The sequence below is a fragment of the Mytilus galloprovincialis genome, chromosome 13, assembly GCF_965363235.1.
Source record: "Mytilus galloprovincialis chromosome 13, xbMytGall1.hap1.1, whole genome shotgun sequence".
Lineage (NCBI taxonomy): Eukaryota > Metazoa > Mollusca > Bivalvia > Mytilida > Mytilidae > Mytilus > Mytilus galloprovincialis.
In genome coordinates this window covers 28,928,202-29,072,380 of record NC_134850.1, presented here as the reverse complement: position 1 = coordinate 29,072,380, position 144,179 = coordinate 28,928,202, and the positions used below count along the sequence as shown (strand labels likewise).

The window sequence follows — 144,179 nt, the reverse complement described above, 5'->3', positions numbered from 1 at the left end:
TAACCATACCCCTGCCCTTTTGTTTGTGAAGTTAAGTGGTTGCTCCCTAAAGAGAGATTTGGGGAGAACAGTCCATTGCGTTTTCCGATAAAAAAAAAAAAAAAAAAAAAAAAAAACAGCATCTATTACTGTAAAAATGTGATAGGTATGCTTGCACAATTTTGTTCTAGTATTAGTATATTCATCCCTAACATCACTGAAGAGACATTTATTGTCGAAATCCGGATCAGTATTAAATTTATATTTAGATCCATTTTGTTACATCTTGTGATCAATTTTATTTGGCAATGGCCAATGGCAGTCAGCAGGGTTAAAGAACATCAGTTGTTCGACCTGTTAGTCAAATGCGTTTTGTTTAAATATACTTCTTCACTTTTTTGGTCTTTTGGAAAATATTGTTTGTGCTGTATTTAGACCCTTCTACAATGAAATTTGTTTTACATGCACACGTATACAAATTGCGGTTTTTATCCAACGCAATCATAGGTTTGAACGTAGTTTTCAATTTAGACTTGTTTATATTTTTTCGTTTGGGCTTGTATCATATTTTCCCTCCGGTTTATATGATCCGTTCATCCTATATTGACTCTTAAAATTCAAGAGACTATCAAAAAATGAGGGTACATTTTATATGGCCATCCAAATACCGTTTCCATCCCTAACATCACTTAAGAGACATTTATTGTCGAAATCCGGATCAGTATTAAATTTATATTTAGATCCATTTTGTTACATCATGTGATCAATTTTATTTGGCAATAGCCAATGGCAGTCAGCAGGGTTAAAGAACATCAGTTGTTCGACCTTTTAGTCAAATGCCTTTTGTTTAAATATACTTCTTCACTTTTTTGGTCTTTTGGAAAATGTTGTTTGTGCTGTATTAAGACCCTTCTACAACGAAATTTGTTTTACATGCACACGTATACAAATTGCGGTTTTTATCCAACGCAATCATAGGTTTGAACGTAGTTTTCAATTTAAACTTGTTTATATTTTTTCGTTTGGGCTTGTATCATATTTTCCCTCCGGTTTATATGATCCGTTCATCCTATATTGACTCTTAAAATTCAAGAGTCTATCAAAAAATGAGGGTACATTTTATATGGCAATCCAAATACCGTTTCGATCCCTAACATCACTGAAGAGACATTTATTGTCGTAATCCGGATCAGTATTAAATTTATATTAAGATCCATTTTGTTACATCTTGTGATCAATTTTATTTGGCAATGGTCAATGGCAGTCAGCAGGGTTAAAGAACATCAGTTGTTCGACCTGTTAGTCAAATGCGTTTTGTTTAAATATACTTCTTCACTTTTTTGGTCTTTTGGAAAATGTTGTTTGTGCTGTATTTAGACCCTTCTACAACGAAATTTGTTTTACATGCACACGTATAAAAATTGCGGTTTTTATCCAACGCAATCATAGGTTTGAACGTAGTTTTCAATTTAGACTCCTATATATATATATTACATGTATAAATAGCAAGCAAACGTAGACGACAGATACACACATCATGTGTCATGCAATCAAAAATGAATTTGTTTTATGTTTTTGTGACGGTGACAAGAAACTGGCAGACATGAACGAATTACCAATGTATGTGGAAAATATGAAATATTACCTCGACATGAGAGGATATGTTTATATTGTAATACAAATTGTATTGAAAATGAAATGCACTTTCTTCTGGAATGCCCTATTTACAATAACCTCAGAAGAGATATCACTGATTATATAAAAAAATACCCCAGTTTAGATAGTTTAAATATAAATGATCTTTTTTCATGGATCATGATTAATGAAGATAGCAGATTTCTATCTATTTTATGTGCATACCTGGATAAAGGCCTGCAACTAAGAAAATCAGAAAATTAGTTAGATACTCTAAAATATATCAAAATTATCTCCCCTTGACCACTGATCCTTTCTTCATGCATTTGAATTTTAATTATTATTTTATGTTTCTTTAATCACTCTGTAATGTTTATGTCATGTTATGCTCTTAATGGGCCCTTTAATTTGGAAAATAAAAATATTGTATTGTACAAGTCAGTAAACCTTTCAGTGTTTGTTTTTATTAGTATCTAAAGTAAGTATTTTTTTTTCATTCACAATTTTGTTTTACTTCGTGTTGGGTTTTTTGTAGATTGTGTTAAATGTGCCCCCTCCCCAGGCTGTCTAGGGGATAGACATATAGTTTTTTGGGGTTTTTCGTTCGTAAGCTTGTGTGGAAAATACAATTACGCAGCCACGTGCGTCCAGAATGGAAAAGTTAAATCCGATCCCTCGTGTAAAGAGTATGCCAAACTCTCTGAACGTTGATAATCCTCTTTGAGGGTTCCGTAGGTGGCCTGTTGCAAGTCAAAATGACTGTTCTTATCCTATCTTCTCTTATTTTCTAATTGCAGTGACAATTTCCACTTCCTCTATCCAAGAGGGCCTTAATTGGATGTACCTATTGTATTTATTGTTAATTTGTTTTCGTCCTGAACATGTATGACATATTTGCCAATGGACGTTAAGCAAACATCAATCAATATCAAATGTTTTACTTTTTTCTTGAATCGATTTAGAGCGTGACAAATTATATCATAACTTGTCTATATAAACAAATAGATACATTCATGAAATATTAGCCACTGGATGTATCTATGTAAAATGATTTCAGTTTTCTTGAAGGGATTTAAAGCTTGCCTTTTTAATGTTTCTTTTCTATATTGTACAACTAGATAAATGGACGTGGTTAAAATCTTCAATTTTAAACATTCTTTCTGTTCCAATCATTTGACAATTTGCACTTTTTTATACTTACTTCTTTGTCCAAAATTTATAAATACTTTCTTGATAAGTAATTTATGGTAAGGTAGTCTTAGATTGTTTTTAAAAAGGGCCATAAACTATCCAAAAAAATATGGCACATTTATGTGTTGAATTTCAATGCTTTAATTTTGCACTAAATTAATCAAGAATGTTTTAATTTTATTTTTAATGGACATTTTTTGTAAATGAATTGTCACATATGTACGGAAAGTTCTTAATTTTATACCATTTATGCTTTTAATTTACATTTAATTTATCAAAATTAAGATTTTATTTTAAAAAAAAAAAGTATATTTATAAATTATGTAATAGAATTCCTGTATCAATCAAAACCACACATTTTATTACCAGAAACAAGATTTACTGCAGGAATAAATTATTTCTATTGCATTTTTTGGAAGAAGAAAAAAGAGAAGAAAAAAGCAAGAAAGAGGTATTAGTGAAGTTATCACTATTATGAAAATATGTATATATCGTGTACAAGTTGCGATTTTGTACACGTTATAACATGTACAAAAAAAAATTATGCGTGCTGTAAATAATGCACCTTCCTTTGCATATTATTGGTGTTCTTTCTTATTCGATTAATTTCAATCGTGAATATATATTCTGCTTTATTATTATTTTTAAATTTTGTACAGGTTAAAACTATTTTTAAGCAATATTGTGTACATGATAACATGTACAAGGTACTTTTGTACATGTTATAACTTGTATTTTGGCATTGTACAAATTATAGCATGTACAATATTTTTGTACATGTTATAACCTGCACAAAATTGCAACTTGTACACGACATATATATATATATATATATATATTCATAAAGTTGCAAGTCTAAATCGAAAAAAAAAAACGTTCAAACCTATGATTGCGTTGGATAAAAACCGTCATTTTTTTACGTGTGCATGCAAAACGATTTTCTTGGTAAAGGGAATTAAATACAACACAAACATCATTTTCCAAAAGACATATTAATACATATAGTTATATAGTTCCTGGCGTATTCGAGTACTTATACATCCATGGATTTTAGATTCGTGTGTTTAAGGATCAGTTACCAATCCGCTATTGCGGTATGTTTAATAACTTGATATAACTTATACAAACGTATCTTTAACATCACTGAATTCACTTGTAGAGCAGGATCTGATCACTCTTCCGGAGAACATGAGATCACCCCTAGATTTTGGTGCGCTTCGTGTCCCTCAGTCTTAAGTTTTCTATGTTGAGTTTTGTGTACTGTTGTTCGTCTTTTTTTCTTTTTAAGCTACGGCGTTCATTCGGCAATCCTCGGTAGAATCCGCTACTCTCCTTCTATGAGGGTACGGAATCGGCCGAGTTGAGACGAATGCTACGTCGTTGTCAGTTTATTCGACTTATGATTTTGAATATCCCGTTGGTATCTTTAGCCCCTCATTGTACGCACGAAATTTGTATGGGGTTACTTTTAGATATTAAGATAAACCAATAAGTTGATTGATAATGAGATGATTGCAATATTCAATTTTATGCGTCTGTCATACAAGTGAGATGTTTAGCTAGCTTTAAAACCAGGTTAAATCCACCATTTTCTACTGATGAAAATGCCTATACTAAGTCAGGAATATAACAGTTATTGTCCGTTCGTTTGATGTGTTTGAGCTTTTGATTTCGCCATTTGATTAGTATAATTCCACTTTGAATTTCTTCGAAGTTTAGTACTTTTGTAATTTTACTTTTTAACAACATTTAAAAAATAAATACATGGTGAGATTTTTATGGCAATCTATTTTCTTTAATAAATAAATGATGTTAAATATAGTTGTGTCAATCAATTTAAAGTCTGGTATATTATATGTAAATTTATGTCTGGCATTATGTAACATTATTAACACATAAGTCAAATTTGATAAGGTTAATATATTAAACAATTTGTCAATGTTTTAACTCAATAAAATGGCACAAAAACTTTCACAAAAAACGCTGTTTTTTGGCAAAAAAACCTTGAGACGAGCAAACCTTACCCCAAATATGTCATGGACATGATGCTCCAAAAATGTTTTTTTTTTTTTTCCAATAAAAAAAAGTGATTCAAATATGTGTTTCAAGTGGTATCGACAGTTATTTGTGCTGGGTATTGGCATGGTTTAAAAAATATATTTTGAGGGAAAATGTCTACATTATAAATGATGTGATTATACTAAGCATGGCTATAAGTATATATGTGTACGGTAAATGTCTAATTTATCAATGATGGAATTATACTAAATTCGTGTTATATTTAGATGTGTAATTTTTCAGAGAGCAAGCAGTGTTTGGTTTAGTAAGAATGATAACGTGTTTAATTTAAATGTGGTATTTTTAACAGAACAGGCAGTGTTTGATTTAGTGAGAATTATTAAGTGTTTAATTTAGATGTGGTTTTTTTCAGAGAACAGACAGTATTTGGTTTAGTAAGAATTATTACGTGTTTAATTTTGAAGTGGTATTTTTCAGAGAACATGCAGCGTTTGGTTTAATCACAATTATTACTTGTTTAATTTAGATTTGGTCTTTTTCGGAGAACAGGCAGTGTTTGGTTTAGTAAGAATTATTACGTGTTTAATTTAGATGTGGTATTTTTCAGAGAGCAGGCAGTGTTTGGTTTAGTAAGAATGATTACGTGTTTAATTTAGATTTGGTATTTTTCAGAGAACAGACAGTGTTTGGTTTAGTAAAAAGTATTTAGTGTTTAATTTAGATGTGTTTTTTTTTTTCTTCAGAGAACAGACAGTATTTGGTTTAGTAAGAATTATTACGTGTTTAATTTATAAGTGGTATTTTTCAGAGAACATGCAGCGTTTGGTTTAATCACAATTATTACTTGTTTAATTTAGATTTGGTCTTTTTCGGAGAACAGGCAATGTTTGGTTTAGTAAGAATTATTACGTGTTTAATTTAGATGTGGTATTTTTCAGAGAACAGGTGCGCGTTAAGCACGTTATTGCGTCAATGCCGTGAAATGCGACAGAGCAATTTGATAAATAACTCTTCTATGAAATCTAAATAGTTCAGCTTTATGAAATTTGTATCCATAGATTATCCAGGTATTACTGTTTCAAAAAATATAAAAAAAATACTCTTTAACTTTTCATTATAGTTTCAAATAATGATACAAATATTGCCAAAACGTCAAAAATATGCGTGTCAGACGTAACAAATTATTCGCAAAATAACTTTTTCGGGAATTTTTGTGGTCTAAAAAAGAGTTTAAAATCCGCGAAAATTCGCATGAATGATAAACATCATATATAATTTATGACGTCATTTCTGTTTTTTGTGTTGATGAACGGTCAAAGTTGATTTTTTCAAAAATGAATAATCCTCGCCATGGTCAGGTTTCGGAAAATGGTAAGTTATCAAAAGTTACCGCTTTTTAAAATATCAGAAGATATAAAATTTTGTTTTCATAAATTATTCCTACAAAAGTGCTTATACAGACCATTTCAAATCCGGAATTTTACAGCACTCGCACCACAAATAAAAACGTATTGGCTTCGGGAAAATGTCTTGCAAGATTGTCCAATGTCGAATTTCGACGCTTTTTACCAAAATACTGTCAGTTTCAACGTCATTATATTAAATATTAAATTTATAGCATACAAAATAGTGCTTTTGCGTAATTGTGCTTACACCCCACAATACGATAACATACTTTTTGATAAGCTGTGAAGTCGAAATGACTTCGTTTTTTAACAAATCAAATGTCTTGCAAGTTTGTCCACTGAACAATTTTCTTACGTTTTGAACGTTTTCGATTCGGGACGCTATACATATATGTGTTTTCAAATTATTTCTAACTGTTTGTTCTTTGTTTTAGTGTTAAACACCGCTACATGTATAAGCGACATTTGTTGTATTTTATTGACCTAGCTAGCTGTCATGATAGGTAGGAGAAGCCGGACATCAGGCGAACTTAAGTTAAAATATTTGCAATAACTGTCGATTAGGATCGGAGTCGAACAAATCTCGCCACGAGCGTATCTTAAAATCGCCGCAGGCTTTTTAACTCATTAGGCCAATCACCCTCCTTGGCCATCGAAATTGAAAGCAGTTCGTATTATCATATTATATATGAAAGATATTTCATTGTTTTTAAATAACAAGTACGGTTCGATTTCATGTTTTAAGATCAGAGGACAAAACAAAATAACAAAATTACAAATTTCGAAAATAGATAGAATCATAGAAACCACGATAAGAACTGTAATATATAATAGTAGTTACACAATGTATAATCAAATAGAAAATGAATAATTATCTTAAATGAAAAGAAAAAAAAAACATATTGTAATTTGTCAATAAATAGGTAAAATATTTCAGATGACTGGGGTTGTTCATTTAACCAAGATTCTAAAGTTGTGAAAGGGCTGTATTACTAGAGGATAAAAGATCAACCGTTTATGTTCAAACTTGTGAAGCGTAGAACTGCGATTTGCTATTCATCTGCAATGCGATTCATTTGTGCTGAAATTGAATGAGGCAGTAAAATTGTTGTACCTGAGGAGTTACACCTCGATATTATACAAACATTGTAAACATATCAGTTGAATATAATTATTTTTCACGCAATCATTCTCTTTCTTGATTTAATTACTCCGTTGTAAACAATAGAAGTCTTTTTCATTAAAATCTTTTCATTTATCATCACACACACCCCTCCCCCTCCCCCAAAAAAAACCAACAACATTTAAAAAAAAGATAAAAGATAAAAGCACAAAACACATAAACTATGTTATTTAAGCAACATGAATTGCTTCCTCCCTTCCCTCTCTTCTTAAATTTAAACGGATGACCAACGCATTATATAATATACTATAGGACTATTTTCTCAACCAAATACCTATTTTGTATTGTTTATTTTTACTTTCGTAACTACCAGTAGGAAATATTTCATAAATATTCAAGACTTTGAAGTATCCATATCGATCAAAAATGATTACAAACAAAACGAACAAAGTATACTCGATTTAATACCGACGTAAAACGTCAAATGTTGACGTTACCAATTGGGACGCAATATCGGGCATAACGTCTGCAGTGTTTGGTTTAGTTAGAATTACTTCTTGATTAATTTAGATGTGATATTTTTCAGAGAACAGGCAGTTTTTGGTTTAGGAAGAATTATTACGAGATTAATTTATATGTGTTATTTTTCAGAGAACAGACAGTGTTTGGTGAAGTAAGAATTAATACCTGTTTAAATTAGATGTGGTATTTTTCAGAGAACAGACAGTATTTGGTTTAGTAAGAATTATTACGTGTCTGATTTAATGTGGTATTTTTCAGAGAGCAGGCAGTGTTTGATTTTGGAAGAATAATTACGTGTTAAATTCAGGTGTGGTATTTTTCAGAGAACAGGCAGTGTTTGGTTTAATAAGAATTATTACGTGCTTAATTTAGATGTGGTATTTTTCAGAGAACAGGCAGTGTTTGGTTTAGTAAGAATAATGGCAGTTTCCAAAACTTTTATGGTAATCGCTGTATTTCTAATAGTCGGATACGAAGAAGGTGCAGGTATGTTTATCTCTTTGCCATCATTTTAAATTTAATTGATTGTTGGTGTTTAAACGCCACTTTTTAACGCCCCTTTTGGTGCCACATGTGGAGCAGCTGACAAAAGACGCGTAGAACAAATCTATAGGAGAACTTGTAGATACTGAAAACTAGCTCTGCATCTCGATTTCAACTAATTTTAGGTTTTTAACGAGTGAGAATTTAGTAAATGTCGCTCGTTATATAATTTCGATATACTAACATACGAGCCTATGTCGAGTTTATTATATTAATTTTATAAGGAAAATTGTATTCAAACAAAAGCCAATTCTCAAGACTTAACTTTCTAGATCTTTTTTATATATTGTGACTTGGATGGAGCGTTTGGTCATTGACACTCGTAACACATCTTCTTATTCATATTTATATTCAAGACCAATTCTAAGCCAATTTATATCCAGATCAGGTAAGATATCAACTGCATGTATACGTGCATTTGTTGCATTTGTTACACCAGACAGGATGACTGATTCATCACTGACAACTCAAATTGTTTTGCACATTTATTAAGTCACATGTTTAATATTTATATATATGCATTTAGATCCTAGGTAAAGTCCCTGTATTCTGCTAAAGGCATATATCCTGTCGGAAAGTCGATTTCAAATATAACAAATTAATCTCCACAAATATTTTTAAAAGAAATATTATGATATGTTCATAACCAAATTACGTATATGCGGTCGACATCTGTATTTGGTTTCGCATTGCATTTAATTGTACACATAAATGATAAAATGTTAAAACAAAAAACAAAACATATGCAATCTTGTTTGGTATTAAAATAAACTACATTCTGTATGTAAAATTAAAATCGAGAATGGAAATGGGGAATGTGTCAAAGAGACAACAACCCGACCATAGAGAAGACAACAGCAGAAGGTCACCCAACAGGTCTTCAATGCAGCGAGGATTTCCCGCACCCGGAGGCTGCCCCAAGCCAGGAAACTTTCAGTTGTTGTCGCTTGTTGTATATCATATTGGTTTTTGCGTTGATTGTTTTGAACATTAATTATAACTTAAGTTTGCTATTGAATTGCTTTCCATTTGTCATTTAGGTCTTTTATAAAATGATATGGAGTACGGGCTTTGTATTTGAAAACGTAAGATGACTTATAGTTGCTTACTTTCACAAGTCATTTAGTGAATACTAGTAATTGTCCTATGAATTTTCATACCACAACTTTTTATTTTAGGCTTATGCATTTGCCTGTCCCAATTCGGGAACTTTTCGTATCTTCATGTGTGTTTAATTATTGGTAGAAGTTAGTTTTGATGACAGACTTTTTATAGTTTCTGTCTTATATATTCAAAATTTATATTTATAAGCCCTGATGATTCAGTACTTGGCATAGCATGGCCACTGTCTTGTATAAAACCCTGTCTGATTTTGAAGACCTTCAACAGAGGCGGATCCAGTCATTTTTAAAGAAGACTTCCAACCGAGGATAAAAGGGGGTCTCTAGCCCCATTCAAAAGCATTGATCGTCAAAAAGGAGTTTCAACTCACCTCCCCCACCCCCCGGATCCTTCATTATTTAAATATCTCTTTTATATTTGTCATAGGGTTGCTGTTTGAATGACTTATACGACATACATCAATATACAAGTCATGTAGTTAACTCATGAAACATGTTTGGTTTTCCAAGACAAATAGTACAAATGATACTATAGCCCTTTACTTATTTTTATTTGTGTAAGATTTTAATGCGGTTTAGTTTTGTGAGGATGGTATAATAATTCCTTGCATGGGTTGAAACATTTTTTCCTATGGTTTCAATGCTGTCGTGTTCTAGTTGGGCTAAATCGTCACTGTTTTTTATGCATAGACTTTTTTTTTATCTTGCATCCGGTTCTATTGGTTTTTAACATTGCGTACACCAATGATCAAATATATTAGCACACGTTCAAAGTAGATTAAAAAATAAAGAACACTCCAATAAACCCTTATCAACTGCCGTAAATTGATCCATTTGTTGAACTCTTTGCATATCAATTTTTTAATGACACAGACATGAACAACTATAGGCCAAAATACGGCCTTCGACATTGAGCTTAGCCCATAACGCATAGTCGGCTATAAAAGGCCCCGAAATGGCAAATGTAAAACAATTCATACGAGAAGTAAATTTATTTCCTGCTGCCCTGTTAATTGAAAAGGAAATTTGAAACAGTGAGAAATGAATGTCAGCAATTGGTGGGAAATAGCGAGGTTATTCTACAGTAATATTGTAAGCTCAAAATTAATCAAGGAGTGATCCCCATTCAAACTACTTCGGAAAATGACAGTTTTGCAATAATAATAAAAAAAGATCCGACACCAATGTGCTTTGCATATCCATTCATAGACTGGTGTGGAAATTCAGAATTTGACATTTTTGACGGATTTTGTTATAGTGAAAACGTAGAACTAAAAAAAGCTACCTATACACTAATTACATCCTTTTGACCTTTTTACCTATTATGTCTGTTTGTTTTGTTCACACATTGTTGTCAATATAATGGAACTGGATGCAAATGTCATACAAGTGAGATGTTTAGCTAGCTTTAAAACTAGGTTTAATCCACCATTTTCCACACATGAAAATGTCTGTGCCAAATCAGGAATAGGACAGTTGTTGTCCATTCGTTTGATGTGCTTGAGCTTTTGATTTTGAGTTTAGTATTTTTGTGATTTTACTTTTGACCTTGATGTTCTTAAAACAATGATTTCATTAAACATGTCTTTTTGTACAGTTTGTAACAGTAAATGGAAGTCTGTTCTGGAAACCGACGATTACGGAAACTCACGTGGCAGCAAGGAACAATTAATAAAATATGTGCTATCTGGAGCTGACATGCGCATTAAAATCCATAAACTAGATTTTGGTGCAGATGTTTTAATGGATGTAAACAATGCATACGTTACTGACAATGACATCTGCTGTCAATCAATTATGCATATTGGTAAAGATTCTTGGGATACTTTTACAAGATATGTTTACTGGAGATTTCTCTTAATATGTACGACTGGTCATGTAAACCAAGCTCGCTGGTATGTTGGCGACCATAGCAAACCGGAAGCGGATACAACGACAAAAATGGCAATTACATGGTTCATTAGGTTAGTTTAACTTGTCTTAAATTAAATGTTCTCATACAACAAAAAATACCCATAACATGGTTCATACTGTGTGTTAATCCTGTTTTAAACTAATTGAAATCAAACATTTATTTATAAAAAAAATACCAATAGAATGATTCACATGGCGAGATAATCCTGTTTTCAACTAATTGAACTCAAACATTACAAAAAATACCAATAATATGGTTCACTAGTGGGTTAAACCTATCTTCAATTAAATGTTCTCATACAATGACAAACTTAAAGTTAAATCACCATGGTTGTTGAGTTAAACCTGTCTTCAACTAAATCTTCTCATACAATGACAAAAAATACCAATAACATGGTTCATACGGTGAGTTAAACCTGTTTTCAACTAAATTTTCTCATACAATGACAGAAAAATACCATTACCATTCCTGATAACTATACACATTAATGAGATAATATTTCAACCACTTGCTATATTTCTTGATTTTAGGACTATCAATTGTGATGACTATAAGAACGGAACAACTCCAATATACTGCACCAATCAGATTGCTTGTGGTCCAAAATCGAATCTTTTCGACGCCGTTGCTACCGGATCAGACTTACGGGTTGTCGATGAAGGACTCGGATACGCCACACGTTTAGAGCATGCTGCATATTCAAAACGAAAAAACACTATTGGTGCAGAAAGCATTTGGGCTGTTAGTCAAGTCGCAGTTGATAAACATGCTGTATTTACTAATGACGCATTTTGGTGGTTTACGTTATGGTCGTCTGAAGGTGACGTCGATATGTCAAGATGGAGTATTGGGGAACATAAGAATTCTGGTCATTCCAAGTCAAAGTTTGACATTAAGTGGTATGCTGATTCGTGTTGGCAGTTAGCTTATAGTCATGATGGCAACGGTGTACCAATGGACGGATCTCTTGATCTTTTAAAAGCTGGAATATTATCTGGACACCGAGTTAGAATTGTTGTAGGTCCATACAGTATTGAAGCAGATAATCTTCTTATTAAAGATGGGCAAGTTAGTGCTCAATTATTGGGCCATGTTTCGAAAAAAGACGTTGATGTTTTTCAAGAAGATGTGTACTGGTTCTGGCAACATGTTGCCACGACTGGCGAAGTAGAAACAATCCGGCCATTTGTAGGTGATATCAAATACAAAGGAATGTCCGGGGGAAGACATTCGGTCAAGTGGTTCATGGATACCAGGCATTGGAAACGAGCTATATCAACTTTCAACTCAAAAACTGTAACTAAAAAATCAAAAGAAGACTTGATTGATTCCGTGAGATCTCACGGGAGTTCAGTGAGAATTATAGTTAAAGAAAATGACAACCATATAATGGCGATTCGAGCTGATAATTTAGGTTTCAATTCAAATAATACAGAAATATCCGCGCAGTCGATACGAAATGTAGGTCATTTTTATCCGGCAGGTTCCGTTCGGGAATTTCCGTCATCTCCGTATTGGGAATTTACCTCGATTTCAACATTGGGTATCTGTGTAAAATCAAAATGGCTTGTTGGAAAAGACACAGATGTAGGGTTTGAAGTTAAACAAGTAATTACGGAATGGTTTACAAGCTAATTTACATGAACTCGTATTTTAACACTAACAAACACGTGACTTTCTGAGCTATAACAAATTATCAAGTATTATCGAGTTTTGTGGACTTTTGGTGCTAACAGTCACTAAAAGATACTTTTTACATGTTATTTTGTGTTACGCATCATACGAATTTAAGTTTTGTAGACATTTGGTGCTGACAGTCACTAAAAGATACTTTTTACATGTTATTCAGTGTTACGCATCATACGAATTTAAGTTTTGTGGACTTTTGGTGCCGCTAGTCATTGAAAGATTTTTTATTAGTTATTCTGTGCTTCGCATCATATGAATTCGTCGACATGTTATCATTCATTATTTAACTAGTAGTGTTACAAAAAGGGTAAAAATGCATAAATGTTAAGCTTACATTTTTTAAGGCTAGAGAAGCAATGCATTTCGTGGTGGCCATGTTCTGATATACAGTTTCTACAAATTCAAAGTCTGTTTTAGAAATATCGAAATGTGCTCTCTTTGAAACTGTAGAAACGTATCGCACACAAAGTAGAAGTGGAGACCTAGTGTTCTAAGAATTTTATATTTAGATCTCAAGTTCAGGATTGTTCTGATTATTAATTTATTTAATTCATCTATGTATTGATTTAATTTTGTATCCTCCGAAGAAATAGAGGCTTTTCTGATTGTGTGATGATGTCAAACAAAATAACAAAACAATTTACTCAACACAAGAAATATTAATCGATCGAATTTAATGTTGTTTGTTCTAAAAAAAATAACGGCTCAACAAGTTGAAAATCAGCAAAGAATATTAGAACAGAAACCCACATAACTCAGTGACAAATTAGCTTGTATTTTTTTTATGCATGCTGATGTTCTTAAATATTACTTTTAGTGTCTATTATTGATTTAATTGTTAGCAAATTATGACATTTTTAGCCAGATAACAAGCAAAAACAAAAATACATGTGTAATTTTATATTCATAACATTGGTAAAATCGATTAATCATAGTGTTTATAAGCGCCTTGTATGATTTTTAACATGATATTAAATTATTTTTTTCTAACTTTCTGCACTAACATGTGGTAACTTCTGTAGAAATTTTCATCAACACGTTAAACGTGAACAAGCGGTGATAATTTCTATATAGATATAGATATGTCATGTCAAACATGACAATACACAAAAGGTTAACTATAATAATATGTATGGTCATTATTGTGCTCAGACTCATAAATTAAAACTTTAAATTTTACGAATCACGGTTTAAATCCAGGCTTACATTAACTGTATTTGGCAAAACCTTTCGGAATTTTTTGTACTCAATGCTCAACTTCCTTTATTAGGCTTGTTTTACTATCTTAATTCAAGCGGCACTGGCGAGTCTTTTGTAGACGAAACCGGCGTCCGGTGTACAAAATTATAGTCCTGGTATCTATGATGAGTTTATTTGTACTCTGACTACTAATTATATTTTATGGCTAAAAGACATAGACTTTCCACATCTGTCAGTAGATCTATACTATGAATGGGGACTTTTAATGTATGAATATGCAGCCACGTCCAGTCGGAATGGGGACGTTAAATCAAATATTCCGGAAGGTAGATGTAACGCTCTGTAAATAAAGAAAAAGGCTTAATACTCTGTAGGAGGCTTGTTGCAAGGCAAACTTTCTGTCTATCAAACATTATTCTTGTCATCTAAATAGTCCACCCTGCTTTCTTGTAGCGCATATTGTGAAACTATTTTATGTTGTTATTCTCATCTTGATTTTTATTTTATGAATGAAAAATTTGCCACTGGACGTTAGTCAAACAGCATCCAATCAATGAAACATGCGCCTATTTAGTCAACGTCTTGTCATTAAAAAAAAAGAGACAAAGTAAAATAAACAGAAAAGTTAAAAACACCCAAGGAACCTTTTATATATATATTTCTTCCAATTAGAATGAAATGCCTCCGTATTTGGTCATGGAATCTATGTGCATAGGTAACCTATGTTTTGGAACTGTGCATGGTGTTCCGTGGATTGCACCTCCCCCCCCCTTTTCCTCCCCACCAACACCCTTTTCGAGATGGCTGGATCCGCGCCAGGTGTAAAAAAATACAGAAAAACATTCCAAAATAATCATACAAAATAGCATTGTTACTATTGACGAGAAATGTCATGTTTTACCATTAAATACAGCAATTAACATTTATATGTACTGTAAATCTGTTACTAACAATGCTGTTAGGTTATTGTAAGTCATCTATCATGTGCATGCAAGGATAAATTAACACTATAATAATAATACATAATGCAGTTATTGTTATAATAGAAATAATTGAAAATTATGCATTTTATAATCATAAATCTCTCCGTTCATTTTTTATTTCATAACCTATAATTTGATATAGAACTCCGATTAAGTATAAAATAATCAGCAGCATAACGCAACAGTGTAATTAGTATTCAAAGACTAGTATATAACTTTCATAGAGACCACTAACAAGACGGACAGTTACTTGGGATCCTTACACAATATTATCAATACCGTATATTTGAAGTTACTTGGGATCCTTACACAATATTATCAATACCGTATATTTGAAGTTACTTGGGATCCTTACACAATATTATCAATACCGTATATTTGAAGTTACTTGGGATCCTTACACAATATTATCAATACCGTATATTTGAAGTTACTTGGGATCCTTACACAATATTATCAATACCGTATATTTGAAGTGAAGCTTGCGTAATCGAAAATATTTCATCTGAATTCAAACTTATGCTTTTCTGCGTAGTATTTTGTGGACAATTGTATGTTATTTCATATGTTGGTCATGTATGTTGACTGTTTTCATCAGTTTATATGTTTGATTGGCGCCTTTATAGTTTTCCCTCTTATTTAAATATCTAAAATCAACGATAAATTCCCCTAGGGATCTAATCTAAGGGTTTATGATTAGTCCATTGTTACTTACTCCAAAATGAAAATACAGTTACTTCCTTGGTAGAAAGTCCAATGTTTGGGACAGCGGTAACCAATAATAATGTTTTGTTGTGCGCTTTTGAAAAAAATGAACTTAAATGAATTTAAATTTAACAAAGACAATAACATAAAGAGAATGGACTAACGACCTACCAGTATAGTGACATGGAACAGAGTACAACATGGGGTTCAAACTAGCACTGCATGAACCCCAACTTTTGTAGGTTTTTTTCTTCATCAACAGAAGAACTAATCTTGGAGTTATATCATTTGTTTAAAACAAATTTATCAATACACCAATTTAAATTTAAATTTTGCATATTTAGTGGACGACCTTTTTATTGGTAGGGGGCGGGTTTTGAAAAAAAGATTACCAAGGAATCTTGCATAAGACATGAGGAAAGTTAATATTCTGCAACACCAAAAGCAAGACAAGTTTCGCAACAAAACCTCCCAGCATGTTAAATGGTCGTCTATTAAGACTAATGGTGTTTAATCTTATTTGAAATTATTCATCATCTGGTCCTTTGTTAACCCATACGCTTGTTTTAAACAAACCACATTGTTATGTCATACCTATTATTTATTGTGGTATTTTACTGAATAAATGTGGTACAGAAGCTATAAGTTTTTTCACGATTACAGTACATAACTATATAAGTTTTTATTTCGTGTCGAATATTTATCCATTATTGTTTTTTGTATAAGCTGAATGAATGTACGGTGACCTTTATAGATGACTACTTACTGTATTTATTGTTCAAGTTTTATTTACTAGTCCTTATCACGTTTTTTTTTTCGGTTTGTTTTCGTCTTTTTTACTTATTTAATGTAAGAGGACGTGTTTTGTTTTCTTTATTTTCTCCATAGATGTAAGATTGTCCTATCAAAAAAGTTATTCCCGGTTTCTATTCTCAATTTTATTATTATTACTTAAGAAAAAAGTGTGGACACAGATCAGTGTGGTTAGTAATTGTTATCTTTGTGTTATTATGTTAGACAGAGTTATCATCACTAGTTATTTAGGAAATAAAAAGTGAAAAACATTACATTTTTACGTGTTATATGATTATTGAAGTATAACTTTTCTCGTTTAAAACGAAGACTAATATTATACCATTTATCCAAATAAACAATCATTATCATATTGTTGTCGTCTTTGTTAGATTTATATTTATGCTTTATTGGACGTCCCTTCTTGAATTTACCATGGAGTTCAACTTCTGTAATTTTGTTAATACTTTGTGACTCAATAATTATAATTGCAGTGTACAATAAAATGTATTAAAAAAAAATCATGTATCATTTTTTACTGGTTTATTAAGCTTTATATATAAATAGGCAGGAATTCATTTACGACCTGACGTCGTCTTGTCATGAATATGAATTGTACAGGGAAGCTGTAAAATACTATTAGCAACACGAAAGGGGGGGACACATGTGGAGAAGGATCTGGTTACCCTTTCGGAGCACCTGTGATCACCCTAAAATATCGTATATAAGTTTATAGATATAAGAAGATGTGGTATGAGTGCCAATGAGAAAACTCTTCATCCAAGTCACAATTTGTAAAAGTAAACCATTATAGGTCAAATAACGGTGTACAGCATAGAGCCCTGGCACACAGAGAACACCAAGCTATATAAGGCCCAAAAAGTGACTAGCGTTAAACCATTCAAACAGGCAAACCAACAGTCTTACATGTATCTATCTAAAAGCAAAACGAGAAACCTTACCTTAACCTTAATTCTCTCCGCGCCAGAAGTCGCATAAGACCTCCACGCTGCTTTTCCACCCTTTTCTATCTTTTGCCGGTGTTCTGGCTACGTTCCAACTTGTTCATCCTTGTTGGTTCCTTTCTCTCTCTGTTGTTCTTCTCCATGTAGTTTTTGGCCTTCCTCTAGTTCTTTTCCCTTCAGGTGCCCATTATAGAGCTACATAGCTGTTGTTGTCTCTTTCACGTCTTAATGTATGTCCTATCCATGTCCACCGTCTCCTTCTGATTTCACAACTGATGTTTCTGGTGTTAGCTATTTCGTTTACTGTTTTGTTCGATGTTTTACTTTGCCATCTTATTTTTAGGATCTTTCTTAGGCATTGGTGTTCTACGGTATTTAGTTTCTTTTCTTCAATGTTTGTTTAACGAGAAACACATGGATTGATTTACACATAAAGAATTAATAAGAAGAAAATCACCCAAAAAAAAAACACTAGATGAAAATTTTAGAGCGGAATTCGTCACAATAATCACCACAATCTCTATCTCGTCATCGTGCTCCTCTTCCATTTAAAAAATAAAAGCCCGAAACCCCTCGGAAGTAAATAAATGAAGAATATTAAAACACGTGCTGTATTCTATGAGCAACTATGAAAAAAAATCTCATGAACACGGACACAGTAACTCTTACAATAAAATTAAAATTCATCTATTTACCATAACAGCAAACACCACACACATTTTTTTAAATCAGTACAAAAACGATATACGAATACCACTGGAGCAATGTAAAAGTTGGACAAAAGATACCAGAGGGACAGTCAAACTCAGATCGAAAAAAAGTGACAACGCCATGACTAAAAAAGAAAAAGTATAACAGACAAATAATAGTACACAAGACACAACATAGAAAATTAAAAAGCTGTTTGAAAATAAATCTTAAAAAAATCGTACACATTACATAAAACTAGTAACGATTTGGCATCTCCCTAGAGACTATCAATAAACGGGCCGACCAAAAAGCTTAAGAAATCATCCGAATTGGTAATTTATAGAATATTTGTGTCACAGATGACCACGGATATGTTCCAATTGTCATAGCAATATTCCGTCTTCTATTGTTCAAATGAGACTTATCACTGGATTTATACTATTAATATCAGTTGAAAAAGGCTCCACGTCCACGTCTACTTGTATTTTTATATTTCTGATGAGTTTAGCCTTTTTCAACTGATTTTTATAGTTCGTTTTTATGTTGAAATGTTATAGCACTGTCTCAGTTTAGGGGGAGGGTTCGTATCCCGCTAACATGTTTAACCCCGCCACATTCTCAATGTATGGACCTGTCCCAAGTCAGGAGCCTGAAATTCAGTGGTTGTCGTTTGTTTCTGTGTTACAGATTTGTTTTTTGTTCATTTTTTATACATAAATTAGGCCGTTAGTTTTCTCGTTTGAATTGTTTTACATTGTCATTTTGGGGCCTTTTATAGCTTATTATGCGGTATGGGCTTTTCTCATTGTTGAAGGCCGTACGGTGACCTATAGTTGTTCATTTCTGTGTCATTTTGGTATCTTTATTGTTTGTCTACCGTTGCTGTTCTAGCGTTCCTGTGTGGCTCACTAAAAAAGGGAAAAGATGTGACAATATGATTTTTTTACATTTAATCGAATCATTTTGATATAAAGGGACTATTTATTGTATTCTTTTGATACTAACTCATAAGTACCAAATGGAACAAAAATCTTGTACAGTTGTCAGATTTTCATACAAGTACAAGTTATTAATCGGCTATTTGACAGTTACAAATATGATTGTTATGTGACAAAAAATGTAATACACAACATTTATAACAAATGGTTAAGCTTAATATTACCTCTGTGTAAATATCAATGGTGGACAATTTTATAGACTTTTTATAGATGCATTTCATTTGCATTTTTATGCATGACTTTCATTTGCATTTTTATATATGCATTTCATTTGCATTTTTTATATATATATATTTCAATTTGCATTTATATATATAGATTTCATTTTGCATTTTTATATATGCATTTCATTTAAATTTTTACCCTCTATAGCAAAAAAAAACTTATTTTTATGATAGAGAGTTTAGGGAAATAGATTTGACTCGTTTTTTTTTGTAAAATTTTGACAAAATAGAAAATTTGACCTGTTGACCAAAAAGATTTTTCTTTTCTAATAGCACAAGTGTGAATTGGTTATTTCATAAAAAATAAATTCTCATTTCCCCTCTCTCATATAATCTGTCCTTCCCACCACATCTTAATACTGTCTCACTTTCACTCACTCCTAACACACACACACACACACTATCTCCACTCAAACCCCTCACTACTCACTTCTCTTCTACTCTCACACTCTATCCACTGTCTCCTCTCACATCCTCTCCACTGTCAACTCTCACCACTCTCTCCTCTCACACTTGCTCCTACTGTCTCCTATCACATTCTCTTCTCACACTCTCTCCACTCCACTCTCACACTCTGTCCACTCATTATGTCCACTCTCACACCCTGTTTATTCACTCTGTCCACTCACTCCCTCCCACTCTCACACTCTATCCACTCACGCTCTCCACTCTCACCCTCTCTCCTTTCTCGCACTATTCTGTCCACTCACTCTCTCCACTCTCACCCTCTCTCGCACTATCCTGTCCATTCACTCTCTCCACTCTCACACTCTCACACTCTATCCACTCACGCTCTCCACTCCACCCTCTCTCCACTTCACCCTCCCTCCTTCCACACTTTCTTACACTCTATCGTTCTCTCCTCTCTCGCACTATCCTGTCTCCTCACTGTCCACTCTCACGCTCTCCTCTCTCACACTCTCTCCTCTCTCGCGCTATCCTGTCCACTCACTGTCTCCACACTAACTGTTTCCACTCTGCCACTCTATCAACTCACACTCTCCACTGTCACCTCTCGCACTATCCTGTCCACTCACACTCTATCCACTCACGCTCTCCACTCTCACCCTCTCTCCTCTCATAGTTTCTTTCACTCTCTCATTCTCTCCTCTCTCGCACTATCCTGTCCACTCTCACCACTATCCTTTCTCACATTCTCTCGCACTTTCTCCTCTCTCACATTCTCTCATCTCTCTCACACTCTCTCCTCTCTCGCCCTATCCTGTCCAATCATTCTCTCTCCTCTCTCGCACTCTCTCTCCTCTCTCATCTCTCACACCCTCTCCTATCACACACACAATCGCCACATTTACCCCAACCCTTAACTTTAACCCTATTCTTACCACCCCTTAACTTTAGCCCTGCCCTTAACACCCGTCGACCTTAACCTACTTCACCTTTCACCATCTTTACCCTTAACTAACGTTACCATCCTACCATTAACACTCTCAACCCTTCGCATACTCCTAACAATGCTTACCCCCTAACAATGCTTACCACTAACTATACCTACACATAACCATACTTACCTGTAACCACTTAACCCATAATCCTAGCTACCCTTACCACCAAACATACAACCCATCATTTCCCCTACCCGAAACGATACTTAACCCTTACTCCTATACATGACCCAACTCCTCTCCCAGTGAATGCTCTGTTTACAATCGTTTCCCATTCACATGAAAAATGTCAATGTGACACCGAGATTCAAAATGGTTACGACAATACAGGTGTTCTACTCCTTCAGGGCTGTGGAGACCACAGTCCATCGGGGAGGACGCCACTGTCTACCATTATCTGGCAAAGGTTGGTACTCGTCCCTTCAGTTGACCTTCATTAGGTAAGAGTACAACACTGCATTAGAAAATTTATGCTTTTTATTGCAATGAAAATGTCATACTTCACCGGTATTTTAACATTTTACAATTTGCAATAAATATCTGTATGAAGAACCAACTTTTTTGGTTTTCATATGATATCACTTTTTTAATATTCTTGACCCTTTTTATGTTCAGTTAGCTAAAAAAAATCTTGCATTTTGTATACGCAAAAACTATTAAATGAGATGAAATAAAGGGTGCTAACTGTGACAATCCTTTAGTCATTGTTAATATATATATAACGTAACAACTATACGATAACAGATTGCACAATGTATGTCAAAATCAGTTCACTTGCAATCGTAGTAATCACTGAACTGTAGAAATATCAACTGAACCTTAATATCTTAAATTTTGATTTATATTATAAGTGTTTTTCTAATGAATTAAAAGTGGTTATATAACAAAAAAAATTATCTGACTCTCAAAAACTCTGTTGAATAATATCAGCCCCTGTTGTTTCCTATAATCTTTGGTTGGCCCATTTGTTCATCAACTTTATGATGCTTCAGTCATCTCTTGATTTATATTTTTTATTGTTGAATTCAACTGCACTGGCTGTATTCTTAAGACTTTCTTCTTGTAATGTCTTTTTTTATATAGCCTTTTAATTCAGCATTATTCGTTGGATACCAACTGTCTTTGATTTCGTGGTTTCATGTGAACCACAAATTTGATGTTCAACACATTATCTATAATTAAATATCAACGAAAATAAATGTTTGTGATTTTATCTGGTAGGTCGTTAATTTTTCAACAAAATATTTCAATCATTAATAAAAATCATAATGATTACTTTATTATGATTTTTATCAATAATTGATATCATTGGTTCTAACACTATTACACTATTAAAATTTAAAGTTTTACTTTTTTTCACAAGCAGACAGAAACTCCGCGAACGTAAACTTTTTGAGAATGTCAATTTTAAAGGGAAATTAGCTACGAGATAAAACGAAAAATCAAAACATGTTTTTCTTTGTTCCATCATTAATGAAAGGCAAGTAGTTGAATAATAATTCACTCTTTGCAGCCAGTTTGGATCAGTTTTATCAAACTTAGATCTAGAAAATTCCAAATGCACGTTTTACCTATCTATATTTATACTTATATCTGGTTACATGACTGTGGGAAGTCAGTGGAGGTCACCTCGATGGTTAATTAGATTGTGTATAGACTGAAAACACACACAGAATACTGATTGATGAATTTGACATGTTACGCCCCTTTAACTGTAAAGGTTTAACGATCTTTCCAAAAAGAATTGGCAAAACAACATAATAATGGAATTTTTTGTCAACGAGCTTTTGTACAACAGCTCTCAGATCCTGTAATAGCCGACATTACGAATGTGGTTATTTCAAATACGTGTATTTTAATTTTCAATTAAACCTGTAGCCATGTGAATTAAGAAAATTTCAAACTGTAATAGTATCAAAACAGCAAATATAATGAATAACAAAGATGGGCCTTTTTGTACATATACACAGGGGAAACTTCGTGCAAAGCATTATTATTTACTGTTTCATTGCATTTAATAGAAAAGGAGATTTTGTGGCAAATAAATCAACGATTTTTGTAACAAATCCACACTGTTTACTTGTTTATGTGTTATGTTCCCCTTGATAAGAGTCGAGAAATGACAAACACCACCATCACCATCACCATCACCATCACCAAAAGAAAAAAGATGAACTGACTATCAAAAGCCAACAAAAAAACTCCGAAATGTTAACAGTATCATCACCATCACTCTTGCGGAACCCGTCGTGTTGGTTATTTCAATCGAACATCCGTTTATAAGTTTTGTAAGATCGTATGAATAGAACAAGAACACGCGAACAATTTTTATCATACGGGTAAAGTAACAATAGGGTGATAGGCCGATGAGACTAATATTCACCAGAGACCACATGTTGAGGATGTAAACAACTATACGTGTATGGCCTTCAACATGCATAACATTCAACTCTCCAGCCTTAGGTGTTTCAGCAGTTCACTATACACCCTTGCGTGTTTCAACATTCCACTCTAATCTCTTGGATGTTTAAAAAGAGTGACGAAAGATACCAGAGGGAGAGTCAAACTCATAAATCGAAAATAAACTGACAACACCTGGCTAAAAAGGAAGGAAGACAAACAGAAACAATAGAACACATGGCACAATATAGAAAACTAAAGAATAAGCAACACGAACCCCACCAAAAACTAGGGTTGATCCCAGGTGCTCCGGAAGGGGTAAGCCGATCCTACTCCACATGACATGATGTGGCACCATTGGATGTGGCAATAAATTAATCTTTACTCTTGGCTGTGTCAACATTTCCACTCTATGATCCCCTTGGATATGTCGGCAATTTACTCTGCACCCTTGGTTGTGTCAACAGTTGAATTTTTCGCTCTTTTCAGTTATCGATCATTACTTGATCTACTTCCTCAAGCTGAGCACAAGCTTTTATTATAATTCGGTCTTGACGTCATACTTATATGATCGAATAGAATCGATGAAAAAGTCCCAATCTGTTGCTTTTCATATCATTAAAGATTTTTTCCGTTTTCGTATCGTTTAAGACTGTATTCGATTGTGTGTTATTTGACCTTCGACTTATGTATTGAACAGGGATTAAGTATTGCAACAGCCGGTCCCACAGCTCATACAAATATATATAAGAATTTTGTCAACATAATGTTGGCATCCTAGTTTTGTCATAAAGGTGTCAAATCGGATATAATCACTGAAATCTCTGAAGAGGAAATGTGGTTTTTATATTTATTTACATTATGTACCATATGGTGCTTTACAGAAACTGGTCAAATTATATTTGTTCGTATGTTAAATTAACTGAAAATTATTATTGATCAATGTGTATTTGATGTTTGTTGTTATTTTACAATAAACTTATATTAAAAATAGTTAGAACATTTGGAGGTTATTACTCTTATGTTTTCATCTTTTTATGTGTGAGCATATGTACGTATTGGAAAAAGAAAACTGACATTTACTTTTATATGTGCAACAAATTGCGGATTAATTCTACTTTTGTTTTTAAATCTGCAATGGAATTTGCAACGATAAAATTCATAAATCATACTTAAAAATGAGTAAGAAAATGGTAGTGTCTTTTGTACTTTAAGTGAATCCTATTTGTTAGATATTCAGTAAAGGAAAAAAATGGAGGAAAACTGTACTGTGCATCGTATACTATTCTATATAGATGGATGTATCGATGACCAGGAACTGGCTGGAGTTATGCTTGGGGTGTTTAGTGCTGCCCTCTGGACACTTGTACATATATCGTAAGTAACAGCTATATATATTCAAAAACAATGACCTATGTAGATTCGCTTTGGCGTTGAGGACATTAAATGGTACCAATATTATTGAAACCGGTGACTATTTCGACGAAAATGCACCATAACATAAATTCGCGCCAAAATATCAGGATTTTCGAAGAGAACACAAGTTATCAATATTTAGTTTTCATGCTATGTAGTGTTATGTGTTTTCGTCGTTACACTTATTTTGTTGGAATTGTGTTGTGAAAATCAAAAGTGAAGTATCCAATAGATTTATAATGTCGTGTGGACCGTGTTCTTAAGCAAACGTATAACACCTTTTGCTTTTCTATAAATACAATTCATATTTCCATACCAGATATAGTTCCTGGAATGGAAGCAGTCTTCAACCAGCGGTATCGACTTATTAAAAATATATTAGCAATAAGAAAGACTTAAGTTCAGATATATGTGAACAACAAACATACCGGTTCTGATGCAAGATACCAGCATTTCGGCAATTCGAATTTCCTGTGTGATGTTCAGAGTTTTGATATTTTGGTTAGAAAAGTTTTTTGCCTTTAAAACAAAATTGAGAGCTCATAATAGAGGGGCGAAAGATACCAGAGGAACATTCAAGCTCATAAATCGAAAATAAACTGACAACGCCATGGCTAAACAATAACAGACAAACAGAAACACAAAAAGTATACAAAAGTGACAAAACACAAGATAAAAAAATAAAGACTTAGCAACACAAAACCACACCAAAACCTGGGGGGGGGGTGATCTACTCTTCAAATAATAAACCAACCTCAGTTAAAAATTTATATAACAATACAAAGAAGATGACTGTTTAACCTTGTATTTACTTTTCAAACTGTTGTGATCAATGCGTGTACCATTTGTTCTCTCTGTTGGACTTTTCATTACAAATGGGATGTCAAGAAAATATGTTCACATAGGCCTCATTTGTTGTTAAACATAATATTTTCCATGGGTAGCCTTTTTAAGTTGTCATATTTATTTTAGTGCTTTGATAATTGATATATTTCTTCTAAAGTAAGGATAAGGATTCGTAATTAAATGAAAACTATTATGGAGTTACCATTTGATTTTATTGTGGGGCTATGATGAAATTTGAAATCAAATGGTAGCACCCATCATAGTTTTCATTCTCTCTCAATTGTAACACGTTACATCGTATTTTTTTCTTTTCAGATTCTACACAAACCAGCGTCGGACAATGAAAATCAACCGATATGTTATGTCATCCATAATGCTACATATGATTGCAGATGGTCTAAGCTGTATTGGCGCCATATTAGCTCAACAAAAATCATTACAGGTTAAGCATTTAGTTAGCATATAAATCTTAAACTAATTCAGAAAAACAAATTATATTGACTATTTCTATATTGACCCGATATTATCAACAGTAACAAAAAGGAATATAAAACGTGTTTTTCATCTACTATTTTTGACGTCATATACAGCAATAAACTTCCCGTCAAACGATACGTAAAGTTGTCTTGCCTTTTTACGAAAATGGAGCGCGTACGGCTTAACGAGTCCATCCGATTTACTCAGTATGATACGTAAGAGTTCGCCATTCAGAGAAAGCTGATGAATATCATTGGAATCCCTCCCAGCTACATAAATGTTATCATTGTAATCGGTCGTTATGCCTTCGGAACAATCCATATCTTCACTTTCATACTTGAAAATCTCTCCTCCATCAATGGTCACACCATAAACCTTGTACGTATCACTATAAACAATCGTTCCGTTAATGCAGGCATGAATATACCATATTCTTCCGCCATTGACTGGAACAGTATGTTTAAGGTTTCCGCTAGCATCTAAGACTTTAAAGCAACCATCGCAACCGATGATGAGCTGATTGCTCACGTTGGTGATTCCTGCGCACCATGTTCCAACATTAGCCGTTTTTGCCGGAGCAAATGTCATGATATTGATGAATTGTATAGCTTTAATTTCTGGAAGTGTAACGACGGCACTTTGAGTTCCCATGAGTAAAGTTATTCCCCATGGTCTTGTGTTAAGTGGCACTTCTTTAATTTTTCTACCATAATCATCATACAGGTAAAGGTGGTTATCGTTCCTGTTGCAGACGAGAATTTTGTTTGTGGTCGGAATATATTGAATGCCTGTAATCCATACATAATCGAGATTTTTTCTCGTTTTCGGTACCTCAATTTTCTTTTTCAAGCGGAAATTTTCAGGTTTTAGTGTTTTATTTGTTCCCATGGTTGTTCGAGAGAATTTTGTCCGATTCGTTAATCTACTCAACGGTAATGGCGGTAAAGCTGAACCGTCTCGCATGCGCAACCTGTTCATATCTAGCGGGAAATACTTCAGAGGCATCGGCTCATCGGTCGGCATAGCAACCTTGGACTGTGTGGTTGTGACATTGATGTATCCGAATGATTTGATACTGCCGAGTATGTTTTCAGTTTCGTGATAGGATATATGATATCGTTGGGATTGTCTCTGATTTTCATTCACGAAAACTTCCTGACCTTTCCGAACGTCTCTATACTTCTGTGACATCAAAAACAAGTTCATATCGGAACCCATCGCTATCATTGTTTCGATATTTTTCGTCCAGAGTTTGTTTGTTTCTTGCTGCTCTAGGATGTCATTGTGTTGACGCTTTAGTTGGAGTGTTTTTTGGAAGACAATGCTAGACACTTCTTCTTGAATTTGTTCATGTAACGCCTCTATGTGTTTAATCAATCTGTCTCGAACTGTCGATATCTTCTCCTTTACGAGTTTTTCCGATTGTTCAATGTCCGATATGTTTTCTAGTCTATCTTCAGCAAGTCGTTGTAACATTTCTCGCATACTTTCAAGACTTTCGAGCGTTTGTTTTAGATGTAGAGATTTCTTGAAGTTTTGTGCGGCATCTTCTATCGGCAGCATTTTTAAACAGCCTCGATGATTTTCGGTCATGCATAATCGACACAGAGCCATATCGTGATTGATACAATACAAATCTATCGATCGATCGTGCTTATTGCAATGGATCGGATGTAACGCTATTTCCGGTTTCAGTTTTAGATATTCGTCGATGGAAATAACAGAATGACTTGTGGTTGTTTTCATTTTTTCATGACATTTTCGACAGTCATGACATAAATTTTCGGAACATTCACCGCACCACCAGTAAGCAAGATCGGACATTTCTACTCGCTTGCAGGCGTCGCACTCGATTTTTTCTTGACCCATCTCTGAAAAATTAATGCAGATTTGTTTTTATATTATTGTTTTTTTTTCTTCTAAATAACAGAGTAAACTACACAAGACGTTGATATAAGAGAACTCGTGGTTACCGAGGCTAGTTAAAAGCCAATTATGAATAATCATGTTCTTCCAGACTAAAGTATCAATCAGTATACCGCTAACGAATTTAGTGTAAAGACGTTAATACATGCATGGATTTATAGATATAAAACAATTGAAACAATTAGTCTTTTCAACTTTTTAAAATATCTGTTGACCTCCAATCAAAAATGATGTCGTTTCTTTATTTTCAACTGTAAAGATCAGTTGGAAATGTTATACTCAACAGATTGGTACAAAGCACAAAAACAGCTAGCATTAAAACACAAGACACAAAACATGGACATAACAGTTCTCGCAGTTATTGGGAGCTAGTTAAAAACCAATTTCAACTAATAAACAAATCAAGTTTTCCAGACTAAAATATCATTCAGTACACAATCAACTGATTTAGTGTAACGACGTCATAATATGCATATATTTTTGATATCAGACGATGATTGAAACCAGTAAACCGACTTACGAACCTTCAAATGAAATGTTGTCTGATTTTTAATTTTGTTTTGTTTTTGCCTATTAAATTATATTGCAATTTTGTATCTTTCTAACTGGCATATCTTTTTCATTTTTATACATAATTTAACTTGTATACATGCTATTGCAAAAGTAAAACCTGTTTCAGTTTTTAAGTCAATTGGTTATTTTTCTCGAGATGGTAGATTTAATCATGCAGGTTTCTTCGTGAAGTCTAAGTGAACATTTATCATTGTCATCCCTTAACCCAAGTTCCAGCATTTTATACAGAAAATATCTTATTGCAGTTTCATGAGAGTCCTACCTGTTTTATTAATATTTATCCAATTTAATATAATCAATCAAATCAACTTAAAATGGTTGTAAGTGGTATCCACGGTGTGTCGTTCTGCTCTTGATTTCACTTTGTGTAATGCAACTAGAGCTTTTCATTTAATTAAGCAATCCTTTTAGTTCGAACAAAAATATTTGTATCAATTTACTTTTCTGTATTGTTTTGTTTCTTTTTCATTTGTTTCAATTGTTTTAATTAATACATACCTTTAAATGACCATATAAACCGACAGGTAAAATGACTTTACACAATTCTGTATTAAACTGTTTGGTTGTAATTTGATCATGAAAATGTTAAACATGTAGTAAAATTTGAATATATTAAGTGCACTAGGAAGTCCTTCAATAACATAGGCCAATATGTAGACTTAAGATTTTCATGCATTTTCTGGAAATATTTTGATAAAGATAATTTTTGCTCTTGCAAAAAAATCTTAGTTTGCCTAGAAAGATGATATACACAAAATAATTAATAAAATATTTTAACATTTTGTCAATTATAATTCAACAGAACGAAAGAAAGAAATGTTTGAAAGAAGGCAAGGTTTGCGTAAAGTTCTAACTTCATACAGATATGTGAATTGTGCACAATAAACTTATACTTAGTATTCATATATTCCTTAAGAAATGTTTATTGTGTATTGCATGACATGTTCCATTTTGCTCAACTTATTCAATAGCGGTTAGATAAAGCTTGCTGATTTGTGCAGGGTCCATTTCAGTGAAGAAAAAACTGTTTGCAACATCTCAAAACCCGTCATTATGATAATTAACCTTTTCGATTAGGCCTTACATGTGGTGGGTCTACAAATGTGTACTAGTTTATTTATTGATATCTGAGTGTATAATTGTATTCTATATTCCAGGTTATATTTGCTTTATTTGGTACAGTAGTTAATGCAGCTATTGGTTTACACTGTTGGTGTTCTAGAACACCATCGAATGAAAATATTGGTAAGTAGGTAATATGTAAGCCGAACTCTTGATATTCTGATTAAGTTCATGTAGTGAATGGTTTTATGTGACATGTGTGCTAGACAACCCCATTCTTTCCTCGTCTGGGATTGGGGGAGTTGGTTGACAGTTAGGGAATCTCTGTTTCACGACGACGGATAAGATCCAGTTGTAACCACAATCCTGTACTCTTTTCTCCGAATTTGACTTATCACTGGGTTTGTACTTACCTTAGCAACATGTCGAGTGTCACATGTGGAGCAGGATCTACTTACCCTTTCTAGAGCACCTGAGATCATTCCCGGTTTTTGATGGGGTTCGTGTTTCTCAGTCTTCAGTTTTCTATGTTTTGTTTTGTATACTGTTGTTAGTCTTTTGGTCTTTCCCTTTTTTTGTTTTTTTGCCATGCAAAACACGGCGTTGTTTCATTATCGATTTATGAGATTAAACGTCCCTTTGGCATCTTTCGCCTCACTTCAAAGATTTTACAGTTTACAAAACATTACATCAATTTTTTAACATACAAATTGGGTGACCAATTAGTATTGTGTGCTAATGTATGAACAAGAAATGAAGCGGAATTATGACAGCGAATAATTGGGAATTTGTTGAGGCTTATATGTGTCTCTCGCTGGTTAACTTTAAGTGCCGACCCTTATATGTGAACCGAATCAAAATTAAACTTTCGTATTAGTGTGACAATCTGTAAAACATATTTTTTTCGCCGAATTATGATTGCAACAGTTAACATGTTGAACAGATGTGGTTAATTTTGTATAACTGGGCCTTGTTCAATAGTTTTCTATAGTCTAGCAACCCTCTATCCAAAATAGTGCTATGAAGTAAAAGCTAAGGACTATTATACCATTTGAGAGATATGTACTCCATATGCATGCAAGTGTTGCTGCACTGCTGCGCTATTTGAATTTAGACTGAATTTTTCAATCAGCATAAACTTTTGACTATCAGGTACACTTGTACTTTGGAATAAACATGCACGTTCTGTTTAGATATTCGTTTGGTTTTTTTGTGCGTCTTTAAATTGAAAACATTGAATAGATTACTGTCAAAACAAACATAAAATAATTCAATAATACACGACAGCTCGAACCGCACAAAGAAAATACAGTACGTGTGTACTTGTTTCTCTGTGCCAAGAGATTGTGATCCTTCGTGCTAAGACTCAGTGACAATCTCAATTTCACTCGGAACAAAAATGTCTTATTCTCTAAGTAGTGTTTATTAAGCTTTATATTTATAAAACAATTAAACAGCTGCGCCATGAGCGCATGATACGCCCGACGTTTTGTGTAGAAGTTTTATGCAATAATCATAAATAGTTTCTGAGAAAGTTTTACCTTGTTGAGGCTAGTTTTTTGGTGGAGTTCGTGTTGTTTATTCTTTAGTTTTCTAAGTTGTGTCATGTGTGTTGTTGTTTGTTTGTCTTTTTCATTTTTAGCCATGGCGTTGTCAGTTTGTTTTAGATTTATGAGTTTGACTGTCCCTCTGGTATCTTTCGTCCCTCTTTTAAGCAATAACCATATACTGTTTTTGAGACACGGCGGGACATGTTACCCCCCCCCCTTCCTGTGTTTTTTTTTTTACAAAAAACTAAATATCAACAAAAAGTATACAGATCTTCAGATTAATATAACAAAGAAGTATCTAAAGATTTTAGCAATAATCATAAATTGTTTTTGAGATACGGCGCGACATGGTTTAGAGCAATAATCCTAAATCGTCTTTGAGATACGGCGCGACATGTAAAAAAACCCTCCCCCTATTTTACAAAATACTAGTACTCATTAACTAAAAATTTAATTTTGAATCATCACCAAAAAGTATACAGATATTAGAATTAATATAACTAAGAAGTGTGTAAAAATTTAAGCAAAAATCAAGAATCGTTTTTGAGATACAGTGCGACATGTGAAAAAAAACACACCCCTGTTTTAGTTACAAAGTGCCGTAACTAAAAAAGTTTTAATCTTATTTTCATCAAAAAGTATACAGATCATTTGACCATCATTAGAAACAACTATGTTAAGTTTCATGAAATTTGGATAATTCGTTCTCAAGGTACGATGCGATATGTTTACGCCGGACAGACAGACGGACAGACGGACAGACAGACGGCACGACGGACAGACGGACGGACGCCGGACATTTGTATACCATAATACGTCCCGTCAAAATTTTGACGGGCGTATAAAAACTGGAGTTAGATAATGCAAAACTTCAATCTGGTTTTTTTAGTCTGGGTTACTGTCTCATTGACGTTTACCCCACATATTCAAACTGCCTGGGTGGTCTCGTTGCAGCGTCGTGTTCGTCTCAAGTGCGGGAGGTCGTGGACTCGAACTCCGGTCTGGTCAACCACACTTGAAAATTGGTATTTGCTGCTTCTCCGCTTAGCACGTGGCATTAAGGAGTAAGAGAAAATCAAAGTGCTGGATAGCACCTCTGGAAAGTTTGCAACTGTATAAGCGTATTATTTCAAATAGGTCACGAAGGTTATAGACGTGTATTATTTCAAATATGTATTTAATCACAGTTTTGATTTTTCAAACTAAACCATTGTCTTGCCAGCAATTTCCAAAATTCACTTTTTATGCGCCATTTATGGGAATTATGTTTTCTGGTCTGTGCGTCCGTTCGTCCGTCCATTCATCTGTCTGTCCCATGCAGGTTAAAGTTTTTGGTCGAGGTAGTTTTTGATGAAGTTAAAGTCCAATCAATTTGAAACTTAGTACACACTAGAACCCACCCGTGATATCTTGGGTCCGTGACTGAATTAAAGTATATAACTATGCGTAAGTCTTATTTTAGTATGCCGATTATAGGAGCACAGTTTTCTCTGCTTTCAAAATCTTTCTGTTTGAACCCGTCGACCTGGAACTTATCAATTATTGGCAATATTAATTACTGCTGACAAATTGGACCTCGTTATTTTAGTATTAAAGATGTTCCCTATGATTTAATCTTTCTAATTCAAATGCCAAATTACAGTTTTTACTCCATTTTCACGGTCCACTGAACATAGAAAATGATAGTGCAGATGTGGCATGGTGTACGATGGACACATTCTTGTTTATACTTCTAAATCTAAAAGACCGTTTTTAGGTTCACCTATATAACCGAAGAAAGCTACACGTCAAACTTATATATATGGGTATATATACTTGATAGGGACTATACTGAAAATTTCACCCTTTTACATCTAGAATAATAAAAGTGATGCCAAAGCTGGACTTGTGTTTTGTGGTTATAAGCGTTGCGTATAAGTTTCATAAAATTTGGTTCAGGCAAACTAAAGTAAGAGAACAGAAATTAATTTTGGGATGTATTGCTGTACGTAGAAGTAAGGGACGTACATACTTACAGAAAAGTTTATATACACTAACTAGATTCATACAACGTTGATCTTAGGTGCTTATAACCCTACAACACATTTTAGTTGATGCTGTGTAATTACCATTCAGCCAATGTTATTTGAATTTTTTGTTTTAAGCCATTTATTTGATATACTAGTAATCATTGCATCAGTCTTAGGACGACACATTGTTAATTATACATATAGGTCAATCTTAAAGAATCATACTGCCCCAGGAATAAAGTGTGAGGATAAAAGTTCTGGATCCGCTACTGCATTGTTAAGCACTAAGAAAGTCATTTTGCTAGTACATGGAAAAATGTTATTAAATCATTTTTTACAGCACTTGTCTTTAGCTTGATCTCAATTTTGATACACTGAACTGTAATATTCTAAGAAGTAGATGATGACTCGGTTACTTTTAAATTATACGGATGCTATGATACTAATTGTCATTAAAACACAGTGGCGGATCCAGATATTTTCATAAGAGGGGGCCCACTGACTGACCTAAAGGGGGGGGGGGCGCTCCAGTCACGCATCAGTGATTCCCTATATAAGCAACCAATTTTTTTCCAAAAAAGGGGGGCCGGGCCCCCTGCCACCCCTAAATCCGCCTCTGAAACGTTTTTCTGTTGTCTGTTGTCCGTTTGATACACTTGAGCATGCTGAACATGTGAACGTCCTCATATCCACATTGGAATGTGAAACAGTTAGTATTTTAAAAATAACAGAAGTTTTCAAATTTTTCAACTTTCAGATCGATGTTAGTTCTGACAAAAACAATTCACTTTTCTATTAAAGCCGGTATTTACCTTTACATGTTCTTGGCGTGAAACATAAGTCATATAATTATCGATTATTTTATATTATATCACCTGTGTATTGTTAAATAAATCAAACCATTATCACTTGTCAATTATCCGACAACTTCGTCAAATATTAACTTGTTCTCGCATACCGGACTCTTTCGATATTCTGGGGCTTTTACTTATTCAATAATAAACAGTTGTAAATATCGTACATAGTAAAAAAATAGTGCGGGAAAATGTTCATTCATGAAATATTCATGAATGAAACACTGTCTCGCGTAGATTTCTTTTGATTTTCTCTTCAGCCAATGGCCTATCCGCGAAGTACAGTGTTTGTGATACTTATTTGCAAAATGAAGTTAAATTCATCTGAATTGTCGGTGAACATTCATTCCTTTTTTATTCAAGCTGTAATCTTTTCAAAAGAGTAGCAACTCAAAATATCCAAAAATCAGAATTCGAACACTAGTACTACATTATCTTGGAGCAGAACATTGAGATAGTCTGTCTCACTAGGAGTTGAGGCCGACGCCTATGGAAAGTAGCTATAGCAAGCTATAGCAAACTTTCCAAAAATGGTCACAGTCAGAATAACGTGCACGGGTAAGGTAACATATTATGTTCCTGTCTTCTGTTGCCGTATGAACTAGCACGTTAAAAATCCGGCTAAATATCGGTTTAGAACAAAGTAGGGTTCATACCCTTATCGAATTAACATGTTCTCGTCCTGAACATACATTTAATTTGCCACTGAACGTTTAACAACCATCCATCCATTCTTTGAATGATACAAGGCAATGTATTTTCCATATGCAATGAAATTGGATACACTGTACCGAGGCAAATAATTGTCCTATTGGTCTAATTTTTACAGCGTATTATTTTCTCATCGAAACCATTGATTTAAGACAAAAACGCAAAAAAGGGTGTGTTTATATTTTGATCATGTGACACTTTTTTTTTACAGGTGCTGACCTTAAGGGAACGAAACGGAAGCCTGTAACAGAAAAATATCATTGTTTGTGTTCAGCCTTCTTTTTGACATTGTGTTTAATGTTTATTACCATGTGTGTCGCACAATACCTTACCATATCTGATGATAAAATCGTATATGAAAGTTCTGCAAAGGTGAGATAACGTAGTATTTGAGCATAGGTGTTCCTATATATATAGGTGTTCAAAAGTTTAGGTTAAAAATTATTCAAACATGCCGTAAGTCGAAAAGTCCAAATGGGTCCAAATGGGTTGTCCTTAAAGTATCTCTTCCGAAATATTAGGTCTTCAGTGCTTTTAACTTCGTGCTTTAACTGACCTCTTTAAAACCTTTTTGATTCGAGCGTTACTAATGAGTCTTTTGAAGACGAAACACAATATTAAGCCTGGTATATATGATGAGGTTTTTTAGAATTACTTTTTGTTCCTTTCCAAAACCTTTGAACCTTTTCATACTAAGACTATACTTTACTTTGCTGTTTACTGTTCTTTCTGATTGTAACATATAGTTTTATTGTATAAGATACCATGTTTTAATTTCTTCATTTTATTATGTTAACAAAAATGAATTGTTTTTTTGTTTTGTTTTTGTTTTAAATAAATCCCTTAGAAGATTAGCAACATTATGAATTAACACCTAATTTGTATCCTAATGTACATAGTTTAAATATGAATGAAAGCAGTTGTGGATTATATTATATGAGTCTAGAACATGTTGTGAACCGAATATATAAAAGATATACCATAGCTCTTTTTCCTCTTTATGTACTAGTTTTTTGTATTGGATAGTTTATGATTTATAATACTTACGTAATTTATTTTTTTCAGCTGCAGCCTTACATGCACACTATAGTAATTGTTGGATATATTTTGGGCAGTATTGGTGCCGTATCTTACTGGTTTTCTAAGTTTTACGAAATTGTGGAATCGGTAAGTATGAATTCGAATTGCATTTGTTAGTATCGAAAAGAATCCAGACTCTTACTGAATGCGATAGATGTATTCAGAGTTAAAATGTAAGAACGCAGACATGACAACTGGGACAGAAATAGGAAAAGTTGTATGGATTATATATGCTTACTATTTGGATTCTATTGAGATCACCCAGGGTTTCTTGTTGGGTTTGTATTACTCAATCTTTGGTTTTCTATTTTGTGTTTTGTAAACAGTTGTTTGTTTTCGTCGTTTTTTATTTGCAAATAGCATTGTCCGTTCGTTTTCGAATTTAGAGTTTGACAATTCCTTTTGTATCTTCCTTCTCGCATAACTTTGCATACCGTATAGTCGGCTATAAAAGGCCCGACATGAAAAATATTAAACAATGCAAATATAGAAGACTGACTGTCTAATTTATAAAAAAAAAACAATTTTAAGAGACAACAAATATGGCGGACATGAACAAACGACAACCAATTAACTACATTAATCCATTTATCAGTAAAAGACGGTAAATTTTTATGAAAAGATTTTTTTCTTCAGATCCTATTTTGGTTTGCCTTGAATAAGTTGTTCACCGGTTTTCTTACATTCCATGGAACCCGAGGGCATTGATTTAAAGACAAATTTACGATTGTATTTAAATGTTAGGTGCATACAAATATGTGAATAAAAACACGAAAAATTAATAAAACATTTTCAAACCTTGTATAAGACAGTTTAACTTAATCATAATAAATACGATATGTAAATGTTATTCTGATTTAAAAAAAAAACTGTGACACGTTTGAGGCAGTGAGAAATCTAGACCACGTGAGCTAGTCGGTAAGATAACCAGTGCACAAAGACGAGTCGTTGTGTGAACCAGCGAAAAAGCAAGAGTCGTTGTGAGAACCAGCGAAAATGCAAGAGTCGTTGTGAGAACCAGCGAAAAGGCAAGAGTCGTTGTGAGAACCAACGAAAAAGCAAGAGTCGAACAGAGAAGAGCATACAAGCAGGAGTCGGTGAGAGAAGAGCATACAAGCACGAGTCGGTGAGAGTATAAATAGAGATCACGAACACAAGCAAGAATCGGGGAGTTTACGAGAAAGAGCAATATCACGATTTGGGGAAAGTAGAATAGAGAGCACATACTGGAGTCGTGAGAAAACCAGTGCACAATTACGAGTCTATGAGAGAACCAGACCACAAGCTCGAGTCAGTGATACATGAAAAAGAGTGCATAAAAACGAATCGACGAGAGAAGCAAAACACATGAACGGGTCTGTGAAAGAACAAAAGCGAATCGATGAGAGTAGCAAAACTCATGCAAGGGTCTGCGAAAGAACAAAAGCACAAGTACGAGTCGTTGAGAGAACCAGATCGGAACCAGATAGAGTCGGCGAAATAACCAGAAAGAGCATAAGCAAGCATTGGTGAGAGAACCAGCGCACAAGCACGAATTGGTGAGAGTTTGAAGAGGGATCGTGATCACAGGCACGAGTCGGGAAGAGTACACTGGAGAGCATAATCACCAATTGGGGAAAGTAGAAGAGAGAGCACATACTCGAGTGGTGAGATAACCAGTGCATAAGCACGAGTCTGTGAGAGAAACATACCACACGAACGAGTCAGTGATATAATCGGAGAACAAAAACGATTCGATGAGAGAAGCAAAACACATGCACGGGTCTGTGAAAGAACAAAAGCACAAGCAAGAGTCCGTGAGAGAACCAGATAGAGCACAATAAAGAATCGGCGAAATAACCAGAAAGAGCATAAGCAAGAATTGGTGTGAGAACCAGCACACAGGCACAGGTCTACGAGAGAACCAACGCAAAAGAACGAGTCGGTGAGAAAACCACAGCACAGACACGAGTTAATGAACCAGCAGACAGGTACGAGTGTGTGAGAGTCAGAGCGCAAACACAAATCGGAGAGAGAATCGGCGAACAAGAGCAAATCGCTGCATGTCATTTCTAAAACTTTAATTGGTTCTACTATGTACACTGCAGTGGATTTTGTAAATTATATTATTCTTTTAATAATATTGGTCAAGCTGAAACATATTGTAACAATAATTAAGTCTGATAATGAATAAACACATATAACCTCATGAATCCGGATTTTCAGTGAAACATGATTTTGCTTAAACTACAAATTAATCTATCAATTAGGAAAGTGATACCAGGAAAGTGCAGCTACTAAATTGAAAAATTGTTTATGTACATGTACATATCTTTTTACAATATGTTTGCAGTTAATTACCAAAAAAAATCCATTATCACGAAAACAGTTTATTTTTTTTTTATATTTCAAAATGATAAAATACTCACTAAGGATGGATGACAGGTGAGGATGAAGCATACAGAAAAAATATTCTTAAGTGATGCTAAAATTAATCGGTCAACACTTTGGGATGCTTTTTATGGCAAAAGGTATAGGAGAATAATGTTCGCTGTCTTCTTAAGTGATATAGATAATAAATTTACAACATGTATAGTGAAAAGTATTGCGCAATACAAATTTACGACTGTTTTAATTCGAGTGTCTCTTAGTCTGGTGAGTCGTATGGAGATGAAGCATGCGTCTTGAGTGAAAAATTATAACCCTGGTATCTCTTATGATATATTACTAGGTATTTCGACTGGATGCTTATCAACAATGTCAAACTGGACACTTTCTTTGACACTTGCTGTCAAGCTAGCTTTTAAAACTGATTGTGGAAAACCTTTTAACAACTGTTATTTCAAAGAAATTTGTTCCTTTAATAATTTGTCATTTGGGTGTATTTCATGCGATGTTTGTCTAAAGCATACACAACTATTATATGTACTCCTTTAATTACAGAATAGTGTAAAAGTCAAATACACTTTGCAAATTAGTTTTGAATATCTGCATTAACAATACATTGGTATCATTGGCAAATGTTGCAAAACCCCATTACCTTCTAAAAAGAGGGGCGAAAGATACCAGAGGGACATTCAAACTCATAGATCGAAAATAAACTGAAAACGCCATGGCTAAAAAATAAACTACAAACAGACAAATAATAGTACAAAAGACACACATAGAAAACTAACGTCTTAGCAACATGAACCCAACCAAAAACTAGGGATGATCTCAGGTGCTCCAGAAGGATAAGCAGATCCTGCTTCACATGTGTCACCTGTTGTGTTGCTTATGTTATTACAGTTACCGCTAAACAGTCTAATTCTGTGGGTCACATTCGTGAAAAGGGAACAGGATTGTAGTTACGACATAAGGAACATTAACCCCAACATATTATGTATGTGTGTGCCTGTCCCAAGTCAGGAGCCTGTAATTCAGTGGTTGTCGTTTGTTTATGTGTTACATATTGGTTTTTCGTTCATTTTTTTAAATAAATAAGGCCGTCATTTTGGTCTCTTGTGGACAGTTGTCTAATTGGCTATCATACCACATCTTCTTTTTTTATATATCCGATATCATCTGTGAAACGGATATGCCATAACGGTCAACCAACTGGTGAAGGCGGAACTCTTGGTTTTGTATATAGATTCCTTGTGAGGTTTTAGCCAATTCCTTATATGTATGCCTGTCCCAAGTCAGGAGCCTGTAAGTCAGTGGTTGTCGTTTGTTTATGTGTTATATATTTGTTTTTTTCGTTCATTATTTTTACATAAATAAGGCCGTTAGTTTTCTCGTTTGAATTGTTTTACATTGTCTTATCGGGGCCTTTTATAGCTGACTATGTGGTATGGGCTTTGCTCATTGTTGAAGGCCGTACGGTGACCTATAGTTGTTAATGTCTGTGTCATTTTGGTCTTTTGTGGATAGTTGTCTCATTGGAAATCATACCACATCTTCTTTTTTATATGCACTGCAATCTTTTCGTTTGATTTTAATTTAAAATGCCTGATACTATGTAAGTGCAGTTCCAATATAGCTTCCTATTCTTTCATGGACATGGAATAAAAATTGACGGAGAGCAGTAAAACAAAAAGTACATGGAAATACAAACGATAATATCATGACTGTAGCAAAAACATATATTAATGAGAATTAAAGGTTTTGAGTATTTTTAGAGATAATAACTGTTGAGCGTGCGTAATGTCTAGTTTGAACTGCGGAATTTTTTAAACACCCAAATGAAATTATAAAAAGAAGCTTTCAATTCTAAAATTAATATTGTATTAGTCCTTTCAATGTTTTTATTAGATCAACAAGTGTGGACACATATGAGTGTGGATAGTATGCTTGGATGTTTGACAGTGTCTTATGACAAAAGGGAGTTCTATGTTTTCCTATATGGTGCTATTAACTGTGTTGCACGATGACAACCAACCTGAGCATTAGGAGTATTGTTTATTTAATATTTAGTTTTTATGTTCAAAACGGGCATGGAAGAGACAGTAATTACATTAGTTACCAAATGATTATGATAGAATATGTTCCACATCTTTGATTTTGGATACATTTTGTAGCTAGGAGAGCAACACATAATAGGTTCATTTTTAGATCAATTATATTATTAGATCAAGGATTTATGTAGTAAGACTATATACTATACAAATCCTTGATTAGATAGACCTTTTTAAAATATGTCCACTCCCACTTTTGTCAATATCTACATATATACCTCTCTCAATATCTACATAAATACCTCTCTTGTGTATTTCATACAAGACCGTTGGAATTCAAATTTAGGAAATTGAAATTCGTTTTACATGTAGATCGTTCATTAAATTATACGGGGGTTTACCTAACATGATATTAAATATCATTTAACTCTTAAACCACGATTCTGACTATAAACGATCATTTATACTTAAAAAAATTGATTTAAAAGTTCAATGTATAATATTATCATATGTTTTGTCTCGAACTAAATGAGTGAAATTTCAGAAGAAAAAAAAAAGAAGAAATATACGAATTTGCAGAATTATTTACGAGGTGTGTTTGCTCTGACAGTGGAAATTGCTTTTTTGTTAATTACTGAATCATGTAACGTAAAAAATTAATAATTACACAAGTTTATAATAATTATTATGAATCATAAACGTTCGTCAACTGAAGTAAGGAGGGTCTGGAATGTGGGCCCTTCAATTTATAGCCATGTTTTCCTTTTCTTAATGAATTTTGATTATATTGATTTTTTTCTATTTATGCACCCCATTATTCAGAATTCTCAATTTTAGCATCCCATGATTCTCCGTTTATTATGATTTTTCTATTTTTTGGTAATATTAGCCCATTATTTCATATTTTTCAAACCCCAATCACAATAAGGCTATCAGTTTAAGATGTTTTAAAGATACCAAAAGGACATTCAACAGTGGCTGATCCAGCCATTTTAAAAAGGGGGTTCCCAACCCAGGACAAAGGGGGGGGGGGGGGGATTCCAACTATATGTCCCCATTCAAATGCATTGATCGGCCAAAAAAAAAAGGGGGGAATCCAACCCCCGGAACCCCCCCCCCCCTGGATCCGCCACTGTTCAAACTCATAAGTTGGAAATAAACTGACAATACCAGGGAGAAAAGTTAAACGATTAAACGACAAAGTATATTACAACAAATAAATAAACACAAAATACAAAATAAAAGCCCAAACAACACTAACCGCATACAAAAGTAGGAGCAATATCTGGTGCCCTGGAAGGTTAAGCAGATTCTGTTCATTATCAGAGGCGGATTTAGAGGGGGCCCAGGGGTGCCACCTTTTCTGGGGAAAATTTGGTTGCTTATATAGGTAATCACTGAAGCATGACCCGAGCGGGTCCGCTCTTAAGCATTCAGTGGGCCCCCACTTACGAAAATTTTTGGATCCGCCAGTGAATATGTGGAACCCATCATGTAAGAAACTGTGACATCTTCTGCTGTATTTCAATAACCTTTTTCAAACCCTTTATGGAATTTCAGGAAACCTGGAAAATTTTCCCTTATAATCATGAGCTACTCTCAATACCTGGATTTTTCCTATGTTCTATCGTATTTTACAAATCAATGCATTATTTTTGCATCAACAGTTAGGTAAAAACCGTATTTGAGTAAAGCCTTAATAACTTTTCCACCCAAGCTTTTGTTTGTTTGTTTGTTTATGCGTATATGTGCATATGTGTGTAATCGAGAGGAGAAATCAGTGAATAATTGTTTGCGTATTTACATACATGGTCTATCAGCAAAACATTAGTATATAAACTTATCATAGATACCAGGACTAAATTTAGTATACGCCAGACGCGCGTTTCGTCTACAAAAGACTAATCAGTGACGCTCGAATCCAAAAAAGTGAGAGAAAAAAAGGCCAAATAAAGTACGAAGTTGAAGAGCATTAAGGACCAAAATTCTTAAAAGTTTTTAAAAGTACCTACAGCTAAGGTAATCTATGCCTGAGGTAGAAAAGCCTTAGTAAACGGGCGTAATACTACTAAGAATATCTGAGATTAAGAGTTATACTACTTCAATTTCTGATTTCAGGAACCATGCATAGTTTAAGTTTGCCTATCATTTGAGAACGCCAAAGTGCATATGTTCCCCTTTCACGAATGTGACCTACTGAATAAAACTATTTACCGGGTTTGTAATAACATGAGCAAGACGACGTGTGCCACATGTGGAGCAGGATCTGCTAACCCTTTCGGAGCACCTGAGATCACTCCCAGGTTTTGGTGGGGTTCCCGGTGCTGGGTCATTAGTTTTCTATGTTGTGTCATTTGTACAATTATTTGTCGGTTTGTCCTTTTCTTTTATGACCATGGCGTTGTCAGTATATTTTCGATCTATGAGTTTGAATGTCCCTCTGGTATCTTTCGCACCTCTTTTATACACGTACTTGTGTATTGTTGATGTTGTTTACCATATAACATGTGTTATATTTCACATGATATTACTTAAAGATTCAATGCAGATATTCTTAACATTTCTAGTATCGACAAACCAGGCACAGAGGGGTGCATACATGTATGTATCTTACAGCTATAACAGGGGACACAACCTATCTGATAGGGGTATACATACAGATGTCGACTGTTGTATACATTATAAAGACATTACCATGGACTCTGGCGAGGTTAGTAACAAGTCTTGATATAAATGACAAAAGAAACATCACTTATATTCTCAACCTTTCAGTTCTTATATTGAAAATAATCAGGTTTTCTATATGAATTGTCCATTGTACAGCTATGTGAATTTTTCAAATACTATTTTAATAGACAATAACGTCTTTCAAGTGATATTTTACATTTGCTCTCTACAGCTTCAAAGAATATTTGAAATAAGTAATTTGAGATATTGGACTTGTCATTTCATCATATATCCTTATAAGCATAAAAAAATGTGCTACGATGCTTGAATCATCAATGTTCTAGAAAACTGATTTAAAACTTTTCAAAATTAACGAAATTGGAAAATTTCTTAAAATTACTGAATATCTACAGATGCTTGTGTACATTCGCTTTAATGTTGTTGTTTTTTTTTAATTTGTTTACACTCGCCTTAATTTTTATTGTTTATCATAAACTTGCTGTTTCTTACAGGTTGGGTTTGATTGGAATTCACTTTGGGGTATCCTTTGTACTAATACTATTACATTTACCCATGATTCCTTACAGTCATAGTATTGTCAATTGTAACACATATTAGTACTTAATAACTAAAATTGAGAATGGAAATTGGGAATGTGTCAAAGAGACAACAACCCGACCATAGAAAAAACAACAGCAGAAGGTCACCAACAGGTCTTCAATGTAGCGAGAAATTCCCGCACCGGAGGCGTCCTTCAGCTGGTCCCTAAACAAATAAATACTAGTTCAGTAACAACTATTTGGTAGAATGGTACTTTAAATTTTCATAGTATGATAATTTTCTTTTTTACTCCTACCGCATGGCTAGTTTAGCAATATCTCGAGTATTAATTTGATATCAAAAAAATATATATTCGAAAGGAATTTTAGATAGATGCTAACTGCTGGAAAATCTGCTTTAAGTCTAAGCTGGCCTCCTCTTACTGACAAAACTTCATTCTATGTTACCTTATTTCTGTAGGGAATGTTTCCTCTTCTTTCAAAACATGTTGTTTAAATGTGTTAGTTACTAGTATACAAAAGCGATAATAGAGTTGGTAATATAATATTCCTATGGTTAAGTGCAGTGCAAACTTTGAGAACAATGCAAAGTGGTCACTCCATTTCAGCTATCTTCTACATAGGTCAATTTTCTGTCACACATCAGTTTTACTTAATATAAAACAGATTATATTCCAAAGAAGTTGTTCCAGCAGTCAACAACAAACAGATGATAACATAACCTTGTTAAAAGAGTAAGTAATAGCTGAGATCAGTGCATATATAAGTAAAATGTGCCATAGCCTAATGATTCTCTATAATTGTGAATTTCGTGTACTAACAATCGATTTCTGATCTTTTGCTTAACTCTGTTGCTTAGATATTTTGATGTCAAGTTACGAAAATATACAGAAAACATTCTGACAAAGGTCTCCCATACATAAAAGAGTCAGGATAATTTGTGTTTGCTTGCTTTAAAACCTATTCTTTTACACAATTTCAAAAGAAAAAAATCGAAGAGGCAAATGATGATCTACAAAACACTTTTAAAAGACTTAGACTAAACTAAAGACAGAGGAACACGAACTCGAACAACAACGGAGTTGCGCTCAAGTGCTCAAAGGCCGGCTCAAAGGCCGTAAAGTAGAACCTGCATGTCGTGTGTTAAAAACAAACGAGGAACCAAAAATACAATTAAAATGCAAGAATGTGTAAAACTTTTATGCAAAATTGTTTTCGTTTTTCATTTTCATCACATACCAATCGTTGATTATTATTAAAAGTACATTGTTTAACTTTCAGGAACAGAAAATCAGACGAATCTGATTGGTCAGATGACAGTAGTACTGTTATCTGTGGAACATGTGATCTTCAGACCAGTGTCAAACATATCATCTGCAGAGAATCACCATTGTTTGACAAAGAAATTACACTTTATGAAAAAGGAGTTTCAGAAAAAGTATGTTCTGTTATATGGGAGATAACTTAGACTGTCACGATGTTAGTAAATAATAGTTGTTCTGTAATATTAATATATCCACTGGCATTTGTTCTTCATTAAAGAAATTAAGAGCATAGAGTAAATGTAAAAACAAGAACTGATATTTTGACATTGCTTACAACAAAGTTGCTAAGGGAGCCTCTGTTAAGTAGAACAAATATTCGTTTGACAAATGAACTAGCGAGGTCCTATAAAAGGTTTTGTAAGTATTTTTATTCCAATTTGTTATTCAGTTATAAGGACATGCACAAAACGTGTATCGTCTTGCACTTGTTAGTTACTTTTCAATACAGAAATTTTCTAGAAGTGATTCGAAGAGAAAGGGTAGTTCTCATGATATTTTCTAATCATTTTAAATTATTTTCTATTTTTCAATGCATCAAATTCATTTTCAGTAATCTATATGGATACATACAGTTTTACCCGAGACTCATATACACACTGGTACTATATACACATATGCTCAAAATGAATGTAAACACTGTATTACATTAGGTGCAAAACTGTGAACAAAACTAAAGATATACTCAAACGCCTTTGAAAGACATATTTTCGTTGTTAGTAGCAAAAAAATACCGAATAAACAGATAAATAAAGATATTTTTTATATCCAATTGAGGATCCATTTTAGGCACAATCAGTACATTTGATTTATTTATTAAACAATTACACTTGATTGAAGATGTTAAAATGAATAAATTATGACTAATATATTAAACACTGTTTTAGGTTTTTCGTGACAAGGGTGACAACCCAGCAATAAATAAAGATACAAATACAAATTTGGAATCGGCGTCTTCCGAGAGTCCAGAACTAGAGGTAATAGTGCACAGTGTTAATTTAAAACAGACGAACACTGCATGACAGCATCTTGGAGATTAAAAGTTTCAAATATTTTAATTCGGAATAATAAAAAGTAACAACATTTTATTTTTATGACGAAACATAAATTTATACTATATTTCTATGTCTGGATTTATTGATTGTAATCAATCTATACTCATTGACAAAAAATGATATGCAAACAGTCGATTTGAAATTTCAAAAAAACAAAATAAAACTATATGTGTATGAATATATTTGTTTCAGTAAACTTGTTTGTTTCAAGTTTAAGAGACAACACATTATAAAATCCCATGAAACATTATAATATGAGGGAGAAAAAATACATTAAGAAACAACAAAAAACCCTAAGGGACGACATCAAAAGTTCAATGAAGGATAAAAAACTTAATTCACATAGTTTTTTCACCGACCCCCACACCCCCCTTCTTAACTTAATTTGGGAAAAATTGATTGACCAATAGAGATATATGTAAAATCGATTTTAGATTAATAAAACTTGCAGCAATGTTGACCCCCACCCATAAACTATTTGATTTAAGTTTTTTTTATCCTACATCGATCTTTTGATGTCGTCCCTAATATATGCACATTATAGAAAGAACAAGTCAAAAAGCTGATATTGTTTTTAAAAAACCCGTCTTACTTCTTTCAGTGGGACTTTGAATGGTCATCAGACACAAAGAAACGGCAGTTTTCAAAAATGGATATTAACAAAGTGTCTCCTTATAATGGATATTATAAAGTGGTGGAATGGTTTAAAAAAAGTTGTGATATAGACAGTCAGTCTGACGTGGATGATTTCATTGATAATAATAACATATGTCACAAAACAGTTTCAAATTAAATGAATGTAAAATAATTAATCTGAATTTGTGTTTGTTATTATGGCGAAAATATATTTGCAGTAAGAAATTGAAGTTATTTCAAATACTTGCGCTTGACTGTTTGGTGTTGCTTAATTCCATTGTCAAAAACGTCCAGAATATTCATAACAATTTTTTTTAACAAAGTGGTCAACTGATAAAACGGCAGAAAATAGATACAACGATACTAGTATCTTGGGTAGGGGTTCGAATTTTGCCATATAATAGGACGCACAAATACAAATTATTGTAATGTTTTCTTACATTCTGAAAACTCGCATCCTTTTTTGTTCAATAACAGGTGCATTGGATTTAAAATCCTCATTCCAACAGACGTGGGTTGCGTATTTATTCAACAAAAACATCCAACATGGACACCCAACAGGGCAAGTATAATGATCAGGCGGAAGAAGTTGAGGTGTTCATACCCCAATAGTTCTATCACTCCTATGAGTGCCTACATAAATAAAGAAGTGTTCAAGTTGTAAATGGTGTCTCTCGGATAAGCATTGAGTCTTGTTATACCTGATTTATTTGTATGATGGCGAAGCACAACATTATTACACTACCTCAAACTCGAAGTATCTCACACTATTATGTTTTTCAAGGCTGGGACCCCTACAGTGCCGGTTTGAGTATCCTTTTCTTATATTTAGTTTCGATAACGCTACACTAATGGATTGATTGAAGATTACATTAAATACAAATACAAGGGTGTATCAGCAAATAAAATGGACTTTAACGGACCTAGGAATGTCATATATACTATCGTAACAAGCCCAAAATATCATTAAAATGCAGAAAATATACATAGATTCTGGCGATCATTTACCACTAACACATCAACAGCGCCTGCATATGGAGTATATATATCTCCCAGTGGCTACGATATTCCAGAGGTTGTACTTTCAATCATGATTTCTTTAGTACAGGGTTGCTGCTCGCAATGAAGCTTTTAAATCAAGAGAGTCCAACTTGTACAGTTTAAGTCATCTCTTCAAAATTTTTACAGATGCCATTACGAGTTAGTTGACCGTTATGGAATATCTGTTTCACTGATGATGACTGATATGTTACAATTTTCACATTATCTTGTCCGCTTTTTTCCGAATGTGATCTATCAAATAAGCTTACCAAAGAGTCTGTATTTACACACGTACAATGCGACAGGTGCCTTATGTGGAGCAGGATAAACTTACCTTCAGAATGACCCGAGATCACCCCCCCCCCCCCCCCCCCAATTTTGATGGGGTTTTTGTTTTTGCTCAGTGTTTAGTGTTTTTATTCATAACTTGAGAGCATACTTCAATTAAGTTAATCCACATACATGTATATTATATTCATACAACCTGTATGCAATTACAAAACAAAGATAATGTTAAACTTTATAAGCGAATATAATTTTTTTTTAAAGGTGATCAGGATTCTTTGGGTTATTTTTTACCCTTCTCGGTTTTCAATTTTGCCTCCAAGTTTAACAGCAAACATTAGAGGACAACCATTCGATTTTCTGCAATGCTTACTTTTATGATCTGAACAAGAGTAATACTGAAAAAAAAACGTGATTTCCAGTGGCCGATCCAGAGAGAGGGTTCCGAAGGTTGGAACCCCCTTTTTTAGACGATCAATGAATTTGAATGGGGACATATAGTTGGAACCTCCGACCTTTTTTTACTGGTTTGGGAACACCCTTTTAAAAATGTCTGGATCCGCCCCTGACTTATCTCATTAAACATGATTTGTGGTCTGATTTTCAATACTTCCATTGTGGTTTTCTACAGCTTGAGTGATTGAAATAATATGCGTTTTTATTCAATGATTATGAGGGTCTGGATGGGGTCTTTCATTTCTTCATTCTGTAGCAGAAATAATTCTGCTGCGGATTTGGACCTAAGCTAAAATTAGCTTATTACTTTAAACAACGGTCATACATGTACAAGTGAGAAGTTTCACTACATATGAAACAAGGTTTAACCAACCTTTCTTCGGCAAATATCAGAAATATGGCAGTTGTTTTTCATTTGTTGGGTTTGATTGTGTCAGTTTTTTTATGGACTTTCCCTTTATGAATTTGCCTTGGTGTTTTTGTTACACTTGTTTTTACGGAATGACGACAAATGCCAAATATTTAAATAACGCTACATAATCAATAGTAAATGAAATAAAAACAATATGAATGACTAGTATATATATATTAAGATTATCCATTTGAAAGACAACTTTAGAGTATGGGCTTTGTTCATTGTTGAAGGCCGTACGGTGACCTATAGTTATTAATTTCTGTGTCATTTTGGTCCTTTGTGGAAAGTACTAGTCTCATTGGCAATCATACCACATCTTCTTTTTTATATTTAGAGTGCAAACTTCCAAATATGTCGAAATGAAACAATAAATGGAATGGTAGGTATGTGGAAGTTGCACTTTAAAATCTTATTGTGGAATAACTCGGCTTTCATAAAGTTGGATTTGTGCTCAGACCATTTGATAAAGTTAGCTAAATAATTTATAAATTCCAAAGGTTCTTGGGGTTGGTCAATGACATTTTAAATCCGCTTTTCAGAACAAGATAAAAAAAAGTTCTAAACTAATAAAAAAAAAATCTTTTCTAAACAAATTATAAATACAAAGTGGATTTATTTGTGATGATTTTAGAATTAGACGAGACGAAATAATAACAAATATGAAATTTGGGCATCAAATTCTACTAAAATTTCTTGAAACTTTTTTTTATAATTTTTTCTACTATTCTTTGTTTATTCTGTGACTTGATATTTTATTATAACCAGAGACAGTGACATATAGATTAACTGCTCCCATACATGTATGACCCCAGGTATAAATAGTTATATTGCAGTGGTGGATCCAGAGGGGGGCATACGCGGCCGCCCCCTTTTCCTTGTTTTTGTTTTTGGTTTTTTTTGTAGCCCCCGCCCCCCTTTCCCTGTTTTTGTTTTTTTTTTTTTGTAAAATGATTTATCAGACTAGACGACGTGAACTTTACCATTTCCTGTGTATTTATGTTATGTGACAATTCTTTACTTATAAAGATATCTTTCGGCTGGTATATACTAACTGAAAGTCATATGATTCACTATGGTGGAGTTGACCAGTGCGTCGAAAAAACGTCACTCAGTCATTTTGAAATTTAAATTACTGTCACAACTTGCTTAGGCTGAGCATGACAATCTTAACACCTTCAAGGCGACACAGGATTGAGCAAGCACGTATTGACTTCTATTTCATTAGTCCACCAAACAGTAATACTCTATATTACTACACTCTCATGAAAAGTTCCTCAGCAATATTATTTACCTACGAAAACATGTTTCACTCGTAACGCCCAATAATCGGCATCCTATTTTAGAATAACAGCTGAATAATGATCCCCAGTCAGTATAAGCTCTAGATAGATTTAAAGTCTAAGGTACGAACCATTTGATTTGAGGAGGCAGTCTGAGATATTTGAGAGATAAAAAATTGACTCTGATTTTTGCATTAAACAAAAATTCTGGCCGTGTCTGAATTGAAAACAATAATCTTGTCCATTTTATTTCTATTAGAAGCGAATATTCAACAGAATTATTAAGCATTAAATGAACATGATGAATAAAAACGGGCGTAGTTTATTTTTTTTTTGGCCGGGGTTTGAATGTCTGACCGGAACGTCTGTTTCGCCGAACTGATATATTGAATACTTTTTTCAAGACCAGACTGTAACCTCCCTGCTCGAAGTAGCCTTTATGTCCACATTTTTCGACCGTCATTCAAATAGTCGTTGTCCGATGGTTTCAGACTCATTCGTAGCTTTTGGTTGATTTGGAATCCCTGCGTGACATCCAAGTTAATTTTGTTGGTTGAAACATATCAACCAAACATTTGGATAAATATTGCTTTTTTGTCTTTTTTAGCTCCAGTCGTATTGTAAATTTCATCGAATACTCCGACTTATATCTTGTTTACAAGAAATCTGTGAGGTTATGATTACAACAAACCATCGAGAGTTTTCCATGTCTTTTTTTACTGAAAAGTCCCACATCAAATTTATCAGTAAATAGCTTTAAATCCGTACTATCATTTTATGACTTGACAAATAATAGGGAGAATAAAGCATCGAAAATGTCTAACCCTAACATGCTTACACTTTTCAGGAACTACAAAACATACAAGCCCCACGCCAGGAATCGTTTGAGTAAAAGTGCATATTACACTTATTTCATATTTTCTTAGCCCAAAAAAAGGTCCCGAAATTTTTTTGGCTCGCTCCGCTCGGCAAAAATTTAAAAACTTCGCCCCCCTTTCCAAAATCCTAGATCCGCCCCTGTTATTCTCTATTCTTTATAACCAATACATCCTATTTGACTCATTTATCTCTATTCTTTCATTTTCTAACCCTTTTCCAGCACGTTGTGTCCTTTTTCTTTTTCTGGAATTCCTATCCAGATCCCTCATTAATTACTAGCCGGTCATTCAACAAAAAGGGGGAGGGTTTATCTACCTCAAAGAAAATTCGTCTGCTACAACGGGCACTTGCCAGTAACATGTCCTCCTCAATAAAAAGTAGTGCAGTATGATACGTATGTTATTCATAAATAAAACGAGATAAGTAATTAAAATATGCACATTTAGACATTTTACATTAAGTAAATGAAAATGTTGACGTATAGGGTAAATGTTGTCCCCTATAAATAAATATAAATAGGTGATTTATACCGGAAGTGCGCAGGAATATTGTTGATACCGACACACACTGATTGTTTGAAAATGGCGACCACCGACATGTAGCGAGTTGAAACAAACACTATTAATCAGTTATGCATGTCTCTTTAAGTTTCGAATACATTCTGGGGTAGAAGAAAAACTTACGAAATGTGACAAATGAAGGATATATTAATTTCGAAGACGTAAAACATGGCAACTGCGGAAACGCCACGATTATTGGTGAGTTTTCCATGTTGGTAAACATTACAATGATTACGGATTGCACTTCAAAAGATGCATAGTGTGATTTTAAAAGTGTTTTTTTTTTTCTGTATCTCTCTGTCGAGACATGAATGAATAGTCCAATGCAAATGATCTTTTGTTTTATTTTGCTATTTTCACCTGCACCTTTACTTTATTTGCACCTGTACACCATAATTTTTAAGTAGGTGATTACCTATTGATTACCTTACAAGCATGAACTTGCACACAAACATGCTTCTGTTTACTATTTACATCACAAATTCAAAAGATATTTTAAATTTTTATTGATATCCTAAAATATTTTCACTTGTAAATTACAATGTAACATGCAAAACATGAGCAAATATATATTAATTAATATATGCCTTGTAGCAGCTTCTATTGCTGATAGCATAATATTTTCATTGTTTTTTTTTGTACACCCTATCACTGATCATGTGATGTGCTATAGTCATCATGAATGAAAATTACCACAGTTTAAGAGATATATTATTGGTCATTTTTACATGCAGTATATTTGTATGTTGTCATTATGATAACACTTATGTTTAACTGAGAACAAATTAAAAAAGAAGCAGAGACAATCCACATTACACACATTATAGGGCAAGAAAGTTAATCCTTTAGCAAGTGCCACAAAACTCAATTACAATAGATAGTGCATATTGACTACATTTGAAAGGGAAAAGGTAGGCAGTATACATGTATCACTTTCAGGAATGACATGAATGACAAAAGCGATGAAGAAGAATTATACTTTTAAGTATACATATAATTGGGTTAAAATAAATCCCAGTGGCTGAGTGGTCTAAGTCGTCGAACTACTGAGTACTATATCACTAAGTTTAACCTGTCAACACTGTCAGGCAGGTTGTGAAATAGAATCCTTCACATGACAGGTGAGCTCGACTGGACTGTTTATTGACTAGAAGTGCAAGTTTTTCTAGCATCAATAAAAACTGACCCCAACAAGATGTTGAAAGTGTTGTAGAACACATATCAATAAATTAAAAAATACCTTAAATTTGGGAAAGGACAAAAAAAAAATATTTTTCAAAAAACAGGTAGGGTTACTTGGGGGTCTCATAGGGGGGTTCTGAACATGGATCCCGCTTACTGTTTTTTCAGATTCCCATATCCCACTTACACTATGTGCGTTAGCAATTCTAATTTTTTTGTCATTTCCCGTGTCCCGCTAGACTTCATTTCCGTTTTCACGGCACAATAATTTGACTCTCACGTGTCACGCTTACAAAAAATCGACAATCCCACGTCACGCTTAGACCCCAATGAGACCCACTTACTTCTAATGTACATGCAAAAAAAAGTCTGTGACCCTCTCTCTTTAAAACATCATTTCATTCCAATTTAAATACAGATATCTGATAAATACACATAGCATCCACTAAAAAATTTTAAAAGAAAAGCGTCATCAGCACAAAATTCTGTAAATGACAAAAATATTCATTATCTATTATTAGAGACCCAACCGGTTTCATTGTAGAGTTTGTAGATTCTTAATATACTAATACATCTATTTGTATTACCATAATTGGTGAATGGTTTAAATAACTTGATATACATGTATGTGCTAATACACAGCTACATGTATAAATGAAAAAGGTGGACTGCAATCTAAAGCTACATGTATTAATGTTTGCACAAATTAAATACAGCAGTCAACTTCAGTTCGGATTTATCTTTGCATAAGTTAGTAAAAATTCCCTAAACAGGCTGAACCAGCCCGGAATGGCTGATTTATTGTATTATACACAGACGCACAAAGAAAATTTATAAGTGATGACCTAGATACATGTACGTATATTTTTTTATCATTGTAACTTTGACTTCCATACATTTTTGAGGAATTTTTGTGTCAACTGAAAATTGATACATGTACTTGCATTCAACAGCTTACGTTAAAAATATTTTCAAAGCATAAAGGCATAATTATCCTTCATAGATTTAAAAACATAATCTTTTATTTGTTTTCATTGGGCAATATGCCACAGTTGTTTTACAGAATAGGTATTTTACAAATGAGCTTTTGACCTGAATGAGTGATTAACACGTTAATTTGACCATAATAATGTTTAATAAGCTGGAAGTATTAGTAATTTAAGGTATTATAAATAATGATTATTGGCCTCTAAATATATAGTTCTGAACTTCTCTTTTTAAAGGACACTATTTAGCTTTTTTATTGAGAACTACTTTTTTCCAAGTGAAGTACAACAATGTACATTGTAAAATAACTATTTGTAAACTCATTTGAACATACAAAAATATAGAATTGTAAATGAATTCTTTAGAAGTAAAAATATAAGTTATGAACTGACTTATTATGGTAGAGAGTACTGTTTTCCCAAAAAAATTTAAGTAATACATGTAAGCCAGAACCAGAAGTCCAACCGGTTTTCAAAGTTACATGTATAATACACACACAAGCATGTTGATACTTATTTTTTTAAACTTTTGTTGCCGTTGCTTAAATTAGTATCATCTGAGCCTGTGTTAAAATTTGAAAGAAAAATTTTGTTTTCCTGTTCCCATTCTCAATCTAAATTTGTTTTCTTAGAAACCAGTCTTACAACTTATTCTATAAAACTTGTAATATAAAGAGTAGGATGAGACATCACCTCTCTGTTCTCATTTTAATTCATTTTGTAAAACAAAATGTTATTTTTTTCAAATTATGGTACTTGTAGATACATTAAGATATATTTATAATTATGACAATTATATCATACATGTAGTTGAACTATTGAAGATGTACATGTACATTTTGCACATTCCATATATTTTACCAATATAGAGGTAAAAAATATGCATTCTTTATTACACTTCTACACACAAATTTTGTATATTCAAGTGAGGTAATTAAAATTGTTGATTATGAAAATAAACAATATATATTACCCCTGTCCTTTAAATTTAGTGTAAATGTTGACTTAGGTAGGTATAGTGATAAGACGAAGAATGAAAATTACATATAATAGTTTTAAATCTTCCTTTGACAATATCCCTTTATATATATGGGGGTACTGTTGAAAATTGGAATAATCGTTACCAGACAAAAGAGTTAATCTCTAAATATTTGTCCTGTGTGGTATGAAATCACTGTTATTTAATTGGAATTTGAAAAGAAGTGTAGATATAATGAATTTAAGGTCAAAATTCTTCACTGTCGTTACCATTATACATATTAAATGTTAGAGTAATGTATATGTATTGTGTACCTAACATTTTGACTAGTCAGCATTTTCATACAATACTCTTTTTGTATCAAACCTTTTTTTGATTTTTTACAATTTTTTTATACAGATGATGTTTATCTGGCCCCTAGCTATGGGTCAGTTCAGGCTTTCATCATAGATGTTAAAAAAAAATCTTTTTACAAATTATAATCAAACTTTATAGGGACTTTTATTATTTTGTCTACACATACCTTCAATGTTACCCCAGAACATATCACATGTTTTGATTGATTTACAGTTAAATAAAAATGCTCTGTTCCTGAGGTTCTACATTGACATTAAACATTTACAAGTCATTTATGTCAGGTTTAAGTAGACACTAGCTGTATAAAGAGGAGCAACACATGCTCTTTGGAGTATCTACATACAAAATGTAGTTGTTGCTTTTACAGACTACAGTTAGTGCATTCAAATACAGACACAAATACAAAATGTACTTGCACATATAGGGGCAAAAGGTTGTTATTTCAACAGTTAATTACTTGGGCCCTGCCGACTTCTGAAAATTTTATTACATATCTATACAAGTACTGGTGGTTAGCTAGCCGGTGGTCTAATTTTAAAGACTTTTTTAGTAAAATTCGAATGATTTTATGTATCAGATTTTATCTCAATATCAACATACTAATGATAAGTGTGTTTGAGATATATGTAAGTGGTTGGCTGAAGTGAACCTTAAACTGCATGAAAATCAGAAAAAAGGCGCAAGACCACAATAAATTACCCTCCTTTTTGTTGTCCATGAATATATCGGGAGTTCCTTAAAAGTTTTAATTAGAGTGGATTTTTCTTTTTTTTTTCTTCTTTACCTTCCTCACTCATTTCTTAGTATATTTTGGGTGGAAATGAAAGAAGAGAGGTGATATGAACTATTGGATGTTGAATTTTAACTGATTTTGATATGGAAAGAGTGATTTGGCCAGGTGCAAAAATGTGATATTTACACTTTTCGGAACATCTCTTGACTTGTCCATAGGGGTAAGGATCATGCATATATGTGTATTGGCTAAATTTGTAAGATACTGGAGAGCAATCTTTCTGAATGTTGGATATATTTTTGAACTTGTACTGTTCTTAACACACACAAAAAATGTGTCAAAACGATTCGATGCATTTTTTTAATGAAACAAAACGTTATAAAGAACTAATAGAGGAATTTAATTGTAATCTTTGGCCAGAAAAACTTATCTGTAGAGTTGTCTCCCTTCTTTTTTTGGCTGACTTTTACTTCACGTTAAAACCATTTACTTACCACCAGAGTATCAGGAGATCCTTAGGCTTTCAGTTTTTACCTTTGATGCATTAAAAATATAATCCATGTTTAGATTATCTTTCTTATCATTATTGTCTAAATTTAGCATAGTTAATGCCTTGTGAACCTTTGTATTGAATGTCTTTAAGAGGTTTTTAAATCAATTGGAATATACATATATAGGATGTACATTTTCATGCAGCTCTAATTTTGATTTTTTTACTTCTGAATATCCCATAACAATCCCTGTAATTGCCTTTTTATTAATTAATTTTAGATTTGATGATTTATCTATTGATAGGTACAATGTATAAAAAATAATACATGTGTTTCTGCTTACCCTTCCTACCATAATTTTTAGTGCCTACCCTAACACTTTTTATGCCATTTTGGAACAATCACTGTTAAAGCCAGACAGATTCCCAAGTTAACAAGCTAAAAATGTTTAAAATAAAATGATATTGCTAACCTATAACATATATAATGTACCTAGTAGACATCAATGAATCTTCTTATATCTACATTTTACCCATTTTTTTCAGCACGTTAGTGGAAAAACACATGTATTATTTTTTTATGCCCCACCTACGATAGTAGAGGGGCATTATGTTTTCTGGTCTGTTCGTCCGTCTGTGCGTTCGTTCACTTCAGGTTAAAGTTTTTGGTCAAGGTAGTTTTTGAAGAAGTTGAAGTCCAATCAACTTGAAACTTAGTACATATGTTCCCCATGATATGATCTTTCTAATTTTAATGCCAAATTATAGTTTTGACCCCGATTTCATGGTCCACTGAACATAGAAAATGATAGTGCGAAGTTCAGGTTAAAGTTTTTGGTCAAGGTAGTTTTTGATGAAGTTAAAGTTACATCAACTTGAAACTTAGTACACATGTTCCCTATGATATGATCTTTCTAATTATAATTACAAATCAAAGTTTTTACCCCAATTTCACGGTCCACTGAACATAGAAAATGATAGTGCGAGTGGGGCATCTGTGTACTATGGACACATTCTTGTTTGGTCATATGTTAGTGCTTTCTGAGTATGAAGTTGGTCAAAAAATGTAATTCCTGTATTTCCTCCACAGACTAAAAAGATAAGTGTCAGGAAGTTAGACAATGTGAGTTGTCAAAAGAATTTTAATTTTCATAATGACTGGTTTACACGTGAAACAATGACTTAAAAAGTTGGGTATTTTTTTCTATAAAAAGACTAAAAGACTTTTCAGAAGGGCTTAGGCACTAGAAATCAGGTCATTTCACTGAGCATAAACATGGGTGTATTTTTACGCAGTAATGAGTGAATTCAAAGAAAAGTTGACCTTTCTAGTTATGTAAGACATGTATAAAAAAGGGTATTTTTTGCTGTTAATTGAAAACCATTATAAAAGTAATTTGAACTACATAACCTTAAAATTACTAGGGGGTGAAAGTAGATTGTTGAAAGTTGGCAAGTTTATATAATTAAAACACTGGGTGTCAAAAGGATATACCACATCGATTATCATGAACAATTTGAATGACGATAAAGTTCACACTTTAATCCAAAATAACAATAAACACAGCCTTTTGTTATAAGATAGACATGTATTAAACAGTTTGAACTTGATTATTTTGTTTTCCTTTCATTATAAGGACTGTATATATCCGTACAACAGACACCCAGTCTGAGATTTCGATAAAATTTGGTATAGATATTTGGATTCTATTTAAATATTTGAAAATTGTCTTAGAACTTAAGAACATCTGTAATGAAACTTAAGAAATTGAAAATACATGTATAATTGAAAGATTTTATTTCACAAATGGAATTTAGTTTGGGAATATGCATACATGTGAAATTCTTTAATATGAATGAATTATGTAGGATTTAAGTGTGTACAGAATGTTTACTCATGATATAGGTATATTTGATTGAATTTCATGAATGTGTGAATACATGTGGAATTGATTACTATAAACAAATATATGATAAAGTGTTGACGGCATTGTCTAAAATAGCTAGCTTGATTTGTAAGCATATATGTACATCAAGTGATTTCAAGAGGATTAGCATGTTTTTTGTTTGAATATGGTATATAAGAATGGAAGCGTTGAGTTCTATTTTACCTGAGGAGTTGGAAATCATTTACGAAGAGGTAAATTTCTGTACTGTACATACATGTATGCAGGGTGACCCAATTCAAGATAAAGCACCTACATGTATAGTAGATGACTCACATTTTTTGACTGGAGAAAATCACTAACATGTCTGAGAACCAGATTAATTCAGTGGTGGTACTCACCAGAGTTTTGAAATTTTTAATTGGAACTTGCCCAAGTTAATTACTATGAAGACCTTGGTTATGAATCATAACTAATGATTGAGCAATAAATATAGAAGTGTACATTATTTATTCCAGGGATCCTAAGTAACTTTCATTATCTTTGATTACTGGAATTAGATTTTTTCATTTAAACCTCAGCAAAAATTTTAACTTTGAAGTGTTTTCTTGACCCCTTAAAAAATCAATTGCTTCAGGAATTCCAGATATTCAAATTGAACTATTTAAATTCACTTCCTTGTAAGAGCAGATAATGCAATTTACAAGTACATGTACCTGCTTAAAAGGTGATGTATGAGTATAACATATGTAGGGCATAGGGGTGTTCATGTACATGCGCACTTACATACATTTTGTACATGTACATCTTCACAGTTTCCATTTTGTTTTCCTTTTAAAAAACTATAGTTCATGCAGTTGTCAAATACATATATTGATAAAGATATTTGGGGTAACCAGGGGTACATGTATATAAACATGATAAAAACATTTTGACATTTTTCTGTGAATTAACTAATATCAGTTGACATTTTAAAAATTAAAAAAAAAAAAAGTACTTTTGAGCCTTTTCATGTAATTTGCAATAACTTCAACACCAATGGTCCATAACCTCATGGTTTGTTATTGAATCCATTTTTTCTTGCTCCTTAGTTATATATGAGACTGCCATGCCTGATCCTACGCTTTACAGTGATTTCATGCCCTCTGTCCACAGGTATCCAATCCCCTAAAAGAATAGAAACCTTGGCGAATATTTAGATACACTACAGCTTTGGTGGATTCTGCTTTGTCCACCGGCCCACCATGGGAGTGGGCACCAGGTGGACAAAATTTCTACCTTGTCCACTCTGCCCACCCATAGGAGTGGGCATGCAATTTCTTTTGTTTAATCTAAAGACTTGCAAGTACAATCACTTGAAAAAGCAGATAGGCATTTGTAATCAATATTTTTACAAAAAAAGAGATTATAGCTAGAGTGGGCACGGATGGGTGCCCACGGTGGGTAGGTGGAAAAAGCAAAATCCACTCGGGCTGTTGTGTACATGTATGTTTATGTACTACAAAATGATAAGGATGATAAAATTACTCAGCTCGTGACATTAGGGTGAGTACAGTGGACAAATGAGTTCATGGAATAGTGCTTCCAAGTAGAAAATCATGTGTCCAGGACATATGTCTTTACTATGACCTTATTTAGATCCTTTATTGAGTGGAAGGCAAAGACAATGTCCAACAAAGATGATCTTTTTTATGCCCCAGCTACGATAGTAGAGGGGCATTATGTTTTCTGGTCTGTGCGTCCGTTCGTCCGTCTGTTCGTTCGTTCGTTCGTTCGTCTGTTCGTTCGTCCGTCTGTCCCGCTTCAGGTTAAAGTTTTTGGTCAAGGTAGTTTTTGATGAAGTTGAAGTCCAATCAACTTGAAACTTAGTACACATGTTCCTTATGATATGATCTTTCTAATTTAAATGCCAAATTAGAGTTTTGACCCCAATTTTACGGTTCACTGATAGAAAATGATAGTGCAAATTTCAGGTTAAAGTTTTTGGTCAAGGTAGTTTTTGATGAAGTTGAAGTCCAATCAACTTGAAACTTAGTATACATGTGCCCTATGATATGATCTTTCTAATTTAAATGCCAAATTAGAGTTATGACCCCAATTTTACGGTTCACTGAACATAGAAAATGATAGTGCAAATTTCAGGTTAAAGTTTTTGGTCAAGGTAGTTTTTGATGAAGTTGAAGTCCAATCAACTTGAAACTTAGTATACATGTGCCCTATGATATGATCTTTCTAATTTAAATGCCAAATTAGAGTTTTGACCCCAATTTTACGGTTCACTGAACATAGAAAATGATAGTGCAAATTTCAGGTTAAAGTTTTTGGCTTCAGGTTAAAGTTTTTGGTCAAGGTAGTTTTTGATGAAGTTGAAGTCCAATCAACTTGAAACTTAGTATACATGTGCCCTATGATATGATCTTTCTAATTTAAATGCCAAATTAGAGTTATGACCCCAATTTTACGGTTCACTGAACATAGAAAATGATAGTGCAAATTTCAGGTTAAAGTTTTTGGCTTCAGGTTAAAGTTTTTGGTCAAGGTAGTTTTTGATGAAGTTGAAGTCCAATCAACTTGAAACTTAGTATACATGTGCCCTATGATATGATCTTTCTAATTTAAATGCCAAATTAGAGTTTTGACCCCAATTTTACGGTTCACTGAACATAGAAAATGATAGTGCAAATTTCAGGTTAAAGTTTTTGGTCAAGGTAGTTTTTGATGAAGTTGAAGTCCAATCAACTTGAAACTTAGTATACATGTGCCCTATGATATGATCTTTCTAATTTAAATGCCAAATTAGAGTTTTGACCCCAATTTTACGGTTCACTGAACATAGAAAATGATAGTGCAAATTTCAGGTTAAAGTTTTTGGCTTCAGGTTAAAGTTTTTGGTCAAGGTAGTTTTTGATGAAGTTGAAGTCCAATCAACTTGAAACTTAGTATACATGTGCCCTATGATATGATCTTTCTAATTTAAATGCCAAATTAGAGTTTTGACCCCAATTTTACGGTTCACTGAACATAGAAAATGATAGTGCAAATTTCAGGTTAAAGTTTTTGGTCAAGGTAGTTTTTGATAAAGTAGAAGTCCAATCAACTTGAAACTTAGTATACATGTTCCCTTTGATAAGATCATTCTAATTTTAATGCCAAATTAGAGAATTTATTCCAATTTCACAGTCCTTTAAACATAGAAAATGATAGTGTGAGTGGGGCATCCGTGTACTGTGGACACATTCTTGTTTAACTCTGCTTAAGATATGTACATATCCTATCAGATGCTCCATGCCAACTCCCATAGCCAGGCCCCTAAAAATGAGAACAATTGGATGAACAAGACATGAAATACAGGTGATGATGCTGAAGCCTTCTTTTTTCCCTAACAGCCCTCAATATTAAGGATATCAGTAAATAAAACATGTCTTTTTCTTTTAGGAGAGTCCTTCAGAGATTTCAGCTGAGATAGATCGTCGACTTTTAGAAGATGGCTTGGAATGTACAGAGGAAGAGAAACTTCTCTATGTATGGAAGTTATACCAGCACACGGAGGTAATTTATATTAACAGCATGGCTAAAAAACTAAAAGCTTGTGTTATATTCCTATATTTGGTCTTCTGGTTATCGGGACTGCCTCACACAATTTAGCTCTTAGGTCCAAAAGTTGGAGCATGTTTTATCAATTGATGATTGAGTCAGACGCGTCTGCCAGTGCAGTAGCATGGCCTTGTTTTAAAAATTGAATGAAGTAAAGTTAGAAGTACAGTATATTCATTGACTTGTTACTTGTTTTTTTTCCATAGTTTCCCTGGCTAAGTACATGATACTTTCATGTGTTTAGATTGCATTTTATAAAATAAATGTACCGGTATGCTGAGTTTGCCTTATATTTAAAAAGTTTATTATCTATGACCATATGCATTTAACTTGTCAATACATGTAAAAGGTATATGAATTATGAACCTCATAGTCATGAAAATAAACTAAGTTAACTTATTTGACATCTAGTAAGGCAAGCAAGATTTTATCTTTAAGTGAATTTATGAGACAGTAGTACCTAAAGTGAGTGCTTGTATTTTAAATAAAACACTTCCAGAAGATATTAAAATATTATGCATTATTAAGTTATTAATTGTAGTGCATGTAGATGATTTAATGCATTTTATGACATAATTATATACATGTAACATATTAAGTTTAAAAATATGATCCTTCATGCTTTGATTGCACAAATTTAAAATATCTTCCCAGGGAAATAATATTTCTTTATTGTAGTATGGCTGCATTCCTTTTTAAAGAGAATTTTCTACTTCAAAAATGGTATTACGATCGTTATATAACATTTGAAACTTATATTAAAAGTAAATGATTATGGTCATTACAGATTAAGAGTTATAATCTCCATTTATGAATGCTATATAAATATGGATTAGCAAAAAGCATTATATTGAGGGGCGAAAGGATCTCTTGTTTTGGAGGAAGTGATTAGACCTATTTCTTTTACGGGAATTCAGGATTGGGCCCTTATTTTTGCACGATTTCAGGATTTACCCTTATCTGGTCTGGAATTAATGATTAATTTTTTAGGTCTGAGAAAGAATGCTTCTTTTAGGGGGGAAGTCAGTATGACACCCCTTCTACTGCCCCTCTATATTTTTAGGTATAAATCAATGTGTGAAATGATTATGGGTTTAATATTTAATGTTAACTATTGTCTGTGTATAAACCTTTGCATATTTCTTATGATGAACAAAATAAACTTTCATGGTTTAAAATTAAAAACTTGTCAAATGAAATGTTCGTATTATGAATGTCGGTCTGACCTTGAAGTGTCATTGATTGTATAAGAGCGATAAAGATTAAAATATAAATTATTCTTGAAATATTCAATTTAGACAGAAATCTAATTTTAATGTCAACTTTTTTCTTTCAAAATTTCAATTAAAAAGACAGAAATTTAATTTTAATGTCAACGTTTTCTTTCCCAATTTCGATTAAGTGATCTTGAATATTATGTGTAAAATTGACATTGAAAAATTTGCAATTGTCAACATTGATGAAGTGTCTTCTACCCTAGTAAAGGTCTTAGATTAAGTAAAAAAACCTGCAGAGTGCAGAATAATCTTTTTTTCTTTTGTACGAAAAGATAATTGTCAAATTTTAAAAGTTTTACATCATAAAACACTGAATGTTTTTAATAAATGCCCCCTGTAAAGTCACCAAGTTTTGACAATCTAACTTGATAGTTAATGGGTTCAAACAAGATTATAATGCATGAAGATAGAATTTAGAAAAAGATATTTCAGAATTGAGAATTGGTAAACAAATGTTACTTTAAAATGACAGAAAATCTATTTGTACCATGCAACATGTACACGTATGTACCTGATACATGTATTCAATGATTGTAAATCTTGAATAATTTCAGAATCTGATACAATAGACCACTTTCGAGTTCATCCGTCACCAGAAAAAACTCGTCAATTATACGCGCCTTTGTGACGTCATTTACCAGATACAAAATGAGGTAGAGGGGCTCGCCTGTATCCCTGCACTTTAAACGTTCATCAAACGTCTTAGTGATCGTCATTGTGCAGGATAAACTAGAAATAAAGTTTGTTCAGTAGGTACTTAATCACAATTCCCTAATGACAGCTGTGCAGATTGTCAATTATGAGAATTTAGTTTGCCAAAAAATTGGTGCAATATAGCGTTTATAGTTTTATAAACCACTCGCTCAACATGGAAACGGAAGTGACGACGCACCTAAACGCACGAGTGACGTACACTAAAACCAAAGTTTTTGACGGAAATGCATCAAACTCGAAAGTTATCTATTGCATTATCCCTTACAAATGTATGCAACTTTAAATGTGACCATATTATTTTTAATGTTTTTCCTCTCAGAAATGGGCATTTACGAGTAAGAACAAAGGATTTTTATCAGAATATTGTATTCAGGAAGTTTGAAATGTCATCCTACTAAATATCACTTTATGAACTAGCACATGAACAATTTTTGACTCATCAGGTCAGTCTTGTGCATTGCATTTTAATCAAAAGACATAACATATTGTCTTTAAATAGTGTTTAATATTTGTCACTGGACAGAAAATATTTGTGTATCAGTAGCTATAATGTGCAAATGATTTATATTGATATTAAAGATTGTGAAATCAAATTGTGTAAAATTTTAAAAGTAAATAAAAATTTGTCCAGAAACATATTTTGCTTAGTTGCAAAAAAGATAAAATAAACCACAAATTTGTCATTCAATGAAATAAATTTATTCAGGCACATGAAATAAATCAGTAGTCAGTTTCATATTTAAACTTCAAGGTTTCTAAAATAATTATTACATGATACATAAAATTAGGTTGAAGTTTCTGCTTGATAGAAGAAAAGTGCTATTTAATGATTTCTCACATGTACATGTAATAGTTAAATTGAAAAAAAAACTCTTTGAAAATGCAGAATAACCAAAATAAAATCGGTCAAGGTTATATTCACAAAATCTAGCAAAGCAATCAATTTAATGCTTGTTCAGTACTTTATTATAGATTTCTCTCAAGTAATTGTTAAATTAAAGGAAAAAAATTAATATGCAGAATGAATTAAAAAAAAAACTAGCAAAATGATAGATTTTCTGCATGTTTGATAAGACATATTCAAGTTTGTATACATCATTGCACTCTATATAATACTATACTGTTTTGAAAATGATCAAACATTATTAATTTATATCTGTTTTACGATTGAAATCTTTTGTGTAAATTGCATGTTAACGCAATCGAACATAAAACAAATGTTGTCCTGTTGATAGAATATTCTAAATTTAAACTTAGTGCGGTATTACCAACAGCTTGCAAAACACAAAGACTTCATAGACTTGCCAAGATTTTAATTCAAGATTACGCTCGGCCAACTGAAATATTGCCATTTCCTCAATTAAGTATTTGTTTAATACAGTCATAGTTTTTCATACTCATAAAAGTCATTTAAATAACATGTGTTCAGCTCTTTTGGGGTTTATTCCTATGTTAGATGGTTTTGTAATGTTTTGATATTTTTGGCAGCTCTGTCAAGATTTATTTTTTAGCCAACTGTTTCTGTTGGCAAAGGAGTAGGTCCGGTAAGGGCCGATTTTGGCCTCAAATTTCAGGTTCATCTAACGAAAGTTTTTGGACACTTTTTAAAAACTTAAGTGTCTATTTCAATTGATTGGATTAGTTTATGTGAAAGATTTTAACTGATTTAGTCATTAAAAACGCTCTGATTCAAGCTTAAATATGAAAAATCTATCAAATATGCCGAAAAACGTTACTTTTCAGATGGTTTTTGTCAAAAATGAAAGTGGCCGCATCCGTGTTCATCCTTAACCTTTATATATGTTTTGTATTATCATGAAATACAACTTACATTTCAATATTATGAATGAACACGATTGCGGCCACTTTCAGTTTAGATGGAAACCGTCTAAAAATTAACCAAAATGCTAAAATTTTGAAGATTTCAGTAATTTAGCATGACTTAATGGTGCTAGAACGCCATATTTGTGCATTGTATTGTCAAAAACAGCTCATATTTATGTAGCAGAAGCATTTTACTATCCAAAATATAGCTTAAAGATTACATTTTCACAATTTTCTAAAACTGCTATATTTTGGGGCCAAAAAGGGGTCTTACTGAACCTACTCCTTTTACAAAGCTCTGCATGTTAATTTATACGCAGATCAATTGCTTTACTCAGGAGGGTAACTGTAAAATTTAGTGTCAACCAAATATTTTAATCATTCAGCATTCATTGCCACATGTTGAAGAGATATGAAAACACTTTTTTGCAGTTCTAAGACTAAAACGTTATTCTGTTGTACAACAAATGTACTTTTAAAAGAATCTTTAAAAAAAAACAACAGTTGTATGTCATCTTATTTCTACTATTGAAATGTCTAGTAGTAGTAACTTATAATTTATACATGTATGAATAAGATTTGGTTTTTAATAAAAACAAGGAGATGTAGCAGTAAAACCTCTTTTTTTACCTAATTCAGATGAAAATCTTTCCCCTGCCCAACTTAACTGGTTGTGGAATATTGAAGCAATGACATTTAAAATATAAAATTGTGAAGCTTAAATAATTTGACACCTTATGAGCCACAAAATGAGGTAAAATCCCTTTATTGCTTATATTTCATCACAGTGAAGCTGATTTCAAATACAAATATAATTATAAATGCATGCATGCATTGAACAAACCTTCAAAGTTATATGCATCCCATATACATGTTGTACTATGTAACCTTAAATGCTTTAAAGTAACCTTGTATTCCAATCATTTTGTTTTTCAATTTTTATTTTTTCAATGTATGTTCTTTGGAACACATTGAATCCCTAGCAGACACTTTAAATGAAAATGTAATGAAATTTTAATAATAAATATTTCAATTTTTGAAACTAATTGTATTTTGATTATTCTCATTGTCAATGTGTAAAGTCCATGCTAGTATGTTTTAAATTTTCTATTACGACTATACTTATTCGGACATCTTAATCATTGTTGTTATTCAACTGTTATTATAGATTTTGTGATTTGATAATAAAGTATATTCAATAAGCTAATTGTCAGATTTACCGATATCTAGATGTGCGCCCATGGTTATGTCACTGTTCGAGAGACGTATATAACTATATCGTTTGATCGTCACCTAACCAAATAGACAAATTTCGGAGCAATTACATGTAAATTACAGCATAAAAACTTTTCACAGTTTCATTCCAATATCTCTAATGTGAAGTTATTTTCAGTATACTTTTCAACTTTCGGATTAAGGATCAAAGGAATTTCCATTGAAAACTAAAAGCAGTTCAATAGATTAGATCGTGATATGGATTATATTATCTTTTAATTATTGGTTATGGAGTAGTGTTAGATCATTATGTAAGTTTTTTAAGAGTTTTACTGTGTGAATTACGCTTTTATTTTTCATATCTGATCGATCATAAATTTTTCTATTACTAAGTAAAGAGTTGACTTTTGGTTGGTTTTATAAGATTCTATTTAAACGACTATGAAATTACTCTATTTAATAATAATTTCAAGACCAAACTTAATCTGATTTTAGATGCAATATTATCTAAGCTTAAATTCCCTCAAAGAGTATAATTTTGAAATATTTGTTAGAAAAGGTTCAATCACTTTGTCAAAAACTTTTTATAAAAAATGTGAATAAATACAACAATGTATGTTCAATATTTAATACATTATGGTAGTATAAGAGTTGTAGATTGTGACAGTCATACAACTGACATACCTAAACTGTGCAGCATAGCTTATTATTGCGGTGTAAGCTCACTTCTTAAAAGCTTTATATTTTAGAAGGTGGAAGACCTGGATGCTTCATACTTTGTATATAGATGCCTCATGTTACGAAGTTTCCGTCAGTCACATGTCCAATGTCCTTGACCTCATTTTCATGGTTCAGTGACCACTTGAAAAAAAAGTTCAGATTTTTTGTAATGTTGAATTCTCTCTTATTATAAGTAATAAGATAACTATATTTGGTATGTGCGTACCTTGCAAGGTCCTCATGCCCGTCAGACAGTTTTCACTTGACCTCGACCTCATTTCATGGATCAGTGAACAAGGTTAAGTTTTGGTGGTCAAGTCCATATCTCAGATACTATAAGCAATAGGGCTAGTATATTCGGTGTATGGAAGGACTGTAAGGTGTACATGTCCAACTGGCAGGTGTCATCTGACCTTGACCTCATTTTCATGGTTCAGTGGTTATAGTTAAGTTTTTGTGTTTTGGTCTGTTTTTCTCATACTTTATGCAATAGGTCTACTATATTTGTTGTATGGAATGATTGTAAGGTGAACATGTCTAGCGGACAGATGTCATCTGACCTTGACCTCATTTTATGGTTCAGTGGTCAAAGTTAAGTTTTTCAGTTTTGGTCTTTTTATCTGATACTATACGCCATAGGTCAACTATATTTAGTGTATGGAAATATTTCATGATTTATATATTAGTCGCGCAGGTTTTATTTGACCTTGACCTCATTTTCACGGTTCATTGCTCAGTGTTAAGTTTTTGTGTTTTGGTCTATTTTCTTAAACTTTAAGTATTAGGTCAACTATATTTGTTTTATGGAAGCATTGTTAGCTGTACATGTCAGCCTGGCATGGTTCATCTGACCTTGACCTCATTTTCATGGTTCATTGGTCTTTGTTTAGTTATCTTGGTTAATGTAACGTTTATGTGACAGTTGTAATAAAGCTTTATACTTAGGACTATCAACATAATATCAATGATTAGTTAAGATGGCGAGACATTTCAGTGTGTGCACTCTTGTGTTATGTTTACATCGATGCTGAATTGACATATGAAACAGCACTTTTGATAGAACAAATCATTTGTGCCAGAAATTTGTGTGTCGGCTAAGGCTTTACTCATTCTAATGTCACTTGCTGAGTAATGTCATCATCAGTATCATTTTGTAGCTATGTATACATACATGTAACTTTATTAACTTTAAGACTCTAAATATTACTGTTTTTTCTTTTAGAGGGTGGGGTGCATGCCTAGGTGGACAGTGGACATGAAATCACTGTAAAGCTTAAGATATATTTAATGCATCACTTGCTGTGACTTTGAGATTAAGATGAAAAAGCAATAAGAACACTGTTCCTTTGCTTTTTGTGTGTTTTTTGCTGTGCATGTACTGATTTGGTGACGTGGAAGGACACCCATATCCTTTGTTTTCTATTTCATTTTTGTACATGCACAATGTAATTGTTTGTTATTTTGATAAAAAAAAATATATTTTTAAAAAAAAATTATATTTTTTTCAGACTGATCTCCAGCAGGCCCTTGAGAATGAGGAGAAGCTCAAGATGGCACAGACAGCTGAAATGCAGGAAGTTGAGAACTATGTGGAACACATACGCCATCTGTCTGATGAAAGAGAGGCTCTAATCCAAGAATTAGAAACAGAAAATGATAGTCTGAAACAAGAAATAGAGCAACTGAAGCAAGAACAAAATGGTTTGTGCTTAAAATATATTCAGTTCAACATTTTGCAGTGAACAGAGAAAAAAATATAATTTAAAGACTCAGTGGTAACAGAATTGTCAAGGGCTGTATAGGATTTGAAGAGAAGTCACAGATTTACTATACTTTAGTCTTAGACTATAAGAAATTAAAAAATATGCTAATTTTAATGAATTATCAAAAGAGCAATCTTCATTTATATACTGGCAATAATAAAAAAATATATACCAACAGTTTTCATGGAAACAAGATAACAAGGAAAACCTTGCCAATAGATGTGGTCCCAGAAATAACAAAATTTAAACTCAATTAATACCTCTTTACATGTATATCTTTCTTATTCATATAGATGGTTAGTCGACCCGATATAGCCTTTTTGCCGTTAGGTGGCATAAAGCAAACATCAATCAATCACATAGATGGTTAGCATATTAGGTAATACTTTGTATCACTCAGTGTTTAACAAGAGCATTTTAAAAATGTATTGGTTTGAACAACTTTTTGGTTTTACAGCAAGTGCTTTACGAGAGGAGACAGCTGAGATGCTTATCCAACAAGGCTTGGAAGAAATCGCAAATGTCTCCACATCTGAACAGATTGCATTTTTACTTGTCGAACGAGCGAGACTCCTGGATGAATTAGAAGCAGAACAGAATAGAACAGTGACGCCCTCTGTTGATGGTCGCGCCTCAGAGGATCTTCAGAGAACATTAGAAAAGGAAAGGACAGAATTTGAAGAAGAGATTACACAACACAGAGATAGTATAAAGAAAGTCAAAGATCAGTTGAAAAAACAGCATGAAGAAGAAATTAATGCTTTAATGGAAGAAAACAATAAGTTGGAAGATGATTTGGTAGAATCTAAAGAAAAGGTGGGATATATTATAAAATTTTCTGTCAAGTATTTATCATATTTCAAGTAAACAACAATTCATTAAAAGTACTGAAACATAAATGAAAAGAAAATAAGATATATATACATATATATTAAGGAAGCTGGCTTGTCATGTTTTAGATTTTTTGTCAGATTTTTGGAATCCTCTGCTTTTATCCATTTGAATGCCTTGAAAAAATTTGCCTGGTGACCCCCATTTTTCTTTTTGTAAATCTTTTACATGTATAATGATAAGCCATCTGTAAAAGTCTTATAAAATTTTAATTACTTTTGTACAGTTTTTGAGAACTTCAACTTGTCAATGATAAAACTATGAAAAGTCAAGAGAGAATATTTTCCCGCAAAAATTTCAATGACTTATATCTCGAAAACAAGCACGGTGACCTTCATATTTTTTTTGCTCTTTGGAATTCTTTATTAATCCCCTATCTATATAAACTATTGTTTTGAAAAGTTAATTACTTTGAAACTGAGAAGCGAACTCCCTTAAAACCTTGGCATGGTGTATTCTTTTGTCTCCTATATGCAACTACCAGGAACAAATTCTTACATTTAAGATTTTAAGATTGAAGACATGCACTGTCATGATGAATTTTCATAATATATAAATATACAAGTAGATTATAATTACCTACGACTTTTCAAATTAAATTCTTTCAAAAATTGTGTCATGCATAAAAAATGATAATTATTTACAAGACAATGCATATATGTTACACACAGTTTGAAACAAAATTTTAGAAACCCAAAACCTTAATAGTATTTTTTTCCATACTCATGACTAGTTGAGTATTAGTTATGTTTAAATTAAATGCTTTCAAAGATGATGCCATGCATTCAAAATGTTTTTTTTTACAAGACAATTCATATATTGCACACTGTTTGAAACAAAAAGTTTGTAAACCTAAAACCTTTATAAAATATTTCCATTCTCGTAAGTTGAGTTCCAATTATGTTTAATTAAAAGCTTTCAAAATTGGCACATTCAAAATGAAATATTTTTACAAGAAAATGATGCACACAGTTTGAAACAAAATTTCGTCAACCTAAAACCTAAAACCTTTATAAAATATTTCCATTCTCGTAAGTTGAGTTCCAATTATGTTTAATTAAAAGCTTTCAAAATTGGCACATTCAAAATGAAATATTTTTACAAGAAAATGATGCACACAGTTTGAAACAAAATTTCGTCAACCTAAAACCTTTAAAAAAATCTATACTCATAAGTTGAGTACGGGGTTGGTTACATGAACTTTAAGTGCCCTTTGATAACAAATGTATATATATTATATCGAACAGTGTGTACATAATTGATAAACATAAGATATTTGAAGTGCTGGTTAAATCAACAGAACCTTTCAGTATTACAGAAGGATACTGCACGTTTTATTGATCTTAACACTTGAGTAGGGGGTATCTATATTGTTCTGTTAAATACTTATTCAATCGTAAGCACCGTTGATGCATGCCACCACTAATTTTTCAGCTGTTTGAAGTGTCCTCAACTGATTAATAATGATTAATGAATTGTATTGAAATGCTTTTTATTCCCACTGAACTGTCAGTTAGATTTGACAAGAAGGTGTTTACTTTTGAGATTTGTTATTTTGTTAAATCAAAGCCTTTAACGGACCTGATCACATATTTGGGAACACAAGAACTTATAGCGTACTGTAAATTTGGAAATTATTGCAATGTTTTATTAATAAGAAAAAAATGCGACAGGGTTATAATCAGAATAAGTTAAACTCCAATTTGAAATATTTATATGAAAAATGATTAAACAGGATTTTTCTCAATATTGAAAAAATTGAAAATGCATTTTAGTCTAAAGATTTTCCTGACTAAGTACTTTTGGCTGACAACAACATTTGAACTTGGATATAGAACTTTAGTTAAATAATGATACAACTAAAGTATATAAATAATTCTTAAAAAGATTTTTCATTTCTTATACCAAAGCAAAATCTGGCATTTCCTGGACCTAAAAAGGATGTAGCACAGCCCTTAACAATTGAATCTTTACTCGATAAAAATCATTCTAGAACTACAAAACAGCTTTAATGTATATTTCATTGTTGGAAAAGTTAGATTAATATTTTTCAGTGCTTTCATAAGTAACATAGACAAAATTTATGTCAACATAAAAGACTGTCCAGTGATATATGTAGAAACTTAAAACTGCATACAGTAGGTTATATTTCCTTGGCATGTAAATCTATTGACAGAAATTTTATCTGATCGTATCTTTAAATTTTAATGTCATAGCAAGTTTTAATATTAAAATATCATTCTTCCCAAAAATAGACATTGTATACAAGTGAATTTCTAATATGAATCTTAATACTTGACTTTTGATTAAGTTTTATGGTCGTATAGAAATTTCTTTATATGATTTAAACGTAAAGGTTTTACTCCTAAGGTGTAATAATTGATCGGAAAAGGTGATTTAAATGAAATGTAAAATTTTTGACAACGCATTAATTGAACCGATTACACAAACTTTTATTTTTGATTAATCAATTACAATCATTGTACTTCGTAAAAAAATAGAAATTTTTATTTTGTTTACATTTCAATTTTATTTTAAATGGAGCGTAATCCAAAAAGCCTAAAAAATTTGAATCTTCATTTGTATATTCAGAGGACATAAGGAAAGCTTTATTGATTATGAGCAATGTAAACACATATTATAGTAGCGTCAAATAGCCCCGGTTAGTTTACACATCGGATGTATTGCCTTTGTTCCAAATTGTCAACAAATGTTGGCCAACAAGGCACATCGGATTACAATGAAATTTGAATGGCATGTCAGATATTGACAAAATGTTCTAATGTTTCAGTTACATTTAAAACTTTAACGAGTTTAGATATATGATGACTTGTAATTGAGTAAAGACACATATTGTAATGGAATACTTAATTGGTCATGGGTGCAATTTTTAAAATTGATACTTTCGAATGATAATAATAGTGACTTTTTGCCCCGCCATGTGAAGTTTGCAATTAAAATGTTTTAGAAGAGTACTTCTCCGTGGAAAATTTAAAGTGAAGGTAATTCAACTCAAGGTAATATTTAAATAAATTATTATTAAGTTTTGTAATATTAATATAGATATTATTGTGAGAAAAAGTTTGAATAGGATTTTTAAGTGCTTTTGTAAGTAACAAAACATAAACAAAATTGATCAAATTGATAAGTATGAGGTTTTTGTTGCAAGTTTAAAAGTGATTTTGAATTATGAGCTGTATTTTTTTCATACTTTATGTTGCATTGTCAGTTTGTTAAAGAATTTGTAAATGTATCTGAAATAGAACTTTTTGTCATTATATTTAATTTCATGTTGATAATCGTAAGGTTTTCTAAAAAAAAACAAAAAATGAATTGTCATTGGCTTTACAATCTCAATTCTCAAACTACAAAGAAAGAATGAATCATGTAAAAACTGTTTGACAGCAACTTGGTAATTTTTTCCATAAAGTTTATTTTGATAAAGACTATGTTGGACCAGTAGTTATATTAGGTAGAGTGTAATAAATGTATTATAAAACCTTGGTTAAAAATCCAGAGATAAAACATTTTTTCTAGATTTCCCATTGTAAAGATGTCAAAACACTGTAAAAACTATGGCCTGCTAGATTAGTTAAGACCAAAAGTAACCCATTACATTCAATATATTGATTGCTTTATTCTGCTCTATTGAGAAAATCTGAGCAAGAATCTAACTGGCTTTGATATGATGTGTATACCGGTACCTCAGATAACAGTTCAATTAATACAAGTAATCCATAAATGGACACATTACAAAACATTCAGATGACTACTTGTAAAAACCAACCACAAATTTCACAAAGCTGTGTGTTTAATACTAAACTTAATAGATAAATCTTTTGTTCACACTAATGATCTGATTTTGTGAAAGTTCAACAATAATACAAAATAACTATAGAATGTTAAACCATATGGACAATATGAAAGCAACAATCAATTATCATGAAATGTCCTTATCTTCATTAAACTGACTATGCGGTATGGGCTTTGCTCATTGTTGAAGGCTGTATGGTAACCTATAGTTGTTAATGTCTGTGTCATTTTGGTCTTTTGTGGATAGTTGTCTCATTGGCAATTATACCACATCTTCTTTTTTATATTTAGCTTTGTTTTGGCATTTGTCAATAAAATTACATGTTTTACCAAACAGCCCTTGGTTAGGCTAGTAAGGTTAGGAACTAAAACGGTCTTTTACTTCATACTTTATTTGGCCTTTTTAACTTTGTTTGAATCGAGTGTCACTGATAAGTCTTTTGCAGATCCTTTTTTCATTCAGTTGGTTTACAACTTAAAATGATCTTGATAAATCTTCACAAGGAAGAATGGGTGTAAAAGAATAAGATAAATAATTTCTGAATTTGTTTTTTTAGATGGAAGAGTTTCAAGCTGAAATCAAAAAGCTCAGAGATGAACTTCAACAAGAAAAAGATCTCAGGGAAAAGGAGAAATCAGACTCAGGTATAAAAAATAAAATATAATTACAAACTTTTGGCTAAAACACTTAAAGCTGTTGCAAAGGTTTGAGGGAATCATGCCTTTACTTAATTTGATTCTTAATATTATTAGTGCATATTCACTATCAAAGAGAGTAGAATCAAATGTTGGTAGATTGAACAACAGGGTCTGGCCTTACGGTCATAACACTTTTGAGCACGATAATTGTACTCAGACTCAAGAATCAACCAATCAAAATACAGGATTTTGTGTTTCAAGTACTTATTTTGTACTCGGAGTACTGAGTAAAGTTTTATGACCATCAGTCTTTATGTTTTTGCACTTAATCTGTAAAATATCACAGAAATGGTTCATGATCTTAATTATTCAGAGAACTATAAACCCTGTATTTTGTTCTGCCTTTAGTTAATCCATTGTACAGTACCTAAATTTGATCTCATTGTAAAATTTATGCTCAATAAATCAGTGTATCTTAAGCCCCTTTTGTGATACATGTGTAGATAATGGTAAAAGGGGCCATTGTTTAACTTCTCTGAGAACTTAGTCAGTATTTTGTCTGAAATACCTGAAGACATATAAAACTTGATAAAACTTACAGGTAAAATCTTCTGAATTTTATTTCAAAGCAGTAGCAAAGACTTTGTAAATCTTGGTCTTTCATATGAATAAAACAAAGCAGTAAATTCCTAGCATGTCAAACACTCCAAGGATCTAAGGATTTGATTAAGTGGCATTGAGGTTTTGGCGATAATTTATCAACATAAGATATTGACAACAGACATTTGTGTACATAAAAAGATGAATTACCTCTTGACAGTGAAATATTTTTAAATAAAATAAGGGTTAGTACTAATAAAGTATATAGACCACTGTTTCAACATTCACAAAGTACTCACAGTTACTAAGCATTATATAATAGGCAAAAAAGGTACTATAATAAAATAAGTAAATATTGATATGCAGTGAATGTTGTTTGTTTTAATATTTTATAGTATTTTAGGATGTTCATTTATGGTTATTTATGGATATTGGGGGAATCCCAATCATTTTCCCTAAAAATGGGTTACATAATTTCTAGATCAAGGTGGTAAATGTTCGCTTGGCATAGATTGCCTGAGTCTGTTTTAAAACACTGTAGGTATGTGTCATACCACCAATTCACTCTCTCCAATTTAGAATGTAGCCCTACTCTGACAAAAAATAGTGATTTTGATGTCATTGTTTACTTATACCAGCCAGGAAATTTGCAGAAATGAAGCTTTTGGTGAATAAGAAATATATTTGGACCATTTTGAGCAAAAATTTACTAGTCTGTGAGTTTGCATTCCAATTTGAGGATTAATGTGCTCCAAAGTATACTTATTTAGGATTTCTGGAAAGCAGGGGTTAATTTTAGTAGCGCCTGTTCTTTGCTTCCAAGAGACAGTTCTTTCTTGTAAGACTTTTAACATGGGTTGAAAATTGGCTTGTAGAGAGGTGATACATGTACAAATCAAGATGTACCTGTTTTCTATGAATTTAAATTTTAACTTGAGATAAAATATTAAGAATGCTGTGAAAATTGCTAAATTTGGTTGAATTGATAAGGATTTTGAATTGTGATCTGACACCCTTAGCACCCTGGACCGTAACAAACATATAGTTATTCAGTCAGAAAAAACAGTTCGAAACTTTGTGGAACAAATTAAATAGCAGAAAAAGGTCAAAATTTTGTTTCAGTTAGACAGAGTCAAACGTATTGTGTCATGACTTTGAAACTTTAAGTACAATGTATTGAACGACCGTAATATTTAAACATGGATATGAATGACCGTAATATTTAAACACGGGTATAAATGGTCAGATCATGTAGAAATTTTAATCCTGTCTTTATTGGATATGTCAGGTCCATGTTTATCTAAGATATGGACATGTGTCAACAAATTTTCTGGACAATTTACTGTCCATCAATAAGGCAGAGACCACTGTGACTATATACAAATCAAAATCTTTATAAAGTTGGATAAACATAAGTCACTTAGAACTGATTAATTTAAGGTTGATTGTATAATTATATATTCTTACCGATTAATTTAAGGTTGATTGCTTGTATAATGTATTCTTTACATAAAATATCATATGGTGTTGAATTTAATGCATGGATAGTAGATTTAAAGAGTGTATAATATTATAGTTTTGACTAATAAAAAGAAATTCTATCCAAATTAAATGACATAATTATGTAAGAATAAGCATCCATAAAACCAAACACCAGTTTGTAGTTATAATTTCTTTAGACTTTCATTTATTTGTAAATGTTCCTGACTTCTAAGTTTTTATCAAAGTCGCTAAGTATATATATACTAGATAGATTTGAATTAAAAGAGCAGTTTGCTAAAATCCATTTACATGTATGATGGATATGGGGAGAAATTTTGCTCCCAAACAGGCCACCTAATGTCTTTAAGGTACCTCGGAGAGTTGTTGGAGTTTAATGAACCTTCAGATAGCTTGCAATTCTCCTTACATGGAGTATGAGATTAAACGTCACCATATACTTACAGGACTGCAGACACCTAACAATAGAAAAAGTTTTATGACTGAACATAAGAAATTCAAGAGGACCAATATTGCAATCTTCACAATCATTATGTTATCTGATTTACTAAGTGACAGCCAGTTGCAAAAGGTGTTGATAATTAGACCAAACAATTTAAAGCCATCGGCAAATATTAACTTTTTAATTCTATAACAATGTATATTTTGTAAGGATGTACTAATAGCAGTTCGACGGGTCAATTGAACGATTTCTCCTGCTGTGTAAACTCCCCCCAGCGGTGTGTAATTAAAATGATTTTATAGGTAAAATTTGCAGGTAAACATCCCAGGATAAAAGAGGATTTATTGACAATTTGCTTTGTGTTATTGATGTTATAATGTTAGTTCAAACTAATTCTTACTATAAATAAAGGAAAAGCTAGTATAATATAAACTGAGGGATTTGTAATTTCGATCAATTAAACTTTCTATCTGATATGGTTCTTGTTAAAAGATTTAGATTTCACTTATTGGAAAGTCCGTAGAAATCTAAGTATATTTAAACTTTTGATTTTAAATTGTATCATAAAGATAACAAATTATGAAAATGTTATGTATAAAGAAGTAACTTTAAGTGTCTAAGGGTCCTCCTTGATTTTGTATATTTTAAATTTGACTGAAATGTCTTTATGACTAGAACTACTCAGATCTATCTACCTTTTCATATCTATAGATTAAACAAGCTACCACTTTGTTGAAGCTTCCAAAGTCTACTGCTATCTGATAGAAATTGTAAGATACTTTTTCATAGTTAAGTCTCTGCAACAAACACTATGTTTTAATAATCTTTAAATTATTTTACAGAGAGTGTTTGTAAGTGTAGACATATTATTGTAAACAAAATAATATTAATATATTCATAATATTTCTAGTATTTAGCATGCCTTATCTTAAAGGTCTAACTTCTCATACCTAATTTATGTCAAATATATACAATCTACAAACAGACTATAATGTATTAGATGTAAGGGTGTGATGGGAGTTCTAAAATTGTTAAAAGCATTAAGTCCTTATTGAAATAAGAGCAGTTTATTATCAACTGGATTTCAAAGGTTTTTGGTTAATGATTTTGTGGATGTACAGCTGGGGGGCATCAGGGAGGGACTGCCAAACAGTGTCTGCATTTACTCATGAACCTTCTAGCCAATGCTTTTCAAACTTTAATATGTTGTTACTGATGGCAAAATGGAGCTCAGGTTCGATATTGAAGATTTTCATTGTCACTGTTCAGATTTTATGGTTCTTGTGATATTGATAAATGCCATTACACAAATAAATGTTCATAAATGTAGTTTGCTGTCACTCTGACAGCCTATTGTATTTTATGATAAGTTGACATTGCATATATATATTTAATGGCCAATATATATACACTAACAAGCATATACACTAATTAAAACTGGTGGGAAAATATAATGTATTCTTGAATATAACTAGTGATGTATTAATTTTTGTGTTCTGACAAAGAAATTGCATTATTGGGATCTTAATTTTGTGGATTTTTTTTAAAGACGATGAAAATTGCATTTTGTTAAGATTTTTTTTCTTCTACCCTCTGAATATATGATTAATTGAGTCCTAATTTGTTAATTTATTTCTGAAATATTGTATGTATTATGTGTTTGTAGAAGTTATGGAAATAAATATGTATGGCACACCAGGTAAGAGGGGCGTTTCTCCTTCCATATATAACAATTGTAAAATATATATAATAACAAAGTTTCTTTTTGAATTATATATAGATATAAAAAAAAATAGTGATGTAATGTGTGATCATGTGACTGTCCTTCAAATACCTATGTCTTTTGAATTATATGGATGTTTTTGTCAAAGATAAATGTATAACCTTGTTTTCTCCTTGTATACAATTTGTCCTTTTTTGACATGTACCTATATATAGATTGCAGAGATTGATAACAAATTTTTGGTTTTATTCCTCTTTTACACATTCCCTAAAGTTTTCTATGCAGTTATATACTAAAGAACAGTATTTGTCACTGTATAAGTTTGTAATTTTTATAGAACAGTTATCAAAACTTTTCAAAATAATGTGTTTATTTGGTCTTTGTTTCAATTGTTATATATTTTTTTTACATTATTAGACCTTACTAGTATTTAAAATTACTTATTTTAGTATTGTCTCTGTATATGTATGAAAAAGATTTTGTTGTACACAAGAAATATAGAAGAAAGCAACACATTTGGTTAAACATCTAGAAAACCAATACAAAGCTTTTTTTGTCATTTATATACAACTCCCAAATATATAAGATAAAAAAGGTAAACTCATCATTATACCCAAAATTTTCAGCATCATGAAATAATGTTGCAGCAACCTCTTTTCATTTTAGATTCTAGATCCTCAACTCCACGTTTTAGTGGTGGTCGACCACCAAGTCCAGGACGAGGGTCAACTGATGTCGCTCTACGCAACATTATACAAGAGAAGACTAAAATAGAGGGAGAAATCCTACATCTGAAATCTGACTTTAGGAATTTGGAAAATGACAATTCTCTTCTTCAAGATAAAGTAAGAAGTGATGGTTACTTATAGGAATATTATTCACATACCATCACACCTGGTATGAAAAACCATGAAATAAAAGAAAAGTGATAGCAAATATTCAAGTGCTGTAATATCTATTTAAATGTAGCTTTGAAAATGATGAGTTATATTTGTACAAAGCATGTTGGGCACTACCCATATTATTTTAAGGTAAAGCAAGATGCAGTATCGTAATTTTCTGAGAACAAAGAACAAGCCTTAGATTATTTTCATAGACAATGTTACTATTTACAGATATCAATTTTACTACTAAACTTAATTAAAAAAAAGAATTCTGACCTGCAATTTTATTAATAATGATTTGTTTTATAAGTTAAAGAAACTACAAGAAGAGTTGGAGGGCGTCCAATCCTCCCAAATTTAAAAAAAGATTTTTGACCATCAAGTTAATTTTAAATGATTTTGTTTTTCTAGATAAAGAAACTGCAAGAAGATTTGGAGGGAGTTCAATCCTCCAAACTAAAAATTGACCAGCAAGTTAATTTAATGATTTTTATGCCCTTGCCATAGTGGAAGGGCATTAAGTTTTACCCTTGTCTGTCTGTCTGTACGTACGTCCTAAAGTTGGTTTAAGTTCTTTAACTTTGCCTCAACCAAATGTCATGAAACTTATACACAATGTTTGTTTTTTCTAGATAAAGAAACTTCAAGAAGAGTTAGAGGGAGTCCAATCATCCCAGTCACAACTACAGATGAAGAATAAAAGTTTGAAGTCAGAGATTGAGGAGCTAGAACAACAACTGGAGGATACAGAGGTTTGATGTTAATTTTAGTTATTTTCTGTAATCTTTTTAGAACAAGTATACTCAGAAATATATACATTTTCAATATTGTATAAGTAGCTTAATAACATGTATCATACTGAAATATATTGTCACATGTTTTCTGTTTTGAATTTTCATATTTCTCACTTGAGATGAAATGGTTCTCAGGATAAGTTGGTCTTTAAATGCAATTCAGTTGAACAAAATGACCATTTTTTGTTATAAAACATACCGGTATGTACCCTTTACAGCATGCAGAAATTACATAAAGCTTTTAAATTAATCTTGTATCTTAACCCTTTCATTGACTGTATCCCAACACGAATTTTCTCTGTGACAACACCTTCCCTGCCAATTACAACACAACAAAAAATTGTCATAAAAATATAACATACATGCATAATTATTGAAAATTTTTCATATTTTGCTGACTCCAGTCTTCAAAAATTAGAGAAAGAAATTTCCCAATTTAGATTCTCTTACAATCTACATTTTCTTGCATCTTGTGAAACTTTGTATCTCTTTGGTGTTAAGGTTAATGTTTTTCCATGAGTGCTCCAATAAGGATTGATTCATATAAGAAATAATGTATGATACCTTTTTGAAATATACATTTTTTTTGTATTGCTGTTTTTCTTTTGTAAAAATATTATAGAGTGAATTATATATATATTTCTAATGCATGTTGATCTGTATATTTCTCAATTAGAAGTGATTTTCATTAGAATGTGTATTGCATGTTGAAATTAAAACAAATGTGTGTATCCATCCAAGATTGCTTTTTCTGGTGGTATTTTCCAATTTGCATTCTAGCTGGTCCTTACCATGCCAAAATCATAGTTCATGTACAATCTGTGACCATACACACACTTATTCTAGTGTTTTGAACTGCAAATTGGAAAATACCACACACTGAGAAGTTGAATGAAGTTGTCTCATCTCTTAATTCTGATTACTAGTACTTAAAATTTAAAAATTATATTTCATTGTTTTTGGTCAATATCTGGAAGAACTAAAATTAGTCGAAATTTGCTTTGTACTCAACATCATTCAACTGTTAAGGTCATGATTTGCAAGTAGTTTGGTCGGATCATTAGAAGCTGTTGAATTGAAAATTGAATAAAGAAATAAAAAAAATTATTTTTGAATTTTAAAATATTAAAAGATACAAAAAAATAAATTTTGAATTTGAAAGTAAGTAAAAAAAAAAAATGAAATTGTTTTCTTTATGATCCAACCTTCATATAACATTTAGTCACCCTAATAATATAATCTCTTCCCACCTCTTTAGAGCCAAGTTGATAAGATTGCAAAAGATAAAGACAAATTTAATCGTAGAGTCTTAGAATTGGAGGAAGAGTTGAAGCCACTCAGAGGCAATAGTCAGAAAATACAAAGTTTACAGGTAAAAATTGTCTCTCTGTTATAATAACATGACTTTATTTCTGTTGTGTCCGTTCAGTGTCAATAGTCAGAAAATACAAAGTTTACACATAAAAACTCTTATTATAATCTGAATCTGTATCTATAGTGATTATAGCCTCTTAGTATGTAGCAAACATTCTATTTGACAAGTTTTAAATAGATTTATTTTGGGTTGTTTTGTTTTCATGAAAATTCAGACCATCTTAGTGGTAGCATACTGGCATCAAGTGCTGCATGTCATGCATTAGACCTCTAACCAGTTCAAACCAAAGAAAATTGGTTATTGCTGCTTCTCTGCTAAGCACACATCAAAACCTGCCCACTATTTGCAGGGGATTTCCCCCATGGAGGCTCCCAAATGGAAATTTTGAAAGAGCAATTTTGTCCACAATTTTAAACAAAACAATTAATTTAACAATGGCTATAGGCTTGTTAAAGTATGAAGAAGCAAAAAAACAACATTCAAATATATTTGAAGGTTTTGTCGGTCTATATGATCCATCTTGCACGTAAAACCCCCATGGGCTTTTTTAGAAGTTGACAGATTTGCACATTGTTAGGAAGAAGAGCAAAGACTGATTAGTCTGGGTAGGGGGACATATTTTCCGGCAGATAGTTACCTTGTGAAACATTAAAAATCATGCTCATCACATTAGCCTAGCACAAAAAGACAGGGTTTAAATTCTTATCACGTTGAATGTACTCATCCTGAATATGTATTTCATTTGCCACTGAACATTAAAAACCATCCAACATCATCATCATGAAAATTCAGCAACATAACTTTATTTTCAAAAAATGTTGTTTGGATTGTACTTATAAATCAATTTATATTCTAGGAAAAACAGGTAAACTCTTCACATAGAACTATTACTAAAATTAGAATAGATCACTTCTTCTCTAAACAATTGAATTTGATAGACAAATCTCAGAAATAATATGAATATGATGCAAATCTTTGATTTTTTTTTTTTACAAATATATGTATCATGAAATTAACATATTTATTAATAAGATCGCCAAAAGCATGGAAACTTAATAAATCTTGCATGTGAAGAATGTCAATTAATTTTTAGGATCTGACAGAATTTATATAGTTATTTTATCAAATAATCTTAACAGATATCAATGCTGAGTATTTTCTACAAGCTTAAGGGAGCGCTTAACACGCCTGTAAATTGGATTGCAAATTTTAGATATGATTACCAAAAATAATAGTGCAGTGTCAAAGTGTTGGTATCAAATCTGTAAGCAGTCTATGTTTTAAAATGGTTATTCTACTTTTCAACTTAACAAAAAATATGATATTTCTTATTTCAGTTTTAGTATTTTTAAGTTGAAATTGAAAATTTTGATAACAATGTAATGCCAGTGTGAATTATTTTTTAAACTTTTATGTGCAAAGAATTACCATTATCATTTTAAGGAAAAGGTATGGTCTAGAATTGAATGATACTTTTTCTCAAAACTGTCTTTTTGTTTCGTTTTTATTATTTATTATTTCTATCATGACACTAAATTCTATGTAAAAACACATCTCTTTCAGAACACATCCAATTTCTGTTCTTACCTTCAGAATGTGGTGGAGCAAATATGTCAATGTCTTATATTCTTTAAAAACTTTCCAAAAAAAAAATTATGAAACAATATTTTCAGATTTAATATTATGTTGACTAGAAAAGATTCAACCAAAAACGTATTTTTTTGCAACTGGTCAAAACCTTTTTAAATCAATCAAAGATTTTCGAATCATTAACAAATGCAAGGAAATTGTATTTTTGCGGGAAGTTTTCCTTTTAAATTGTTGTTGAAATCTTATTTAAAATTTGTTGAAGTTTGTATATGAACTGCATATGACATGTTGAAAAAATATTGTAAAATGATTTGTCTTATTTTGTCTAGAATCGGAAAATGGTATTGAAAATGCATTGTCAAAAGATTTCCTATCTTAACACACTTATAATTTTTTTATTTGCATGTAATAGGACAGGATGAATAAAAACATAATGATATCGTAGGCATGAAAAAAGAAAAATCTATGAAAAGAAACTATTTAACATCAATTTCATTTTGTAGGAAATCATTGAAGTTCTGAACAAAGAAAAGAAGAGTGTGACTGACGAACTTGAACAAGTGAAACAAGATTATTACGAACTTAGTTCTGAAAAAGACGATTTATCCAATAAAACTTTGACTTTAACGAAAAGTGAACTAGAATTGTCGTCTGAACTAGATACTTTAAAAAGGGAAGTTGAAAAATCTAAATCAAAAGAAATAAAATACGTTGAGCAACAAGATGAACTGTCTATGACCTTGAAACTATTAGATTCTGCGACCTTGGAGTTGGAAGAATTGCAAAACAAGAAAGAAGAATTAGATGGGAGTACGGAAAAATTATCAAAGGAAAATAAAGACTTGTTAAATAAAATGGAAGTTATGAATCATGAACTTGATCGAGTGAAAAATGAAGGTCAAGAACATTCTAAACAGGAAGTAAGATATATTTGTTTATATTGTAGTTCATAGATCCAATAGAGACTGGTCCTTAGTGGCCAAGTGGTCTAGGTATAAAAATAAAAATAGAAGATGTGGTATGATTACCAATGAGACGACTCTCCACAAGAGACCAAATGACACAAAATTAAACAACTATAGCCTGTAGGTCACCATACTGCCTTCAACAAAAGTAGTTCGTCTAAAGCAATTACTTACAACAAAGGTAGATCGTCTAAATCATTTACTTTACTTCTCACTGAGGTTGTGAGTTGGAAGCCTGCACAAGGTGGGTGTGTCTAACTACAATCTTAATGACAATTACCACTTTTCTTGCATAAGGTCAGTAGTTCGCCCCTGGCACAACTGCTTCCTCCATAAAATAAAACTGTCCACCACAATGTAGCCAATAGTGATACAAGTGACATTAAGCCCAATCAATCATTCAACATAGACTGAAAAAATGATGAAAAAAGACTAATTTGTCTGTGGACACATTTCTGATAATAATAATAATAAAGAAGATTCTAACAAAAGTGCATCACCTGCGACCTTTCATTTGCAAGTCTTTTAGAATTTTGCATAACCTTTTCTCTTTATGTTTTTTTTTCAGATAATTACAGGTCATTTAAAAGACCAGATTCAGAAACTACAGAAAGAAGTTGCATCTCTTAAAGAAGATATTCAAACAAAGACAGAGCAGGAAAGAGAACTACAAGATAAAATTGTATGTTTCTTATAGTTTTGATGGATGTGATTATAAGTACTGTAGAGCTATTTTAGATATAACTTTAAATATAGTGGATATGGTCAGGATCAGAAGGCACTTTTTATTTCACCCCATGTTTCCTTTTATTTTCTCTAATACTTGAAAGTATTTAGTTTATTTAAAATTACTTTACTGTGGTATGATAGCCAATGAGACAACTATCCACCAAAGTTCAAGTGATGAAAATATAAACAATTGTATGTTAATGTTACTGTACTGCATTCACCATGAGAAAAACTCATAATGTAAAATCATTTATACTGCAATCAGCTATTTTACTATACAGATAAAGCTATACGTATAAACGTTAGCTTTATACGTCAATGACCCCAACTAACCTATAAGCCCCGCCTCCTTATTGTATTTCATCAACAACGTCACGTCACGACCATGACAACGTAAAGTAACAATGGTCAAACTTTTATGAATTTATACTTTTATGTCTTCAAATTGGTTTTTTATATACCATGATTATCAAATGTTATTAATTAAGTTCATTTTCCCTTTCTAATTCCTCAATATGTCAATGTCTTATCGCCTGGACTACGCTCATAGGGAAATACCCCAAAATGGTACCCCAAGAGGGAAATTCCAAACACTTTTTTTAACAATTTTTGTTATATAATTTTTTCATTTTAAAATATTTTTTTCGATTTCAGTATAAAAACAATATACGTATAGTGTCTTGAAATATGAAATTTATTTGTATTCGACACGAAACGGGAAAATGCTCGGTAGAACCTCGCAATTTCCCGTTTCTAAGCCTCATACAAATAAATTTCATATTTCAAGACACTATACGTATATTGTCTAACTATAAGAGGCACTGACATGAAAGATGTGAACGAGAAATCAAACAGCCTTATCTTAACAAACAAAAAAAAACAGAGTTGACATTCATGAACAGCAACCACTGAATTACATGCTCCTGACTTAAGACAGGTACATACAGAATGTGGCAGTGGGTTACATCATCTGTGAGCACCAGACCCTCTCTCAAGCCTTGGCATAGTTTTAACAGCACAATGTTAGAACAAACTGTAAAATGAGTTACAAATAGCTTAACTAAATAGATTTTTGATGCCTCATTGATGGTTATTTCCTGTTATATATATCTTTTCAAATGGTATTTCCTGTCCATTAAAAAAGAAATTAAAAATATGTTACTGACATTAGATTGTGAGAGTAAATGTATTCATTATTTCATTTATTTTTTAGGAGGAATTGGAAAGGAATAATGTAGAATTAAAGCACAAGTAAGTTATAGAAAACATCAATTCTAGTAATAGTCTGAACAATAAAAGGGGGTCTCATTGGGGGGTTCTGATACCGGATCCCGCTTACTGTTTTGTCAGATTCCTGTACCCCGCTTATACTATGTACCTAAGCAATTCTCATTTTTAGCTCACCTGGCCCGAAGGGCCAAGTGAGCTTTTCTCACCACTTGGCGTCCGTCGTCCGTCGTCGTCGTCGTCGTCGTCGTTAACAATTTACATTTTGAACTTCTTCTAGAGAACCACTGAATGGAATGGAACCAAACATGGCATGAATGTACCTTATGAGGTGCTGACCAAGTGTTGTTACTTTGTAGCCGATCCATCATCCAAGATGGCCGCCAGCGGGGGACTTAGTTTAACATAGGACCCTATGGGAAATGCATACAAATGACTTCTTTTAGAGAACCACTGAATGGAATGAAACCAAACATGGCATGAATGTTCCTTATGAGGTACTGACCAAGTGTTGTTACTTTGTTGCCGATCCATCATCCAAGATGGCTGCTAGCCGGGGACTTAGTTTAACATAGGACCCTATGGGAAATGCATACAAATGACTACTTTTAGAGAACCACTGAATGGAATGAAACCAAACATGGCATGAATGTTCCTTATGAGGTGCTGACCAAGTGTTGTTACTTTGTAGCCGATCCGCCATCCAAGATGGCCGCCAGTGGGGGACTTTTGAATGAAATTAAACATGTTCCTTTCCTTATCAATGAGGTTGTGTTGTCACTTTTAGCCAAATTTTATATTTTTTCATATGATTTCAAAAACCCAAGTAGAATCAGGTGAGCGATACAGGCTCTTGAGAGCCTCTAGTTTTGTAATTTCTCGTGTCCCGCTAGCCCTTAATTCCGGTTTTCATGGCACAATAATTTGACTTTCCCGTATCACGCTTACGAAAAATCGGCAATCCCGCGTCACGCTTAGACCCCAATGAGACCCACATAAAAGATTGTCACTACTGATAATATTATTCTGATAGTATGTACAAGATAACAGGAATGAATATTCAACTCGATGTCATGGCAAAGATAAAATAAAATTAAAAAAAACATCAAGACTAAAAAAACACAGCATAAAAAAATAAAGACTGATCAAAGTGAATCTCATAAAAAACAGTGGTGATCCAGATGCTTCTGAAGGGTACCCAGATCCTGCTCTATAAATGAAACCTGTTATGTTGTCATGGAAGTACAAATTCACGTGATAAGTCTAATTAGTTGATGACATATTTGATAACAAGAGGCATGGATTATGGTTACAACAATTGGATCTCAGTCATCAACATCAACACATAATCTTAAAAATGTTCTTTGATTTGTTTAAGTACAGAAACAATTAGATCTCCAAGGATAAATTAGTACAAAAAAGGAAAAGGAGTCAAATATTAGAACTATTAAGCATGTCATTGGTCCTTGGGATCTATAGATACAAGAATTGTTGCTTTTGAAAATTAGAGGATGTGGTATGATTGCCAACTCTCCACCAGAGACCAAATGACAAAGACATTAACAACAATAGGTCACTATACATCCTACAACAATGAGCAAAACTCTTACCATATGATAAGATGAGTATTTATGCTTTACATTACATACCATATGATTAATTTATTTTTATAATGCCCCATTTATGGGCATTATGTTTTCTGGTTTGTGCGTCCGTCTGTTCATTCGTTCGTCTGTTTGTTCGTTCGTCCAGCCGTTTGTCCGTCTGTCCCGCTTCAGGTTAAAGTTTTTGGTTGAAGTAGTTTTTGATGAAGTTGAAGTCCAATCAACTTTAAACATGTTCCCTATGGTTTGATCTTTCTAATTTTAATGCCAAATTAGAGATTTTACCCCATTTTCACTGTCCATTGAACATAGAAAATTATAATGCAGATGGGACATCTGTGTACTTGAGACACATATTTGTTTAATTTCATTCAGATAATATATGTTCATATGAAATATTATAAAAAAAATATATGTGTTTTCAGACAAGAAAAAGACACTCAGGATTTAATGGCCAAATTACAACTTTCATTGACTGAATTACATAAATCTAAATCTGCTCATGAACAGGAAGTTAAAAAGTGTTCGGAACTTCAAAATACAGTTCAAAGTTTACAAAAACAATTAGAGGAAACTTCACAAAGCAGTAGTGTTTTTGAAACAAAAGCTTTGGAATTAAAACGTTTAGAAGTGTGTGTCAAGGATTTAGAACATCAATTAACAATGAAAGGAAGTGTCGATAGGAAATTATCCGATCGTGAAAGACAGATTGAGGACTTAGAGAGAGAATTAGACGATTTAGAAGCTGTTCGAACTGAGTTAGAGGATACACGATTTCAATTAGAAAGTGAGCAAAAAGGAAAATCAAAATTAGAGAAAACAATTCAGGAATTGGACGAAATTTATGAAAATCAGAGAATTGAACATGAAAATACACAACAGCAGTTGCTAAATAAGGTATGCTTAGTTATCTAGAATCAATATCATAATTTTGACTTTATTTGTTGACATTGTTTTTAAATGACATTAAATGAAAGTTGATTTCCTGATAAATGCTGATGGCTCTCTCCAGCTGCCTCCACCAAAAAAAAAATATATATAATTGCAATGAACAGCAAAAAACTCCAACAATCAATAAAAAAAAATGCACAAAGCATTGTTTAAAAGCATACATGACAGAAAACTTTTTGCAGTTTAGTCATCCTGTTTATAAATCAATCTCAGCAATTACACTTAAAAAAGACAGTTGTCAATTGATGATCACAGTTTAGAATAAAAAATAAATTTTTTTTTTTTAATTTTAAAAGTTATCACATGATATTTTGTCTGATGTCACAAAGATTTTCATTTTAATTTTATATCCTTCATTATTTCAGATTAATTCTCTTGAGAGTCGTGTAAAAGAACTTCAGGATGATTTATTTCAAGCTCAAGATGAGTTACAGGCCATTCAGGAAGAGAATGACGCTGAAGTACGGGCATTGCAAGAAAAACATGAGTCAGAGTTCAAATCTGTTCAACAAAAATATGAACAAGAATTGAAATCTGTTAAAGAAGACTTCCAGAAGGTAGCTATAGAAATTAATTACAGTGAAACCTGTCTAAACTGAACCTCTTTGGTATTTGGTTTGGTTTGGGCAAATGTTCTGTTTTATCAGGTTCACGACACACTCTGTTTGAAATGCCTGGCCTTCAGAATATGTTTGGTTCAGCCAGGGTTTTGGTTTATGCAAGATTCGGTTTAGCAAGGTTTCGCTGTACTGGTTAAATGATTGGAAAATTAAATGTGAGTCTACTTGGTTGAATTATTTGTGTTTTTTATATGCATGTCAGCTGTATTTATATTCATGTGTATTTATTTTCATAAAAAATATACATACCACAAAGTTCATGTAAAGAAATGAAATATAGAACAAGTGCATTTACAGGGTGTTAAAGTAAAATACTTGAGGGACTGTTTCAATAATCATTTCTTTTTTTAATTTCTTCGAATTATAATGGTGTCTAGGGTTAATACAGTCATGACAGTGATTTTGAAAAAAAAACTACATATGATATTCTCTTTTAACAATACCAACAGCCTGAAATTGCATGAAGACAAAACAAATATTATATTAAACACAGCAATAATGAGTGAAACTAGAAGCTAACGCAAAAGATATTCAGTTACCTAATACAAGACGCTACACGGTTTTAGCAGGGTAGCAGCGTGTAATGTAAGCTGAAATAACCAGCTTGGATTGTGTTTGAATCTGCTTTTATTAATTGAAATAGGATTTTTATAATTTCTAGTAAATTTTGAATTTTGATTTTAGGAATTACAAGAAACCAAGGCAGCTAAAGTCCAACTGGAAGAGCATTTATCAGCTGAAAAACACCAAAGTGTTCATGTGCAGCCTCAGGCAGAAATGTCAGCAGCTACTCATAGAATAGAAACTCAAAAAGTTGACGTAAGTTTTATGAGTAGCAATCTGACTTCATTTCATGGTTATGAACAGGGAACTGATATTTTTTTTTTATAGAAATGATAGAATTTAACCCTCCACGAAAAGTGAAGGCATTGAAATTGTGAACACACAAAATATTCATATTTACAATACTAGAATTTATTGATTCAATGCCGAAAAGACAGACAGCAACCATAAAAATAAACAGAAATGACTAGTTTCATTGCTTGTTAACTTTTTATTAACAATTGGAACATGGGTAAAATATGTATGCGATAACAAATAATGAGACTCATTTACACAGAATTGGGGTACACTTCTTAAAAAAAGCTGTTTTTTATCCAATGAGAGTGATTTTAATTGTCTCCCAATCCAATAGAATCATGTTTATAATTCAGATGTTACATGTTTAGGCATATTTCATTAGTGAAAGTGAGAAAGTGAAATGGTAAAAGTTGTTAATATTTACTAATTTGAATGATCAAAGAAATACGCATTGTCTAATGGCGCATTTGCAGGATTCGGCGAAAGCACACATTTTCTAATGGCTCATTTCAGGATTAGGTGAAAGCACTTAATAATTAATCCACCAAAATAAATAAATCCACAATACTATTTTAGATTCATAGATATACAGAATGAAATTACATAAATAATTTGCAAGCTCTTTACATTATTTTATTTTATTTTCAGAATCTTGAAAAACAGATTGAATCTATGAAGACGAGGCTGACAGAAACAAACACTAAATTAGATCAAACTTCCAAAGAAAAAATAATGTTAGATCGGGAAAACCGGTCTCTAAAAGAAACACTTCATACAAACGAAAAAACATTAAGTGAACAAGAATCAGTCAGGCGTGAACTTTCTTCTGCGCTGAGAGAATTAGAACATTTGAGAATTTCGGCAAAGTACAGCGGAGAAGAAAGGCAGCGACATATGGATAGAATTCACTCTTTAGAAGAATTAACAAAACAGTTGGAGATTGACAACAGGGAACTAGCTGCTAAGGTAGGCATTGTATGACTGAGTGAAGGAGGACAGTTACTATTTGTAGAAACTCATACGAGATACTGAATTATCTGACTTGTTTTACTTTTGTGAACCCTATAGGTTCGTTTAGGTTTGGTCAAGTTTACAGGTACAGCTAGGTTTTTAGAATAATTGTAAAATGATATAAAGGGGTATTTATAAAAATTCAGAGATTTTCAATGAAAAATAATTTAATATCAACCAGAGTCAAAATGACAAAGATGTACGGAACTATAGATCATTGATCAGCCTATAAGAGGGTTGGAATGCCCTTTACGGTCAGGTATCAAACATATTTCATCTACCTTTAACATCAAATTGGTTAAAATTTTGTCGTGATTCATCAAAATATCCTTATTGTGATTCGTCAGAGGTAGCAAATAATAATCGTAACCAATACTTTTGGAAAATAATTAACATGATTTGTCGAAATCTGTCCATAATTTATTGTACATGAAATTTGCTAACAGGCTCAACCAATAAATCATGAAATTTAAGCTCCACAAAAATAGACCATTTAAAGTTTTTGAATTTCAGCTTCTAAGATGTACTGCTTCTCTTTATGTTTTGGAAATTTGAATAGCTAATCAATTATTAACTGTGATAATTATATTTATTTTAATCTGTATGTATTTTATTTTTCAGCTCTCTGACACATTAAATCAAGTAAAACATTCAGAAGATCAATATAAAAGAGAAAGGCAAAGAAGTACAGGTATGATAGTGTTTTGAGCAAAGTATAACTTTCACTGTACAATTACTAATTCAGGTGTTGGTTCACAATATATAAATTCAAGTTAATGTTTTTACTGTGAACCTCTGCATTCGAAAGGATCCACCTTTGCCACACTATTGTTGTACCTTACAACCATCCAGCATTGACAGACACAGCACAGACCATTTCCAGAACACTTTATCAACCACGGAAAATAAAAAATGCACCCAATAATTTCTGAATATTATAGTATTAATGAATGGGTGTTTTTATAATGGCCCTGTTATATGTCCAAGGTCTGTAATAATGGTCGAGGAAGTCTGTAATGGCCAGAGGCAACGCCGAGGGCCATTACAGACATCCGAGGCCATTATTACTGACCGAGGACATATAACAGGGCCATTATAAAAACACCCATTTCTTAACACATTTATTAACCAACTGAACAAAAGTATATGTGTTGCTACCAACTTGATGTACTCTCTTACTCTTTTTATGACAGTTTAGTTTGAAAAAAATAATTTGTACTTCACCATGATAAAGCTTTAAATATACCAAATATCCAAGATATAAAGTTGAAAGAAGTTATGTGTTGAAAAACAGGATGAACAGTGATCTCTTTATATGGTTCTTTATAACTCTTTAATGTTTGTTGCTGGTTCCTAATTAAACAAAATACAAAAAGGTATTATACTCTTTACAACTTAATTTTATTAACTTGATTAAAACCCTAACTGGGCTTAATACAGACAAACTGGGCATTAATACAGGGCCATTACAGAAAAACGGGGCCATTACAGAAAAAACAGGGCCATTTCAGAAAAACAGGGCCATTACAGAAAAAAACAGGGCCATTACAGAAAAACAGAGCCATTACAGAAAATATGTAGTTTTTAATAGATAGTCATTTTTGGCTATAATGTACTTAGTTGGTTAATAAGTATAGATTATAACATCCCCTTTTCCATATTGGCCTTGGTATCATCCCGAGACTCCCATATCGGCCTCGAGGCTTTAGCCGAGGGCCGATATGGGTCGAGGGATGATACCAGGGCCAATATGGAAAAGACATGTTATAATCTTTTTATCACATATTTAATTTCTGCAGAAAAGAGAAAAAAAGGTCAATTATAACAATTTAATGAAAGATAAAAGGTAAAAATCAACATTTTATCACAAACGTGTCGTTAAGGACGTAGTGACGTCACGTCATTTAAAATCAGGGCACAATATCAATATGCTCTTTTTTGCCCCGTGCAATTTTGAGGTTATTGCATATGCAAAATCAGACGTATTCGTAACAAATATGTGATAAACAGTATCTTATCCATGCAGTTCATGTTCACATAAACAAAGCGACAGACAGGTGCATGTTATAACTCAAAACATATGAAAATTGTTATACAAAGTTTACAGACAATTATTTGGTTAGATGACCTTTGACTTTGCAAATAGTTTTGAAAATATTTTAGTAAGTGAGATTGTTACAGATTGTTATAGTATAAAGAAAAATATTTACATAATGAATTTCTATTTGCAGACAAAAACTACCAGAATCATCGTCATTTGAATCAGATGGAAAAAGATTTAGAAGAGTACACTCAACAGGTTAGACAACTCCGGGATGATCTTCAGAAGAAACAGACATACACAATGAAGTTAGAAGCTGATGCAATAGGAAATGCTGTAAGGAATGCATCTAACATTACTAAAACTTATAACTTTTCAATTAAGGAAGTTGGTTACTCAGTTTGAAATAACAAACTTTTTATAACACTAGTATATATTGTTAGGGGATTAATAGAGGAACCAAAAGAGCAGAAAAATAATAAAGGTCAATGTGCTTGTTTTCGAGATATTTGCCATTTAAATTTTAGGCAAGAAAATGTTCTCTCTTGATTTTTCATAGCTTTATCATTGACAAGTTTAAGTTCTCATTTTATAAGACTTTTATAGATGGCATATAATTATACATGTAAAAGATTTATGCTTAATGCATTCAAATAGAGGATTCTGAAAAATCAGACAAACATTCCTTAAAGCTATTAAATAATGTGAATCTTTCTAGATTTTCGGTTCCAGAATGTGTTTTGAAATATTTGGAGAAAACTATTACAAATAGCTCCTATACATTATGGCATTATGCATTATATCTAACTTGCAAAGAATGATATAACTTTTACATTTACTTGGCAGTTCTATATTAATTGCCTAATTCCAATGGTATTTCAAACTTAATTACTGCTGATGTTTTTCTGTTTACGTTTTTTGGAGAGAGCCCAATTAAACTAAAAATCTTCATATTAGAGCTTTAATATGTAAAATATACAATTCATTTTGTTTTGGGAACTTTTGTACTACCTTCAAGGGGATTTTTTTTTATGGATATACCTGTTACAAACAATAAGTGATTGGCTAGTATAGCTTCTGTTTATGACAAAATAAACAACACCTTTTACCTCTGATCTAAAATGTCCTAAAAGATAAAATTTCTGAACTGGATAGACAAACTATTCTGCAGTTTATTTATTTTTTTTAATTTTAGGCCAAATATGAAAGTACTATTGCCAGATTGGAGACTGAGCTGGCTGAAGTAAAACAGTATCACAAAAAAGAGATAGATAATTTCCAGGAAAGAGTAGATCTGGCTAACAAAGAGAACAAAGACCTTAAAAATCAACTCAGGGATAAAAGTAATGTAAGTTGGTAAACTACTGTAGAAATATTTACTGTCACTTCAGAAATTATTGCAAAAAATGCAGCAGCTCTCCATCCAAGCCACAATTTGTAAAAGAAAAATCATTATAGGTCAAAGTACGGTCTACAGACCCTTGGCTCGCACCAAACAGTAAGCTATAAAGGGCTCCAAAAAATTACTAGATTTAAACCATTCAAACGGGAAAACCAACCGTTTAATTTATATAAAATACGAAAAAACACTTATGAACCACATCAACAAATGACAACTACTGAACATCAGATTATTTTATGCATAATTCTACAATGACCTTATTCAGGAGTTTCTTCATTACAAGTGGAAAAAATAATTGTAAAGAAAATGATATTAACGTATTTAGCCATGTATAGTACACAGTTGTGTCCATTACACCCCCTTTTTCATCCCTTCAAAATTGTAAAAAAAAAAGAGTTGAAAAAAAATAATATTACCGGTAAATGTATTAATAGGAGTTATCTAGTAGAGAAAAAGAGTCTAACAGATCAAAAACATCCAGTGAAAGACTTGAATCTCAGTTACAGACAGAAACTAAGATACGTACAGACTTAGAAAACAGGAATACAGCCCTGGATCAGGAAATTACAAAGGTAAGCAGGTCATAAGCAGGATGTAGATTCTTAATTAATGTGTTCATTTATTTTACATTCTATTCATCTTTATCTTACTTGTATGAAGATCAGGATTACATTCTATTCATCTTTATCTTATTTGTATGAAGATCAGGATTAGATTCTGTTCATCTTTATCTTATTTGTATGAAGATCAGAATTACATTCTATTCATCTGTATCTTATTTGTATGAAGATCAGGATTTACTTGTCCAAATTTTTGTACTGAGAGATCTTAGGATGATGTTTACAAGATTGTAAGAATATGCCTCATTAGGTCTATAGAAGAAGGTATATTTTTTATCGTAAAAAAGTTCTCTCTTTTAACAAATTTCAAAAGCTATATTGGATTAAAAAAAAAATTCAAATAAGATCTTGTTGGGACTATTCCAAAATTAATTCCTGTGGAGGAATGGGAGACACCTATAAAATATTAATTTCAGATGGGATCATGCTTAGTATATGAATCATATTCTTGTGATGTTTGATGGACTTCAAGATTACTTGTCTACTTTTTAACATGATTTGATATGAATAAAAGGAGATGTGGGATAAACGTCTACATACAGAAGCATATATATACTTTTGCTCTTGGTGAAAGATTTATAAATTTAACTTTGAAAAATACATTTTGGAAGTACAAAATTTAACTGCAAGACCTATTGCATCCACTTGCATCAAAATGTGACTGTGATTTCTCCCCATCAGTTATTAAAATAGTTTATTTTTCTATTACCTTAAACTCGCTTTACTTTTCTCAAACAATGTTATAAATGTTATACTGGTACTGTGATATATATTAAAAGTATAGTTTTTAAGATATTTTTTTGTTGTTTTTTCTTCTGTCTAGAGCGAAGATGTATGTATATCCATAGCCTTATTCTACTCTTAATATCATTTTATTGTATACTCTTTATATTGTTGTTCACACATTTACTTTATATTTGTTTTAATTTTTAAAGTCATCTCTAGCAACAAGGGCAGTAACCCTTCCAAATTTTGATTCTGCAAAAATATCAAATTCTCATGTTAAAAAATAAAAAATAATAAAAAAAAGAGATTTTTCTTCATATTGACCAACTAGTATTAATATTAAAAGTGCCTTGATTATCTTACCTTGGATAGCCTTGTACTTATTGATATAAAGAGTTGCTACCCTTAGTCTTGTTTCCATGGAAACTATAAAAGTGTGATCCATTTCAGATACAAGCTGCTAGAGATGTAAATATTTTTTAGTGTTGTTTATGTAGAAGGGTTTATGTTGTAGAAATGGTCATCTTTTATTTTGGTCTAGAAACTTGAGTGAATATATGACAATGACACATTTTTCAGTACAAAATAATTGACCTCGTTTGTAACTTCAGTATTACAAATACTTTACCAGTGACCTGCTAAATTTTATTTCTTAAATATCCAATAAAAGGGAAGTGTAATGAGGACACCAATGTAATTAAAACTTCAATTTTACTGCTATGTTGCATGAATATAGATTTAAAAATTCTAACTGACATCTGATAGATATATCTAAACACAAAATTTCTTAAAATGGCAACAATTGTTTGTCCATTCTTCAAAAATTGCAATAATAAATGCATGCAAAAATTTACAGTAACCAATAATCTGTCTAATATACTTTGTCATTTATTCCCCAGTTGCAGATTATCCCTGTTTATATAACTGTCTAATTTTGGTTAACTAAATTCTCTTAACTCAGATGTGTCATTGTTATATATAGATGAAAAGCAGGCCTTACAGGTGCTTATATTTTGGAAGTTATCTCCCTTTGCTGAAGGGAGTTTTTAGGCATGATTTGTGCTGGGATACGCTAGTAGAAACTGTTAGCATATTTCAATATTTTTGTTAGAATCAAGTTGATATTTAAAGATTATGGGTTTTAAATTGCTTATTCTTTTTAAATATCACAATAAATTTTATTTGTGCTTTTATGTTTAGTACTGAATTCAAATTGTAATTTATAATATTCATAAATATAACACTAAATTTCCCCCTTTTTCCCTCGATATTTTTCTTCATATCACTTGGTCTTTAATCAAATGTAGACCATAACATTTATAAGTGAAATGATTTTTTTATTAATTGCATAAATTTTTGCTAGCTGTTCTCCCAAATTTTTGCTTTATATCTTTATTTTCTTTGCTTCAATCCCTTACAATGAATAAATTTAGCTCATTCATATTTTGGTCCTAAAAAAAGTTCTGATGAATTTTAAAAAATGCATACAAATTCAACAAAAATATAACAGGAAATACTTAGTAACTAATCTTTGGTTGTGGGAAATTTATTTCAACTATGCTGGTAATTTGCGACTTAAAAATCTCAGATAGGCTTGCCACTAACAGAAAATGTCTTTCCTTGCAAATACTTATTTCTTTCTATACAGAATAAGTTATATTTCTTCCTATACAGAATAAGGTATATTTTTACCTGTACAGAATAAGGTACATTTCTTCGTATACAGAATAAGGTATATTTTTACCTGTACAGAAAAGGTATATTTCTTCCTATACAGAATAAAGTATATTTTTACCTGTACAGAATCAGGTATATTTCTTCCTGTACAGTATAAGGTTTATTTGTTCATGTGCAGAATAAGTTATTCGGTCCTGTACAGAATAAGGTATTAACATTTAATAAAGACACATGGTTGATTTCAAATAAAGTATTAGAGCTTATTTTCTAATGCATGTAGAGCAAGACTTGGGTTAGCTTGATTACTTTGTTTGTATATTGTACATTTGTAATTTTAATACCGTCCAATTAAATTTAAATAATATATATAGTTTTAACTATGCCTGTATATATTGTTTGAAGATGTCAATCTTAATTACAAACCTTCAGTAATTGTTTATGCAAATGAAGCAAGCAAGCCAACCAAAGTTTTACTCTACAAGCATTAGGAAATTATCTCTAAGTTCAAGATTGGCAGCATGACACAGATTGCATGAACCAGTTTTCTGGCATGACCCTCACTGTATTCACATACTTATTATGACAACATTTAATTTATATTTAATATAAATAATATATAAAATATTAACAATATTAATATATATTACAATTATACACATTAAAACTCAAAATGTTCTTCTGGACAGTAATTTTCAAAAGTCAGGTTTAATTATTTTTTAACTATTTTTACAAAATTTTCCAGTAGCTTGTTTCTTTATTCATAGCGAAAAAACTTATTATTAAATGCTAGTTTTTTATTACAAACACTCACATGCCAATATTAATCAGAAATATATATTTATTACTTTAAGGTAAAATTGCACTCCTTTGTAGAATTTTATTGTCAATATGTATATATTTTTGTAGGTATGGAGTCAAGTTAGAAGTTTGATGGAAAAGAATGCCACCCTTGAAATGACGAAGAGAAATTTAGAAGATGAACTGGAAAGGGTAAATTAGTCTAGAACTAATATAAGAGGGTCCTAATGGGGGTACCTTCATTGGATAATGGTAAAAATTCTTGCCAAATGATATTATCAGTAATTTTTGGTGCTTGACGATAAAATGTACATTTTTTTTCAGACGATAATGAAAAATGACTGATTTTGATGAAGCATGTTTAATTTTTTCCAAAAATGACAATAAGGTTAACTATTTGAGACCTCTGACGAATCCTGATAAGGATATTTTGACAATTCACAATAAAATTTTTAGCCAATTTGATGCTAACGATAGCAAAAATATGACAGTTAGAGGCCTGATGGTAAATGGCATCACTACCCTCGTATGAAGGTAAGGAGATGCAGCCTGATTGCCAATGAGACAACCACAGACCAAATGACGAACAAAGAACAATTATATAAGAAGAAAGAAATTGCATGGACTATTTTTACATAATAATAGGTTGTCCAAGATTTACTTTAAAAACATGCTCGCATTCTGAATTTAAAATATGTCACTGCTGAATAGACTACTCAGAAAAACAGATAAGAAATTCATTCTTCGTTTTAAATTTTAAAAAAAATGCATGAATTTTGGGAAATTTACATTCTAATTGCAGTTATGATTTCATAATGGAGTCGCTTCTCAGTTTCAAAGTAATTTAATTTTCAAAACACTAGTTTATATTGATATGGAATTAATAAAGGAATCCAAAGTGCAAAAAAAATATATAGGTCACCGTGCTTGTTTTCGAGATATTAGCCATTGAAATTTTGGCGGGAAAAAATTCTCTCTTGACTTTTCATAGCTTTATCATTGACAAGATAACATTTTGAAAAACTATTAAAAAGTAATTAAAATTTTATAAGACTTTTAAAGACAGCTTATCATTATACATGTCAAAGATTTAAAAAAAGAAAAATGGGGGTCACCGGACAAATTTTTTCAGGGCATTCAAATGGATTTAACCAGAGGATTCCGAAAATCTGACAAAAAAATCCAAAACATGACAAGCTAGCTTCCTTAACATTTTCTTTTTTGCATATTGATTTTCTATTTGATTGTTGTGTAATTTGTTTATGAAGCATAAAAACATGCTTTTTGTCTATTACAGAGATACAATAATAAATATGCTGAGAATACACTGGTACAGCAGTCCACTGCTAACCTTGAGGCTAGTCTTAAATCTGCACAGAGTAGGGCAGAAACATCAGATAGAAAGGTCAGTATCAAACATCAAGGTCACAAGTTAATAGTTTTCATTGTTGGGTTGAAGTGAGTGAAAGAAGTTTGTAAATCTATAGTTTAGACTAGGATTATATAAATGCTGTAAGCTGGGAAATGTTCACAATTTGCAACAAAGAATTTTTTTTACGTCATTTTCAAAATATTTCAAGTGTATGATTTCCCACAGATAATTGTCATATTAAGTGTCGCCATAGAAACAAATAACAAAACAAAAATGTTGTGAATATTTCTCATTTAACAGTCATCATCAAGCATCAATTTCTGTATATGCAATAGAAACTGTAATTTTCAATAAGATTTAACATAGTAATTTATTTAAGCATTAACATGGTTTGTCATCTGTGCTTTTCTTGATTGCATTCTAAAGAAAGTCCCATTGCTAAGCCTTTTAAAGTTTTACTTTTTGCATAATTTTAAGTGTATGAATTTATAGCAGTTATATTTTTCATTTTTCTGTCTTTTTCTTGATTACATACTGTTAACCAAATTAGTTATGCAGATAATGTTTTGATGTCTTAAAAAGACCATTTTGCATCAAATAAATTTCACCATTTTCAAATTTACTTGGTGTAGTTGATAAACATGATAAAGGAAAGATGGAAGATTTACATAATTAGAGGATTTTTATTCATGACATTTTTCCACTGGTGAAAATTGAAAAAAAAAATTGCCCTAAAAATTTAGTTGGTTGACAGTATCAGTTCCATTGAAAGAATTTTACTTTTTCATACTTTCAGAATAAACTTATCACAGTTTCTTTCAAAGAAATTCTAATATACAATATGGTGCTCTATACATTTCTACCTAAAACTCTTTATTCATATCATTTCAAGGCCTACCGAAATAAAGTCTTTCATTCAGTAAAAAAAGTAAGTTCTGAGTAGAGGTTTATTTCATTAACACATTGTTGCTTCATATAAGATGTAGTTACACTGTAGTTGTTCAGTATAGATGTGTTGTAATGCTAGTGTTTTGTATACTTGAATAAAAATCATTAATTTTTGAAAATATTATTGTGTAGTTACCTCCCTTTGCTAAATAACAAGGGAGATAATTATGATTTTGATTTTCTCAGCACTAAAGGACAAGGTTATATATCCTAACCTGCAAGGGTTCGGAAACGGTCATATATGCCAGTCTTGACCTAAACTGAAAGTATTTTGTCCTAAATGAGTAATTGGGATTTAGGACAAATTTTGTTTTTTTACAGAAACAATTTCGGTCATTTAATGTCATTTCGTTGAGATCGAGTTTCTAACATTGTCTAAATCGCCATTTTGAACTTATTTTTTGTTTGTTATCCTTTTCCTGTTATAAAACTGCCACTCCAGTAAAGTGTTATAATCCTGAGGGCCCTCCTAATAACTATAGTAATGCCTCGGGAAATATTGGCTAATGATCGCTAATATCTTTACCTGTGTTTTTAATTAAATTTTCTATTGATCACAAGCTCAGAACTAATATTTTAAAGAAATTAAAAGTTCATAACATCTGTCTGCATTATTTAATTACTTTTCTCAGCTTAGACAATTGTCAATTCTGATTTAAAATTAAATTAAAATTAAATTCATTTACGTAGAACAAAATATTGTTTCACTACAAACACACGTGCTTTGTTTACTAATACGCAAGCTTAAAAAGCTCTTCCGAAAATTAGACACTAAATCGTAAATTCAAAATGATTTCATGCTAAATTAAACAAGTCCAACTATTATAATTAATATTCAAACACTATTAACGGTAAAACAGTTAAAAAGCCGACGATTTCCTGTGAATTTGATAAACAAAACTGATCCCGGAAATGAGTCCGGAATTGGTCGTTTTACTATTGTCGTAAAACATCCGGTTATAATTTTGTCTTCAAAATGGAAAGAAACGTAAGCGAAGTTTGAGAAATTTATCGTTTTGAGTCATTAAAATCATTTCATTTTTAAACTGTTGCCTTCCTTTTATTGCTCAAGATCGATTTTAAGGAAAATGATAGGGAAATTTCTGAAGTAAATGTGATGCAACAGTTAAGCAAGTTCGTTGATGCTACGAGTATGACTGTATGAGCATACACACAATCTTTGTTTGAAAAAGGGCACCAACTTTTAAGTTATCCGAAAATGACCGAAATTAGGTGAAAAAATTTCCGGATCCTTGCTAACCTGGCTACATATTTATTGTATAAACATTTTGAAATATTAAGCAGGTAAAGGATATATGTTTTCAGTACTAAAGGCTAACCTTACTATATATTTGTCATTCAAACTTTTGGATTCAAACATGTAACTTTAAAGGGTTCCCTTTCATTAACCAGCATAAAGACATCTCGCTTATACAATTGAAGGATTTATGAGAAATTTAAAATAAAAATTAAGAAGTTAGAGATTTTTCACTTGAAACGAAAGTGATTAAAAAATATGCCAATTTATGAATATGATCAGATGAAAACATGCACAGAAAAAAACTGTGGTTGGGTGACGAATAATACAATTTTTAGAAAGTTAGCAGTCTATACTTGTTCATTTTTTTCTCTGATAAATGTGCATTATTTACCAATAGATACTCAACATGCCATGTTAGCGTGTGTGCATTGATTAGGAAAAATACCTTACTTTTGTTTTTCAAATGTTTGCAGTGCATTATTTCTTAATACAAACTTTTCATGAAATTCTGCAGTTTGCACAAATTACAGGGTTTGAACTGTTTTTTTCTCTCTCTCTATGTTGTTAACAGATTAATTAGAAATTTTGCACATTTAGTTTATATGAAAATATGCTAAATAAAATTGGTATAGACTATATGTGTTCTGTCAAAATTAAAGTACATGAAAGTCCTTGAATAAAATCACTTATTCTATAGTTATTTAAAAATCTTTCAATATTTGAAATGATTGTGGAAAGAACTTAAATATATCCATTCTGCAATTACCTGTCTAAGAGTTTAACCTTTGTTCTAGACAAGAAACTACTTTGTCATAAAAATGTACTGGATTTTCATGGACACAAAAAATATTTGTCTGAAACATCCTTCATGGTTTGTTTAGGGGGAAAATTTACTGAAGTATGAGACCATTTGATTTTTAAATGAAAGGCTCTCCTTAAGAATGATTTAGGTTATGTATAGAACATCGCTACAAGAGAAAGGAGGTTGTTGACTTTCGCAGTAAATAATTAAATGTTTCATCCAAGAAATAACAGGTACTTGACCTCGGACTAATATAAAAAAGAAGATGTGGTATGATTGCCAATGAGACAACTATCTACAAAAGACCAAAATGACACAGACATTAACAACTATTGGTCACCGTACGGCCTTCAACAATGAGCAAAGCCCATACCGCACAGTGAGCTATAAAAGGCCCCGATAAGACAATGTAAAACAATTCAAACGAGAAAACCAACAGCCTTATTTATGTAAACACTGTTTTCAACTTGATACTAAAGATAAATATTGTATGTTTTAGGCTGAGAAGCTACAACTTGAATTGAATGACGTTTCATACAAAATGAAATCAGTTGAACATCAGATGCATCAGGCCGAGGATTTAAAGCATGATCTACAAGAGAAGAAAGAACAGGTTGTTCAATTAAGGAATCAGATGGAAGGAGAAAAATTACAGAGGTAGATGTAGTCGCCTATTATCTTGAGTTTGTTTAGATTTTCTCTGTAAAAAACATGCTGGGCCATAAAAAAAGAATAGGTTTGTTTCCCCAAACCCTACCTACCCAGAAAAAAGCTGCCTACTCAAATTCTTTTATTGTCCTGATTTGAAGAAGTTTTTTTTTTAATCAGATAGGCATGAAGACTAATAAACATCCGATACTTCAATTTCTTTAAAAAAAAAAAATAATAATAATGCCTACCTACCTACCAACTGTCTCAACCTTGAGTAGGGTTTGGGCAAACCAAAATATTTTTAATTGTGGTCCTGCTACTTTTTCTGCACACGTTTGACTGGTTTTGACAGTCTAACAAAAAAAAGGAACCCAGTCTTACATGAACTCTATTGTGTAAATAGATGTATTTATACTTGTATGCAGGTTTATGTGCCATTAGGTAAAATCACACAAGTTCCCTTAAACTTTGACATCACAATTTAAAAAAATTTACAATTAAAAAGGAATTATTGCTTGATGTCAGAAGGTTTTTTGGTTCAGATCTAGGGATATTTTGACTACAAAATTCAGCTCAACATCAAAAGTGTAAATATGATTTTTTAAATCATCTTTTTTATGCCCCACCTAGGGGCATTATCTTTTTCGGTCTCTATGTCTGTTCTTCCATTGGTTCTTCAGTCTGTTTGTCCATCTGTCATGTTTCAGATTTAAGTTTTTGGTCCAGGTAGTTTTTGATGAAGTTGAAGTCCAATCAACGTCAAACTTAGTACACATGTTCCCTATAATATGATCTTTCCAATTTTAATGTCAAATAAGAGTTTTGACTCAAATTTTCAGATCGATTGAACATAGAAAATGATAGTGCGAGTGGGCCATCCATGTAATATGGACACATTCTTGTTTGTTGTGTTTAATGTTTATTATTTAAAGTTTTCTATCATTTTATACCAACTGTTTTAAAATCCTTAATCAACTATATATTTTTGAATTATTACCTGTTTTTGTCTTTACAGAACGCTATTAGATCAAACAGTGGCAGAACTCAAACATCAAGTCTCTTTACTTAGAACACGAGAATCTAAAGTCATGGAGCAAAATCGAGAGCTACAACACACGATGCTAGATCTTGAAGCCAAGTTGGAGGAAATGCATGACCGAAGCCAGACAGCCATTGAAATGGTGGGTAGCTAAACATTGTGTTGTTTACATGGTTGATTGATTTTGGAAAGGGGAAGCAACTAGCCTTAATGAGTGAATAAGGGGTTGGTGTAGCCACTGACACAACACATTAAAGTTTGAATATTCATGAGCTTTTGAATAAATTATTTTGGTGATAGGTGTTTATAGTAATTTTCATATATTTGTTTTAGTAGTCAAATTTAAGAATTGAATTTTCAGTTATATATTTCAAAAGCTATTCAGGTATTTATTTTTAAAAAAAAAGGTCTTCTGCAAGTCACCAATTTATAGAGATACACAAATGGAAGTTGGCTTTACCACACAGATAGATAAATTCAAAACTTTTTAATGAAATAGGCAGCTTAATTTCAATATTATGCGGGTCATTAATTTGTGTACACTTTTATATTATTTTGAAAGAAAGTCATTCCTTTTTTTTTTAAATTTGATTAACTGCAAACAAAAAGGTAACCATTTATATTTTTATACTTTTATATTATTTTGAAGAAACAAGTTCATTCTTTTTTAAATTCAAATGATACTGTATTAAGGGTTATTTCTTTAAAATTGTATGTGGCAGGGTAGGAAGAGAGTTTCAAATATCCCTACTACCAAGAACCATTTTTAGATAATTTTGCATAATGGTAAAAGACCACACTGAAAAAAGACCCATGACCCACATTCAATAATTAAACTTCCTTTCCAACCCTCTCACATACAATTAAATGGAATAGCTCTTAATATGAATTTAACAAAACACAAAGTAAAAAATATGAACAAAATATTCATGCTGCCTGTTTCTAGCCTGTAGATTTAACTAATATGGTGTTTTATTTTCATGCTGCCAGGATTCAAACCTGTATTCAACAAACTGGGATGGTCAGGTACAGCTATGGGCAAAATAGCGCTCCTTTTTCTGTAGCATGGCTTTAGTATTTTTCATTATTCTTCATCTACACAGTTTATTTTTCATAACTTTATTAAAGTCTTTGCTGTAAAAAATACTACAAAAGGAAATCAAAGATTTTTGAAATTCGATTATTTCATTTATTTGAGAGTGACAGTTACATTTTGCGTTTTAATGCATTGATATAAATTTTTTGACTGATGTAAGTAATCAAATTAGAAAAAAATTATATAATTTATAATTTTAAAATTACTCTTAAAATGATATCAGCAAAGGCAAAGATAAAGTCTAGATTCTAGATAATTATAAATTACTAATTTTTTACAGAAATATATATCATATATTCATTCTTAAAAAATCCATTCTTCATTCGTTTTGGGCTCTTTAAAAAGAATGCAGTTTATTTTTGCATGATGTTATTTGTTAATTGGTGAAATGTTGCTCGATTGTAATGATTTTATTGCTAAAGAAAGTTTATAGCTTAACATACTTTAGCAGATTTACAAAATGTATAGGGTTATGTCATGATAACTAAGGGAGATAACAAGGTTATGTTATGATAACTAAGGGAGATAAACAATGCTTCAGATATCAAGAAAATGTCTTTTTGACGTATCGTTTTGTTAGGTTGCTGTTTCATTAATTTATTCTTTTCACTTTCTTTTATTCTTTTCTACATTATGCGTTGATTTCATGAAACAAAACCAAATTTTGAAAATTTTATTTATATAAATTACATGTAAGAAATGATAACAGTTGATTCCTGACTTTCGATGAATGGCCTTAAGATGTCACAAAAAATGTAGTATACAGTTTATAGATGTAATTTTATGTTGTAGAAATGTACATATATACATATAAATATAAAGCACAGTATATAATGCATGAGAATAGTTTATTAGAATTATTTTAACAGTTAAATATTTTCTTCTGTATTTTATTTTGCACTTTCTTTTTTGTTTTCTATCCACTTTTCATTATTATTAATGTCATTCAACTTTAAAAGTGCCAAGTACAATTTTTTTTTAATCGAACAAAAAACTCTGATATTTGAAATGATTTTCATGATTAATTGAACAAAAAACTCTGATATTTGAAATGATTTTGATGATTATGAATAGATATATCTTTTATTACTTCTAGAAACCTACTTGTTTTTATGATTAAGAATTAACATTCATAATTTAGAAGGAACTTTGAAATTCTGCATTTACATTGTATATTATATAATTGTATTTCATCATATTTGAATATAGCAACAGCACATGACAGAGGTCGGGAAGAGGTCAATGATGGACCAGATTGTAAGACTACAAAAGGAAATCAAAGATTTACAATATGAACTGTTGACTGTGAATGAAAGAAGAGAAATGCAGGAACGAAAATACGAAGAGAGAAAGATGAAGACTAAAGTCAAACTGATGAGAGCCAGGTACGATTGGACGATTATTTTAAGAATCTGATAAGACAATTTGCCTTTCTTGTATCATAGTATAGAATTCTATGTCTCACTGAATTATAGATTATCGTTGGTGATTTCAACACGATTGATTTTCTTGCTTGAGCGGTTATGGTGAAAGTAAGAACAGCAATAGAGTTGAGATGACCAATGATAATCAGTTTATTGCTATTTTACCTATGATGACTTTGTTAATTTCATTGACAACGGCACGTGCACCCTTAGTTTCTTGCGATAATTTTTCATATTACTCTACTGTGCTGAGAAAGGATATTATCAGTGAGTAAGATCAAAGGAAAATTTCGTAAAATAGCAATAATAAAAGATTATATTGTAAATAATGAAAACTTGGGCTTAATAAAGTTTTTTATACCTAGCATGATGCTTCAGAATAAGATTTATATACATTGTTGTTATGATATATATTATATACAGCATGGTATATATTATGTAGTGCATAGCCACTTGTGGCCATTTAGAGAATACAGTCCGCATTTAAAAATTTCTTATTTAAATCATTTCTGTTATTAAAGTTCATCAAACTGGAAATAGAACTTTCAGTGATTTCTGAAACAAACATACTTTTATTGAAATTGAAAGATATGAGAATATAAAAATTTCATTTCTAGATGCGATGTAGTTGACTTACTGTAGATTCATTTATTTTCGTGGGTATCAATTTTTGTGGATTGAGGAAAACTTGCATTTTCATTGATATTTGATTTTTATGGTTTTGTCAAAGTCAGTATACCGTCCAATAGCAAATTTATGATTCGTTGAACATTTAAAATCTTGGTTCACCTGTACCAACGAAAAACAACGAAAATTGGTATCCCATAAATAATTATGAATCTACAAGAGTTTTCATTTTCATGTATCCATTTTCAGGAGCTTTGTCTCAGATGACATTGTTATGCAAAGGAAGTAGGTCTTTTGAAATTAATTTTTTTAGAATATTATTTTTGTTATTAGATGTGAATTCCCATCAAAGTGCACACATTGTAAACACATGTAATACTATGTTAATCAGATATGTAAAAATGTATTGGATATTTTAACGTAATGTATAGTCACAGCTTATGTGTATTAAATCACAGGAATGAATATGCATGTAGGCGTAAAAAAATAAATCATCCATTAATTCTCAGACACAAAAGTGAAAAAGGCATAGTAGTATAAATCTTGTTATTTTTATTTTTGTTAACTTTTATTAAAGATAGGTATATTCCTCAGAAACCTTGCTTGCATATATAAGTGATATTTCCCTATTATCTTTGTCTATCTAGAACATTTAATTACCGTTCAATGGCAAGAATTACATGCATATCCAAAACAAAAATCATAAAAATGAGATCTGAATATAACCTGCTTTGTACTAGACCATTACAGTTGGGTAACTATGACCTACATTGTACCCATGATTTGATTCGGTCAAAATGTTGTTATTTAAAATTGTTTTGATGTGCAATGTGAAATATATGTGATATCTAATTCCTACAGTCATGTTTTTGGGGTCTCCAGTATGTGCATCTGTCATAAAACTAAGACTTCTGTATTATAAGTCAATTTTCCGGATCAATAAATGATGTCGAGATAAGGACTTTATTTTTCTGGGAATTCGGGATTTACACTTATCGGGACTCGGGAATTAATGATAATTGTTTTAGGGAATCTGAAATGAAAGCCTTTTTTTTAAGGCAATTTGGGGTGTAACCCCTTCCAACCCCCATCCCCTTTCTACAATTAAGTTTGCATTTCAACTGATAGTGTTTTCATATCTATGTTGGTTTTTTTTCAAATTTTAAAAGATAGCAAAGACTTGTTTGATAATCTTATACTCAAAATAAAAAAAGATAAAGTAAAAAAAAAATAAAGTAAATAAATAAGAATGTGCATGATGGTTATTCATTATGGGTTATAGTTAACTCTTTGATTTAGTCACTATTTATGTGGGTTTTCTGACACAATGCTCTCTGAATAATTTAACATTTATTTATGCATGATTTACAGGTCATTACATTTATAGATTTTAGTTTTATAGATGCCTATTGGGTTTGTGTAGAAATGCTTTATAGGTGTATAGTAAAAATGGAAAATTGGTTATCAAAATTATTTTTGAGAAAGGTGCAGTAAAGTAGTTGAAATGCTTACTAAGTGGCTAAGTTTCCTGATCGATTTATCTTTAAAATCTGTCCCCTTTTGATCATATATATTACAAAACATACCACAATTAAACCATCTTTCGATCTATTAAGAAACATAATTTATTAATCAGTTCTATTACAAGTGGTCAACTGTATTGATGTGAGCTTTCTTACTTAGTTTCAAAGAAGAAAAATCAAAATCAAAATTTTCGATGTTGAATAGTATATTTTGGTTAATCACAGTATGGCTTCAGCAAATAGCTTTCGGCAGATTTGTTTATCACTTGCAAGAAAATCAGTTACACGTGCTACCAGGTGAAAGGTCGTTGCTATTAAATACTACTTGATTGTCGTCAGTTTTACATATAGAATATGAATAGTTTTATTATGTTGACTATTCTTTAAGTAAGTGTATGCTATACAGATATCTGGAATCTTGATGTGTGTGGACATTACCAGTACATTTAATATGATGTTGCACAATGATGCAATTATTCAATCATCTGTTATACTAATATAAAACTTGATTGCAACAACAACAACAACAAAAAGAGTGAGTAAAAAAAACTACAATGAAATCATTTTGTTTATTTCTCAGAGAGATATATTCTAAGGAGAGAGCTAGGATGCAGGAACAGATAGGCCGATGTGAAGAGGATCTGAGATTGACGAGGAATTCTCTCAGGAAGGAGATGGACTGGAAGGAGAAAATGGATAAAAATTATCAACAACTGTTACATGATAAAAGGGAGTTAATGTCACAGTAAGTCATCTGAGCTAATATAAAAGAAGGGGGGGGGGGCAGAAATTCAAATGAGAATATTGGGTGTTTGTCAATTTAGATCTTTTGGGATGTTTGTTTATTCTATACAAAAACAAATATGATTTGAGACATGAATCCACTTCTGAGAAAGGTCTAAAAAATTACACCCTCAAAAATCTTATTTTCAATAAATAAATTTCATTGTTTAACCAATCATATCCAAATATGTTAAACTAAGAAAACTTTAGATGCCATTAAAGTTACTAGTATTAAAATGAAACATATTTACAGAATTTAGAGAAATTGTATATACTTTGGTTGATCTTTATGATATAGCTAACTTTAATGTATGTTTCTGAATGGTTTTTGCTTTCATTTATAGCTTCAAAAAATTCATGTCATGATGCAATGTTACTGTTATATACTGTAACCCAACTTTTTTATTCCACAACTATGTACACAAAATTTGCAAATGAAAAATGTTGCAAATATGTGAAAATGCAACAAAATCTACTTGATAGCGCTAAACATTGAAAAAAAGTTGTTTTTCACAATTCAGTCTATAATACACATAAATTGATTCAATTAAAATCACTCATTTGTGGCTTTGCATTATTATCTCTGAAACTGTTGGTGGCTGGTGGATCTGAGTGATTATGCCTTCATTTTTGTTGAATTTGCATAATCATCTCCCAAAATAACCAGCATTCAGTGAGCAAAAACTGCAGGCAAGCAGAGGTAATTTTGATCAGATCACCTTCAGTGCTGTATAATCTGTACTATATTTCCTAATACATAACATCACAATTTTCAAATGCAAGAAAGGGATATGATATGCATGCAGCTTTCAAATTAGTACTTTTGACTTTCTATATATTTCATTTTTGCACAAAAATGTAGAAATTTGACTGATTTCAAGCCAAAAAATATATGGTTGATAAAATGGATCTGAAATTATTGATTTTTATGCAATTTTATTATATGCTACATAGTGGCAAACTTGTATGCTTGCAGCTTGCACTAGCACAGCTTGATTTTTTGTGGTTAATTTCACTTTACTCATAGAACTTTTTAATTTCAAATATGAAAAGAACAATCACAAAAAAGTTTAGTATTAAAAATATAGATTTTCTCAATTTTTAACCTAAGTTCTGTAAATTTAGAAATTATTGTGTGCATTTATTATTGCGAAGTAGTCATTTAAGACTACAATGCGATTTTAATTTTTGTGATATTGAGAAAAATCCTGTTAAATTCATATAAAAAATTTCAAAATTATTGCGCTTTTTACCCAGTCACATTTTTCGTAATAGAAAAAACATCCCAATAATTTCTGAATTTACAAAAATCACACTTTAAATTTTATATAACATTTTTGGGAAGAAGATTAATTCACTAAACATTCAATTTAAAAAAAGATGGTCGGGTCTTGGTTTACAGAATAGAGAATAAAGGACCAAAAATACAAAAAAAATCAGCAAAAGAGAATAATGAAGAGGTTCTAAGATCTAAAACTTTTAGAATATCTGGTAAAAAATGTAAAATAAGACAGAAATAGAGGACCCCATAGAGACCCTCATAGAAAGAAGATCATAATTTGGAACAAGGAAATATGAAAAGAATACCTCATGAAAAGTTTAGCTCAAAAAATTCTTATCTCTACATGAAATTTAATCACTTATACTAGTAATACTAATATATTCTTCTCCTGTAGATTTGAGTAGCAATTTTCTTTACTTTTCTTAAAATTTGCACTTGTACTGTCTGTTGTGATTTTTCTCACCCCTGTAGTATAGCGTGGCTGCTCTGGCATATATATACTAACACGCCAAATGATGTTGTTTCAGCGAATCACATTTATTACAGGATCACAGATCACGAAGAGGAAATACGAGAAAAACGCAGAATGGTCTCGACATTACAAGTCCGTACAAAGTTTCTAGAGGAGGAGAATTCACGCCTTCAAGATCGTATAGATCAGATTTTACAACAGAAAAATGCTTTAGATAAATTACTGAAGGCATACAAAGTAGGCAAAGATAGAGAGGTAAATACTGTTTATGTTATATAAAAATTAGAAGATATGGTATGATTGCAAATTAGACAACTCTCCACAAGAGATCAAATGACCTAGAAATTAACAGCTGTAGGTCACAGTATGGGTTTTCAACAATGACAGAACCAAGATTGTGTGATTCTGCTTCTTTAGTCGATTTTTTTTTTACATAATTGTATAATTAGTAGTTTCAAATCATATTTATGTCTTTAAACCTAAACAATGTCCTTGCCCTCTGAGGATCATGTTAAAGACCTCTCATCTCTTACTCAGTAATAGAATGTGCATTGTTTGATTTTTGATTGCTTAATATCAAGTGTCATGCAAATATTACATACATATTTTGGTAACAAAAGTGTAATACAATTTGCTAATTCTTTTGCAAAATTCAGAGACTGTGGATTTATTATTATTTGTTGTCTCAATTGTCTCGAATTTCATGGTTAAAGGTGAATCACATATTTAAATATTGAAAGAAGTACAATTTTTTTACAGACCTCTGTAATACATGTACCAATAAATCAACTTTTCACAAAAATACAATCTTGTCTTCAACTGCAAAATTTTGTTCCCTCTAAAATAAATAAATACACAGGTTTTTGCACATGGCTAATTACTCTTCTGATGAAAGGTTGGAAAATACTTGTCTATGCTTTCTTTATTGTCTTTAAGGAAGTTTGCTGCTCAGTTTCAAAATAAATAACTTTCCATAAAACTAGCAATATTGATAGGGTATAAATTAAGGAGGCAAAAAAGCAAAAAAAAAATAAAGGGGTCAATGTGCTTGTTTTCGAGATATTAGCCATTGGAATTTTGGCAGGAAAATGTTCTCTCTTGATTTTTCATAGCTTTAACATTGACCAGTTAAAGTTCTCAAAAACTATTAAAAAATAACATGGATTTTATAAGACTTTTACAGATGGCTTATAATTGTACATGTAAAAGATTTATAAAAAGAAAAATGGGGGTCATGGGCAAATTTTTTAAGGTATTCAAATGGATAAAACCAGAAGATTTCGAAAATCTGGAAAAAAAATAAAAAAATGGAGGAGCAAACATCCTTAAACTAACATTTTTGTGCTTCTTTCTAACCATCTTTTTCTGATCTTCAGTCTCTTATTTTCTTAGTTCTTTTCAGATATCCAGAGCAATTACTCCCGAGACTCATAGCCACTCCCACACCCACAGCATTGCAGGGGGTACCAGTGGCATAGGCAGTAATGCAGACACAAGCTGGGCTAATGATCCCGACCATTATGTAGAAAACTTAGTTCCATTCCGTAATCAGTCTATAGATAACTACCTCAATCGAACCTATCCCTCAAGTCACATGATTGACTTATACCGTGGAGAGACGGGTAGCGAGGAATCGTTCGGTCAAGATTACAGCACATGACGCCAGGATAGACCTTTAGATTATTTATGAAAACTTGCTATATTAAGTTGAAATATTTGTAATATGTTATGTAAAGTGATTGTTTTATATAAGAATGATTGGGTTATTTTATAATGATATATCTAATAAGATTAACACAGTATTAAAATGGCAGTTAGAGTTCCGTCCAAAGTTTGTTATTGTGTATAATTCAAGAACCAGTCAACATTTCATAAAAATCTTAAGATTAAAAACACTTGTTAGTCATGAGCCTTGCAACTTACAATGGATTTTAATCTTGATATTTTTATTGTGAAAAGTGTTACTGAAAAAAAGGACTGGAAATTTGCTACAGTATAATTTTGTCGTTTTATTTTTATCTTCTGTGTGAAACTTATTTGATGAAAAATTTTCCTGGGTAGATAGTTGTCATATTTGCAATCATACCAGAATTACTACACTTCAAATGTTTATACAGACTGGTGAAAAAAGTCTGAAGATACATTAAACAAGGGGCAATAACAGATAACAGAGTTATTTTCCCTTAACTTTGAAACTTATTTCATCAAAAATATTTAGATTGAGTTACACTTTGAATTTAAAACAGTATCATGTGAACATTACTAACAGTGGGGGGTCCAGGGGGAAGTTGGAAACCCCTTTCTTTTTGACGATCAATGCATTTGAATGGGGACATATAGTTGGAAAACCCTGCCCTTTAAAAAATTGCTGGATCTGCCCCTGACTGACATATCTGAAACCAAAGATTTGCAGTCATTGAAGAATACTGATGATTAAGACAAAATTATACTGTAGTTTAAATTTCCTATAATGTGAAAACAATGCACTAGTTTAATTATGCAAAGTATCAGATATCAAAAGTCATAATTTGCCTTAAAATGTACATTATTACATGGTGCCAAAAACTCAATGTGGCCAATGTTAAGTTTTCTCCAATCATTAAGAAAATTTGAAAATCCCCAAAATCCACATTTTCTGTATGAGACAATATGTTCCAAATCATTTACTTTAGTAAAATTTGTCCTAATTATTTTACATACAGGAAACCATATTTATTTGTATAGATATGTAGTATTTATTTCACAAGTGCCATGCTTAGTTTTATTTATTTATATGCTAAATTAAACAGAATAGAGTAGTCAGTATTCATGAAATCATGGTGTTGAGCAGAAAAAAAATCTTGATTTAAGTTCTTAAATTAGAAATAAGATTTTTTTTATTGCATATATATTACTATGCTAAATTAAACAGATATATGGATTAGGCAGTATTCATGAAATCATGGAAGAAGTTGATATGTCCAGAATAAAACCAATCTTCATGTGACTTCTAAAATTAGAAAAAGGAATATTTTTTTTTCGCACCTACTAGTACATAACTATGCTAAATTAAACAGATATAAAGATTAGGCAGTATTCATGCAATCATGTAAGAATATGATGTTGTCCAGAAAAAAATCTCGATGTAACTTATTGAATTAGAATTAGGAAATGATTTTATGCATCTATTAGTTTTAACATTTTATAGTTCTGTGGTAGTGTGTTAGTATGATTTATCTACGTAAGATTACTTTTCACTTTATACAGCTTCTAACTTATTTATAATTGAAAGGTTACAAAAAATAAATATTTGGCAGTTGTTTTCTTAACCCTTGAAAGATGGATTAAATAATTGCAAAAATATCATAATTGATAGATTTAAAAAAAGATGTAAATTTTTGATTTTTTTTTTTTCAACATTTGAAAAAAAGACTCAACCATTGCAAAAACTTTTAAAAGGTCACAAGAAAAAATGTTGTTTTTATTTGTTTTTTTGGGACAGATTTCTTTTATAAAGCTGAACGATTATATTTCAGTTAAAGGGAACATCTCTACTGTTTTGTGAAATAATAAATTTTATTCATCTAAAAGTTCTAAACTGGGATTTCATTTATTTAGCAGATTTTTGAATCCATATGTATTTTAGTCATATAATTGAGAAAACAAGGGATTTTTCATATGCTGTAAGGATTTTAGTAGTCACTCATTGTTTCAAGAATCAAAATTTTTTAGTGCTGGGGATGGGGATTTTCAATAGACTTTAAAAGGGTTCAGTATTTTACACTATTAAAATGTATTTAAGGAGTAGAGACCCCCTTTTGCAGGCTAGTATGAAGTGAAAAGTCATCTTTTATATCATTCCATGTTCACCCTTCAGTCATGTCTTGTTTTTGGTAGTTTCGTTGTTCATAGGTGAAATGCATTATCTGGGAACTTACATTATCAGCTGGAGGAAGAAAATACGATAATGGATTCCTAAAAATGTTTTCTTGTTTGCCTAATGTGTCACTGAATATCAATGATTGACATTGACCAGTATAAAAATAAAAATGTTATTTCTGAAATTAAATGGTAGGTTCCCAGATAGTCATTGAATGTTTTCTGCATACTGTTTTCATTTTGCCCAATCTTTCAAGATTTTTTTTTATAATTTTATCAATATATGTTGTGATTTATGAAAATAACAGAGAGAAAAATCAATTTTGTAAATGGCAGTTTTTTTAGTGAAAAATTTGTACTCAAATGGATTTTTTTTGCATATTTTGTTCATTAACGCATTATCTGTGTTTGCAGTGAGAGTAGAAAGGAGCTTGTACCAATTTTAGACAAGAATTTCTTGAGGGATGAAACATTGAAACATTAAAATTACAGTCAAACCTTATGTGAAGACTCATAAAATTTTATGTTTAACATTGATGTTTTTATCATAGGTTAAAATGAGTGGCTTTAAACAAAATCTTTTTTTATCAATCATAAGAACATGAAATAAGATTTGACTTTAATTTTACACACAAAATATATAGTGGTAGATATCTGTAGGCTTAGTAAGTTTTTTTTATAATCAGTCGCCATACATCCTAGCTTTTGTTTCGGTAGTAGCTCTTTATGTAGGATAGTTGTAGGTGATTTAGATGAGCCATCTTCTACAGGCACTGTGAATCGCTGGGATTTCATAGTAACATGTAGATAACTTGTACTTGCATAGCTAAGCAGGAATTATACACAAGTCTCAAAATGTTATCAAACATTTAGTAAGGTTTGACTTTTGTTTTCTTCTCAAAATTTTGATATTAACTATGATTTTTGGGGGAGGGGGATGAAGAGGGGGCATACTATATATAACTGCTTATTATACACAGCCGATTACGGTACATGTGAATGCTCTTATTATATTTGAATATAGACATAATTTGGCATTAATATCTAAGTTTTACTCTCACAAATACAACTTAAGACTTTATTTAGATGATAAGGATAGTTCCAAAAAAAAAATGTTAAGGTGATAAAAAATGAAGGATTTGTCTCATATTTAGTGGACAATGTAATATACAAATGTATATTATTACTTTCGCCTTGAAAACTTAAGAAAAAGCAAATATTTGTTTTGCTGAATGTCAGCTTTATGCTTTAGACTGATTGCCACGCTAGATATTCTTTTATACATTGTATGCATATAGTGATACAAATACCTTTATTTTATTAGCATTTACCAATCACTAATGTAGCATTTTACTACATTAAGAATCATTATTAACATTCTAGTCTTAATAAAACATTCTCAAATTATTTCCATTTATACATAAATTCCTAATAACAGTGACATAATTGTATATTTTTTTCATATTTCATTTATTGTAAAATCAACATTTTCCTGTGAAAAATGTTGTAAATCTTAGATATTACAACAATAAAATCTTATTGGAATATCAATAACCTTATTCAAAGAAAATTGGATCGTTTTTTTTTTTTTTAGGCTTATGTATCGTAATGTTTTTTAATTATGGAATATTAAACCTCTGGTGTTATTTTCCTGTCCATTCCCTCATTAGATATGTACATTTATTCTATATTTACCTTTGTGCTGGAATATAAGATGCTATTTTAATGGCAGCTTTAAAGCCAAATATTAACTGTGATATTTATTTGTATATAAACCGTCCATTCCAATTTTACAGTTGTTAAAATAACCACACATGATACAAAATTTTACATTTTATTATTATTGAGGTGTATTAATCCAGATTCATGTTAGCACTTCTTTTTTAAAGGAGTAATACATTTGTTATTTATTTTTTTATTCTTTGATATTTATTTTGTAGAATTTTAAAATATTTAAAAATTACTGAAATAATTTTGCTTTTTATAGATGTTTTTAAATATAATGTAGTATTTTTTTTAATTTAATTTACACTTTTTTCCAAAGACAAGTTAGTGGTAAAAGTTTTTCAAAATAGTTATTTTATAAATTTCAAATAACTTTTTCCAGAATCTAGGACACTATGGGTAATCTCATTGCTCGTACACAAAAATGAAAATAACGTTACATCATTGGTTGAATTTTCATTGTTTAGAACGTTTTAATCCAATCACAACGTTTTGGTGCACGCTTTTGAAAAATATTACCCAGAATGCATTAGATTCTGTAAGCGAATTGAAAAGATAGGAAGTCACATTTATATTTTTTGGTGATTTAATTTTAATATACAAAGGTATATGAAAATAAATTGTAAGTAAAAAGGACATAAAAGAGTTTTCATATATATATTTATCAATTAAGTACTAATAGCGAAACTGAATATCTGTTTTGACAGAATGCTTTTAATTCAGATTTCACTGACATGGTTTCACTTTGTAGAAATTCACATTTATATAGTTGTTATGAATTTGTACAACATTGTCTTATTTTGAATAAAATGTTGAGCATTTTTTAAAAGTAAAACATTTTTATATTTATTAAATCATAAAAATATAATATGTTGTTTATTTTTCGTTTCTTTAAGAAAAATATATAAGATGTAGTATGATTGCCAATGGGACTACTTGCCACCAGAGACTACATGAAGTGTGCAGCTTGAAGTCACTGAACAGCCTTTACCCATGATCAAAACCTGTACCACATAGCAAGCAATGAAAACTCTTAAAATGACAAAATTTCTATGAAAAACGAAAAAAGCAACAGACTACAACCACTGAATTACAGGCTCCTGACACCAATCCCTCCCCTGACCTGGAACAATGGAACAACAGCAAAAAAACAAAAAAAAACCAAGAATGTGTCCATAGTACACGGATGCCCCACTCGCACTATCATTTTCTGTGTTTAGTGGACACTGAAATTGGGGTAAAAACTCTAATTTGGCATTTAAATTAGAAAGATCATATCACAGGGAACATGTATACTAAGTTTCAAGTTAATTTGACTTCAACTTCCTCAAAAACTACCTTGACCAAAAACTTTAACCTGAAATTTGCACTATCATTTTCTATGTTCAGTGAACCGTGAAATTTGGGTCAAAACAATAATTTGGCATTAAAATAGGAAAGATCATATCATAGGGCACATGTGTACTGAGTTTCAAGTTGATTGGACTTCAACTTCATCAAAAACAACCTTGACCAAAAACTTTAACCTGAAGCGGAAGAACGGACGGACGGACAGACGGATGGACGAACGAACGAACGCACAGACCAGGAAACATAATGCCCCTCTACTATCGTAGGTGGGGCATAAAAATACATGACAATACATGAAAAACAAATATAATAAATAGGATCGAATGATAACTACTTAATATAATGGTTGTGAGTGCCCAACCAGGGACAGTGCTGTAATAGAACAACAGAAGAACAAACAGGAAACATCTTTTGAAAAGTGTTTGAAGACTATCAGATGGATACAGAGCACACAAACAAAAATACTAAAGACACAAAGTACAGAGTATCTACAAGTACTGAAAGCTAGTTCAAATCCAATACTAAACAAAATATGTATCAAATATTAAAATATCAATCAGTACACATCCAACCTAAACTGGATTTACTGTAAAGATGTTACTAACAGCCAGAGAAAAGCATGACCTTGTGCAATGCCAAAAAATAGGTATATAGGACTGTTAAATATTCATTGATGTATAGCGATAATATTTAGTTGAATTTGAATTCATTGGTAATAAAAATCAATTTTTCTACAGAAATGGTACAATATTCAAAGATCTAATTTATACAGTGCTAATTAGATGAATGAGTTTATTTAAAGAATCCATAGGTCTAACCAGATCATATTGAAATTCACTGGATCGATAAACAACATTGTTGGAATAAGGATGTGCTATTCAATCTGCGATAGTACAGTCCAAAATCAAATCAAATCTTTGTATCTGTGAAAGAGTTAGATAAAGGTTTTAAGTAATTCCTTGATTAATAATTTTCCAGTAATACAGAGATTACCTTCATTGAAATCCAAAACATTACTACTGACACAAGGGTATTGAACAATTTCAGCACCATGGGCTATATAATAAGAGACCAGATTTTACTGGTGGAGGAAGCCAGGGTATTAGAAGAAAAAAACACTGAACTTTTTCAGAAAAGTTTGTTGCCTATTAACAGTGTTTGTGAACATACAAAATTTACAAGCATTCTTGGCCCGTATGCATGAATCTACTAAAGTTAAGATTTGTTCCGACGGACAGATTTTTCAACATTTCGTAAGATAAATTAGTACTATGATTGTAAACCAGAACTTAAATTGTTTTATACATACAGGCCCAGAACTTTAGTCTATGGAATTAATTTGCAATGCTATTTAATCGCCAAACATTTTGCAAGATCGAGATGTCTGTCAGACAGGATTCACCTGACCTTGACCTTATTTCATGGATCAGTGATCAAGTTTAAGCTTGTATGAAGAAGTCTGTATCTCTCAAATTAAGCAATAGGCCAGCTATGGTTTGGTGCATGGAATGATTGTAAAGTGTTCCAAGTAAAACTTGAAGGTTTCAATTGACATTGACCTTATGTTCATGGTTCATTGGACAATGATAAGCTTTTGTGGTATGATATTTTCTCAGAATACTTTAATCAATGAACCATGAAGAATTGATATATGGTGTTGATGGATGGTTGACATGTCTGTCTGGCAGGTTTTTTTTGGATCTTGACCCTATTCATGGTTCATTGGTCAAAGTACTGTTTTCATGGTTTTGTCAGTTTATAAGTTACTATAAGTGTACATGTTTGTCTGGAAGGGTTCATCCAACTTTGACCTAATTTTTATATCTATTTCATTAGCAGTAAACCAACTCGGTTTTTGAGGAATATGTTTTTACTTGATGGATATGGCGTATCTTTGTTATTGTGAAAAATTAACTGCCTTTAAAAACGCAACACTCATTTTGTAGATTTTTTTTCCTAATCATGTTTGATCCTCATACAACTACTATTCATGCTCATCTTACTTCTTTCTCTTTCGAAAAAGTCCACATCTGACTTACCTGTGGTTATTGAACATACCAGATTATTGAGATCACACGAATTTCAGATAGCGAAATTTCGAGCCAATAAAAGATTTTTTCATTTTTTGTTTGTTTGTGAAACAATTCGTTCAATCATTGGCCACACTTAAATCATTTAAAAAATGTTGCATCTCCATATTGCCAAGACTGATGAATAAAAAACTGAATCAACCCATTAGAAAACTGCAAACAGGAAAACGTGAAGGTGCTGCAACAAGACAATTTGACGTCAGAAACTCGTCTTACTGTCCTTCCGACAATGATACCGGTAGACGGGATTTGTTGAAGACCATCAAAGACCAGATCAACATAAAGTGACAATGCAACGTCAATAGAATTTGATTACACAACATCATTTGTGAGACAGATCTACGGCCACAACGTCAACTGCTAACCAAATTGATGAATGAAATTTTGCACAGATTTATGCCAAAACTGTTTCCCATTAACTGAACTGCCAAAGAATAGACTGCAGAAAAACATTTAAAGCCTTAAAGTTTCAACCACATGATTGCCAAAGCCCATTGTAATGGGTGGAACAACGGTAAAATCGGAAGGTGAAAAACAGAACCAACAAGAATGTGTTCCAAGTACACTGATGCCCCACACGCACTATCATTTTCTATGTTCAGTGGACCGTAAAATTGGGGTAAAAACTCTTATTTGGCATTAAATTAGAAAGATCATAGCATAGGGAACATGTGTACTAAGTTTCAAGTGGGTTGGACTTCAACTTCATAAAAAACTACCTTGACCAAAAACTTTAACCTGAAGCGGGATGAACGAACGGACGAAGGAACGAACCGACGAACGGACCAACAGAACAGAAAACATAATGCCCCTCTACTATCGTAGGTGGGGCATAAAAACGTGCCGAACAGAATTGGTTGACCTTTCTGACAATCGTTTTGGCGTTTGTTACAGGCAGTCATTGCTTTTGACAGTGACACAGTCATTGGTAAAGGGAAAACCAGGGTTTCAGTGTATAACACAATATTTGAACATTGAAAATGACGTAATCAATTCAACTTTCAAACTGCTTTTTTTTTTAAATAATGAAGTAATGAAAGAACTTTCTCTTCATAAGTTTGTTTACAAAAAATTGCATATTTGAAAATGGGAATTACTGTAAAAAGAATAATCTATTTGAAAATGGGAATTAAAAAGAATAATCTAGTGTTGCGTTTCTAAAGTCGGTCAGTATATTATTTCAGGTACAATTCCTGACCTGGAACTCATTAACATTTTTCATTGGTAATGTAAAATTCATGTGAGCCTTGTAGTAAAACCATCTTATTAGAGACTTTCACATATACACAAGTTATTGTCCTGAATCAAGAAAAATGCTTGTTTAGAACCCGTTTGTCTAATCTGTTTGTCCTGTTCAGAACAATAAATATGTTTAAACTAAAGAAACCACTGTCTTTTAATTTGTTCACCTATCTAGGAACAAAATCAAACAAACATAATAGTAAAGGATTTTATTGTAACAAAAATATTCAATAACAAAATATTCATTTCTATGAACAAGAGATACAATACTGCATTAGAAAAGTGCATCTAAAATTGAAACTACAAGAAAAAACACTCTTTCATTAGCTACATGGCTGGCTGCCTCTATATGTACTGAAATTTTGTTTAAATAAATAAGTATTTTATTAGGTCAGTTTGGAAAATTTCAGAGATGAAACAGTATTTGAAAGTTCCAAAAAAATCTTAGCAATTTATTCCAAATGCCTTCCTATTAAGATAAAGTTTTTGCACCTCTCTGTGTGAGGTGTCTGATTTTTTTCTGCAGATATGTGCAATTTTGTGGGTTTAAAAAAAACCATTAGTTTTGTGGGATTAAATCAATCCATTAGTGTTTGTTTTTCTTGAACAGGTGAAGACAATTAAAAAAAAATTAAACCCCACAAAAATACTGCCATAGAAACAATTCTATAAAAAAAGATAATTAAATTATAACCTCAGGTATCCCACAATATGGTATGAAAGCTGACATCTAGCTATACATAAGGTACACCTTTTCGTTGATATACATATATTTATATTGAACTGATAAAACACCTTTATAAGTTGACATCCCAACTATATCACACTAACAAAATATGAAAAATGCTAGCATCATATACACATAACAAACAAAAACAAATTCAAAGATACATTTTTACGTATGTGAAGGCCCTATGGCCAGATAAATACGGTACTGTAAACCAACTTATTTTCACGGATACTTTATTTACGCATTTAGCCCTATTTAGTCCATTTCGCATCTATTCAATTTCGAGATTTTCTAATTTACTAGAGGTGTTTAGATAAGGTAAGATCCTAGTTATGCAGATTCGCGCAATTTAAATTCGCTTCATTTTTCTATTCACAAAAATAAATCGCTCGAGAAATTAAGTTGGTTTACAGTATAAAACATGGAGTGATGATTTTTTGACAGCTGCTCTGTAATTTCATACTAAAGTTTACAGCGGAACATTACAATGTTTAATGAAAATAAGTACCATAATTTATATGGCATATCAGCAACCAAGTAACTTCATCTTGAAAGTATTGTCATTCTTGAGTACCAGTAATGATTGCATTGTTAATGAATACATTTAAAAACAAATGGGACTATATTTTGTATTTTAATAACATAAACAAATGTAACAAAAATAAACATTCAAGAGTTCCTATTTTGATAGATGCTACCCACTATATTATAATACATTAAAAACAAATTATTACATAAATGTCACAATGCAACAGCCGAGAAATACATCTGTTGTCTAATATGCAAATTTTAACAAATCATACATGTACATGCATGTTTGAGCAAAGTTTGTCTCTCAAATCAATACATTTGTACCATTAAACACACACAAAAATAGAACACAAATTTTTCAATAAAAATATTTGTTCGGATATAACATACCAAAAGTTCTTAGAATCTCAATTTATTTTAAAAATAAATAGAAATAAGAGGGTGATTTTTTATTCTGCTATTGATCTATTATAGAAAAGAGTGATTTGTAGACTACAAATAATTTAAGAATCGTTGGGTCAAAAACCAATAAAAAAACTGAAAACCTATTGATTATTATTTTACAAGAACATAAATATTTTTATATAAATTACATTAATAACTCATTCTACACTCATGATATAAAACTGCACCTATTACAACTTAAAAAGAATACTGAAACACTAAATTTTAGTATTCTTGCACCGCGGATTCAATATTATTCGTTGGATACCAATTTTTGTGGATTTAGTGGGAATAAGTTAACCACAAATTTAAATGGTCGACGATTTACAAATTTTCTATTGATTTGTATGCAGACTTTGGCAAAACCATGAAAATATTCATGAAAATGCAAGTTTTCTTCAATCCAAGAAAATTGGTATGCATGAAAAACTATATGAATCCACAGTGTAGAATTGCAAGGGCAAAAGGAATGAGAATCCAAGAACCTGTTGATTATTATTTAAAAAAAAATCTATATAAATAACATTAATAACTCATTCTATACTCAAGATAAACTGCACCTATTACAACATAAAAGAATAAAGAAAGACTTAATTGTACTATAAAGTAGAACATGTATACATTGTAGATCTAAAACAAAATCTGGACGTAGAAAAAAAAGTGTTGATATTGCAGCAGAAACAGTTTGGGGGACTGTAAGTTATTGAGGGTGTAATCTACTCAATGGTCAACTAAGAAAATAAATACTAGAAATGTGCAAAGAATGCTGCAAAAAGAGGAAGGTTTTTATTTTGATTCAAAAGTATAATTGATTTAAACAATAAAATAACAATTGCTCTATAACAAGCAATTCAATAAGAAAAAATAACCCTCATAAAAACAATTTAACCTCCTCACACACAAACACACAGACACAAAAACAAATAGAAAAATCCAGTAAAGCTGTATAAATATATAAATCAAATCACAGTGACCATTCAACTTCTATTAAAATAAAATGGAAGAAAGTTTTTAACCAAATCCTATCATATATTTTATACAATAATTTAAAAGTGCAGTTAACTATTTCAGAGATTTTTAAAATTTTACTTTGAAAGTGATCATACAAAAAATAAAACTTGATCTCTATAAGAACACTTCTGAGGACAAAAGGAGTTAAAAAAAAAGATTTTCTGAATGGGTAGGTAAAGGACGAAAGAAAAACAAGAAATGAAATAAAGTTAAGAAATGGCAAATGGAATGCATATTTGGAGGTAAATATAAAATCTTAGAATAATATAACCTTGAAGTATAACCCAAGGTATAACCTTGGGTTATACTTCATTCGACATGACATAGAATTTTAAAATTAAATCATCAAGATTAGTTGTACATGTACAATCAAAATTAAATCATCATGATTAGCTGTACATGTACAATCAAAATCAAATTATCATGATTAGTTGTACATGTACAATCAAAATTAATTCATCATGATTAGTTGTACATGTACAATCAAAATTAAATCATCCTGATTAGTTGTACATGTACAATCAAAATTAATTCATCATGATTAGTTGTACATATACAATCAAAATTAAATCATCATGATTAGTTGTACATGTACAATCAAAATTAATTCATCATGATTAGTTGTACATGTACAATCAAAATTAAATCATCATGATAACTTGTATGTACAATCAAAATTTCAATTTAAGCAGACCTAATAATCAATAACACCTTGAATTAAACCCACACATAATAAATCATATCCCACTCGAAGCTTTTTTCTAAGGTAAAAAATACAAAAATAGTCCTTAAACTAGATACTCAAATAATAATACAAAAGATCACAACTCAGATATTTTTTTATTTTTTGGGGAAAAAATCACGTACCACAATTTGTTTTTGTTGACAAACGTAAAATCCCAGTTAGCAATGCCATAATAACAAAAATAAATCTCAAAAAGCCAGATAAAAAGTGTGTCAACAATTGATGTTTTCTAAAGTCAGACACTTAATGTCCACCCAATGTCCTGGTCTTTTTTAATGACCATAGTGCCGATGCCTTAAATCTTCATAAATTTATAATCATGAAATAAATACAAATGAACTTGATTTTGTTGGGGGACCATCACAAACAATTACAATTTTCATAAAAGAAAAAAATGAATTGTACTTTTTGGTTTGGTTTTTAAAAACTGAATTGATAGGCAATCCAAACTTTCAAATACTGAAGATCCCTCAAACCATAATCTAATTAATAATTATTCTTCACATCAGGACAGAAAATCCCACCTAAATAAAAAAAAATAACATACAGGTGCAGATACCTGGATGTAATGTTAGAAAAGGGGGAGGGGTTGCTCCTTAGAAAAAAGGAATAAGATGACCTATTTTTACACAAAGTTTTAATATTTCTATTTTTTTCACTCTCTCTATTTTTAAAGAGGTACAGGACTAGGTGCTTCCCAATCTGAATCAAAACATGGTCGGGTTGTAGTCTCTTTGACACAGTCCCCATTTCCATTCTCAATTTTATCATATCACAGAATGCTATCCTATGCAAGATTTATATGTAATTTTAAAATTCGTCATGTAGACTTCTCTTCACGTTGACACATTTACTGTCTACAAAGATATCTTTATGTTTAAACATTTCATCCATAGAAACTTTCCCGTCTTTATTATCATCTAGCATTTGTAGAAGGTTTACAGCTTCTGCCTTAGATTGCTGTGGATTTCTGGGATCAACATAGTCCTATAAAACAACATATATTTAAATTTAGAGCAATACACCATTAACCAACTAGTTTTTTTACTTTTGTGATTTTCGGGGCCTTTTATAGCTGATTATGCAGAATCGGCTTTGATTAATTGTTGAAGGCTGTATGTTGAGCTATAATTCTTAATTTCTATGACATTTGGTCGCTTGTGAAGAGTTGTCTCATTGGCAATCAAACTTCATCTTCTTCTTTTTTTTTGTATATATATAATTGAAATTAGAGCAATATACACTATTAACCAAATTTTTTGCAACTGCTCAATTATTTGTTAGAATTAATAAACATGCACCATTTTGGTCAATATCCCTTATGCACTTTAAATTGAGGAACTCTAATAAAGTGTGTAAACATTAATGCAGCAATATTATACATGTTTAAATTTAGTAACAAGTGACTATGCTTAAACATTTGAGCTGATTGGAAGAGGAGAGTACACACCATATAATAAAGGTGAAAAAACTATGGAGTTAAGTGTATGAACAATATGAAATTTTAATTTTTTAATTGTAGCAAAAAAAACCTATGTTTTCACCATTTTTCTTTATATTTTCTTAAAGTATATGATAAAACCTATCTCTGGTAAAAAGCAAGTTTTCACCATTTTACTTTATAATTTCTTAAAGCATATTATAAAACATATCTCTGGTATTTTATTTCAAAATTCTGATTGAGATTTATTTATTCACAATTTTTTTTAATGAATGATCTACCGATATGTGTAATTTTGCACGACTTGTAGCTTAGAAATATCCCAGTGCAAGTCATTAGATAGGCGGGGCTTCATCTTGTATACATTACTTAACTTCCAAAGACGATAATAAATATAATTTATACAAGCTGACACCTCGCCTATCCATTGATAGCAGATGTAAATCTTAATTACAATGCTTGAACACACATTTCTATAAACAAAGTTACAAAGTCAACCAAACCTTTAACTTGCTAGCATTAGAATAACAGCTTTAAAGGAATCAACTTTTTAAAACCACTCATTAAAAATTATTGGTCTTATATCATACCTCTAATTCTTTCTGAGTAGCAATGCCATTTTTATCCCCATCTATAGCATTTATAAATTCCTTTTTCCTTTCGTCCTGATATCGATCGTCAAGTTTCTTCTGTTCATCGTCTTCCACATCACCAGGGGGCAGGGCAACAAATTCGGTTAATGTAAGCTTACCATCATTATTGGTATCTAACAAAAAATATATAAAAGGATGAGGTATATTTATTTTTAATTTGAGACGATGACCACAAAAAGTACAAAGTTTAAAGTGAAATAAAGTTCAATAAAAAAATAGATATTCATAGCTGGCAATTTTTAACAGAAATTACTCTGATTTACAGTAGTCTTGTTCTTATTTCTGATAGAAGAATATTGATGGAAACAAACTTGCTTATCTTGTCGAAACTATTTGTTTTGGAAATAAGGAAAAGATAGATTACCTAGAGAATTCAAAATTGTCTCAATCATTTTTTTCATAGCAAGTCCACTTTGTTCTGGATGACGGAATGCTAAAAACTCTTCTTTGTTCAGTTTATTGTCCATTGGCATTTGTTCTACATCTGTCCACTTAAACTTGTACCGGACTAACTGGTCTCTGTCTGAAAGATAAATAATAAATATTGATAAATACATTTTAAATGCAAACATTGTAAACATTTGTAACAAGAATAACATTGTCATTGACATGCTAAGGAGCTTTAACAAATAAGTTAATGAATATTAGCTGCATATTTAGATTTGATTTGATTTTATGTGTTTTTAGCGCTCCATTTGAGCACTACTATTGGACTATTTTGTGGCAGCCAGTTTTTATTAGTGGAGGAAGCTAAAGTGCCTATAGAAAACCACTGACCTTTGATAGGAAAACTGACAATCCTAATAAATTAAGATTGGAGTCATGTCAGGGGTATATATTTAGATGTTATAGGTCAATTTAACAGCTTTAAGGTGGTACCCAACACTATCACTAAAATTAATTTGGCTCTTTTAATTTTCATAAAATTTTGACAAAGTATTTACTTTGACCCTCTAACGAAAATATAAAAAATTCAAAAAATTTGAACCAACCGTTTTATCAGAAAAATTACACTGGTTATATAGCAGTTTGACAAACACTTATTTTAATCATTGAGAAGCTTAATATTCCCGTAACAACACAACGTAATTAAAACATTTAGCTGATTTTACAGAGTTATCTCCCTGTAGTGTTAGGTACCACCTTAATATATGAGTATGTCTTTTGTTGTACCAAATTTCTGTTTCTCATTTGTTTCTGTTTATACATTCAGTATGTCTATGTTCACGTACATTTGTAAATGTTTTAAAACTTCATATATAATACCTTATTAAAGGAATTGATTCACCAAAAGTAAAATTACATGAAATCTAAGTTTTATTACATTTTTTTTTGTAGGTCATATTTGAACACTTTTTGAATCCTAATTTCATGGACTGAGTCTAAATGTTGGACAACTATGTCAGTGTGTCTCACTTCGAGGATAAAATTTACAGGATTGACAAAAATGGAAGACCTTTTTGATATCTTTGTTTTTCTGTATTTACATATAACAGCTGATAAAAATTTCAAGATTCACACAAGAAACAAAGCAAACTAAACTGGTATGCATGAAGTACACCCAAATTATTAGTGTTAATTCATTCCCCAATAATAAATTGTTAATAAATTTATGTCCAGCTTCAAATCTGTGTCCTTCCCTATATTTACCTGTCCAAGACATGCCACATTATTGAAACTCTACTTTATAAAGAGGATTTAAATACAACAAAACAGCCACAAATTTCAGGTTCATAGCAAGACAGAACTGAGAAAAGGACATAGATTTGAGGTTTGACAAAGGTTCACAGATCTGAATGTCATTACATTATGGGACACAAATTTGAGGTTTGACAAAGGTTCACAGATCTGAATGTCATTACATTATGGGACACAAATTTGAGGTTTGACAAAGGTTTACAAATCTGAATGTCATTACATTATGGGACACAAATTTGAGGCTGTACATTGATTAGACTCTTAAAGATACTGGTATGTTAATTAAGGAAAAAGAAAGAAAATAAGATTATATGGATATCGTTGGATACCAATTTTCATGGATTTTGTTTGTACAGGAGAATCACAAATGTTTAAAATGTTCAACGAATTAAAAATTTCATAAAGGAATATATACATGTATGCAGACTAAACCAAAACTATGAAATCAAATATACACGAAAAATGCAAGTGTTCCTCAATCCACGAAAATTGGTACCCACGAAAATAAATGTCTCCACAGTAGTGCCACTACATCCTGTAGCAAGTATAGGCATGTGCATACGGATACTAAGTGATAGTACTGATACACTCACCACTTTCTCTTAACTTTAGATTCCCTTCCTTTATAGAGCTAGACTCACCAGTGTCCTTCATATCTAAAGCTTGATCTCCATAATCTTTCAGAAAGCTATCAATTTTATCAACATCATACTTTTTAGCTAACAGGAAATGTTTGTAGTAATCCTTCCAGTCAACTAAACCTAGAAGATAATGTTGAATAAATATATTGATGAATGTCAAGTACTTCTGATTTGTTCTCTTCCAGAAAAGTTATGACAAAACAATTTGGGAACTTATAATATATTTTAAACATGCTTAGGTTTGTAGAAACCTATTGTAAACTGTTGATATACATGTTTTTGTTCAATTTAAATGTGTGTTGGCATCATCTATTTAGACAGGTGGGCATGGGATGGGATATTTAAATCTGACCACATTTCATACTAAATGAATCAAATGAATTACACATGTGGTACTGTTCTTGTACTTTATAGTGCATTTTACAAAAAAAATAATGATGTGTTTACAGTGAATCAATAAATGTACATTTTGTACTTAAAAAACAAAATGAGGATAGCAATATGTTCAGTTTCTTTATTTTTTTGCATATACTTTCTTGAATAAGCTTTAACTTAATAAGTGTTGGTACATTTCGCTACACAATGGTTTATATTTTTAACAATATGCATTTTTTTTGCATGCTTATTTAGTAACTTTGACAATATACCATCGCCATCAGGATCCATGTGTGTAAATATGTGTGCATTTTCTTCTAAGGCTTCATCAAAATGTTGTCTTATCTTGTCCTGAATCCAGGATTCTATTTCAATTAGACTCATATGACCATCTGAATCTGTATCCACTCTGGTAAAACAGAAAATAATTGGCTTATGAACAGCATGTACAGTACATGTATTTGTAAAAAAAAAACACATTTACTGTATAACTGTAAGAAGCAGAGAAATAAACAACTTTACAAGAAATCGATATTGTGAGCAATGGAAAATATAATTGAATTATTCTTCTATGATATGCTCTTTTAACTTATTCTAATATAACAATTTATTAAACAATCATCCCAGATCTATGGAAAGTTCTGTGAAATCTTAAATTCCAATTAAATTCAGAAACCGTTCAAAAGTGTTATTCATGATGTTATCAATAAGACTTTCAAATACTACTTGTACTCTGAGGGTAGGATTCTGGAATGACGTCAGGTGTCAAACTGTCATTTTTGGCTACCATTAGCATCAAATTAATTAAAATATGAGGTCTCAAATAATTAATGTTGCTGTTCTTTTGGGGAAAAATTTAACATGATTCATCAAATTCAATTTGATTGTTTTATCGTCTGAAAGAAAGTTCATATTTTATCGTCATGCACCAAAAATTATCGTTAACGTCATTTGGCAAGAAACTTTACCGTTTTTTGTCATGAAGTCACCCCCATTACAACCTTCTACTATGGGTTAAATATATGTCCTTAATAAAACTCACTTGTTGAAGATATCTTTAAGTTTAGAATCTGCAATATCAACAGGGTCATCATCAATCTCTTCATGATTTCCAATGAAAGCCTCTTTATGGAAATCTTTGTTCAGCATTCCATCTTGTTCAAATCGTACTGCCTCCAAATGATCAGGTGGCTCAAGTTTGTCGAGTGGTAAGGGTTGATCAGCATCCACCTCTTTCAATGGTATTTTAGGGCGACCATTTACAATATGCACAAACAATATCATTATGACGATGCATAATCTCTTTCCTTTCATATTTTTTACTTATAATTTTCAGCAAATTTAAAATCTTTGACAAAAATATGTTCAATGACAATGCTTATTTTTTTCCTGTTACTGTTAGAGCAGATAAACTTAGCATTTAATTTCTCTTTTTTAAGTCGACAGTAAATATGAGAAGTTTTTAATGCATTTTTGCATTAATTGTTAATATTGGTAAAGTTGTCTATGGGCACCCTTGCATATCTTCTGTTCAGTAATACTGATTTATAGCTTGAAGTTGAAGTGATGTGGCTGAAATTATTTGTTGTGTCCACAAAATGATTACAGCGACATCTATCGGTTAGAATGAACACAGTTTTCGTTGACGTCATCGCCCTATCACTGACAAAATATAGTATTGATGCGCATAGTATTTACGATATTTAAATAATATTTATTTCCATTACATTGAAACTTCAACAAACAATCATTTGAGGTAAATAGATAGAAAATGACTTTTAAATGCAATATAGAAAATCTCATAATGCAATTTGGAACATAATCATTATCGGATTATTTGGATTATGACCTCATTTTTATTAATGCGCATTCGAAGACAACACGTTCAAGATGGCGGAAGAGAAGCCAAATCCTCTCACGACCCGAGATTTTAGTAAAGTCATTCTCACACTAGAAGCTGTTCTAATTCCAGACGACAAACTCTCACCTACACCATCCCTCCAAGATGGTCTTGATTCAGATACAGAAATGGACTTGCGTATCCTAGGTTGTGAACTTATTCAGTCATCGGGAGTCCTTCTCAAACTTCCACAGGTTCGTCGCCATTTTGAACACTTATAAGACAAAGATTGTATCATTTATGGCTTTTACAGGACAGGAATAACTATTCCGAAGTGGTTTATATCGTTATTTTATATATTAATCCCGGTATTAAGATCTACCTCAAACGAATCCCTTTCAATCTTCGATCTGTTGGCTCGTATAATTTCCCTGAAAAAAAACACCACACGAACAGTTTGGACGAAACACTGACTTTTTTCAAATCTTCACCCTCCTACTATACCTCTAGTCCATGAAGAAAAAGAACACACAGTAAAACTCAGATAAAAAGAAGTCTTGACGTCAAAATAGGTATGCATACCTAATAATTAATTTTCCTTTACAAATTCATCTTATGTCGTATGACATGATATTGGGGGGTTCTGATCCTGGATCCCGCTTTATGTTTTGTCAGATTCCCATATCCCACTTACAAAATGTACATAAGAAATTCTCATTTTTTTTGTAATTACCTGTGTTCCGCTAGACATCATTTCCCTTTTTCACAGCACTATAATTTGACCTTCATGTGTCACGCTTACAAAAAATTGGTAATCTAGCGTCACGCTTAGACCCCAATGAGACGCACAACATTCCTTTGTATATGTGTTGTATTTCGTTCTAAGTCATTTTGAATCTTGCTGTTTAATATTTTAAGTTTCACCATTGAAAGGTCCAGTTGTAATTGATTTGACAGATTTGTATGTTGAATGACTTCTATTTCTATATTTTAAAAAGCAATATAATATTTCTTATGATTATATCTTTATAATTTAGGTTGCAATGGCTACTGGTCAAGTTTTATTCCAGAGATTCTACTACTCAAAATCTTTTGTCAAGCACAATATGGAGGTAAGTTTATTTGTATTTTGGGAAGCTTTCATCTTGAGACGTGAGGATGCTGTTGCTGTACATGTAGTTCTAAGATGGTAAACTCTGCTACAAAATGATAAAAGTCTATTTGTTCTCTGATGCTAAATGTTTTGTAGGTCACAATAGTAAACTGAGGTAGCAACATTGAATAAAAAAACCCAAGATGTATCTTGTAATTTAAAAAAAACCATAATAGAATTTGAGATCACTTGTGTTTGTTAACACCATTTTTCAAAACAACAACTTTTTGGTTAAAATCTTGAAATGTCATGAAAGAGTTAATATGGAAACCATGATAGTTTTATGTTTGGTTTGTTTATTTTTATTTCCTATCTTTTGCAGGTACTTGCAATGGCATGTATAAACCTGGCAGCTAAAATAGAAGAATCTCCCAGAAGAATCAGAGATGTGATCAATGTTTTTCATCATGTCAAGCAGATGAGAAAGCAAAAGTATGTAGAATCTTGAAAAATGGTTATTCATGTCAGAATTTAATCTTTTGATCTCCCATAAAAATGAATTTGTCAACATAAACCCATAATTTCAGATTTTGCTGTTAAATAAGAATTGTATTCCTGCAAACTGCACCAGATCTATTTCAACTACTAGTCTGCAGACATATATTTGAATAATTTTCTTATGTTTATAAACAAATATTGGCAAATATTTTCTAGTCCAAATAAAATATAACTAGTCTGGGGCATAAACACATGAAACAGTTCAACAACTAGATAAAAACAAAGGGAGGTAATGATATGACAATGAATGCTATTATTTTCTTTCAGAGTTATTGTTCCTTTGATATTGGATCAAAATTACATCAATCTGAAGAATCAAGTTATTAAAGCAGAACGACGTGTATTGAAAGAATTAGGGTTCAGTGTCCATGTCAAGCATCCACACAAGGTAAATATAAATTTATCTCATTTTACTCTGCAAAAATGTATTAATTATGCATTGGCAACAAAAGTAATCATTTGAAATTTCATTTTGAATTTGAACATTGTTGCCTTTGTCATAAAAATGAGTTTACTATGTTGTCGAACTAATCCTTTTATCTTTCAGAAAACAAAACATGAATCATACACTAATAACTTACAACTTTCAGGCTAGACATCAAATCAGTTGCTGCAACATGGGAGGAAAGTAGAATGGCCAAAATCAGGTTGTAGCCAATTGTAACATTTGACTCGTTTATTGTATTGTCTAACTTTTATTTTTCAGGTGATTGTGGTCTACCTCCAAGTGTTGGAGTGTGAAAATAACCAAAAACTGGTGCAGTGTGCATGGTAGGTATCTTTATATGAATTCTAAGATTATCTAACAAACAGTTGTTGATGGTAGTGTCAGAAATATACAAACAGGCTACTGTTAACTCATTCTGCATGCATACAATCTACTAAGTTATCACTGATTCTTGTGAAGCATAATTTGATTTTAATCTATTGTTCTCTGCAAGAAGCATTCATTATTTTTTTGAGGTGGTCTCTTTTCTTTGTTAATTTTGTATCCTCGTAAAAAAACCAAGACTTGCAGGTAATAATTTGAAGTTGAAAAAAAAACATGTAGGTTGTAAGAAGTTTTGCAAATCTAATTAAACCTGCCCAACAATTAGAACTCATAAATATTAAGAATCCTCTATTTTTTATGTGTTTACAAATTACTTGTATATTTGTCGACATGTTTATTGGTTCTGGTTTTGTTGTCATTTAGTTTCATAGCAATGGCTTCTATATCTTCCACTGGTTATATACTTTGTGTTTCCATTATGATTATGATGCAATTTTTCCAAAATAGACCAACTACTCATAACATATTAAAGTCATTGGCTTCTTCATCTAGTCAAACCAAGCTGTTATGCTCTGTCTGTAGCTCTGAACAAGTCTGGCTGATTTTACAGACCAATTATGAACTATGTTTGACTATTCCACTTTCCTTTCTGATTTGATTCGTTATTACAATATTTATCGTTTGGCACTACCATCAATCAACAAATATTTTACTCGTAATATCTTTTAGTTGTTTGACCTTTATCATGGCTAGTAGACATACATATCCATGCTCTTTTTCTAAAATTTTGTATGTCAACATGGTAAAAATTAGTAACGACTGGAAAAACATGGAATTTATACTTTATGTCCTTATTTTAATATTGTACATCAAGTTGGTGTCACAGATCCTCATCCGAGAACATTTTATTGCTTACATACATAAGCATATTTCCCCCTTCTCATTAAATTGCAGTTAAAATTTGAAAATAATAAACTTTTTTATTATGTGCCTGGTTAATAATAAATACACGTATTCAAATATCTCTCTGAAAAAAATTATGGACTAGGTTTATTAAACTTAAACTATACTGATTTGTTTATGGAAATATGAGAGAAAAAATGCATAATTACGAACTACATGAATCACCGGCTTAGATGGTCCATAGCCCCAAAGAAATGTCCAGCAAAACAAAAAGTATCATTTTTGGTCCATTTAAAAATGGGAACACCAAAATTCAAATGATATAGAATATTCGGAACCTCACAAAGGGAGTTCATATTCAAATTTGGGTAAGTTATAAAATCTCTTTCTTGTAAGGCACATCATAATACTATCATCATGTTTAACAGTGTACATCGCTATATTATTTTTCATTCATTGTAAATTTTTGTAATTGTAAGTTGTCACGATGAAATTGTTAAGATTTTATATTTTCCTTCAAGAATTTGGATTTTGGGAAGTTAACCTAAACTTAAATTAATCAACAGAAATTAATCCCATCTGATATGATTTTAAATCCATTATTCCTTTAAGTAATGTGCTTTCCCATATCCATTTTCTTGGTTGAAAATTATAATCTATTCATCTGCTAAATATTATATTTGCAAATTTTGAATTGTAAGGACTTTCCATTTCTAATTCTGAATTTTGAAGACAAAAATGATTTTGAGGTTAATTTAAATGTGTGAACAATTTGATCCTGTGGTCCTGTTTTCTTCTCAAATTTCTGCATTCTGTACGAAATCACTAAAATCTTTAAAACTAGCCAATTGTTTTGTTAAAAAAACATGTTTTCAAAATTAAGAATTAAAAATCGATTAGTCTTCATCAGGACTTCCGTGTGAAAATAGTGAACTTGTTTTCAGTTAAGATAGCAAGAAAGCAAATAGATTTTTGTGATTTTACTTTTTGCTAAACATGTTACAATTGGTCCATTTATTTGGGACAATGGTTTTTGGTACGAAAAATAACAAGACCTGCCCCTACCAATGTATTTGTGGTAACTGCCCTGACAAAATTGTGTTCTCTACTGAAAATAAGCTCCATATTTTGACATGTTAGTCATGGATTTTCTAGAAGTTCAGAATAACATTGTACGGGAAATCATAGGTCATGCTGTGTTGTAGCCATTAGTGTTTCGCAAAATTTCATAAGACATCTCTGAATGGATAGAAAATTCCTTGCTGGTGTTAGTCTTTGTAAATTCCAACATTTTCACTTGACCTTTGCAAGGCACATTTATTGAATGCTTTTCTGTTTATTATACACATTACAAAATAAAATATATTTTATTATCGTCTTTTTATTTTGTTTGTGTTGTAAAGAGCTTCATTTTGGGAATGAATGAAGCAAAAAGTGTGAAGAATTTTGTATTAATTCTATATTTTTCCTTTTTGCCTACCCCAGATTAGGTGGGTAAAGTCTGTGTCTTGAAATGATTGCACCATCCTCTGGAAACAGAACCCATCTGACTCAACAGCGATGAAACAACAAACAGCAGGAACCAGCAACATTGGGAACCAGTGACAAATATGGAGTAATGTTTTGAGAGTGTCTAAAGGTTTACCAGTACTAATGGGCACTCAATAAATTCATGTTTCAAATGAGTTGGTTTTAAAAAAAGAACTTGTTGCTTGTTTTGTTTGTTAATGAAAAGATTTGAAAACTTTGTAACTCAGATATAACGAATGAACAGTGAAAATGATAGAAAAAAAATGTAGCAAAATAAACAGTTTAATAAAGTAGACTGCATGAACTTGGAAAGAAAATTATGTAAAAAAAGATAAGTTGACTTGTTCAAGTATTTTGATGAGGTTCTGAACTTGCTAACTATATAAGATTGTTTTACAGCAGTGAATTCTGGGAAGGAAAGTTTGGAATGACAATGCAATAAACAACGAACAATTTAACACTGGAGGCAGAAGAGGCGTTTGAATTCGTTAGATTGAAAGGACAGAGGAATATGTTGTGCATTTTTATGTTTTATATAATTATCATTTAATTTTCAAATTTCCAGTGCAGTTCAAATAGCTGGATCCAGTGTCAAAATGGTTGGTATATAAATAGTTGTGGAAATATTTAGCCTTCCATTATGTTGTTTTCTGTATTGTTTAAGATTCATAAACTATACATACATATATATCAAGTAATTCCTTACCAGATTGGTGTTTTCACAAGACAGTTGAACAGTATTCATTTTTTGGTGTTTTTTTTCACCATTTATATCTATAAAATAAGATCTTGTCTATACATTGAAGTAATATTTTTCATTTTTGTTGAATCTTTTTATAATACATGCATTATAACTATAAACTGACATTATTTGACCAAAAGGTAAAGATTTGAATTATAAACTTTGTTTTGAGATAAATGAAATGTTAGGAAACTCTTTAAATAACGTAGATGCAGTAAAATATTTGTTCATATACAGAAATTATACATGTATATATACAAAATCTTGTTTTATAATGGTACTTTCGTTTGATAAATATGTATGTATGTGAAACTAGATTTATATTGTATGTATGTTTGCTATAACTTGAATGTCTCAGTTCAAATTTTCACTTCCTTGCAAGCAAAATCCAACATAAACTGCTGGTTTACAAATCTCACATTTATAATCAGTACTGTTTTTGGTGGATGGGAGAGAGACAAACAGAACTTGTTTGCATTGAAAACAAAACCATGAACACTTAAAACATAGTGCCATTAGTGGATTCAAACGATGCTACGGATGTGGACAAATGGATATCTTGGAATAACATCATATTTGTAGCTGTTATATTCAACACAACCAGGAACCCGAACTATGACGTAAACAGTAATGAAAACTTTCAGTGAACTTTGTGGATAATATTTTCGTGGAATAACAAGGATAAAAACTGTCTGGAAAAAATATGACCGTTTATAGAATTATTTTGTATGTTTTTAAAACTGATGTATATTAATTTTGACCATGATGATAGTTAATGATACACCTTACAATTTTACTATATTAATATTCCAATGAATATCTGTCAGATGAAAAGTAAAGATTTCATATATATTTATGATTTTGTCTTTTCTTTACAGGAACTACATGAACGACAGTTTTAGGACAAATGTTTTTGTTAGATTCCTTCCAGAAACTATAGCTTGTGCCTGTATATACTTAGCTGCTAGACAATTACAGGTCAGATTTATAAAAGCAGAATAAAATCTCTCAATTAGTTATACATACTTTTACATGAATATATTGAGATTTTAGGTGAACATCAAGTAGACGACAACCCCCCCAAAAAAATAATCAAAAGACAACTTGAGAACATCATAGTCTTCCATCAAAAGACCTATTCTAAATAATATGTCAAACTTTAGATCCTGTGTTTAGAAGTTATGATAAAAATTAACTGAAACCATTATTACCGAATTCACTAGATATTGAAAAAGTAAGATTTAACACAGACATCATGCACATAAAATTTGGCTAGTTAAATTTTGTTGAGATCTCATTCATGTCAACATTTTTCAATCCAAACAAGAAGTTTAAAAAAAAATAAAAAAAAAGAAAGTCACATTAAAACCACACAGGGAAAGCACTGCACTATATTATAGTATCATATATAACATTAACAAAAATTAATTAACTTATACTGAACAAAGGTTTGCTTGCAGTTAGCTTGAAGTAATTAACCATATGTTATGAAATGTCATCCTTAATGTTTTCTTTTGTATTACAGATTGCTCTGCCAGATAGACCATCATGGTATTCCATATTTAATGTACGAGAAGATGACATTCAAGAAATATGTCTGACAATACTACGTCTGTATGCTCGTCAAAGAGTAAGTATTTTGTCTAATATATAAACAGATAAGATAAAGATTATAACAAGATAAAGATTATAACAAGATAATGGTTTACACAGACAGAATTGTCTCTCTTTCTGCAATGTTAACATATTCTATGCATTATATTTCACTGATATATAAAGATTTCTTTTCATTAAACAATAATTGGGAAAGTCAATCTCCATTTTCCTTCATACAGGTATTAAGAAATGAGCATATTAAATTATCCATCATGAATTTTTAAGCAGGCCTCTGTCATATACTGTTAAATGAAGAAATTATTGGGTGCTTTTATTGCGGTTTTGTCATTTTAGACTAAAATGTAATTGTTATCTTTGCGATATTGAGAAAAATCCTGATTAATTCACATACGAATTTTAAAATGTGCATTTAAATGATGGTTATTAAAATCTTGTCACATTTTTGCAATACTTTCTGAATTTATAGTATAATATATTGCATGTATCAATTTTGTAGCCAAATGTAGAAGAACTTGGAGCCAAAGTTATGGAAGCCAAGAGGATACAGATGGAAAACAAGAAGAAATCAAAAGGAATGGCATCAGACTATGGAACACCAAACTCAACATCTAGAGCAAGTAAGTATACTTTAAGATATCAACAACAAAAAAACGGGACCTCAGTGGCTGCATGGTCTAGGTAGCTACAACTACAATCACTAGCAAGTCAACACTGAGGATGTGAGTTCGAACTAAGCTCATGTGGGTGCACTGGACTCTTATCTTTATTGACAAGGATTGTAAGTTTTCCTATCGAAGGTCTGTGGTTTTCTAAGGGCACTCCAGCTTCCTCTACCAATAATAACTGGCCGCCACAAATCAGCATAAATGAGGTGCTTGAGAGTGACGTTAAAACACCAAAAATCAATGCAATTGCAAAATTAAAGACATAGTTCGAATCCAACCAAAATTGGTTTCAGGCCAATTATAATCTAGGGGATCTATTGATTAAATAAATCATGAAATTGCCTCAAAATGATTATTGCAGTATTTAGAAAACTAACTGGGGAAAAGTATGGACAAACAAATGTATTTGTAAGGCATATACATTGTTAGTTGTTAGGAGGGCAATATTTATGATGTTGGTTACAAAAGTTAGATTGTGGATAACTCATTCAATATGAAATTGAAATAATGCATTATAAAATATATAAAGAAAATATGTGAATTTTTCTGGATCAGTTATTGGAAAGTTGATGATTTAAACCTCAATTTTGGTTTATGACTTCAAATTTGCACTTCATGTACGTACAACATTTAAAAAAAATGCTTTGCAAACTGAAATATATTTATTATGAATATTTCCCTTTCTGTAGAAACTAATGTTTTGTTCTGTTATAGATTCACCAAAGAATGTTAGTCCAAACCCCACGTTACTTGGGAGCATCAAACAGTTAAAGCTAAAGAAAGAAAAAGATGATAATACAAGGAAACCTGATGGAGGCCTTATGTAAGTATTATTATCGCTATTTTGTGCATTTTTCTTTTGATCTTTTTTATGCCCCACCTACGATAGTAGAGGGGCATTATGTTTTCTGGTCTGTGCGTCCGTCCGTTCGTCCGTCTGTCCCGCTTCAGGTTAAAGTTTTTGGTCGAGGTAGTTTTTGATGAAGTTGAAGTCCAATCGACTTCAAACTTGGTACACATGTTCCCTATGATATGATCTTTCTAATTTTAATGCCAAATTAGAGATTTTACCCCAATTTCACGGTCCACTGAACATAGAAAATGATAGTGCGAGTGGGGCATTCGTGTACTGAGGACACATTCTTGTTTGTGATAATTTTCATATCATGCTTCTCGCTTGAGATGGAAAAATTATCGCTAGAAACTAAGGACACGTGGCGTTGCTAACGAAATTGACATGAAATTGACAACGTGCTCATAGGTAAAATAGCGATAAACAGATTATCATTGGTCATCTCAACTCGATTGCTTTTCTCACTTTCGCTGTACCAGCTCAAGCGAGAAAATCAATCTCGTTGAAATGATCAACGATAATCTATAACTACCTAATAGTTTGAAAACATCGTCATTTTATTTTCAGGAACTAGTGACAATTGTTCAATAAAGCTATTCAAAGTTGCAATTAAAATATGTATCTCATCCTTTTGTTTATTTTCTGAACAATTGATATGTTTAAACTATTTAAAATCAGGTCATCCCAGTCAGTATATGTCAAGCCAAACAACAAAAGTCCTACTTATAGATTTTAATAATTTCAAATAAGCCTCTTTTACATTAAAAAAAACCAGATTAAAGATGACAATTGAAATGGAAACATATGAAGTTTGATTGATAGCTAGTTAAGATTGTGAAGTTAATAGAGCTTATACCTGCAGTAAGTGGGGACAATTAACTTTTTAATATGCTTTTGATTTTTGGTCGATTCTCAATTGTCAATAAAGTGAAGGAGTACAAAATAATAAAAAATCGCAAGTATGAACTTGTTTAGTATTGATTTTATATTTCTTCTTTCAGTAAAAATGGCAGCAAAAGAAGAAGAAGTCATTCCTTTTCACCAGATAAGAGGTAATTATATGATTATGATATTTAGTGATATTTTAAGTTTAATTTCTGTGACCACTGAAATTTCTTGCATATTTATATAATTAGATTTACCTGCATGAAACACAGCTGATTTCCACGCTTTGTTTGCTGATTGTATTCTCAATAAATGTGAAGGGAGGAATTCAAAAAAAAAATTCTGATGATGTTTGGTGACCTGCCACTGCAGATGTTAGATTAATCATTTAATAATGACAAATAGTCTCAGTCTTGCTTGTGAAAATTTTAGTTTTCTCTTATGTTTCTAAATTTATATAATTGCTGAACCTTACTAAGGAATAGCCTAGTCTTCAGATTATTTAACCAAACTTATTATTTTTTAGGTCATCTGGTAGTAGCCTTAGTCCACCCAGGAGTCTAATTTCTAAAAAGAAGAAGCATAAAGACATTGATTCTCGTAGAATCAAGAAGGAAAATGCTGATTATTACAAAGGTTCAAAACTCTCTCACAAACGAAAGAAACAAGTGTCAAGGTCATTTAGTAGATCAATGAGTAGGTCACCAGATAGACAGTATAATAAATCTAGTCATAATAAGAAATATTACAAAGACAAGTACGATCACAAAGACCGTTACAATGACTATAAAGACAGGAATGATTACAAGGACAAAGAACGTTATGAGTACTCACCTGAATATAGGTATGTCAAACGACATCGGAATGGTCACCGCAGCTCTTCTCCTGAACGATACGATAGATACCGTCGATAATTATTCTTTCTCAAATCTGTGATACTGGTGCAAAATTGTATAAAATTGAACTATGTCTTTCTAATGTGGAATTTAATTTTTTACTGTTTATTTGTAAGAATCAATTGAATCATTGTGAAGATTGATATTAAAGTGCTGTAGATATTTATTTTAATATGTACATTGACAATTATTTTACGTTGATAAGGATCAATACTTGTGTGCAAAAGAGCATTGTGTGATACTGAAAAGGTGTGTGTGTGTGAAAGAGTCAAGTCTGAGAGGGGATAGTGCTGTATTTGTTATGGTTGTTTCAAAGTGTATAAATGTTCTGGTCTGAGTTGTGGCTGATTAAAGCGAATGATATTTATCACCATGAGAAATTTGTGTTTAAAAGTTGACTGAGTTAAACACATTTATTAGTACTGAAAAAGAAAACAAAATTGAAAATAAAAACTCTTTTTTTAAGTTCCTGAAGCAGATAAAAATTGTATCGAGAGAAAAATTTAAGATAGAAAAAAATATCATTTACTTCTGACAGATTCATTTGTAATCTTCACTAATTTTCTATTTCAAGTTATATGAATACATATTATAACTGATTCTATTTTTTTTCTTCATATGATTAATATAGTTTGCAAAAATGTGTTCTAACATACTTGATGTACAATTATTTGGGTATTATTACTTCAATCTCAGGGTATCATACCACATTATTCTGTAATTATAAAGATCTGAATCATGATAAAAAATTAAAAATAAATATTGAAATAATATATGTTGGTCATTTATTAGCAAAATTGCACCTCTATTTATTTGTTGGTCTAGCACTGAAAATGGAAAAAAAACCCACTTTTCTACAAAAGGGTGTAGACTAATTAAATTAAATGCATTGCTGCTGCTTTGAAGGCCATTTATAGTATATTTAAACAACATTTAGGTAGGTGTTAAATTACCGCCTTGGGATAGTATGGTTAAAAGAGATGTCACTGGACATTAAAAATAATTGGTTGATGTCATGCTGTCCAAATTTGATAGCACTTTAAAGAACTAGTGAAAATATATTTAATTAATTGAAATATATTGACTGACCATTAATAGACCAGCCATCTCCAACTGAGTTTGACAGTTAGTTCTAATGTTTTGCTATTTCACCACTGTCAAATGCTAAGGAGCAGGTAGCAAGTTGAGTGCTCATAAACTTGTTTAACCTGTCAAATTCTATATGTTCCT

The 144,179-nt window shown here is 31.6% G+C and overlaps 6 protein-coding genes across 20 annotated transcripts in view; 4 read left to right on the top strand and 2 right to left on the bottom strand.

Annotated features, from left to right (window-relative positions):
- The window catches only part of LOC143057862 (uncharacterized), a 29,385-nt gene extending 12,188 nt beyond the window's left edge, over positions 1–17,197 (top strand). The window contains exons 2-4 of the mRNA XM_076231296.1: positions 8,264–8,361; positions 11,137–11,503; positions 11,985–17,197. Of these exons, the coding sequence (XP_076087411.1) occupies positions 8,295–8,361; positions 11,137–11,503; positions 11,985–13,089 (1,539 nt within the window). The 5' untranslated portion in view covers positions 8,264–8,294 and the 3' untranslated portion in view covers positions 13,090–17,197. The remainder of the gene's footprint in view (positions 1–8,263; positions 8,362–11,136; positions 11,504–11,984) is intronic.
- Positions 17,198–24,277: 7,080 nt separating this feature from the next.
- Positions 24,278–46,838, top strand: LOC143056575 (lysosomal amino acid transporter 1-like). Its single transcript, XM_076229677.1, has 11 exons — positions 24,278–24,880; positions 26,081–26,207; positions 29,899–29,986; positions 35,139–35,299; positions 35,993–36,094; positions 42,990–43,132; positions 43,602–43,629; positions 44,316–44,383; positions 44,931–45,087; positions 45,859–45,948; positions 46,628–46,838. The coding sequence occupies exons 1-11, from the start codon at positions 24,756–24,758 to the stop codon at positions 46,817–46,819; spliced, it is 1,281 nt and encodes a 426-aa protein (XP_076085792.1). The 5' UTR covers positions 24,278–24,755; the 3' UTR covers positions 46,820–46,838.
- On the bottom strand, positions 26,208–29,078 carry LOC143056574 (uncharacterized). Its single transcript, XM_076229676.1, has 2 exons — positions 29,004–29,078; positions 26,208–28,113 (listed from the first exon to the last, which is right to left on the bottom strand). Exon 2 carries the CDS (start codon positions 28,109–28,111, stop codon positions 26,327–26,329), a length of 1,785 nt encoding a protein of 594 aa, XP_076085791.1. The 5' UTR covers positions 28,112–28,113; positions 29,004–29,078; the 3' UTR covers positions 26,208–26,326.
- A 4,744-nt stretch (positions 46,839–51,582) lies between the features above and the next one.
- LOC143056601 (uncharacterized) lies at positions 51,583–115,347 on the top strand. 14 transcript variants are annotated; one of them, XM_076229702.1, is made up of 31 exons: positions 51,583–51,776; positions 61,627–61,740; positions 69,044–69,236; positions 69,756–70,114; positions 74,560–74,647; positions 78,850–78,882; positions 79,573–79,751; positions 80,423–80,542; positions 81,843–81,956; positions 84,053–84,469; positions 85,083–85,196; positions 86,457–86,494; positions 88,500–88,971; positions 89,391–89,582; positions 90,330–90,464; positions 91,155–91,472; positions 92,139–92,208; positions 93,749–93,894; positions 94,754–94,906; positions 95,395–95,532; positions 96,757–96,774; positions 98,890–98,973; positions 100,079–100,186; positions 103,664–103,821; positions 104,831–104,996; positions 105,845–105,880; positions 107,160–107,335; positions 108,251–108,286; positions 110,105–110,269; positions 112,136–112,316; positions 113,464–115,347. In XM_076229702.1, exons 1-31 carry the CDS (start codon positions 51,747–51,749, stop codon positions 113,719–113,721), a joined length of 4,809 nt encoding a protein of 1,602 aa, XP_076085817.1. In that variant the 5' UTR covers positions 51,583–51,746; the 3' UTR covers positions 113,722–115,347. The 14 variants fall into 14 exon arrangements, with proteins under 14 accessions (XP_076085817.1, XP_076085828.1, XP_076085825.1 ...); XM_076229710.1 differs by lacking the exon at positions 51,583–51,776 and adding an exon at positions 58,232–58,445 and having other exon boundaries at positions 112,117–112,316; positions 113,454–113,592; XM_076229709.1 differs by lacking the exon at positions 51,583–51,776 and adding an exon at positions 58,233–58,445 and having other exon boundaries at positions 112,117–112,316; positions 113,464–113,602.
- An 11,107-nt stretch (positions 115,348–126,454) lies between these two features.
- On the bottom strand, positions 126,455–132,207 carry LOC143055997 (45 kDa calcium-binding protein-like). Of its 2 annotated transcripts, none has more exons than XM_076229065.1 (6): positions 131,638–132,207; positions 130,868–131,004; positions 130,173–130,340; positions 128,246–128,404; positions 127,819–127,994; positions 126,455–126,774 (listed from the first exon to the last, which is right to left on the bottom strand). In XM_076229065.1, the coding sequence occupies exons 1-6, from the start codon at positions 131,907–131,909 to the stop codon at positions 126,598–126,600; spliced, it is 1,089 nt and encodes a 362-aa protein (XP_076085180.1). In that variant the 5' UTR covers positions 131,910–132,207; the 3' UTR covers positions 126,455–126,597. The 2 variants fall into 2 exon arrangements, with proteins under 2 accessions (XP_076085180.1, XP_076085181.1); XM_076229066.1 differs by having other exon boundaries at positions 130,221–130,340.
- Positions 132,208–132,452: 245 nt separating this feature from the next.
- Positions 132,453–143,722, top strand: LOC143055996 (cyclin-L1-like). Its single transcript, XM_076229064.1, has 11 exons — positions 132,453–132,689; positions 133,473–133,547; positions 133,911–134,020; positions 134,354–134,474; positions 134,793–134,857; positions 138,912–139,011; positions 139,559–139,663; positions 140,147–140,267; positions 141,030–141,138; positions 142,170–142,220; positions 142,580–143,722. The coding sequence occupies exons 1-11, from the start codon at positions 132,486–132,488 to the stop codon at positions 142,965–142,967; spliced, it is 1,449 nt and encodes a 482-aa protein (XP_076085179.1). The 5' UTR covers positions 132,453–132,485; the 3' UTR covers positions 142,968–143,722.
- The last annotated feature ends 457 nt before the right edge of the window (positions 143,723–144,179 follow it).

Coding starts and splice junctions, on each gene's coding strand:
- LOC143056575 (XM_076229677.1), top strand. CDS start 24,756: ATGGAGGAAAACTGTACTGTGCATCGTATACTATTCTATATAGATGGA. Junction 26,208..29,898: donor CTCAACAAAAATCATTACAG/GTTAAGCATTTA, acceptor TCTATATTCCAG/GTTATATTTGCTTTATTTGG. Junction 43,630..44,315: donor TGATTGGAATTCACTTTGGG/GTATCCTTTGTA, acceptor AATATAAAACAG/ATTATATTCCAAAGAAGTTG.
- LOC143056574 (XM_076229676.1), bottom strand. CDS start 28,111: ATGGGTCAAGAAAAAATCGAGTGCGACGCCTGCAAGCGAGTAGAAATG.
- LOC143056601 (XM_076229699.1), top strand. CDS start 58,392: ATGGAAGCGTTGAGTTCTATTTTACCTGAGGAGTTGGAAATCATTTAC. Junction 88,972..89,390: donor AACAGCAGTTGCTAAATAAG/GTATGCTTAGTT, acceptor TCATTATTTCAG/ATTAATTCTCTTGAGAGTCG. Junction 90,465..91,154: donor TAGAAACTCAAAAAGTTGAC/GTAAGTTTTATG, acceptor TTTTATTTTCAG/AATCTTGAAAAACAGATTGA.
- LOC143055997 (XM_076229065.1), bottom strand. CDS start 131,909: ATGAAAGGAAAGAGATTATGCATCGTCATAATGATATTGTTTGTGCAT. Junction 128,405..130,172: donor TCTAAAGTTAAGAGAAAGTG/GTGAGTGTATCA, acceptor TTTATCTTTCAG/ACAGAGACCAGTTAGTCCGG. Junction 127,995..128,245: donor GACAATTTTGAATTCTCTAG/GTAATCTATCTT, acceptor ATTTTTTGTTAG/ATACCAATAATGATGGTAAG.
- LOC143055996 (XM_076229064.1), top strand. CDS start 132,486: ATGGCGGAAGAGAAGCCAAATCCTCTCACGACCCGAGATTTTAGTAAA. Junction 139,012..139,558: donor TAGCTGCTAGACAATTACAG/GTCAGATTTATA, acceptor TTTGTATTACAG/ATTGCTCTGCCAGATAGACC. Junction 139,664..140,146: donor GTCTGTATGCTCGTCAAAGA/GTAAGTATTTTG, acceptor TCAATTTTGTAG/CCAAATGTAGAAGAACTTGG.